Source organism: Oncorhynchus keta, chromosome 7, assembly GCF_023373465.1.
Source record: "Oncorhynchus keta strain PuntledgeMale-10-30-2019 chromosome 7, Oket_V2, whole genome shotgun sequence".
In the NCBI taxonomy this organism is placed as follows: Eukaryota; Metazoa; Chordata; class Actinopteri; order Salmoniformes; family Salmonidae; genus Oncorhynchus; species Oncorhynchus keta.
The window spans coordinates 6,953,915-7,055,427 of record NC_068427.1 but is presented as its reverse complement, the minus strand read 5'-3'; the positions used below and the strand labels follow the sequence as shown (position 1 = coordinate 7,055,427).

The following is a 101,513-nucleotide window of genomic DNA, read 5'->3' as shown; positions in this document are numbered from 1 at the left end:
TGTCCTGAAGACAGAGCAAACAAATGTCTATGCGTTTTGACACGTCCCGGCGAAAAACTCTACCATGCCAAACAGTGTGCACGTTTGTTTGTCTGAAGGTGGCCAGAACTTTCCTGGCTGATGCTAGACCACGTCTTACAACATGAGGTGTGTACACACTTTGGTCTGGATACACAGTTGCTTTATTTTACTCTCATTTGAGTCCAATCTTAAATGGAAGTTTTAGAGTTTTAACATGAGAATGTTACAGAACGCACTTTTAATATATTTCATGATAATATATATATTTTTGGTAGAATTATAAACAATAATATGAAAATAGTAAAGTTATAGTAAAGTCATGTTTATTCTTTAAAGTCAAATAAAGAAGGATTAACCTGTTAATAGAACAATAAATTGCAACATTTTGCAGCACTTTCAGTGTTACTCTGACTTGAGATTTGCACGCTTAACAAAATGAATTGTGTTAGTATCCCAATGACATTGTTAAATGATTTACAAAAAAGTATTACCTCAACTCTAAATTGGTAATTTGTCCCTTTGTGTCTTGATGAGTACTTATTTTAAGATGATCACAGTTAAGGTCTATGGCGTTGAAGTTTCCAACCATGATCACCACACTAAATGAGATTCTCTGTACAATATCCTTGTTCAAATGTGCTACATCAAATCCAGAGCCCACAGATTCAAAACTGTTGCGTAATAGTCGTGCATTTGTGCAATTCATATGCTTTAAACCTTGCCGATAACAGCTTGCATGTCCTTTTACATTATTCGTTCAATCAACCTGAATAATACAAAACGTTGAGGTTTTGTAGTAAAGTTTGGAAGGTTACATGTGTAACCTGCGCAGTTCTTTCCAGAACTCAGCGATGCCCAATGACAAAGCTTTCTCTGCCAGGCCTCTGCACTCATAGGGCGTGAACCCCACCAGCGCCGTGCCCTTAGTGGCCACCCCCTGCCGTCCTGCCGACTCTGCCACCCTGGCTGTGATAAGAGATGCTGGGGCGTGGCAGTATGGCTGCCCACCAATACTGAAGGTGGGCCACGGCTCACCACTCTCCCCAACCTGGCTAGGAGGGTTCCCCTTCATGCTCTCCACATTGCAGGCTATCTCCACGGCACCCTCGTGTGGCAGGGCCAGCACTTGCACCCCCGGTATTCCCCCAGGAGTAGACTCCCTAATCGACATGGCGATGCTGCGCCCCAGAGCCAGGTCCTGGGTATCGATGGTGACGTTGCAGTTCATGACGTAGGGACTAGCGCCGATGCCTGCATGGCAAAGGTGGGGTCAAAGGTCAGAAGATCAGACAAAAAGTCACAAGACGGTGCAAACAAAAAAGGTACAGATATACGGTTATTTTCAAATGTGGCCAATTAGTGGTTACTGGGTACACTCTCTCTGTGCTATACTTCATGAGAGTGTAATGTGGGGGCACTGAGGGCCTGTCCTCAGAATGAAACATGCAAATCTAGCCTAACCCTATGTTTTAAAAATCACCTCTCAGTATTTGCGTAAACAGGACATCCACCAACCGCCAAGCCCTAAGCGAGTGCTAACCTGTGAGGCCATATCGTTTCTGTGGCAGGGGCCCCACGTCTGGTCGGCTGGCTCCTGTGTTCGGATTCTTCCTGAACCAGCCCATCTCCTTGCGTCTCTGCGCCAGGCCTCGGTGCTGGGGTGAGTCTGCCCAACCAAAGAAGAAAGCACTGGTGCCACTGACCCGTTCAGTCAGCCCAGCAGCCACCGCTGGACAGGGTGAGAGGATGGGTTAACACATACAGTTGAAGTCGGAAGTTTACATACACTTAGGTTGGAGTCATTAAAACTCATTTTTCAACCACTTCACAAATTTCTTGTTAACAAACTATAGTTTTGGCAAGTCTGTTAGGACATCTACCTTGTGCATGACGACACAAGTCATTTTTCAAAAAAATTGTTTACAAACAGATTATTTTACTTATAATTCACTATATCACAATTTCAGTTGATCAGAAGTTGACTTTGCCTTTAAACAGCTTGGGAAATTCTATAAATGGTGTCATAGCCTGTCAGAAGCTTCTAAAGCTAATTGACAACATTTGACCCAATTGGAGGTGTACCTGTGGATGTATTTCAAGGCCTACCTACAAACTCAGGGCCTCTTTGCTTGACATCATGGCAAAATCAAAAGAAATCAGCCAATACCGCAGAAAAAAAATTGTGGACCTCCACAAGTCTAGTTCATCCTTGGGAGCAATTTCCAAATGCCTGAAGGTATCACGTTCATCTGTACAAACAATAGTACGCAAGTATAAACACCATGGAACCACGCAGCCACCATACCGCTAAGGGAGGAGACGTGTTCAGTCTCCTAGAGATTAACGTACTTTGGTGCAAAAAGTGCAAATCAATCCCACAACAACAGCAAAGGACCTTGTGAAAATGCTGGAGGAAACAGGTACAAAATTATCTATATCCACAGTGAAACGAGTCCTATATCGGTTTGCAACTGCATATGGGGACAAAGATTGTACTTTTTGGAGAAATGTCCTCTGGTCTGATGAAACAAAAATAGAACTGTATGGCCATAATGACCATCGTTATGTTCGGAGGAAAAAGGGGAGGCTTGCAAGCTGAAGAACACCATCTCAATCTTGAAGAACGGGGGTGGCAGCATCATGTTGTGAGGGTGCTTTGCTGCAGGAGGGACTGGGGCATTTCACAAAATAGATGGCATCATGAGGGAGGAAAATTATGTGTATATATTGAAGCAACATCTCAAGATATCAGTCAGGAAGTTAAAGCTTGGTCGCAAATGGGTCTTCCAAATGGACAATAACCCCAAGCATACTTCCAAAGTTGTGACAAAATGGCTTAAGGACAACAAAGTCAAGGTATTGGAGTGGGCATCACAAAGCCCTGACCTCAATCCTATAGAACATTTGACGGCAGAACTGAAAAAGCGTGAGCGAGCAAGGAGGCCTACAAACCTGACTCAGTTACACCAGCTCTGTGACAAGGAATGGGACAAAATTCACCCAACTTATTGTGGGAAGCTTGTGGAAGGCTACCCGAAACGTTTGACCCAAGTTAATGAATTGAAAGGCAATGGTACAAAATACTAATTGAGTTTACGTAAAACTTCTGACCCACTGGGAATGGGATGAAAGAAATAAAAGCTGAAAATAATAATTCTCTCTACTATTATTCTGACATTTCACATTCTTAAAATAAAGTGGTGATCCTAACTGACCTAAGACAGGGAATTTTTACTAGGATTAAATGTCAGGAATTGTGAACAACTGAGTTTAAATGTATTTGGCTAAGGTGTGTGTAAACTTCCGACTTATACTGTACCAATTGGATACCATGAAAGTGGGAGAAAAAAAAGTTTAAAAAACAAACAAAAAAATAAATAAAAAATAAATTAACTTGAAAATCTATGGCAAGACCTGAAAATGGTAGCAAGAATTTTGAAAAGAATAATGGGCAAATGTTGCACAATCCAGACTCATAAGCCTTGTTCACATTTGCAGTTTGAAGTGAAATGTGTGCATATCCGATTCGAATCGGTTCCTTTTCCTGAAAGCTGAACAGCCAAAAATGCAAATGAATCGGATATTTCGAGCCACATTTCAAACCACTGACGTAAGTGGTTTGAGGTCAGACACAAATCTGATTCCTGGCAATGTGATTTGTGTCTGAATGGACAAATCTGAGTTATTTGGCATATCTTGTTGCTTGCTAGCTACTCTGTTGAAAGTTTGACAAGAACATGTGGTAGCCAATTAGATTGTTAACTGTTTACAAACAAATTAGTGAATCGGGTATTGTGTGTAGGTGAGAGAAAAAAAGTAATTTTGAATTCAGGCTGTAACAACAAAATGTGGAATAGGTCAAGGGGTATGAATACTTTCTGAAGACACTGTACATACACCACTGCAGTAGTCGCCTCACAATTGACACGTATACAGCACAGCATACAACATGATGAACTGAGAAGAGAGAAAAAGGGGGTCAAAGCTTTAAAGTGTAGACACATACATGCAGGCACACCACACACACACACCTCTAGCTTCCTTGGCACAGTCCCCCAGTCCCACCTCCTCTCCCAGAGGGTAGAGGGGCACCAGGTCCACAGCGCCCATCGTTGGGTGGCCGCCTGCATAGGCACTCATGTCAATCAGTCGACAGGCCTGCTCACACGCAGACAGCACTGCCTCCTCTGCGACAGAAACACATTGACAACGCCTTCTATTATTGGAATGACACAAGTGAAATCACGGTTCAGTTATTGGTTAAATTAGGGTGCTTAATTCCTGGTCTGCTTGAAAAAATTTTAGGCAGCCGTGTTCAGGGGTTACTATACCACTGCCCCTCATAAGAGTAAAAGATTGTTGGAGGATAATGAAGACCTTTGCTAAGTACTTGCCATATTTATTGTAACATTGTGATCCTGAACAAAGCCTGTAGGAAATGTTCCTTAGTGCAGTTGTTGTTTTCCCCCAATAAAAGGACAGATACTCACTAATGCAGTCAATACTGGCCACGATGGTGATGACAGACCGGTTGTAGTCTTGATCATTAAAGATGTTGAGCACTGTTGTCCCTTCTCGCCGTCCGCCTGAAAAGATGCATACAATCGGAAAGATGCATAAATCCATGAGAAACCATCATATTCTGTTAAATCATAACTATTTTTCACTCCTATCACTATGTTACTACTGTTTATGCAGTGAACAATGAAACAGTTTTACAGGGGTAACTCACCATTACTGTCAAATACAGCTGCCCTGGCCACTGTTTCCACCAATTCCTTCCTGCGGGCTTCTGAGACATTGAGGAGGCAGGCGACCAGACGCTGGCCTATGGCACTATGAGCCATCCCCCTGAAGGAACCCATGTCACTGAACTTTAGGTAGGCTGATTTTGCAGTGGTCTATTTCACCAGATAAAAATTGTAGCTAAACACCAGTTATTTGACAACTGTACTGTATTTCCTTGGGTCTCTCTACTATATTCTGATACTTGAAAAGTTCTCATTTTGGGATTATCTGTTTTACTCCATTTAAATACAACTTCATGGAGAATGGTAACATTTTCATCGCAAAAATGTCAATATGTCTACAACATTATGTGGCAAACTGCAGCTTGGTTGATCGAAAAGTATGTCATATCTCGCCATCATAACATAAACAACATATCAAACATAAACATGGAGTACATTTTTTTTTATAGAAAAATTACAAATTCATCTGTGTCAAAGGAATATCCCACTTGTAATTTTGAATGTTGTCATCAACCAAAATGATAAAAATCCAAACATGGCCAATACAGTTACACAAGACGAGAAAGCAAGCGCAGTTCATAAATGCATTCATTAACATATAAAACATGACATGCTTAAACATCTCTCGTGCGGGCCTGATATGTAGCCATAATGTAATACTTACGTTCTAATAACCACGAAAAATGCCAACACACAGTCAATCAAGTGTCTACTGTAAGGCGAAAAATGTATACACGTTGCATAATCTGTGATTCAGAAACTGCCTCTCCAATAGAAATCGGTCGTCACGAGGTTATGAGAACGCAAGTATTACATTATGGCTATTTATCAGGCCCGCACGAGAGATGTGGAAACCATAGAAAAACCTGATCACACTTGTAAACGCTGTAATGGCAACGTCGGCTAAACTAAAAGCATACGCAGAAACACGTCATCTGGGCTAACTGTCGCGCTATATTCCGCTGGTGCAGGCTGTCAAATCAAAGGCACAACTTCGATACAAAATATATTTTTTATGTAAATGAAAACGTGGCAGTTTGTTACTTTCACGAGGTTAGCGTAATACGATGTTCAATTACTTAAAACATTGGCTAGAATCTAGTTTGTGCCTTTAGATTTTGTGAAAATTAACGACTAAGGGATAATTAGTCACTTCTGGAATTGACTTCTCAAACCCCGGCCTGGTCTGCTTCTCAAGCGTTCCTGGAAGCCTCTCGTGATGTTGCACCTCTGGGTTTAGTAACTCAGTGGTAAATTCAAACTTCGACCATTGGAGTTTATAAATCGAGAGACAACATCGCGAGACTTTCGGGAAGGCATGCAAAACAGGCCAGGGTAATTTAGAGAAGTGACAAATTCTTCCTTAGTTGTCAATTTTCTCAAAATCTAAAAGCACAACCTAGAGTCACAACCTAGAGCCAACCTCATAAAAGTGACCAACTGACACGTTTTCATCCAAAACAACTTTTTGAAGGTCTGCCTTTGATTTCACGGTCTGCACATGCGCAGTTTGGCGCGAGACGACAGTTAGAACCGATGACGTATTTCAGCGCATGAGTTTAGCAAGCAAAAGACATCATGACTTCGCCTACTACAAGCGTGATCGGGGTTTTCTATTGGAGAAGCAGTTTCTACCCATCTTTATATTGTACGGTCTTTGCTGTGATCATGCGCAATTCGTATTTTGCTTACAGGACCGGATGAGGGCTGGTTCCCGTGCTGACGTCCTTGGCAAACAGCGACACGTGGAGGACCAAAATGCAAAGACAACAACAGTACTCGCTTTAGCGTCACCCAGGTTGACAAAATTATCAACGTCCAGGATAAACAACGATGTTGAGGAGGAACTACAACGACATAAGGTAGAAAGTTGTTTATGACTATGTTGTCGATGTTGCATCGTTTTGCACGTTCATTGTCGTATGTCTGCCTCGGATGCTGTACATTAACTGGCCATGCATTTGCGTCTAAACTACATTAATCCGGTTTTAGCCCCCATGATAACCGCTCGTGGAGTTGCAACGGGCTTTCATTGTGCAGCCAAAGCAATGAGCGCTGCAGCAGGTTCATCGCCATTCGAGCCTCCAGAGCATTGTCTGCCTGGAGTCCAGGAAACACGCCCTGGGAGCCCGCCGCAACTGCGGAGACTGGTCGACATTCCGGGATGCCAACCCGACAGAGTCAACGACTTGCTTCTACTCAGTAACGTTACTTCGGATTCACAGGGACGGTGCGGTTCAGACACCGAAGATCGCAGTGCACATGTTGTGTTTTTCCCTGGAGACATACAGGTGAGAGGTGTGGGTTTTGTCAGGCAGGTACATTTTAATATCACTTATTTCGCCATCAAATGAACATCTCAGCCATTTGTCATGACATTATGCAGGTTGGTAACATTATACACGTATGCCGATTGATGTCAAGCATAAGGGTGAAAGGCCGTTGCATAGCCAGCCTATAATCCTGTTAGCTAAATTGGTTACAGCTGTGGTTGTTTACATTTCAAGTGGAGTGTCTAATTCATACTCCTGCCCACAAATAATAACATCCATTCCAAGAGTTCCAACAGGCTAGCCTACTAAAATGTTATGATTCCAAGGGTGTCTTAGTATTCCCGAGGGAATGTTAGTATTCCCGAGGGAATGTTAGTATTCCCGAGGGAATGTTAGTATTCCCGGGTTGTTGCGAGTGGGATGCTCAGCAATTGTTAATGAATGTGTTCATTGTATGCAACCCCACACCATGATCACATTAGGGACCACTCTTTCACCTGATGTGTTAAACTCCATTGGGAGGAGGATAGTTTAAAAACTAGTTTAGTAAGTTTGGTCTTTCACCCAAGGACCAAAGACATGAGGTTAGACTTGAGACTTGACGGAAGGGGTAGCCTTTTTTTTCTTCTCAGAATTAGTTCATGGTCATTGTTAGTCGAACTGCAGGACACTGCAGAACGGGTCTTATCTCCCAATTGATCCGGTTGTTATTTCGTTGCCATGATGCACAAAAACATGAACCCTTCTTAAGCTTCTTTAAGCCAGGTGACTCGCCCCATCTTTCTTTCTCCCTCTTCGACCCCTTCCCTTCTGTCCATCTCCCCCACCCTCACCCCCATCTGTCTATTTTCACTGACCCCCTCGCCTTTTCCCCACTTCTCTCCGCCTCCACCCAACTCACTCCTCCCCGTCTATCTTGTACAACACTGTTCCTCTGTCCATCTCTCATCCCTAGAATTTCCAGCAGGAGATGTCGCTCCAGCCAGAGGGAGGGCAGTGGCTATCCTGGAGCCTGGAGAACGTCGCCCTCACCCTGGGTCGCCGCTTCCCTGAACGCCACGTGTGGGTGATCCGAGCCTCCCGCATGTACCTGCACAAGTTCAGCTGCTATCACAACTTTGTGGAGAGCAACCTGTTTGGAGCGCCCGAGCACTCACCTGACTACGGAGCATTTCGCCACCTGAGGTATCCCATCTCATAATGTTTTATTCTAGCACTGTGTTTGTCACTAACACTCACTACCTAGAGTGCATTCGTTAAATGTTCAGACCCCTTGACTTTTTCCACATTTTGTTACATTACAGCCTTATTCTAATAATATATAATATATGCCAATATATGCCATTTAGCAGACGCTTTTATCCAAAGCGACTTACAGTCATGTGTGCATACATTCTACGTATGGGTGGTCCCGGGGATCGAACCCACTACCCTGGCGTTACAAGCGCCATGCTGTACCAACTGAGCTACAGAAGGACCAAAAATTGATTTATTTTTCCTCAATCTACACACTGTACCCCATAATGACAAAACGGAAACAGGTTTAGACATTTTTGCGAACTTGTATGATTTTTTAAATACCTTATTTACCTAAGTATTCAGACCCTTTACTATGAGACTCAAAATTGGCCTCAGGTGCATCCTGTTTCTATTGATCATCCTTGAGCTGTTTCATCAACTTGATTGGAGTCCACCTGTGCTAAATTCAATTGATTGGATATGATTTGGAGAGGCACACACCTGTCTATAAGGTCCCCAAGTTGACATCAAAGCAAAAACCAAGCCATTGACGTCAAAAGGAATTGTCCGTAGAGCTCCGAGACTGGATTGTGTCGAGGCACAGGTCTGGGGAAAGATAGCAAAAAATTGCTGCAGCATTGAAGGTCCCCAAGAACACAGTGGCCTCCATTCTTAAATGGAAGAAATGTTGAACCACCAAGACTCTTCCTAAAGCTGGCCACCCGACCAAACTGAGCAATCGGGGGAGAAGGGCCTTGATCAGGAAGGTGACCAAGAACCCGATGGTCATTCTGACAGAGATCCACTGTGAGGATGGGAGAACCTTCCAGAAGGACAACCATCTCTGCAGCACTCCACCAGACGGAAGCCACTCCTCAGTAAAAAGGCACTCCTCAGTGAAAAGGCACGTGACGGCCCGCTTGGAGTTTGCCAAAAGGCACATAAAGACTCTCAGACCATGAGAAACAAGATTCTCTGGTCTGATGAAACCTAGATTAAACTCTTTGGCCTGAATGCCAAGCGTCACATCTGTAGGAAACCTGGCACTATCCCTACGGTGAAGCATGGTGGCAGCAGCATACTGTGGGGATGTTTTTCAGCAGCAGGGACTGAGAGACTAGTCAGGATTGAGGGAAAGATGAATGGAATAAAGTTTTTACATAAATTAACAAACATTTCTAAACCTGTTTTTACTTTGTCATTATGGGGTATAGTGTGTAGATTGAGGATTGTTTAAAACAAATCTTAAATGGATTTTAAGTCTAACTTTTAAAAAAAATGTGGGAAAAGGTCAAGGGCTCTGAATGCACTTATTTTTGATGCAGTTGTCTTAACTTACTGTAAATTGCTTTAGATAATCTGCCAAATGACTCAATTATAACTGATTTGTAGGGCACTGCTGAGCAACGGCATGGAGCGCGCTGGCTTGCCCAACCCCCTCCCGCTTCAAAGGGGTGGCGACACAGTCGCCCCGGGTTTCTCCTTGGCCGTGGTGGGCTTCAGCAAAGGCTGCGTGGTGCTCAACCAGCTGGTGTACGAGCTGGCGAGGGCACGGGCTGACCCGGAGCTGGGGCCATTTGTGGAGTGCCTTTCAGACATGTACTGGCTGGATGGTGGCCACCCGGGAGGCAGCGAGACCTGGGTGACTGACAAGCGGGCGCTGAGGGAACTGGCGGCCAGCGGGGTTGCGGTACACGCCCACGTGACACCGTACGAGGTGCGTGACCCCATGCGAGCCTGGGTGGGCCGAGAGCATGGGCGCTTTGTCAAGAAACTTGAGGATCTAGGGGCCCGACTCAGCCAGAAGATGCACTTTGAGGATGAGCCCGCATCCATCGAGAACCACTTCCGGATCATCCAGGATTTCTGAGGCGTTTGTTCATTCCTGATTGTCTATTGGCATGCAAAGTTAAAAAAAAAAAAAAATACTGGCAAAGCTTGATTCGATTTGCAAATTTCTGGTTTAATGCAAGGGGCTAAAGCTAGTTGGGTCTCATTCATCCCTCTTGGTTCTTCCTTTCATGCAGAAGTCAATCTATCACTGTCCCTATCTTCCAAGCCTTCGTATTTCATGATCTTAGGGCTCAAATATAATTTACTTTAAAATCCAAGCATGCAGATTCCAATTGGAATGCATTGCCCTTATCTAGACACCCCTCAGTCATTTCTCCAAGGAATGTATTTCCTTACTTCTACTAGATTGGCCTTTACCATAGACAAAGTTTGCATATTGTACCGAATAAGGGCTATTTGCATGTGAACATTTGACAGAATGCACCTTTTAAAGAGTATGTAGCACAAAATCAAGCCTTTAATGAAACAAATTGGGTAAATGGCACCGCACAACCTCCAGTAAAGTCACTTTCTAACTAGGGATTTCATGTTTAATTTAGGTAGTACAGTAATTCTGCTCATAGATTATGCATGTATGAACTACACTTTAACATCCAGCCCATAGCGGAAGGTTTAAAAAATGCTGTACTTACTAGTCGCCAAAGTTCCCGGAGCATGTCTTAAGTCTTATCTAACCTTGATTGTAACCTTTGCCTTTTTGTGAAATACAACACATTGATTGTAATCTAAAAAGTAGCTTTGATCCAATGTCCAATGTGGTTGAGTAAAGTTTATTTTCTTGCAATATTTCGGGGGCAACAGTTGACTATTCCTCAAGTGCAGCAGCTCCTTCCATTGAACATTGTCTTGATGTCAAGTGACATACTGTGGTGACTTGGAGTGGGCCTCTGTTTCACCAAAGAACACTTGGTGGTGTTTGTGTGGAACAACTACATTTCCTGATGTTGCTTGGGTCCTGTCTTGTAAATTGATTTATGTTCAGTGATGGACTTTGAGTTGGAGGTTAGCTGAAATTAATCTTGCAGGCTGATGTTCAGCATTCATACTGTATTCTAATAGACTAGAGTGATATCTCTTGGTAAGCTTATAGAGCTGCTTTTGCATTACCTACCATGCTGGATTTCTGGTGATTGGTTCAATGGCTACTGAAATGCAATTAATGTACTTTTCTACTTCATAGCCATTCCATTTTGAAATGCTGTTTTTGTTTAAGACATGCTATTCCATAGCTGCTGTTGTATGATTTGCCCATTTAGAAATAAATGAACAACTCTTAAAAGATACAATGCTGTTGGAATGTGTGTGTGTATAGTGGTTATTTCAGTCAAACACTTTTTATATTTGTAAATGGTTGATTATACCTAGCTGCATGCATGTCTGGCACAGCAATCATGATGCAAAATGCATTTTAAGGTACACTACATGACCAAAAGTATGTTGACACCTGCTAGTCGAACCACTCATTCCAAAATCATGGGCATTAATATGGAGTTGGTCCCCCTTTGCTGCCATAGCAGCCTCCACTCTTCTGGGAAGGCTTTCCACTAGATGTTGGAACAGTGCTGCCGGGACTTGCTTCCATTCAGCCACAAGAGCATTAGTGAGGTCGGGCACTGATGTTGGGCTTGCAGTCTGCGTTCCAATTCAGGCCAGTCAAGTTCTTCCACACCGATCTCGACAAACCACTTCTGCATGGACATCTTTGTAGCATTAAGATTTCCCTTCACTGGAACTAAGGGGCCGAGCCTGAACCATGAAAAACAACCCCAGACCATTATTCCTCCTCCACCAAACATTACAGCTGCCTCTATGCATTGCGGCAGATAGCGTTCTCCTGGCATCCGCGAAACCCAGATTTGTCTGTTGTATTGCCAGATGGTTAAGCGTGATTCATCCTGCCAGAGAATGCGTTTCCACTGCTCCAGAGTCAAATCAAGAGCATTGAGCTTTACACCACTCCAGCCGAAGCTTTGCATTGCACATGGTGATTTTAGGCTTGTGTTCGGCTGCTCGGCCATGGAAACACATTTCAGGAAGCTCCCTACAAACAGTTATTGTGCTGACGTTGCTTCTAGTGGCAGTTGGATCTCAAGAGTGAGTGTTGCATACGAGGACATACTTTTTTTTTTTTACACACTTCAGCACTCGGCAGTCCCGTTCTGTGAGCATGTGTGGCCTACCACTTCGTGGCTGAGCCGCTGTTGCTTCTAGATGTTTCCACTTCACAATACCAGCACTTAGTTGACCGGGGCAGCTCGAGCAGGGCAGAAATTTGACAAACTAACTTGTTAAAAAGGTGGCATACTATGTCACGTTGAACGTCATTGAGCTCTTCAGTAAGGCCATTATACTGCCAATGTTTGTCGATGTTAGACACCTGTCAGCAACATGTGGCTGAAATAGCCAAATCCACTAATTTGAAGGTGTCCACATACTTTATAATTGATGTTGTAATTGATAAGTTAACATACGGTCATTAAACACCTGTACTAGCTAAGTCCTTACAACTTGTGCATCCACAATGGATACGTTTTAAGTGGAGCTTAGAGGGGAAGTTCAGGATTTTACAACTTGATGTTAGATGGTTCCTCATCCTGAAAGTCAATGGGAGTGATAGGGGCATGTGTGCCAATGTCATTGCCAAATCAACTGCAATCAACTCCTTATTTGTTTTGATATTACTTTAAGATGATTTATTATTATTATTATTATTATTTAGCTTTTTTTCTATATATATAAAAAAAATAAAAAACATGGGACACATGGCCATCAGCACTAGGAGGCAATGTTTCCTCATCAGTAGATGGCAGAACAATGGAGATAATTTCTTACTTGCTTTTGGAAGCACAATGCCCCAGATGATGGCATGCCTTAGTTCTGTTGTTCATGGCCGCTGGTAGTTTCTGTTTAAAGACCATTCTCTGCAGATGTTGTCCACAAATGTTTCTTGTGGTCTTCGCACCTGAGAGGGAACCCACTGAGATAAGACACAATGTAGAGAAAAAAGGTAGACAGACTCCATCCACCATGTAGGTTTTCTATCATCTTTAATGAGCATTCATGTTTGCTGATGACACCTAAATATTAGATTGATGTTGATCAGAAGATACAAATGGGGATTTGAAATGATCCATTCTAAAAACAAATGGAATATACCTACAAATCTATCAAATGTGAAATAAACATCGGTCGGAAGGTTATTGCTTGTGCTTCTAACTGGTATGAGTTTGACTCAGATGTTTCCTTCAGTATTACCCTGGTAAAGTGGGAGAAGATCTCACCACAGGAATGTGAAGAGTGCAAACTGGTCACCTTTGTCTCCAGAGAAGACACAGGTCACTTGACTAGTATATGTATGTAAAAGTAAATTCAGACAGCCATACAAAATGAAATCAGCAGTGGAGCTCTTACAAATATAATCAAGTTGTACAAGTACACTTTGTGCCGATTGGTGTCAGCAGTGCCTCAAACGTCTGGTTTTCATTTAAGTGTCTTGTCTTTGACCGGAGGACAGTACTGACTACTGAACCACTCACTAATGACGTATTGGTGTTCCAGTTCTCCTTTAGGATGACAGCATACAATGAGAGCATACAATGAGAGCATGGCCGTGACTGGAGACAGCCCTCTCGAAGACAAAGGCTATTGTGTGTGCCAGGGCAGTGACATCTCTGGGAAACCTTGAGGACCACAACAAACAAGGATATGTAGTCTTTGCACCTCCTTGAACAAAGTGACATGTTCAGCTGAGGTCTGCTGGCAGTTAGGGTTCACAAAAATTCTTCATAAATTCACAAATGGATGGGGAACACATGCTCAACAAAAGAGCACTTTCATTTTCTACATGGAAGTGCTCTGCTGGTAAAACTGTACAAATATCTCAGTCAAAACCTTTACATACATCACTTCCGTAATCAATGTTTTCTCATCCTCTGTAACCATCTCAATGTCATACCCTATCCTCATAACCATCTTTTCTCTTTTAAATCCATCTCTAATCACTTTTCCAAACCTTTCATGCAAATCCCACATTCACCACCAAAGCATATTTCAATTTCGTGTCACCTTACCAAAACAGCTTTTTGTTAAGCGGTGCCATCAATACTATTCCATACAACCCGTATCTTCTTAATAAACCCATCTGAATCCAGTTAAATAAAGCACACACATATGTACATCTAAATATAAACAAAACACCATCCCATTATATAAATATATTGAGAATCAGATTAGAATGTGAAACGTATTTAAAGAGCAAATATAAAGAGGCACACGGTAGTTACGACCAAAGTGAACGGTAATTTGCCCTGAGATGAGGAAATGGAAGGAACAGAGGAGTAAGACTGAATAAACTCACCTCCATACACAGATAATCTGTTATGATTCCCAAATCTACCCGACTCCCATTAAACTTAAGGCTTCCTAGCCATAAAAAAAACCACAGTAGCTTTTTAATACCAATTAAAGGAATGCAGATTAAATTACTTCAGTAAATATCAGGAAATACATTGTGTTCAAGTTACACAAAAATAACATGTAATGCAAAACAATTTTTTCCAGTTGAGTAAGCAAATTAAATACCCAGATGATAAATAGTTAAATGCTTCAGTCACAGTTCCCCTAAGCAAATGACTCAAGAGGAACTGAAAACATTTGAAGAAAGACATTTGAGTAAGCATGGGTGTGGTGTTTACTGTCCATGAGTCACCTTTTTACAGAACCCTCTTAAATCTCTATTACTGTGGAATTGTAAACCAGAGGAAGAGTTGGTTAACAGTAAATGTTATAGACAGACACCAGTGTGACTTGTTGGCTTACTAATTATGCAGGCCAGGGCTTGGTACTGTGCATAGACAACCTGTCTAAGATGACATCATACTGTGATTTGAGATGTGGCGTGCTGGAGAGCAAGATAAGTGAATGTCACAATGTCACAGAATATAATGTGTGCAAGCCATGGCCTGAAGCTTGTTGACAGTAGGGAGGTAATGTACAGCTTGGGTCAGGCAAACAAGGACATAGTGTGAGGACGTACTTTACTTTCACTTCCTCAAATAGTCTGATTTAGCCCATATCTGCACAGTTCAGTGTTCTGTCGAATGATTTTAGCACAAAATACTAAGAACACTGACGACCACTTACTGGCCTGGCAAAAATGGTCAAGTAATAATTTGTTGACTATTTAAATGTCTCCTTTAAAAGTTACTTGTGGCAAAACAGTATTGCATAGATTTCCCTTGAGCTATATCTGGCCTCATTCTTTAAATTCAGGGACAAAATATACCTGACAAAACAAAGACACTAGAAATGACCAAATCAGCTCACAATAAAATAGAATACTAATCTTAAATCAATGCATTATTTAGAAACACAAACTACACAGAAACAGTGACGAATTGACGTTAGATCACAAAGGAAGCTGGCTATCTTTGGTTTGGCTGGACGCTCTTGGATACTGGCGAGCAGTAGAACAGAACAGAAGCGCTCTTGGGTAGGTGACACATGCCGGCAGGTTCCTTGCTGCATAAAACCAATAAAAGCAAAATAGGAGCTTGTGGGAGGGGTGCGCTTGCGTCGCTCTTTCCACCTCAGAAGTCCCCATCTCCACCGTTGGTGGTGGCAGGTGTCTCCTCCTCAAAGCGAAACCTCTTGGCCTGGGTGTGGGGTGAGTCCAAGGTGAAGTTCTCCTTGTCCTCTGGGTCCTCGGCTGGGGCAGCCCACTTGGTACCGCTGCTCCTCTCACGGGGGGTTCGTGGCAGGACAGGCTCGATACTTGGGTATTGATGCTGCTGCCACAGCCAGGGGTGGGTCATGCAGTCGGCTGCACTGGGCCGGTCCCTGTGTGGAGAGGGTGAAGACGGACCAAGGTCAAAACCAATTATTATAAATGAAAAGCACAAAAGCATTTGCTCCAATGCTTCCTGTCAGTAGCAGTGATTTAACCATTAGAATTCCCTGAACGTTTACTGGCTGGTGATAGTCTCACTTACTCTGGAGTTTTGACCAGCAGCTTGCGGATGAAGTCGACAGCGAGCTCCGACACCCTGGAGAAGGCCTCTTGACTATAGTCCACGTTGACCTGGGACACGTTCAGGTACGTCTCCTGCTTGTCATCCCCTGCAAATGGAGACTCACCAGTCACCAGCATGTAGGCAATCACTCCCACACTCCTGAAGAACACATAACACACACCCAGAATACAGTTAGTACAAATGTGTCAGAGGGTGCACACGTGTTGACCTGCAAACATACATACTTCACACAAGTGCCTTAGGCAAGCACGGACATAAATCCACAGTCATTGTGTTAATATTGATGACTCACCACAAGTCAGTTGCCGTTGTAATAGGCTCATAGTTCAGGATCTCTGGAGCTAAGGTGAGAAAAGGGAGAACAAGAGAGGCCATATGATTACATCACAACATTGTTATTGTAGAATGTCAGACGTAATTGCAGCTGGTTGAAGGAACGTTGGAGGCATGTTACATGGACGTTGCCTTACCCACGTACTCGGGAGTGCCCAAGATCTCTCGGAGCTCTCCGACCATGCCCAGTTTGCGTGCCAGGCCAAAGTCCACAATCTTTATGTCCCCCAGCGGTGCCAGGCTGGTTAGAAGGATGTTCTGGGGCTGAAAGAAAGAGGGAGGGATTGGGTGAGTAGTCCAAAAGGGTAACAAAGTTGTGCAGAGTCATAATACAGCTGTCATAATACAGCTGTATACAGCAGGTCCAGTCATTCACAATGACTGCATGAGATTGTGTTTGCAGCAAAGATATGCAAGTGGTGATGAAAAGATGAATAAGAGAGCAAATAGGGTGGAGAGGTGTATTTTAGGTGTATGTACATATGTTTGTATGTGCGCAGTGCACTTCTGCTTATATATATATTAAGAGGTGTGGAGGGATAGACCTTGAGGTCCAGGTGCACCACGCTGGTCTGGTGGAGGAGGTGGACGCCCTCCAGCGTCTGTCTGATCAGCCGTGTGATTTGGCCCTCTGGGAGCAGCTCATCACAGTCACAGTGGTCAAAGATCTCACCCCCCGCCGCACTGTCACACAGAGAGAGAGAGAGAGAGAGAGAGTGTCACAGTGTCTAACACAAACTTTGTTGCATGATTGCATCTATAAAACCTAGGTGGTTGAGACTCAGCTGAGTGTATAAGCTTGTTTCATATAATTTCAGGTCAGGCAACAGATAATTGGGTATTTCCAATGGAATAGCCTTCCCCTTTCAGTTCTAAAGGCACTTTGCTTTCAGGGCAGGATTAGAAAGGCTTTTCTCAAAACTCAATGAAACAAACAGGGAGGGTGGAAACATGTCTATTGACTCTCAGAATACACAAGAGTGGTAAGGGTGGGGTTTCCCTTTATCTACTTCCCCAGTGTCAGATGAACTTGCAGATATCATTTTTATGTCTGTCTCCGGTATTAAGAAATGTAGATTTGCGAGCCAATGCTAACTGACGTCAGCGCATGACTGGAAGTCTATGGGTATCTGTTAGACTTCCAGTCCTTGCGCTATTGCGCTAATTAGCTACTTTCTTCAAACTGCACGCAGAGAAATAATAGTATCAACGAGTTCATCGGACTCTAGGGAAGTAGATAACGGGCCTCATTGGCAAAATCCATAAGTGTCCCTTTAAGCACAGAATGTGGATTGCAGCCCATCTGCATTCTTCATTCTACTTTCTGTTTTGTTGGATGCAGTGTAAAGGAGTACCGATTCCAATGAAGTTCAAGGCATAATCACACATACTGTCTCAGATATGAGAAACTTTCTTAAATAGCCTCTGTACAGTACAAAGATAGGTTTACATTGATTTTTTTTTTTTTACATACGTAAGTAGCAGATTTGAAAGATGGATTAAGGACTTGACAGATGTAATGGAGGAAGCTGATGGCAGTATGGGGTGGATGTGTGAACAACAAACCTTTAAAATTGCTACTGATTGAACTGACAGCATTGAGTGTAATCTAAAAGTTGGCCATAACTCACTATTCCAGCAGCAGGATGATGTCGTGGTCTGTCTCATAGGCAGCGTGCAGGTTAACCACGCGAGGGTTGTTGCGGGCCGCCTCCAGCACACCCATCTCGTGCACCACCTCGGCCCGGCAGTCTCGGCCTCGCCGCCGCTTACGAAGGAACTTGGCGGCAAACACCTTCCCTGTGGACCTCTCCACGCACCGCTTCACCACCGCAAATTTCCCCCTGGCACAGAGGACGAAGGGAGGGCAGAGTCATTCATCACACACTATCTGGGTCATTTTAGTCTACGCTGAAGGAGACAACTTTGTTACAATATGACATCAGTTAATATTTACATTTAGACAAACATTACATTTCGCTTTGGATAAATGTGTCTGCATATATTATTATTTATCCAGAGTGACTTATAGTCAGTGCATTCAACTACAGTAGGACAACCACGGTGCACTGCCAACCAAACCGTACTGTGCCGGCTTTGATATTTTTTTCTCACATTGTCTTGTCAAGCACCGTTACAGCAACTAGGTGGATGCATAACCCAGCCAGCTCAGCAAGCCTATAGCTTGGCTTAGTAGTGCAAAAAGGGTTCAAATGAGGCCACTCCATACCCACACCCTACTATAACAAGTAGTGGTAATCAGGGTCTAAAATGAACACCTGCCACATACAGATAGACATCTTACCCGCCAATGCCAAAATCAATTTCACCTGCCACCTTAGCATTTGCAGTGAAATAACTACTGCAATAGCTGTTTTCAAAGTATTTGTTTCATAGTTGTTAAATTAATTGCTCAAATAGTCAAATCCTATATAGACCAGTGTTGCAACACTGCCTGGCTGGGGGATGTACGCACATGAAGAGCTAAGTGAAAGATTCATTTTTAGAAGTGCTGAGCACAGGCATAAAAGTTACTCTAATTTACTTGAAACGAAAGTCTACTGAAGTGAGACATTGCCCTTGTGTTTCTTGGCTCTTTACATTGTTTTGTTCACAAGTTAGGTTGTTTTTCAATGTTTGCGTTTCAACTGCTAGGGAAAAGACAATGCTACAGTACTAGCCAGACTCAATCTCATAGGCACAAACATAACTCGAGTTGCATTACTACTTAATCTGGGCGACTTTAACCTCCCCACGTCTACCTTTGACTCATTCCTCTCTGCCTCCTTCTTTCCACTCCTCTCCTCTTTTGACCTCACCCTCTCACCCTCCCCCCCTACTCACAAGGCAGGCAATACGCTTGACCTCATCTTTACTAGATGCTGTTCTTCCACTAACCTCATTGCAACTCCCCTCCAAGTCTCCGACCACTACCTTGTATCCTTTTCCCTCTCGCTCTCATCCAACACTTCCCACACTGCCCCTACTCGGATGGTATCGCGCCGTCCCAATCTTCGCTCTCTCTCCCCCGCTACTCTCTCCTCTTCCATCCTATCTTCTCTTCCCTCTGCTCAAACTTTCTCCAACCTATCTCCTGATTCTGCCTCCTCAACCCTCCTCTCCTCCCTTACTGCATCCTTTGACTCCCTATGTCCCCTATCCTCCAGGCCGGCTCGGTCCTCCCCTCCCGCTCCGTGGCTCGACGACTCATTGCGAGCTCACAGAACAGGGCTCCGGGCAGCCGAGCGGAAATGGAGGAAAACTCGCCTCCCTGCGGACCTGGCATCCTTTCACTCCCTCCTCTCTACATTTTCCTCCTCTGTCTCTGCTGCTAAAGCCACTTTCTACCATTCTAAATTCCAAGCATCTGCCTCTAACCCTAGGAAGCTCTTTGCCACCTTCTCCTCCCTCCTGAATCCCCCCTCCCTCCTCCCTCTCTGCAGATGACTTCGTCAACCATTTTGAAAAGAAGGTCGATGACATCCGATCCTCGTTTGCTAAGTCAAACGACACCGCTGGTTCTGCTCACACTGCCCTACCCTATGCTCTGACCTCTTTCTCCCCTCTCTCTCCAGATGAAATCTCGCGTCTTGTGACGGCCGGCCGCCCAACAACCTGCCCGCTTGACCCTATCCCCTCCTCTCTTCTCCAGACCATTTCCGGAGACCTTCTCCCTTACCTCACCTCGCTCATCAACTCATCCCTGACCGCTGGCTACGTCCCTCCCGTCTTCAAGAGAGCGAGAGTTGCACCCCTTCTGAAAAAACCTACACTCGATCCCTCCGATGTCAACAACTACAGACCAGTATCCCTTCTCTCTTTTCTCTCCAAAACTCTTGAGCGTGCCGTCCTTGGCCAGCTCTACCGCTATCTCTCTCAGAATGACCTTCTTGATCCAAATCAGTCAGGTTTCAAGACTAGTCATTCAACTGAGACTGCTCTTCTCTGTATCACGGAGGCGCTCCGCACTGCTAAAGCTAACTCTCTCTCCTCTGCTCTCATCCTTCTAGACCTATCGGCTGCCTTCGATACTGTGAACCATCAGATCCTCCTCTCCACCCTCTCCGAGTTGGGCATCTCCGGCGCGGCCCACGCTTGGATTGCGTCCTACCTGACAGGTCGCTCCTACCAGGTGGCGTGGCGAGAATCTGTCTCCTCACCACGCGCTCTCACCACTGGTGTCCCCAGGGCTCTGTTCTAGGCCCTCTCTTATTCTCGCTATACACCAAGTCACTTGGCTCTGTCATAACCTCACATGGTCTCTCCTATCATTGCTATGCAGACGACACACAATTAATCTTCTCCTTTCCCCCTTCTGATGACCAGGTGGCGAATCGCATCTCTGCATGTCTGGCAGACATATCAGTGTGGATGACGGATCACCACCTCAAGCTGAACCTCAGCAAGACGGAGCTCCTCTTCCTCCCGGGGAAGGACTGCCCGTTCCATGATCTCGCCATCACGGTTGACAACTCCATTGTGTCCTCCTCCCAGAGCGCTAAGAACCTTGGCGTGATCCTGGACAACACCCTGACGTTCTCAACTAACATCAAGGCGGTGTCCCGTTCCTGTAGGTTCATGCTCTACAACATCCGCAGAGTACGACCCTGCCTCACACAGGAAGCGGCGCAGGTCCTAATCCAGGCACTTGTCATCTCCCGTCTTGATTACTGCAACTCGCTGTTGGCTGGGCTCCCTGCCTGTGCCATTAAACCCCTACAACTCATCCAGAACGCCGCAGCCCGTCTGGTGTTCAACCTTCCCAAGTTCTCTCACGTCACCCCGCTCCTCCGCTCTCTCCACTGGCTTCCAGTTGAAGCTCGCATCCGCTACAAGACCATGGTGCTCGCCACGGAGCTGTGAGGGGAACGGCACCTCAGTACCTCCAGGCTCTGATCAGGCCCTACACCCAAACAAGGGCACTGCGTTCATCCACCTCTGGCCTGCTCGCCTCCCTACCACTGAGGAAGTACAGTTCCCGCTCAGCCCAGTCAAAACTGTTCGCTGCTCTGGCCCCCAATGGTGGAACAAACTCCCTCACGACGCCAGGACAGCGGAGTCAATCACCACCTTCCGGAGACACCTGAAACCCCACCTCTTCAAGGAATACCTAGGATAGGGTAAGTAAGGGTAAGTAATCCTTCTCATCCCCCCCCAACAAGATTTAGATGCAAGTGGCTGTTCCACTGGTTGTCATAAGGTGTATGCACCAATTTGTAAGTCGCTCTGGATAAGAGCGTCTGCTAAATGACTTAAATGTAAATGTAAATGTAATCTCCTGTGCGTAAAGGGGCAGGTGAAAATGGTCTCATAGTTTGGTTAAAAGACTATGGTCATAAAAAATTAAATTAAACAATATACCACATTACTTATTACTAGTAATACATGTATCGTTTTAGAAACATTAACAAAGCATGCACATCTGCCTTTTTGGTGTTTTGCTGTAATTCCTGCAGAAAAAAAAAAATATTTGAGCTGGTAAGAGGAATCTGAGTGGCTGGTAGATTTTTCAGCTACTTTGTCTTGCTCACATTGATGTAGAGGTTGTTGTCGTCGCTGCTGACCTCCCAGTAGGCCAGGCCTGGGAAATTCCAGTCCTCGGGGCCTGATTGGCATCACACTTTTCCCCCATCCCTAGCAAACACACCTAATTTAAACTACCGTAATTGCTGGACTATTAAGCGCACCTGAATATAAACCGCACCCACTGAATTATTAAAAAATATGTATTTTGTACATAAATACGCCGCAGGTGCCTACCGGTACATTGAAACAAATGAACTTGGTCACTATCTTCCTCCTCCTGTGCACTGAAACCACTGAAGTCCTCTCCTTCGGTGTTGGAGATGAATAGCCTCAGAATTGCTTCATCCGATGTTGGATCGTTTTCATTGTCGCTCTCGTCACATTCATCCGGAGGCAAATACCCCGCTGAGCTCATGCTGCCCCTTCAACACGCAGCAGTCCAGCCTTTCGAAACCCGTTGATGATAGTGGATTTTTTGACAATGCTCCACGCTGTCAGGACTCACTGGCAGACTTGACCATAAGTTGCTCTTCGCATGCAGCCCATTTTAGTGAAGGATTTCTCCCCATTTGTCATCAGAGACTCCCACTGAACAAGGAGCGCCACCTTAAATGCACGATTTACACTGATGTCGAGTGGCTGCAAATACTTTGGCCCATCTGCTTTTCTTCCCTCTGAAAGCCTTTGTTGTCTTTTTCCACCGAGTCAGTTCCTCACGCTGCTGTTTCCAACGTCTCATCATCGACTCATTAAGGCCAAGCTCCAGATCGATCGCCTTCAACTTGAAAGCTGCATCATATGCATTTCTCCGTGTCTTTGCCATGATGAGGGTGACAAAATTACTACTGTAATCAGAATGATGGGAAGTTTGAGCGCGCTCGATTTTTATGTGACGGTGCTCAGTTTTTTGGCGGCATGAATCTTGTGAAAGCGGGAAAAATCCATAAATTAGCCGCATCATTGTATAAACCGCAAGGTTCAAAGCGTGGGAATAAAGTAGCGGCTTATAGTCCAGCAATTACGGTAAATGCATTGTTAACTGAAGATCATGATTAGGTGATTATTGGAGGCAGGTGTGTTAGCTGGGGCAAAAGAGTGACCCCAATCAGGCCCCCGAGGACTGGAGATGCCCAGGCCTGCTATAGGCTGTCTCATCGTTGTCGGTGATCAAGCCTACTACTGTTGTGTCACCAGCAAACGTCATGATGGTGCTGGAGTCGTGCCTGGCAATGCAGTTGTGGGTGAACAGGGAGTACAGGAGGGGACTAAGCACGCACCCGAGGGGCCCTCGTATTGAGAATCAGCACGGTAAATGTATTGTTGCTTACCCTTACCACCTGGGGGCGGCCCGTCATGAAGTCCAGGATCCAGTTGTGGAGGGAAGTGTTTAGTCCAAGGGTGCTTAGCTTAGGGTTGAGCTTTGTGGGCACTATGGTATTGAACGCTGAGCTGTAGTCAATGAATAGCATTCTCATATAGGTGTTCCTTTTGTCCAGGTGGGAAAGGGCAGTGTGGAGTGTAATAGAGATCGCATCATCTGTGGATCTGTTGGGGCAGTACGTGAATTGGAGTGGGCCTAGGGTTTCCGGGATGATGGTATTGGTGAGACATGACCAGCTTTTCAAAGCAAGTCATGGCTACCAACATGAGTGCTACGGGGCTGTAGTCATTTAGGCAGGTTACGTTCGCTTTCTTGGGCACAGGGACTAGCGAGGTCTCCTTGAAACATGTAGGTATTCCAGACTCGGTCAGGGAGAGGTTGAAAATGTCATTGAAGTCACTTGCCAAATGGTCCGCGCATGCTTTAAGTACACATCCTGGTAATCGGTCTGGCCCCGCAGCCTAGTGAATGTTGACCTGTTTGAAGATCTTACTCACATTGGCTATGGCGAGCGTGATCAGTCGTCTGGGACAACTGGTGCTCTCATATGCATGCTTCAGGGTTGCTTGCCTCGAATCCAGCATAAAAAAAACAATTTGGCCCATCTGGAATGCTCGTGTCACTGGGCAGCTAGTGGCTGGGTTTCCCTTTGTATTCCGTAATCGATTTTAAGCCCTTCAACATCCGACGAGCGTCAGAGCAGTTCTAGTAGGATTCAATCTTAGTTCTGTATTGATGCTTTGCCTGTTTGATGGTTCGTCTGAGGGCATAGCTCTAGCCTGTAGCTCGGGACGTGGTCATCAACACACTTATTGATGAAGCCAGTGACTGATGTGGTATACTCCGCAATGCCATCGGATGAATTCCAGAACATATTCCAGTCTGTGCTAGCAAAACAGACCTGTAGCATAGCATCCGCATCTGACATCTTCTGTATTGAGCGAGTCACTGGTACTTTCTGCTTCAGTTGTTGCTTGCAAGTAGGAATCAGGAGGATAGACTTATGGTCAGATTTGCCAAATGGAGGGCGAGGGAGAGATTGTATACGTCTCTGTGTGTGGAGTAAAGGTGGTCTAGAGTTTTTTTTCACTCTGGTTCCACATGTGACATTCTGGTCAAACAGATTTAAGTTTGACTGCATTAAAGTCCCCGACCACTAGGAGCGCCGCTTATGGATGAGCATTTTCTTGTTTGCTTATGGCATTAAACAGCTCATTGAGTGAGATCTTAGTACCAGCATCGGTATGTAGTGATAAATAGACAGCTACTAAAAATATAGATGAAAACTATCCTGGTAGACAGGGTGGTCTACAGCTTATCATGAGGTACTCTACTTCAGGTGAGCAATACCTAGAGACTTCCTTAATATTAAATATCGTGCAGCAGCTGTTATTGACAAATAGACACACATCCCATCACCCATCTTACCAGACGCAGAATTTCTGTCCCGCCGACTGTATATTATCCATGTCGTCATTCAGCCACGACTCGGTGAAACATAATATATTATTGGTAGGACAGTCTCGAACGGAGCTCATCCATTGGCACATTGGCCAATAGAACAAAATGGTTGAGGCGGGTTACCCACTTGCTGAAAAATTCTCACGGCACTCCGATCGCCTCCATGTGTACCTTTTCTTCAATCGAATGATAGGGATTTTGGCTTGGTCTTGGAGAAAGAGTATATCCTTCACGGCAGACTCATTATAGAAAAAAAAAATCTTCATCCAGTTCGAGGTGAGTAATAGCTGTTCTGATACCCAGAAGCTCTTTTTGGTCATTAGACTGTAGCAGCAACATTAGGTACAGTACCAGTCCAACGTTTGGACACACCTACTTATTCAAAGGTTTCTTTAAGTTAATCTTTCATTTTAAATGGAGAAAAGCACTGTCTACTGATAGAATGGCTGTTTGTGAATTCTCATCCACGTGAAGTGCAACTAAAGCACAAAATGAAGGTTGATACCGAGCAGAAATTACAAGAGGCATTTTAGATCTGTTTTCTCCTGTGTCAAAAACACAGAATTATGCATTAATTAGCAAGTAAAAATTACTGCTTGCGTTATCTAAGCAAGTGGCTGAATTAATAAGGTGACAGGGAATCATATAGTGTTCGCTTTCTGCAGTGTTTGAAAATGAGTTCTGTACAGCTGCCACTGCTTGATTTCCTTGCGTTTTTATCCTCTCTGTTCTCGGCCTGTCTGCTCCTCTCCACTCTTCTCTGAGCAAAACGGGTACACATGCTGCTCCAGAGCCAGTACTATTCTTCCTTCACACAAGCATGTTTCAAAATTTTGTTCATTCGCACAATGTCTCTCGTTCACATTTGCTTGTATATGTCCAAACTAACCAAAAAGTATATCCGGTAGCTAATACTGATATGTATAACTGCCTGTCATTGCAATTAGTTTATTTTGAGAGAAGGACGGTATAACGATATGAAAATCTGCATACTGCCCAAACCTAGTTTGTACTGTAAATTAACATTGAATTGACAATTTCGCAATCTAGGGAAAACTCAAATTGCCACCCTGTACACACACAAACAGGAAGAAGACCGTTTTAGTCTATTTCCTCTTTCTCTGTGGCTGAGCTCAAGTCTCGTTTCCAAACGTCCTTGCTTCCTTCGTCCTGCATTGCACTAGTAAGATGAGACACCAGGGATGGGATGTACCCTAGGCCATTCATTGACGCTCACGGTGGACTACAATACTTCTACTTACAGCTATTATGTCACTCACATCTAAGTTGCCTGTAATTAAATAATGATACATAAATTCCTCTTTCTCCAAATGCTGGATTTTAACCCACAGCAGCCAATCCACCAGTCATTCTGATCTTAACTCCAACACACCGATTTCCACAGATTAACCCATCTTTCCCAGTATAATGCAATTTTGCCATTTTCTTTTGCAATACATTCCTACATTTTACTATAGGACTCATAGAAGAGTCCTGAACCTACCTATTTGTACTATTTCTACAAATATACCCTAAAAATAAATACTTTACCCAAGAGTATAATGATACTTCCAATTGACCCATTGTGGTTTTTCAGAACCCCTAACAATACAGTTTGCAGGTCCATCTGAATCCTGATATAACAACCATTCCTAGACTTGACTTCAAAAGCGACTGTTCAATGTCCCATATACTCCTTTTGTATTAAGTATTTTATAAAATAGCTTAAATGGAAAAGAACAGATTGATTGTGTGAATTGTTTCATATGTCAGTTCAGACCCGATGCCAAGGTATTGGGACATCAAAAACCTTATACGGTATTGCTGTCAAATATTTTTACTGATTTATACTAATCATTGAGCCATTAGATTTTTCAATGGGTGGCAGATAAAATTGGAATAGGCATTTACTTAGACTAATTATTTAATTTATTTTGTGGCAAAACCGTGATGAGTTGACAGAGGTATGCAATTTTGTAACACAACACCACCAATGCCTCAAGTTGAGGGATCGTGCAATTGGCATGCTGACTGCAGGAATGTCCACCAGAGCTGTTCCCAGAGAATTGAATGTTAAATTATGTATCATAAGGCGCCTCCAATGTCGATTTAGAGAATTTGGCAGTACGTCTAACCGGCCTCACAACCGCAGACCACGTGTAACCACACCAGCCCAGGACCTCCACATCCAGCTTCTTCACCCGAGGGATCAACCCGAGACATGCCACCCAGACAGCTGATGAAACTGAGGGGTACTTGTCTCTGTAATAAAACCCTTTTGTGAGAAAAAATGTATTCTAATTGGCTGGGCCTGGCTGCTCCCCTGCCCAGTCATGTGAAATCCATAGATTAGGGCCTAATTTATTTAATTCAATTGACCGCTTTTCTTATAACCTCAGTAAAATTGTTGAAATTGTTTCATGTTGCATTTATATTTTTGTTCAGTATATTCAATCAAATTTGCAAGATCGATGAACTTTTCAAGGGATATGAACACCAAGCATATCGACTTCACCATCTGCCCATTTAAAATCGGGAGACCACATGACAATTTAAAGTTGATCTTTTAGAGGCCAATCTGTAATATACACTTAACATAGTCAGGTTTTAGTCCAGAGAAACTCGAGAAATTATCCAAGTCCTCAATGAGGCCCTTCAAGGTTTAACTCGAGAGAAAACTTTAAGCATCGGCGTATATTGATACTTGTCTCTAAACCCTTAAATTTTGTGCCCCTTGATGTTATCATTAGATCTGATTTTTAAAGCAAACAATTGAATGGCTATAATAGGTATGGTGACATAGGCAACCTTGTTTAAACCTCTTCAGTATGGGCCCTTCTACTACTTATGTTTGTCTATGGAGATTGCATGATTGTGTGCTCGATTTTATACACCTGTCAGCAACGGGTGTGGCCGCAATAGCCGAATCCACATAATTTTGGCCATGTAGCCTATAGGCTGGGGAGCATTTTTTTTTTGTCCAGATCATAGCAATCATGTCCTATTCCCTCGTCAGTTCATTACTTAAACAAATGGATTATGGCTATAGCCTACCAATTAATGGGTTGTCATTAAGCTGCATAGCAAATAGTCATTAAAGTGTTATTGTCTTTTCAATTAGGCCTGTAAGTGAAGGGATTTACAACACATACCCTTCTTCTGTATCTGATGTGGTGGGGTGTAAATGTCCATCTTCCACCTCATTTCAGTAGGCTTAGTCGAGTATCCCATCTGTCGTACATCATCTGTTAAAAAGCTGTCCTAATCTATACAGTTCATTCATTGCTATTTCTACCATTCTATATCCAGGAATCCGATTTATTTGGCTGATTTCAGTGTGATGTCTCTTCCCTGCCATTTGACCCATAGTTGTGTGGGGTACACCAGAGAAAACAGGACTCATTTTCCCCATAGCCTTTTCTTTATAGCTTTTTCATGTAGAGGGCTCTGCTCATGTCGGCGTTGATATAGATCCGATGGCCCCATACATCAAAAGGTCTGACTCCTGACTTTTTGGCTTTGATGGCCAGTCAGAACTTTATCTTTGTTCCTATAGTTAAGGAACTTGGCGATGATGCCCCTTGGTTTACTGATCGTGTCCCCTCTCGGGTCACCTGTTGGATGTGCTCGTTCGTTATGGGAGCCTGTGTAAAGTTCTCCTGGCCCAGTAGTTGTGGTATTACCTTTTCCAGGAATTCTTCCATTCCTGTTATTCCACAGCATTCAGGGAAACCTAACAAAATGAAGATTTGAACAGCGACTGAAGTCCTCCATCCCATTGAATCTTTCAGTAAGCCACATAACGTATTTTTGTTCAGTCACGATTTTCTGGAGATTCTCAAGGGCATTTGATATAATAGGTCTAAGCTAGAGTGTTGGACTAGTAACCGAAAGGTTGCAAGATCGAATCCCCGAGCTGACAAGGTAAAAATCTGTTGTTCTGACCCTGAACGAGGCAGTTAACCCACTGTTCCTAGGCAGTCATTGAAAATAACAATTTCTTAACCGACTTGCCTAGATAAATAAGGGTTAAAAAAAAAAAATTGGCCCAGTAACAAACAACCTGGTGACTTGACAGTAGGTCTAAGCTAATTTGATTGGCACAGGAAGAAAGGAAAAGGGTATGCTACTCATGAGATGTGCTTCAAATGTAGGATTCAAATATTCAACTGTATAAAAAAAAATATTTTGTGGCTCCTTACATGCATGTACAATGTATTCGAAAAGTATTCAAACCCCCTGACTTTTTCCACTTTGTTACGTTAGCCTAATTGATTAATTGACAATACCCCATAGTGACAAAGCATAAACAGTTATCATTTTAGCAAATGTATTAAAAATCAAAACTGAAATATCACATTTACATAAGCATTCAGACCCTTTACTCAATATCTTGTTGAAGCACCTTTGGCAGCAATTACAGCCAAGAGTCTTCTTGAGTATGACACTACAAGCTTGGCACGCCTGTATTTGGGGAGTATCTCCCATTCTACTCTGCAGATGCTCTCAAGCGCTGTCAGGTTGGATGTGGAGCGTCACAGCACAGCTATTTTCAGAGGTTTTCGATCAGGTTCAAGTCCGGGCTCTGGCTGGGCCACTCAAGGACATTCAGAGACTTGTCTTGAAGCCACTCATGTGTTGTCTTGGCTGTGTGCTTAGGGTCGTTGTCCTGTTGGAAGGTGAACCTTCACCCCAGTCTGAGGTCCTGAGCGCTCTGGAGAAGGTTTTCATCAAGGATCTCTGTACTTTGCCCCGTTCATCTTTCCGCTTGATCCGGACATGTCTCCCAGTCCCTGCTGCTGAAAAACATCCCCACAACATGATGCTGCAACCAACATGCTTCACCGTAGGGATGGTGCTAGGTTTCCTCCAGACGTGAAGCTTGGCATTCAGGCCAAAGAGTTCAATCTTGGTTTCATCAGACCAGAGAATATTGTTTCTCATGGTCAGAGAGTCCTTTTGGTGCCATTTGGCAAACTCCAAGAGGGCGGTCATGTGCCTTTTACTGAGGAGTGGCTTCAGTCTGGCCTCTCTACCTTAAAGGCCCGATTGGTGGAGTGCTAGTTGTCCTACTGGAAGGTTCTCCCATCCACATCGGAACTCTGGAGCTCTGTCAGAGTGACCATCGGGTTCTTGGTCACCTCCCTGACCAAGGCCCTTCTCCCCCAATTGCTCAGTTTGGCCAGGCGGCCAAGCTCTAGGAAGTATTAGTTGTTCCGACATTTCTTTCATTTAAGAATGGAGGCCATTCTGTTCTTGGGGACCTTCAATGCTGCAGACATTTTTTGGTAACCTTCCCCACATCTGTGCCGACACAATCCTGTCTTGGAGCTCTACGGTGAATTCCTTCGACCTCATGGCTTGGTTTTCACTCTGACATGCACGGCCAACTGTGGGACCTCATATGTGAACGACCGGCTTCAATTATTATAATAAAAAATTTAAAAAATGTAATCCGTCTTACATAGCAAACTTTGATATTGCGTTTTTTTACATGGAATAAAAGTAAAATTGTACATCATACACTACAGTTGAGGAACAAAGTGGAAAGTAATTATGCATTGATAGTGAAACTTGTAAACTCACATTTGAGAAATGGTCTTCGAATGTTTTGAATCTACTTTTGGAGAGCCCTTCTTTGTCTACACCCATTCAACATTGTTCACACCCTCTTAAGCTTTAGCCCCACCAATCTCTTTAAGGGTTCATCCCGAATGTACTAACAGCAGCAGTCAAGCACCCAAGCTAACTTGCTAGCTACTTCCAGACATCTAAGTGAGAGACAACAGCTCACTGAACATTACTCTCCCTAGCAGAGCTGGTTAGGCTATTATGTTATTCAGAGCGTTGGTGTCTGCAACTGTGCTGTCAGATTGTCCATTTGTAAATTCAGAATGTTTCGCATTCAGAGAGCACACTGGACGCTCTGGCCGATGAGTCGGGTTGATCTGAACGTTCTGACCTCAACTGCAGTCAAGCACCCAAGCTAACTGGCCCATATTGGCTAGCTACTTCCAGACACATAATGAGAGAACACCCCACTCACCCTATAGCAAAGCTGGTTATGGTGTGTTCATGTTTTCCAGGGGGTTGGTGACTAACTCTGCTGCTGGCAACAATTTAATTATGCTATTTTTCCTATGCAGCATTCTATTATACAGTGAACAGAGTGAGGTTCAATTAAATATTTGTTGTATTGAATAGAAGCGTGAATCAGTTTTTTGTGTAGCATAACGTTTAGAAAATGGGAACAAGCGGGTGGGCGAACAGGGCGCTAGGCTACTCAGTAAAGTGATACTTCGCCTGGTATCATATCATTATTAAATGTTGGTATCGTGACAACACTAATTTAGATAGAAAAAGAAAAGTAAAAACAAATAACCAGTTCTACAACTGTTCAACAAAGTGCCTGCACTGCCACAAAACCTTTTTATTATAATGCATTGACTATACCAAACATTAGGAACACCTTACTAATATAAAGTTGCAGCCCCCTCCCCCTTTTTCCCTAAGAACAGCCTCAATTGGTTGGGCATGGACTCTGCAAGTTCTCGTAAGCGTTCATCAAGGATGCTGGCCCATGTTGACTCCAATGCAGCCCACAGTTGTCATTTAGGTGGTGGACCATTCTTGATACACACAGGAAACTGTTGAGCATGAAAACCCAGCAGTGTTGCAGTTCTTGACACAGACCGGTGTGCCTGGCACCTACCATACCCCGTTTAAAGGCACTGAAACAGTTTGTCTTTCCCATTCACCCATTGAATGGCACATACACAATCCATGTTTTAATAGTCTCAAGGGTTGAAAATCCTTATTTTAACATGTCTCCTCCCCTTCATCTCTACACTGCTGGAAGTGGATTTAACAAGTGACATCAATAAGGGATCATAGCTTTTACCTGAATTCACCTGGTCAATCTGTCATGGAAGGAGTAGAGAAGTTCAGATCTCTATGCTGATATTTGTTTACAAGGAGTACATGATGTATTCCTAAATATAAATGTAGAAGCATACAAATAAATCAAAGAGAACAATTAAAGTATTTCAGTTTTACTGATAAGGAACGGCTCAAAGTTCATGAATAAAAATGTTTTTGGAGTGATCCATGGTCAATCAAGCAAAATGTACCCTTAAAAATGTCAGCTGCCTATTTAAGGGATGTCCGTTACCACGGTAACTGGGCACTGTCTTGTCTGTGAAGAAAAACATCTTTGATAGCATCTTAGCAGCAGACAGCTGCAGCAAACTCAAACTACCTAGCTTGTGAACAAAACGATATAACTGGCCAAGAAACACAACAGTAGTCATACTTTAGTAGCCTTTCTTGTCAATTCGACCATCTTCATGTGGGCTTTGGATTGAATGTTTTCATATCCAAATGTTCGGTGTGACCACCCGCCAACGTGGCTGGGTGAAATAGGCATTCTTACCCACCAATGACAAAATCTACCTGCATTTGGCGGGTGTTCACTGGAAGACAAAGGAGGCCACCTGTACAAATTACCTATCTAGCATGCTTCGAACACCCGTGTGTAACAGAAGAAAGCTGCCAGAAATGTCTCGTAACTGAAAAATACTGTTAGCTGCAACTGTGATGAAGCCGGCTAAAACAGTGTACAGTAAGTGTATATTTTGCATTTGTGAAATATTTTGATGTGATATGAATGTAAAGGGCTTTATGCGTCTAGAACTGTATCGCAACTAATAATAAATTCATGTTTTGATGAAGTATTTGGCTGTTTTGTCTTCCAGAGCCAGTCTACCTCTGAAAATAACATAAGGTCTTTGAAACATAAGGAGTAACGGTCGGACCACTTCACTCCTTAAGAGTAGATTCTTGGGCTAGGGTGTACCTAGTAATGGGTCCTATATGGTAGGCAACACATGTTAGGTTTGGGACAGGCACACATACAGCACTTATAGTCACATCTCTTTGTGAGGATAGCCTAATCTTTGCGACCTATCTACTTACAAAAGGACTGAGGTCATCCTGTTTGAATATGGAACATGTAAAGTTCGGATTTTCCTGAAATTTGACAACAGAAATTATATTGGGAGAAAATCCTTAACCCAAAAATCTGTTTGTAGATAGACCTACTACAATTGCATTTACAGTGTGATAAGCATCAAGGTTCCACATTTTAAAAAGTACACAGCTGCACCATTGAGAGCATCTTGACTGGCTGCATCACTGCTTGGTACATCAACTTCTTGGCATCACTGGGGCCTAGCTCCCTGCCATCCATGACCACTATACCAGGCGGTGTCAGAGGAAGGCCCAAAAAATTGTCAAAAGACTCCGGCCACCCAAGTCATAGACTGTTCTATCTGCTACCGCACGGCAAGCAGTAGCGATGCGCCAAGTCTGAAACCAACAGGACCCTGAACAGCTTCTACCCTCAAGCCATAAGACTGCTAAATAGCTAACCAATGGTTACCCAGACTATCTGCATTGCCCCTTTTTGCACTCAACTCTTGACTCATCACATATGTTGCTGTTACTGTTCATTATCTATCCTGTTGCCTAGTCACTTTATACCTACTTACAGTATATTTTTACATTTAACTAGGCACGTGAGTTAAGAACAAATTCTTATTTACAATGACGACCTACACCAGCCAAACCCGGATGACGCTGGGCCATTTTGCGCCGCCCTATGGGACTCCCAATCACGTCCGGTTGTGATAGAGCCTGAATTTGAACCAGGGTGTCTGTAGTCTCAAGCCTTAAGATGCAGTAAAATATACACACATGCATATATACATACACACACCTCAATTACCTCGTACCCCTGCACATGGACTTGGTACTGCTACCCCTTGTGCATTTATTCCTTCTTTTATTATTTTCATATAACACCCCCCCTCTCTCTATGCATTGTTGGGAAGGGCCCGGAAGTAAGCAGTTCACTGTTAGTATACTACACCTGTTGTTTACGAAGCATGTAACAAATACAGTTAGATTTATAGTTGTTATAGCTAAATATGGTATCCAGCCTTGATAGGATGTGAGTAAGTATTAGCTCACTGACGTTAGCTCTCTAGGATGCAAAAGGCCAATTGAATGCATTGGAGTCATAACAAGAACTGAGAGAATGGGTTGATGGAATGAGAAAGTTTGAAAATGGGACATTGTAATATTGGCTCACCTGCCCAACTCGCCAGTGATGTCATAAACACTGTCCATCGGTTCCGTATTGATATGGGTTTGAATTTCTCCAAATAGCCCAGTCGGTCCATTGCGGCCGTCCATCCGCCTGCGAGACATCGTTGTTGTTAGCCGGACTTCACTGTGGCAATAAATTAGCACCTGTCAAGCCGAATCAAGGCCGTAGACTATCTAGCCAGCTAGTAGCTAATGTGTTTAGCCAGTGCTAAACCAGGTATAGTAGTTAGCTGAAAGTTATTTAGTTAGCCAATGTTGTAACTATTAGCTGGATAGCTACATAGTAACGTTAACTAAGTTACTAGCTAATAGCTAGCTAGTTTGAGATGCTTTAGCTGTAGATAATAACTAGTTAGTAGTAGAACAGCTGGTTAGTTACTTGAAAGACGGGTCACGAAGAACAACGGCTACCGTTCGCTAGCTAGCTATCCATCTAAACAACCGTACTAGCTCCCTTTTACTTTTCTTTAATAGACAGCTAACTATACATCACGAATTGTCACTTATCGGGTTGATTGACAAACAACTTAAACTTTCCCTATTGACTGTGTTCATTAATAAGCGAGTTTAGTGCCTAGCGAGCATCTGGATAAAATCCTTCCTCCCGTTGATGTGAGCAACACGTCTTCAAATTTAGATTGCGACCAATCTCGTTCCGACGGTTTTGACATTTTGTCGCCTCGTTCTGCGCAGGCGCGACGTGTCTAAGTCTTTTCAACTTCATCTCAATTTTCATAATACAATACATATTTTAACCCATATGCATCAGTAGTAACTTAATTTATACTTCTAACTTGACTGGGTGTTCATTTAAATAATTTGTTAGGTATTAACACATTATTTTGGAAAGGTTGTCAAGGAGACGGCATCATCGACGTGAACCTGTGACCCCTGATGCCCTCTGGTGGTTATATTCAAAGTAAAAAACTTTAGGTTAAGACCGTAACCCCGGTTCTCTATAGTATGAGTGAGGTATTTTACTTGTGGGCTATGCCCCCAGCGTATTTGTCAGAATCCTTTATTACACTACACCAGCCATGATTGGCTGGACATCGGGATGTGTGCATTGGGGAAGGGTGTCCTTCCTACCCTATAAAAAGGTCCCACACAGTGTCTGAGTAATTCAAAATTAGCAACAGCTCTTCCTCACTCATGCAAGGAGGGTGGTCTGGTGAAATACCTCACTCATACTATCAGAGAACCGGGGTTAAAGTTAGCTTTTGAGTATTTGTTTCGGTATTTAACTTATGGGGAAATACTAACTCCCGTATTTCCAGCCAAGCTTATCCCGACGACGACTGCCATGTGCGATATAACACACAAATGGGCCTTGCACCTATGGTGTTGAACGCTGAGCTGTAGTCAATGAATGGCATTCTCACATAGGTGTTCCTTTTGTCTAGGTGGAAAAGGGCAGTGTGGAGTGCAATAAAGATTACATCATATGTGTATCTGTTGGGGTGGTATGTAAATTGGAGTGGGTCCAGGGTGTTGGTATTAGACTCCGTCAGGGAGAGGTTGAAAATGTCAGTGACGACACTTGCTAGTTGGTCTGTGCATACTCAGAGTACACGTTATGGTAATCCGTCTGGCCCTGCGGCCTTGTGAATGTTGACCTGTTTAAAAAGTCTTACATCGGCTACAGAGAGTGTGATCACACAGTCGTCCGGAACAGCTGATGCTCTCATGCATGTTTCAGTGTTACTTGCCTCAAAACGAGCACAAAGGTAATTTAGCTCATCTGGTAGGCTTGTGTCACTGGGCAGCTCACACCTGTGCTTCCCTTTGTAGTCTGTAATAGTTTGCAAGCCCTGCCACATCTGACGAGTGTCGAAGCCAGTATAGTACCATTCAATCTTAGTCCTGTATTGACGCTTTGGCTGTTTGATGGTTCGTCGGATTTCTTATAAGCTTACGGGTTAGAGTCCCGCTCCTTGAAAGCATCAGCTCTACCCTTTAGCTCAGTGCGGATGTTGCCTGTCACCCATGGCTTCTGGTTTGGGTATGTACTTACGGCCACTGTGGGGAAGATGTCATCAATGCACTTATTGATGAAGCCAGTGACAGATGTGGTGTACTCCTCGATGCCATCGGACAAATCCCGGGACGTTTTTGCATGTAAGAAGGAAACAGGAGGATATTGTCAGATTTTCCAAATTGAGTGCGAGCTTTGTACTCTGTGTGTGGAGTAAAGATGGTCTAGAGTTTTTTTTCCCCCTCTGGTCACACGTTTAATATGCTGGTAGAATTATGGTAAAACGGATTAAAGTTTCCCTGCATTAAAGTCCCCGGTCACTAGGAGCACCGCCGCGTTTTGCTGTTTGCTTACGGCCATATACAGCTCATTGAGTGTGGTCTTAGTGCCAGCATCGGTTTATGGCGGTAAATAGACAGTTACGAAGAATATAGATGAATACTGTCTTGGTAAATAGTGTGGTCTACAGCTTATCATGAGATCCTCGCCTAAGGTAGAGTAAAATCTTGAGACTTCCTTAGATTTCATGCACCAGCTGTTTACAAATATACATACACTACTGTTCAAAAGTTTGGGGTCACATAGAAATGTCCTGGTTTTCAATGAAAACATACATGAAATGAGTTGCAAAAGGAATAGAAAATATAGTCAAGATGTTGACAAGGTTATAAGTAATGATTTTTAATTGAAATAATTGTGTCCTTCAAACATTGCTTTCGTCAAAGAATCCTCCATATGTAGCAATTACAGCCTTACAGACTTTTGGCATTCTAGTTGTCAGTTTGTTGAGGTAATCTAGAGCGATTTCACCCCATGCTTCCTGAAGCACCTCCCACGTGTTGGATTGGCTTGATGGGCACTTCTTACGTACCATACTGTCAAGCTGCTCCCACAACAGATCAATAGGGTTGAGATCCGGTGACTGTGCTGGCCAGCTGACTGCTTCTTCCATAAATCGTTATTGCATTGTTTGGAGCGGTGCTTTGGGTCATTGTCCTGTTGTAGGAGGAAACTGGCTCCAATTAAGTGCCGTCCACAGTGTATGGCATGGCATTGCAAAATCCAGTGATAGCCTCCCTTCTTCAAAATCCCTTTTATCCTGTTCAAATCTCCCACTTTACCACCACCAAAACCCCTCCAGACCATCACATTGACTCCACCATGCTTGACAGATGGCGTCAAGCACTGCTCCAGCATCTTTTAATTTTTTCTGCGCCTCACGAATGTTCTTCTTTCGGATCCGAACACCTCAAACTTAGATTTGTCTGTCCGTAACACTTTTTACGATCTTCCTCTGTCCAGTGTCTGTGTTCTTCTGCCATTCTTAATATTTTATTTTTGTTGGCCAGCCTGAGATATGGCTTTTTCTTTGCAACTCTGCCTAGAAGGCCAGCATCCCGAGTCGCCTCTTCACTGTTGACGTTGAGACTGGTGTTTTGCGGGTACTATTTAATGAAGCTGCCAGTTGAGGACTTGTGATTCATCCGTTTCTCAAACTAGACACTAATGTACTTGTCCTCTTGCTCAGTTGTGCACCGGGGCATCCCATTCCTCTTTCTATTCTGGTTGGAGCCAGTTTGCGCTGTTCTGTGAAAGGAGTAGTAGACAGCGTTGTACGAGATCTTCAGTTTATTGGCAATTTCTTACATGGAATAGTCACAGTGAAGAGGGCACAGTGTGGACAGGAGCCAAGGGACGCTGACACTTCCTGGCCATGTTGCAACCCAAGGCAAGCGGAGCACACCAAGTGGGTGTCCTTGGCCGATATCTTGTTTCCACCGGTGCAGAGTCGTGCCAGGAGCTTCCCTTCGTTTGGAATGGGACATTATTTTGTAGCTGGGATGCTAAAATTCTAGCTTTCACTCTGTGGCACTCGAATGGCCGGATACTGTTTCCGAAATGACAGATTAGAAAAGATAGAAAAATGTACTAATAGCTAAGTAAAACCACAAAAGCTAGCTAGCGTGGTGGCTAGCTTGCTAACGACTAATCACTGTTGGGATTACAGCCAACTTTGTCGTGAACAAGGAAGCCATGTCACAGCTGTACCCGTTCCTCCCTCTAATAATTTCCCTCTAACTATGGTGAAGGAAAAGGAAAATTGCCACCACTGCACAGTCCAGAGAATCGGGCCTGGCGAGCGAGTTCTAAGCTCACGTCTGTGAACAGTTTAGCTAACTCTGGAAAATGCAGCCGTGTCGAGGTAAGCTTTCTGATGAGAAGAGGTGTTTCAATGACTCAGAGACGCTGCGTCTGACCTTTTTTTTTTAGGAGGGACACCCTTCCCCGACTCACACTTCTCGACGTCCAGCCAATCATGGTGTAGTTTAGCAAAGGATTCTGAAGAATACGCTTGGGGGCGTATCCCATAAGTGAAATACCAAAACGATTACTTGAAAGAGAATAACATTGTTTTATCTGATCACAGAACAATTGTCACCCTAGGACAGGGTCATTCTGACATGTATTGCACAAAAAGCTGAAACCATCAATACAATCATTCATCAGCAAAAATACATACTTTTGCCTTTGAATTTATTAGTTGGGCCTGGGTATTTAAATGTTTTCCTATAGATGTTGTTTGTGGAATGCACAGTTAAAATAAGATGTGTTTGTTTATTTCTGCAGAAAGAAATATATAGGATAGAAGAAGAGATATTCTCTATCTTATAGAACAGAAAACCATGTCCATTCTATGCTGTAGATCTTCATCTGCTGCTCTCTAAACGTTGGGCCCACTAGCTGAGCCCCTGGTTCATCTCTCAAAAGATACACAGAAAGAAAACACGCATTCATGTATCGCTAATTAAAACTTGACATTTGTCATTGTCTTTTAATACAATAATGGTGGTGAAATGGAGAGATACAGGAGCTTTTGCATAGAGTAGTTCTGACACAGATGTAATTGATCAGCCATGGGGAGTGGTGATGGCGGTGAGCTTGGTCCTCATTGGGTGAGGAGCAAACTGACTTTATTCTTATTTGGACATTTGCAGCAGAAGAAAAATCCTTAGCGTGGAAAATGTATTGATTGGCAGAAATGATTTAAAAACAGTTGTGAATGGTTACTGGGCATGCCATGAAGCTGCCCCTCTAAACTCAAGGGGATGTGTGGCCGAGGCTGGGGTCATTCCTAATTCTGTCAACCTGACAAAATTAGGGAGACATGGTTGACTATGCCATCCCCAAACCTTTGGTACATTCAGTGCAAAATATATAATTACACACACCCACAACAGGTGCAGACATACATGTACACAAGGATGAGACATAGAGGACCAGCACACACCGTGTAGTTCTCTGTGTAGCCATGAACCATGACCTCTAACCTCTGACCTATCATCAAGACAGGTGATCTCATGAATGTAACAAAAACAATTCCCTTAAAGTGTGTTGACATAGTACTTCGGTAATACTAGTCATAACCCTTCATATAAACAAAACATAAAGCTTATAACATTTCACAATTGTGAAGCCATAAACAATGTGGCACAAAACCTAAATATTTATTTGACCGCGTCCACCTCATCACGGACACATTTATAACGCATTATAGCAGCATACCCTACAGTTCTTATCTGGCTCCTCCCGCCCTTTTCTCAACATCGATAGCGATATCCTCATGCAAAAGTTATTAAGGACAGACTTGTGTTGCACTATTTCTGCATGCAAATATCGAGATATAACACAACACCATCTAGGGGTCCCGGGCTCAGTGCAGCTCACAGAGTTGCTGAGATGGACCTTGCATGCAGTTTCAAGCCAGGCTGAGATATGAAGGCTTCCTCCACAATGCATCACAGTGGGGCTTCGAGCCCGAGTGGTCTGTCGAGCTCGCACAGACCTCTGTACAGTAGTTGTAATCATGCGTACACACACAAAAAGGGTGTGTCTGTGAACACGTGTGCGCGTGTGTGTGTGTCTGAATGAGTCCATTGGGTAGGGGATATGCACTGAGAAGTCCAAAACCAGGATGAACACGTGCTTTCAAGAGATCATAAGCATCTGTGTAGGTGTGTAGTGTATGTCCCGAGCTTATAGATGCTTCCATAGCTGTGTGTACGGTACTGAAGTAAGTACCATATCATGTGCTGCCCTCGTGTTTGTATCCTGGAACTATTTTAGAATACAATTAAGAGTTGTAGCTCTGTTTTTGTTGTGTGTAACACACCATTTGAATGTTCTTTTGGCCGACCAAATAAACATTACAAAGTCTCTCATTACAACTTTTCGAGCTGTGACCCAAGAGGAAGAAATGGGTGCGCCCCACTATCGGGTCCCCAACCAACCCTCCTCAAAACACTGAGTGAAAGTGTCTGTCATAACAAGGCACGTGTCCGGTGCCACTTTCAGCCTTGGCTTCCATATTCAACCAATTTTAGGTGATCCACTTCCTGGTGTGGCTCCGGTGTTTGTCTTTGGCCGCAAAGGCTCCTCCTCCTACTACAGCAAGCCAGAGGTGCTGAAGTTTCATACATTCAGCCTTTTATGTGATACATTCATCAGTTCAGTGGATGGGAGGCAATATCATTAGTGAGAAATAGAGCCATGTTAGGCAATGTCTCAGTGTGTGTGTGTGTGTGTGTGTGTGTGTGTGTGTAGCTACATATGTGTATGAGAATGTGCATCTCATTTATTTTGAAAAAGAGTGACCCTACAATTGTATTTGTTATCGTGAGTTAGTGTGTGCCAGTTTTAGAGCCTTGCTCATGTAGTCTAGCATAAGAAGACAAGTACAATGTGTTTTGGAGTGAGTCAATGCCTTTGGTGCACCTTAGAAGCTGTGACATCCAATTTAATCCCCTCAGAAATTAATCATGAGAGTCATCTTGAAAGTGTGTGAGAGTGAATGAGTGTGTGTATGAAGACAAGGATTTAGTCAAATTATGTATTATAGTGTACGTAGTCTCCAGTCCCAGAGTAGAAAGACACAGTTCCGAGGTCCAGAACAGGGGGTCAATCCAGGAGGAAGCATAGGGTATTAGGAAGAGATGTCTCTGGACTTGAAGGGCAGGCTGAGCCCCTGTAGGAAAAAGGAGATACAGTAACCAAGGCCAATAAACAGATAAGAGATAAAGCACAAGTGTGGTTGTTGTACACAGGAATCAAATGGAGGGCATCAGTGCAGGTAATGGAACAGTAACATGATTCCAGGAAGTCTGGGATCATGGAGGCGGGAGGTATAGCCAAGGGGGGGGGGGCAAATTGGGATAGTCTTGGTGGTGAAATTGTCCCCAAAAGTTCTGTTGCTTCTCCAAAATGATAATTTCTGGTAGATGTCTATTCAGTTTCCATTGTGTACTGTGAGTACTGTCTCGCCTCAAGCTAAGGTGACAGGATTTCCTCTCCGCCATTGTTCTTTCCCAATTCGACCCCTGGCTGTGGCAGCCATTTTGGAGAGTTTACTCCAGGCCAAAGGTGCTGGTTTCCTCTACGGCTGTCAGCATCTTCTCATAGAGCATGGAGAACGAAGGGTACGGCGGGAGGTCCAGACGGTTAAAGCATGTGTGAGCCCTGTAAAGAGGCAGACTGATAGTGAGAGGAGCGCACTGACAGATGCACATAACATACAGTCGTGGCCAAAAGTTGAGAATGACACAAATATTAATTTTCACAAAGTTTGCTGCTTCAGTTTCTTTAGATATTTTTTTCAGATGTTACTATGGAATACTGAAGTATAATTGCAAGCATTTCACAAGTGTCAAAGGCTTTTATTGACAATTACATGAAGTTGATGCAAAGACCTCTGCAATCTGCCCTGGCATGCTTGCATAATCAATGCTTGGAGTTTGTCAGAATTTGTGGGTTTTTGTTTGTCCACTCGCTTCTTGAGGATTATCCACAAGTTCTCAATGGGATTAAGGTCTGGGGAGTTTCCTGGCCATGGACCCAAAATATCAATGTTTTGTTCCCCCGATCCCACAGCTGAATCAACTTTAGGAGACGGTCCTGGCGCTTGCTGGACTTTCTTGGGCGCACTGAAGCCTTCTTCACAACAATTGAACTGCTCTCCTTGAAGTTCATGAAGATCCAACAAATGGTTGATTTAGGTGCAATCTTACTGGCACCAATATCCTTGTCTGTGAAGCCCTTTTTGTGCAAAGCAATGATGACGGCACGTATTTCCTTGCAGGTAACCATGATTGACAGAGGAAGAACAATGATTCTAAGCACCACCCTCCTTTTGAAGCTTCCAGTCTGTTATTCGAACTCAATCAGCATGACAGAGTGATCTCCAGCCCTGTCCTTATCAACACTCACACCTGTGTTAATGAGAGAATCACTGACATGATTTCAGTTGGTCCTTTTGTGGCAGGGCTGAAATGCAGTGGAAATGTTTTTGGGGGATTCAGTTCATTTGCATAGAAAAAAGGGACTTCGCAATTAATTGCAATTCATCTGATCACTTTTCATAACATTCTGGAGTATATGCAAATTGCCATCATACAAACTGAGGCAGCAGACTTTGTGAAAATTAATATTTGTGTCATTCTCAACTTTTGGCCATGACTGTACACGCACTGCATACACACTAATTTATGTGCATACATCTCACACACACACATAAGAATAGCTCATATAAACAGGGTGGCAAACATGAACAGACAGAGGGGTGTACTATACCTGGGTAAGGAGGTTATTTTACCCCACTTCTCCACACAGAACCTTCGTGGTCCATTGCTACCTCTGAGGGAGGCAAAGCCCTCATAGGGAATACTGGAGGTGCCTGTCACAAACTAAGGAGACATATACAATCCCCATTTAGGTAACATTTTATTTTACAGTGCCTAATGACCAGGTTTTCGCTGAGAAACTACATGTTAACAGGGCAATTATGTCAATATTACCCGGAATGATTTATCAGTTACTAGGGGATTAATTATACCAGGAAGTTCCAAATGTTACCAAATAATATCACCTTCAATACCAGATAAATACCAGTGGAAACAGGGCTGAAAAATAAAGAGTTAGCAAAGTTAAGACTGGGGAGCTCAGCTTTTCGTCAGTATCAAACTATATTGGAGTGTTCCTTGAAAAGTAGTACCTGCAGCAGTCGGAGTCTCTGCTCATTGTTGAACCTCTCCACTGCTGCCCAGAACCAGCGAATGACTATGTGGTTGTCATGGTAACCTAGGGTAAAGGATGAAAGGTGTACCGATCAGCCATAGACCAAAATAAGCCTGATCTTCTTAGAAGCACAATCTGTAACAAAAGTGGTACCCATGAGTTGTGCCGAGCCAAGCAGTAACACCTGATTCCATCAAAGTCATGATCTAAATCTTTAAAGACTAGCATTAGATGATTAATATAATCAGGGGCGTTACTAGTTGGCTGGAAAAATATGCCCCCACACTGTCTGACTCTCCAAGGCTAAAACTGCCCCCCGCTGCTCCTCTGTCTCTACCTCCTCTGTACTCTGTGTTGTTCCTCCAGTCGGCCAGGTCGATCTCTGCAGTGCCAGCAATCACCAGCTCCAGCTCTCTGGCATCAAACACAGACACCAGCCTCACGTCCACCACCTGACCAACACATGTCACAATTCTGATACATTTTCTATTACAGAGACACTACCACCTGGCCAAGACATATCACAATACTAATATACTCCTAATACATTAGGAGTAACCACATTAATTGTTTTTGGCATGCATGATTATCTATTTCAGATAAATTACCACTTGCTGCATCATTATCTATTACACAATACCTGACGTAGCGCTGCGTCATTATGCAGATACAATGCCACTTGACCAATACATATGACAATGATGGACCATTATCAATGATGTGTGTGATGTCATAGTTTCACAAAACACAGGGCCCTATGTCACAACCTGGATTTTAACCTTTATTTAAAGCTTTTTCATCAAACTATCCCCTTTTCTTTTTATGTCAGATGTTCCAGCACTATCCTCAGACAATTGCTTAGATTTTGCTGTAATTCTAATTTCTGGCTAAGGCTTAAAATACAGGATAAAATCTTGCTATGTCACATGATTGCGCAAAACAGAGCCCTACCTCATAGAAGCCTCGCACCAGGCTCTCAGTCTGCTGAGCCACACCCCTTTCGATGCGCCACTTAACCATACGCTCGATGTACTCCTTCTTATTCTTCTCTGACACTGGAACACCTGCACCGCCTGGCTTCAGCTCTCGCTCTGTGATCTATAGGGCCGTAAAGATAGAAACACAATATAGGGTGAATCCTACCTTAACATTGACATCAATGAATGACTTAAGTAAAGTCAGGATTCACCCCCAAATACAACACATTGCAACAAGCAATTAAATATCAAATGCAGGGTAGTGTATGTAGTCTAAAATGATTGAAGATGCATACAATACATTCATTATTCAAAACACAAGCATACACACAGACCTGCCCGAAGACCTCCTCGTTGACGGTGAACGTGAGGTCCAGCATGTCCTCGATGTCATTGTCCTTCATCCACTGTAAACTCTGGTGGAACTCCTCATCCAGGAACTCCAGGTCACTCAGGTCACATGGGCTGTAGGGGTCAAAGGTCAACAGAGGTGAAAAATGTATCTCATAACTAAGTCTTATATGAACATTTTAGTAATTTAGCATGATGTTTTCCAGAGTGTATATCAACCACATAATGAATGTGGTTGATACAGCATGGTAACTGAATAACTAAAAAGTCAAATCAATCTAACCAAATCCTGTCTGTTCAGCTTCTTCCAGTTCAGTAGTTACTACCTAAAAAAATAGTGAGGTGTGTATTTGTCATATAATTTATTTTATGCTAAAGCATAACTGGCAATTTGCCAGGGTGGTTGCATTGTCAAACATATAAAAATGTGGTGTTCATCGTGATAGGATCCCTAGCCATTTGCTAGCTAAGCGAACCTGATTGAGAAACTTACATACGCAGCAGGCCCTTGTAGAACGGGCGGGTAAAGAAGGCATCCAACAGATACTGGTGGATCAGAGCCAGGCCCAGGATACGCCCACTGAAACGAAACCTGGAAGACAGCAACATTGCTAGGTACAGTATGTACAGTATACGATGACAAGTCAGATGTAGGTTCTATCTGCGTCTTTGTTCCTTATTTTATCTACAGCATGTCTGTCTTCCTAAATCCGACCACTCGCCTGTCCATCCATCCATCTGTCCATCCATCCATCCGTCCATCCATCCGTCTAACCATCATGGTAGTGTAAACTTGTCACTCACCACTCGTGATGGTTGTCCACGAAGGCAGACATGGGGCTGATCTGCACAGTGTAGGTGTCGTTGGCAGAGTACTCAAACAGACCGTAGTAAGGGTTAAACAACTCCCTTGACACCAAGAAGAAGAACTCCCTCGAAGGGCCGCTGTAGTCCAGCCTATAACACACACACACGCTTCATAAGTCATGTATTGAGATTATGGAAAATAAACAATGTACACAGAGACAACATAACAACCGATGCAAATGAGCAAACTTAAGGTAATGTGTAGAAAATATTAAAAGACCTAAACTACAAAGGCAACACTCACCCTTCCTCTCCCACAAAGCTGACATACAGCTTACTCCTCTGCAGGTCTTTGCGTGAGTAGCACATGATCTGATTGAAGGCATCCTCCAACAGGTGATCTCTACGAACGATCAATCTGGAAGAAGGAAAAACAGCCAGTCATCAACCCACTCAGGCACAGCACACACGCACACAGTTTAGGAATGAACAAATCTAATTTTATTGGTCACATAGACATATTTATCAGATGTCATTGCGGGTGTAGCGAAATGCTTGTGTTCCTAGCTCCAAACAATTCACAAAAATACACACAAATCTAAAAGTAAAATGGAATTAAGAAATAGATCAATATTAGGATGAGCAATGTCAGAGTGGCATTGTGTTCCATTACTAGTGTTCCATTATTAAAGTGACCATGTCAGAATTACTGCTGAAATGTAGCAGTTCTCTCAACCTGTTGAATGACGTCATCAAGTACTCACTTGACTTTCCCAGGTCCTTGGCCATAGCCCTTTGTCTCCAGCTTGCGATAGAAGTTTCTCAGTTTGGCCTCAAAGTCACGTTTGTACGGGGCAGGCGCACGTGCATTAGCTCTCTGAGTACCTGAGAATGGGGCGGGAGGAGGAGGAGGAAGAGGAGAATGAAAAATAGACCAAAAAAATACACAAGTTCCTCAGAATATCGTAATTGTATCTCATTATTACAACTTTTATTAGCATAGATTTGGTTCAGAAAAAAAACACGAAACTTCACTAATTGAGAGCGCTAAGCAACTTTTACGGCTCAAGGCTTTTTCTCATTATCTTGCCCTTTCTTGGATGGATAGTTTCGATTAGAAGCAAGACTAAGGGAAGAAGAAGGGCATGAGCAGAAAATATATGTGTGTGTGGTCTCACCAGGGGAGCTTTGAGGGGAGGAGCAGTAGCTAGGGTGCAGTAAGGCAGCAGGTGGCACATAGGACATGACCTCCTCGTCAAACAGGCTAAGGGAGAGAGGAGTACTTAAATTCTCTCTCACACAGACACGCAATACCTTCTCGTACGCACAAACATACACCAAGCATCAATCACAAACAGACATTAGCACATAAAGACACACACAAAGGTCCCACCTGAGCAAAATGACTAGATCAGCATCGCTAGAGAGACGAGCAAGCCCAGAAACACCCTCGCTGCGAATGAACTGTAACCTTTCCCTGCAGACAAACACGTTAACACTCGTGATACTGCTGTTTGGCATAATCATAATACATTTAGGAGGTTAAGATTAAGGGTTAAATATCTGACGAAAGGGTTCCCATGGTGATTGGGGTGACCTACTTGAGTGAGTGGTTCCTGACGAGTTCTGGTTGCCTCTCTTGCAGGATCTCAATGATGTTGGGTTGCCGTAGAAATGCCACGATCTTGTCATTGTAGGCTGGGGAGAGACCCGTGTAAATATCAACATTACTGTGTTTATTAGTGCATAAGTTAGCCCTGTATAGCAATAGCATCGAATAGTCCCCGTGATATGCAACTGTTCAGGGAAGTCAGGAACCGATACACGCAGTCAGTCAGGAAAGCGAAGGCCAGCTTCTTCAGGCAGAAGTTTGCATCCTGTAGCTCCAACTCCAAAAAGTTCTGGGACACTGTGAAGTCCATGGAACAAGAGCACCTCCTCCCAGCTGCCCACTGCACTGAGGCTAGGTAACACGGTCTCCACCCCATGATTATCGAAAACTTCAATAAGCATTTCTCAACGGCTGGCCATGCCTTCCGCCTGGCTACTCCAACCTCGGCCCCGCAGCTCCTCGCCCAAGCCTCTCCAGGTTCTCCTTTACCCAAATCCAGATAGCAAATATTATTTATATTATATTATTATTATTATTATTATTATTATTATTATTATATGTTCTGAAAGAGCTGCAAAACCTGGACCCGTACAAATCAGCTGGGCTTGACAATCTGGACCCTCTATTTCTGAAACTATCCGCCGCCATTGTCGCAACCCCTATTACCAGCCTGTTCAACCTCTCTTTCATATCGTCTGAGATCCCCAAGGATTGGAAAGCTGCCAGTCATCCCCTCTTCAAAGGGGAGACACCCTGGACCCAAACTGTTATAGACCTATATCCATCCTGCCCTGCCTATCTAAGGTCTTCGAAAGCCAAGTCAACAAACAGGTCACTGACCATCTCGAATCCCACCGTACCTTCTCCGCTGTGCAATCTGGTTTCCGTGCCGGTCACGGGTGCACCTCAGCCACACTCAAGGTACTAAACGATATCTTAACCGCCATCGATAAAAGACAGTACTGTGCAGCCGTCTTCATCGACCTTGCCAAGGCTTTCGACTCTGTCAATCAGCATATTCTTATCGGCAGACTCAGTAGCCTCGGTTTTTCGGATGACTGCCGTGCCTGGTTCACCAATTACTTTGCAGACAGAGTTCAGTGTGTCAAATCGGAGGGCATGCTGTCCGGTCCTCTGGCAGTCTCTATGGGGGTGCCACAGGGTTCAATTCTCGGGCCGACTCTTTTCTCTGTATATATCAATGATGTTGCTCTTGCTGCGGGCGATTCCCTGATCCACCTCTACGCAGACGACACCATTCTATATACTTTCGGCCGGTCATTGGACACTGTGCTATCTAACCTCCAAACGAGCTTCAATGCCATACAGCACTCCTTCCGTCCCTCCAACTGCTCTTAAACGCTAGTAAAACCAAATGCATGCTTTTCAACCGATCGCTGCCTGCACCCGCATGCCCGACTAGCATCACCACACTGGATGGTTCCGACCTTGAATATGTGGACATCTATAAGTACCTAGGTGTCTGGCTAGACTGCAAACTCTCCTTCCAGACCCATATCAAACATCTCCAATCGAAAATCAAATCAAGAGTCGGCTTTCTATTCCGCAACAAAGCCTCCTTCACTCACGCCGCCAAGCTTACCCTAGTAAAACTGACTATCCTACCGATCCTCGACTTCGGCGATGTCATCTACAAAATGGCTTCCAACACTCTACTCAGCAAACTGGATGCAGTCTATCACAGTGCCATCCGTTTTGTCACTAAAGCACCTTATACCACCCACCACTGCGACTTGTATGCTCTAGTCGGCTGGCCCTCGCTACATATTCGTCGCCAGACCCACTGGCTCCAGGTCATCTACAAGTCCATGCTAGGTAAAGCTCTGCCTTATCTCAGTTCACTGGTCACGATGGCAACACCCATCCGTAGCACGCGCTCCAGCAGGTGTCTCACTGATCATCCCTAAAGCCAACACCTCATTTGGCCGCCTTTCGTTCCAGTACTCTGCTGCCTGTGACTGGAACGAACTGCAAAAATCGCTGAAGTTGGAGACTTTTATCTCCCTCACCAACTTCAAAACATCAGCTATCTGAGCAGCTAACCGATCGCTGCAGCTGTACATAGTCTATTGGTAAATAGCCCACCCATTTTCACCTACCTCATTCCCATACCGTTTTTATACTGTTTTTATTTATTTACTTTTCTGCTCTTTTGCACACCAATATCTCTACCTGTATATGACCATCTGATCATTTATCACTCCAGTGTTAATCTGCAAAATTGTAATTATTCCCCTACCTCCTCATGCCTTTTGCACACATTGTATATAGACTGCCCCTTTTTTTCTACTGTGTTATGGACTTGTTAATTGTTTACTCCATGTGTAACTCTGTGTTGTCTGTTCACACTGCTATGCTTGATATTGGCCAGGTCGCAGTTGCAAATGAGAACCTGTTCTCAACTAACCTACCTGGTTAAATAAAGGTGAAATAAATCAAAATAAAATATAGCACGTGTGTGTAAAAAGTTTAAATAGAGGGTGCTTATATTCTTCCTGTTTCACTGCATGTACAAGTGGGTAGGTAACGTGTAGGAGTTTGAGGGGTGAAACAGACATGTTTTTTTGCATATCCCAACTCCCTTTGAGACACCCTCAGAGAGTGGGGTCGTGGCCAGGGACCCTTGGTGCAATTAGGGTTAAAGATGCACTATGCAGAAATCGCTCCGCAATTTCCGGGTTGCTAAAATTCTAATAAATTGCCTAATTTCAGTTTTGTGACAAAACAAGCAGTCATTGTGTGGTGAATCATTGTACCATCTAAACCGCTGTGAAATAGATTTTCCATAACTAAAATATTGTATATTCAGCTGTTTTGAAGCTGCTGTTACAAAACCGAAAGTACAGTAAAAGACAAAAAAAAACTTCAGAACGGGAAGCATTGAAATAGCACACATAGATCTACCTCTTCTTGACTTGCTTTCAATGGGAATGGAAGTCTATAACTCATGTTTCTATGTGTATTTGGTCATATACCAAATTGTAGCTTTAAGTGGAGAAATTGGGGTTAAGTGCCTTGCTCAAGGGGAGAATTTTCACCTTGTCCGCACAAGGATTTAAACTAGCAATATTCTGGTTACTGGCCCAACACTAACTGCTAGGCCACAGTGCATGCGTGTGTACTCACCTACAGGCACGAGGTCCTGGTATTGATTGCGAGTGGACCCACTGAAGGTGCTGGAGGGGCGGGGCATGACAGGTGGGTTGGAGTGTCGCGTGTCATCTACCACCTGCAAGGGGACACTCCGAGTCAGGACGGATCCCTCTGCTGCTACCAATTGACACAATCACTCCCAGCCATAAACCCAGCATTGTCATTGTTTCTATTGAAAACCATACTACTTACACCCATTTTAGAAGGTTAAGGAACCATTTCAATCTTTTTGATACATTATGAATTTTTGTACATTCTATTAACCTAGCTAACTTGCTAATTAGCATTATGATTGATATAAGTCTTCTTAAACCAGCTAGTCTTAGTGATGATCACAGGTCAGTAGTCCAGTGTGTCAGTGGTGTAGTGTAATAGACTAGATTTAGAGCTGATCTCAAGCCTGTATTAGTGGTGCAGTAGTACAGCAGTTTGCTGCGTTCACATAGTCGACTTATTACGGCAAGATGAAACCAGATGTAACATTTTTCAGCAAGACAATGGCAAATTCTGATGAGGCCGACGGACAATATCATCCACTGTAGCGGTATTTTCTTTTTTTGGATGTTAGTTGGCATGTTCTTCAAACCAGCTATATGAATTCAAACACGCCAGGGAAATTGCCGAGCCACATGTAGGTTAGTCCACTAGTTAGCATGCCGTCATGCAGTCCAGTCAGACTTTTTTTTAAAGTGGCCTGTGTGAATGCAGCAGTAGTCTCTTACCTCGCCTGCGCTGTGGCTGCGTTGGCGGCTGAGGTGCTGGCGGTGGGTCAACAGGCCAGTGGAGCGTGCACTCTGGAGGGGGAGCCGTGGGTCGATGAAGGTAGTGGAACGACGATTGTGATCCACAAAGAAGGGCTGTGAAGACACACAGCCAGCCACGTACAGTAAGATAGATAAAGAAACTACAGTATATGCATGCAGGTGTACATACAGTACCAGTCAAAAGTTTAGCCAAGCCGACACATTCAAGTGTTCTGTATTTTTACTATTTTCCACATTGTAGAATAATAGTGAAGACATCACAACTATGAAATAACATATGGAATCATGTAGCAACCAAAAACATGTGTTGATCAAAATATACTTTATATTAGAGATTCTTCAAAAGTAGCCACCCTTGATGACAGCTTTGCACACCCTTGGCATTCTCTCAACCAGCTTCACCTGGAATGCTTTTCAAACAGCATTTTCAACAGTCCCACATGCTGAGCACTTGTTCCTTCACTCCGCGGTCCAACTCATCCCAAACCATCTCAACTGAGTTGAGGTCAGGTGATTGGAGAGGCCAGGTGATCTGATGCAGCACTGCAACAATCTCCTTCTTGGTCAAATAGCCCTTACAGGGCCTGGAGATGTTGGGTCATTGTCCTGTTGAAAAGCAAATGATAGTCCCACTAAGCGCAACCAGATGGGATGGTGTATCGCAGCAAAATACTGTGGTTACCATGCTGGTTAAGTGTGCCTTGGATTCTAAATCAATCACAGACAGTGTCACCAGCAAAGCACCCCCACACCATCACACCTCCTCCTCCATGCTGCACGGTGGGAACCACACATGCAGAGATCATCCATTCACCTACCCTGCGTCTCAGAAAGACAAGGCAGTTGGAACCAAAAATGTCAACATTTGGAAACATCAGACCAAAAGGACAGATTTCCGGTCTAATGTCCATTGCTCATGTTTCTTGGCCCAAGCAAGTATCTTCTTATTATTGGGGTCCTGTAGTAGTGGTTTCTTTGCAGTAGTTCAACCATGGAGGCCTGATTCACAGTCTTCTCTGAACAGTTGATGTTGAGATGTGTCTGTTACTTGAACTCCGTGAAGCAATTATTTGGGCTGCAATTTCTGAGGCTGGTAACTCCAATTAACTTTTTCTCTGCAGCAGAGTTAACTCTGGGTCTTCCTTTCATGTGGCGGTCCTCGTGAGAGCCAGTCTCATCATAGCGCTTGATGGTTTTGCGACTGCACTTGAAGAAACTTTCAAAGTTTTTACATTTTCCAGATTGACTGACCTGTCTTAAAGTAATGATTGACTGTAATTTCTCTATGCTTATTTGAGCTTTTCTTGCCATAATATGAACTTGGACTTTTACCAAATAGAGCCATCTTCCGTATACCACCCATGCCTTGTCACAACACAACTGATCGGCTCAAAGGCACTGAGAAGGAAAGAAATTCCACAAATTAACTTTTAATGAAGCCTCATGATTCCAAGAGTGTGCAAAACTGTCATCAAGGCAAATTGTGACTACTTTGAAGAATCTCAAATATATTTAGATTTGTTAATCACTTTAATCATACACTCCATATGTGTTATTTCCTAGTTTTGACATCTTTACTATTATCCTACAATGTAAAACATAGTAAAAATAAAGAAAAACCCTGAAAATGAGTATACCCAAACTTTTGACTGGTACTGTATATATTATACAGTGCATTCATTAAGTATTCAGACATCTTGACTTTTTCCATATTTCGTTATGTTACAGCCATATTCTAAAATTGTATAAAAGCTACAAGCTTGGCAGACCTGTATTTGGGGAGTTTCTCCCATTCTTCTCTGCAGATCCTCAAGCTCTGTAAGGTTGGATGGGGAGTCGCTGAACAGGTATTTCCAGGTCTCTCCAGAGATGTTCGATCGGGTTCAAGTCCGGGCTCTGGCTGGGCCACTTAAGGACATTCAGAGATGACTGTAAGTCGCTTTGGATAAAAGCGTCAGCTAAATGGCATATATTATTATTATTATTATTACTTGTCTCGAAACCACTCCTGCGTTGTCTTGGCTGTGTGTTTAGGGTCGTTGTCCTGTTGAAGGTGAACCTTCGACCCAGTCTGAGGTCCTAAGCACTCTGGAGCCAGTTTTCATCTCTCTGCACTTTTCTCTGTTCATCTTTGCCTCAATCCTGATTAGTATTCCAGTCCCTGCTGCTGAAAAAACATCCCCCACAGATTGATGATGCCACCACAATTCTTCACCGTAGCAATGGTGCCAGGTTTCCTCCAGACGTGACACTTGGCATTCAGGCCAAAGAGTTCAATCTTGGTTTCATCAGATTCTTTAGGTGCCTTTTGGCAAACTCAAAGCAGGCTGACGTGCCTTTTACTGAAGAGTGGCTTCCATCTGGCCACTACCATAAAGGCTTGCTTGATTGAGTGCTGCAGAGATTGTTGTCCTTCTGGAAGGTTCTCCCATCTCCACAGAGGAACTCTGGAACTCTGTCAGAGTGACCATTGGGTTCTTGATCACCTCCCTGACCAAGGCCCTCCTCCCTCGAATGCTCGGTTTGGCCAGGCGGCCAGCATTAGGAAGAGTCTTGGTGGTTCCAAACTTCTTCCATTTACTATGGACAATTGCTTCGACCTGGCTTGGGTTTTGCTCTGACCTGCACTGTCAAATGTGGGACCAGGTGTGTGCCTTTCCAAACCATGTCCAATCAATTTAATTTTCCACAGGTTGACTCCAATCAAGTTGTAGAAACATCTCGAGGAGGATCAATGGAAACATAGCAATCTCAAAGCAAATGGTCTGAATACTTATTTAAATAAGGTATACGTTTTTTTTATACATTGGCAAAAAATTCTTAAAACCTGTTTTTGCTTTGTCATCATGTGTGTAAATCGATGAGGGGAAAAATGGTATGTAATCCTGTCACGCCTTGGTCATTGTATTTTGTGTTTTCGTTATATATTTGTTCAGGCCAGGGTGTGACATGGGTTTATTGTGTTGTCGTATTGGGGTTTTTGTAGGCATTAGGATTGTGGTTGATTAGGGGTGTGTCTAGTTTAGGCTTGGATGCCTGAGGCGGTTCTCAATCAGAGTCAGGTGATTCTTGTTGTCTCTGATGGGGAACCGTATTTAGGTAGCCGGGGTTTCACTGTGTATTTCGTGGGTGATTGTTCCTGTCTCTGTGTAGTGTTCACCAGATAGGTTTTCACGTTCCGTTTGTTGTTTTTGTATTTATTAAGTTATTTCATGTATCGCTATTCTTTCATTAAAGACATGAATAACCACCACGCTGCATTTCGGTCCGACTCTCTTTCTACAAACGAAGAACGCCGTTACAAATCCATTTTAGAATAAGGTTGTAACGTAACAAAATGTGGAAAAAGTCAAGGGGTCTGAATACTTTCCGAAGGCACTGTATATTCACGTCATTGCACAAACTAAAACATTTATACACACACCACCCCCACACACACAGTTTTTCAGACCTTGCCGGACTGGTCGTGCTTCATCTCCCAGCCCCTGGGTAGCTCCAGCTGTTTGTTGGTGAACATATTGAGAAAGGCCACCAGGTCCCTGTTGTGCTGGTAGCGCTCATAGTGGTGGGCGTCCCGACGCACCTTACTGATCATGTGCTTCAGGCAAGTGTTGCTCGTAAACATGCGGTAGGCACTCTGAGGAGGGAGGTAGGGAACAGATTGATGAGGTCATCAAAGAGGGACATGTGAAATTCCAGGCTCTTCTGTAAATAGGGTTGCGATTGCTTTGATAAAACACAGATTAAGGGAAGAATGATGACTCATAATGGGAAATTAAATCCCAGGTAGCATACCTCATTGTTCTACTTAAATTAACCTGATCAACGCAACATTTGACGTACATTTGAAAACAGCATTTCATTCCAAAAAGCTGTTCCCTTACCACACACTTTTGCAAATGGTTAACTACTGAGAGATATGACGTGATAAGTGAGAGCTGGGGGATCAAAGGTGATCCATAAGAATGTGGAAGGTGAGGGTTGAGGGCCTGTGCAGCCAGACTCACAGGGTTAGAATGCAGCATGGTGAAGAAGTCTGGGCTGCACAGGAACTTTGCGCTGGGGGACTGGAGCAGCAGAGAGAGACGCGACCGGGAGCTGGAGTGACCCACCGCACTCTCTCTCCTGTACTCTACAACAGACAAAACAAGAGTAAGAGTAGAATAAACTCAGCAAAAAATTAAATGTCCCTTTTTCAGGACTCTGTCTTTCAAAGATAATTAGTAAAAATCCAAATAACTTCACAGATCTTCATTGTAGAGTGTTGAAACACTGTTTCCCATGCCTTTTCGATGAACCATAGACAATTAATGAACATGCACCTGTGGAACGGCCGTTAAGACACTAACAGCTTACAGACGGTAGGCAATTAAAGACAGTTATGAAAACTTAGGACACTAAAGAGGCCTTCCTACTGACTCTGGAAAAATATCAGAAGAAATATGCCCAGGGTCCCTACTCATCTGCATGAACGTGCCTTAGGCAAGCTGTAAGGAGGCATGAGGACTGCAGATGTGGCCAGGGCAATACATTGCAATGTCCGTACTGTGAGACACCAAAGACAGCGCTATAGGGAGACAGGATGGACAGCTGATCATCCTCGCAGTGGCAGACCACGTGTAACAACACCTGCACAGGATCGGTACATCCGAACATCACACCTGTGGGACAGGTACAGGATGGCAACAACAACTGCCTGAGTTATACCAGAAACTCACAATCCCTCCATCAGTGCTCGGACTGTCCACAATAGGCTGAGAGAGGCTGAACTGAGGGCTTGTAGGCCTGTTGTAAGGCAGGTCCTCACCAGATATAACCCAGCAACAACGTCACCTATGGGTACAAACCCACCGTCACTGGACCAGACAGGACTGCCAAAATGTGCTCTTCACTGACGAGTAGCGGTTTTGTCTCACCAGGGGTGATAGTCGGATTCACGTTTATCGCCGAAGGAATGAGCATTACACAGAGGCCTGTAATCTGGAGCGGGATCAATTTGGAGGTGGAGGGTCCGTCATGGTTTGGGGCGGTGTGTCACAGCATCATCGGACTGAGCTTGCTGTCATTGCAGGCAATCTCAACACTGTGCGTTACAGGGAAGACATCCTCCTCCCTCATGTGGTACTCTTTCTGCAGGCTCATCCTGACATGACCCTCCAGCATGACAATTCCACCAGCCATACTGTTTGTTCTGTGCTTGATTTTCTGCAAAACAGGAATGTCAGTGTTCTGCCATGGCCAGCGTAGAGCCCGAATCTCAATCCCATTGAACACTTTGGGGACATATTTGATCGGAGGGTGAGGGCTAGGGCCATTCCCCCCAGAAAAGTCCGGGAACTTGCAGGTGACTTGGTGGAAGAGTGGGTTAACATCTCACAGCAAGAACTGGCAAATGTGGTGCAGTCCATGAGGAGGAGATGCACTGCAGTACTTAATGCAGCTGGTGGCCACACCAGATACTCACTGAAACATTATTCCATTTATGTTAGTCACATGTCTGTGGAACCTGTTCAGTTTATGTCTCAGGTGTTGAACCTTGTTATGTTCATACAAGTATTTATACGTTATGTTTGCTGAAAATAAACAGGGTTGACAATGAGAGGACATTTCTTTGAGATGTTGGGAATGGTGTGTGTGTAAAATAGTAGATTACATTTTTTTTTTACCAACTGGTGGCATTTTGTTAGTTCCCACAAGGTCTAAATGCTCCTTCTAGGGGGGTTAGGGTTAAGGAGAGAATGTGTTTTAGGGTTAGGCGCTAGGGTTTGTTTTAAGGTTAGGAACTAGGATTATGGGTTAAGGTTAGTGTTGGTGTTAGGGAAAATAGGATTTGGAATGGGACTGAAATGTGTCCCCACAAGGTTAGTTATACGAGACTGTGTGTGTGAGTGAGAGAGAGAGAGTGTGCGCATGCGCTAGGGCTATAAATAAAAAGAGATATAGCCTATATGAATTCTAGATACTCTGAAGCACATTGTGGCCTAAAAATGTACATGTAACCCTGTAAATACACATGTTTATTATAAAAAGCTAAAATGTTGATACAAATACCTGTCATTGAAATTAAGTCATTTGTAGAATATATGTTATTTTTACATTATGTAAATAAGCTGTTTTCCGATTGAAATGCATAACATTGGAAATTGTACACTGTCTTTTTAAAGGAATAGTTAACCCAAATTACAAAATGACACTGGTTTCCTTACCCTGATTGCAGTCAATAGACAAGGTATGACAGCATTTTACGCTTTGCTTTAGTTTCCCTGGCACCGTTTCCACAGGCAAACGTATGAGCATTTGTGGCACAAATCCCATTCAAGCCATTGGACCGATAAGCATTTTTAGCGCATCATGTCCAAATCATCCAAAAGTATCTCAAATTAACTGTGAAGCTCAACAGTCACTAATAGATGATTTGAACATGCGTGAAAAATGCTAATATTAATCCCATGACTTGAATGAGATTTGTGCCACAAATGCTAAAATCTTACCATGTAGAAATAGTGCCAGGTAAACTAAACCAACGCAGGGATTGCTGTCATACCTTATGCATAGACTGCTTACAGGGTAAGGAAACCAATATGTCATTTAGCTGAACTATCCATTTTACACTATAACTGCTGAAGCGTCTCCCAACAGTTGAAAGTGCATTACCCAGTTAATAATCACCCTGATAATTGTCTAGAAACTGAACCTAAACTATACCGAAACTAATTTCACACATATAACAACAGGTTAAATAAACGTGATCAAGCACAAATATCATTCCCCTCCGAGACATGATAACCTCTCACCGTTACTATAACAGTCAGTGAAGGTTAGCATCTTTTCGGGGGGTGATATTTGTATATGTCTAACTTTCTCAGTCATCATTATTGATGATTCATTCAGGACGTAATCATAGTCACGTCCACATGAATTCTTATTTACAATAAAAGTGACTCCAAAATGACAACACATTATTTACCATTAATTTCTATTGGACAAAAAAATTATCTGAATGAAACACATCCAAAACAAATAGCAAATGCAGCCAACAAGTTTATAGAGTCACAAGCTGGATGTAATCATAAATTTGATTGACTGAAGTGAATTTGTCCTAATACTTAGTCCCCTAAAATGTAGGGACTAAGTACAAACAGTGCTGTAATTTCTAAACAGTTCACCCGATATGGATGACAATACCCTCACATTAAAGCTGACAGTCTACACTACTTTAACCTCTTGGCTCTGTACTCCAGCACAGCACAAAGTAGAAAAAATGCTTCACTGTCCCAGTAATTACGTAGGCGACTATAATGGCATTAATTGTTTTTGTGCTGATTTTCACCCTGTATCAAGCACAGTTGGCACTTATAAATTATGTTTAGGCTACTGATGTTTTCATAATTTACCGCGCATCTTGCTGACCATGCATCTTGGTGGTTGGGGTAATTTATTGAAATAAGCTGTGTCATAGTTGTAACAAAGGCACTCCACAAAACACTTGATTTTTTGTTTTTACATATAGCCTACAGTATCAAACTAATGAAAATCCTAGTGTGTCATTTGTTTTTCTTCATATTCTTATGTTATATTAAAAAAATACAACCAAATTATAATTTTGCCATAGCATATATGAAATATATTAATTACGCTGTTAGAATGTTGCAATCAGAATGACGTCTCATTAGCCTAAGAGGTGGGTCCCTCGAGGCCCACCAGTTTTATTAAGAGTTCCATTTTTGATGTTTTAGATATGTTTTAGAACCACCCGCGACATGGTTTATGAATGTAAAATGCGCCCACCCAATCTATGACAGGAAGAAAAAAAGACGTTGCACAGGTAATATGGGTCAGACCTTTTGAACAGTTTCGAATAGAAACAAGCAGTGTTCGCTATAGTAATTTTGCAAGCATGACGCTCCCAAATTAAAATTTTGCACAGCAAAATTTGGGACGAAACTGGTAGTACTTTATAGCCCTGTGTTTGTGTTGTGTGTGTGTGTGTGTGTGTGTGTGTGTGTGTGTGTGTGTGTGTGTGTGTGTGTGTGTGTGTGTGTGTGTGTGTGTGTGTGTGTGTGTGAGAGACTATACTAGCGCACCAGGGATGGTCTGGGGTAGAAGGTCACTCTCTGTGAGCTCTGGCGGGAGGTCAACTGTGTTCTCCTCGGACCTCTCGCTGGTCATCGTCCTCCTTATGCTCTGATACCTGACGGAGAAAAATACAGAGACACAGAAATGGGTGTGAAGGGGAAATACAGAGGACTGAAGTTACAAAAGTATGTGTGCACGTGAGTGTGTGTGAGAGAGAGGGTGTGTGTGTGTGTATATATATACACACACACACACACACACACACACACACACACACATGACACAGACCTGCGGTTGAGCTGCTCCATCTGTTGGATGGAGTTGGAGCGGGTCAGGCCCTGGGGGGCAGGTGGTCCGGTGGGGCGCTGCCACGTGGTGGTCCGGTTCACATGATCCACAAAGAAAATACGACCGTGACTATCGATCCTCGCCTCCCAGTCTGTAAGGAGAACAAACACATTGCTTTACATTTAAGACACAGGTAACGTCCCAAATGGCACCCCATTTCCTTTCTACTGCATTACTTTTAACCAGGGCCCATAGGGAATAGAGTGCTACAAACAGTCGCAGTCAAACTGAATTCACACGTGGTTGACATGCACGGATGCATTCTAACATCCAACCATTGCACCTTGAAATAACAAACATACAGTAGACCATTGTGCACATAGGACTTAGTCTATGATTTGGCCCACTTTTCTAAGATAGACAGCTCTAGTGCCCCAAAGCGTGTTTTAACATGGGCAGCACCATTGAGGAATTCCACCAATTTGAAGTACAGTATGGGTTAAGGAAAGATCACATAATTCCATCCAGGTCATAAGGAGAGATCAGCCAATTAACTATATTCCTGAGCAAACATTTTATAACTGTAGGTGGCAGTAAATCACAAACCCTGGCTTTATACCAGTACACTTTAGGTGGAAGTATGCACCCTTTCAGTTTACCGATTCATAGAAGTAGTAGAAGAAAACAACATTTTAACTTTTAACAGTTATTGCACATGTTGTCACAGAAGCCAGTATGGCACAAGTACAAACAAATGCTCTCTATCGAGACAAATACACATACTATATCAAGCTTTCTTTCTTTCTTTTTTGTCATCTTCCTTCACCTCAAATACCTACAGAGGTAGTATGTACAGAGACACTTACTAGGAGGTAAGGGTTCGTCCACTCGTTGGTATCGGTGGATGTCATGGCGCACTGTGGGGAGCGAGTGAACGGGGTGACCGTTCACTTGAGCACCTGAGCATACGCAACATTCAGGAAAGGGAGAACACATAGCCTTTTACAGTTTTATTGTAATTCACTATTCGTTTCTACTGGATGAATGAGGGAATAATATTTAATGATTGTTCCAGGTTGGCGGAGTATGTAGATGTTTTAATGAATCCCAAGGACGCAAAATAGATTATCATTTCAGAATGCCATTTAAAAGTAAATATCAGGTAAACATCAGACTAAAATAATGAGTAACAAAAAAATATTTTTTTAAAGTTGGTAGTTACATACCGTCCTCTCCATCCGTCTCCGTGGCAACTGCATCTGAATCCACAGATCCTGCATCTCCCGCTGGCCTTGGCTCCTCCCCCACCTCATCCTGGGACACCCCCCCAGATGCCTGCAAGCTCCGCCTAAGCTCACTTATCTCCTCTCCTGGCTCGAGCTCATTGGCTGATGGAGCATCTCCTTCAACCTCATTGGCTGGCGTCTGCTCATCTCCCTCATCGTCTACATGCTGACTGGTGGGTGAGTTGTCGGTGATGGTATCTCCTCCTGGGTCAATGGCAGTTTCTGCCCCTGCATCCACCTCCTACAAAGCCCAAAGACATCCAACAGCATGAAGGCCGATGAGGTCAGAGTGTTCTTTCCCAAATGGTGGGTTAGGACCAGGGATGTAGTGGAGCGTTAATACATGCTGTTAATGCACCTTATTTGCTTTGGTGAATAATATTTGCACACCTACAACACTAAACTGACATTGTTAGCATTTGTGTTAACCCGCCAGCATTATCTCGAAAGGCATTCTGTGTTTACGCAACTTTTTTTTTTACCAATACCACAGTCCAAACCAGATGTACAGTACCTTCAGAAAGAATTCATATTTCTTGACTTATTCCACATTTTGTTGTGTTAAAGTCTGAATTCAAGATGGTTTACATTCTGTTTTTCTCACCCATTGTGTTTTTCTACACACAATATCCCATAATGACAAAGTGAAAACATGTTTTTAGAAATACAGAAATATCTCATTTGCATAAGTATTCGTGAGTCAATACCTGTTATAAACACCTTTGGCAGCGATCACAGCTGTGAGTCTTTCTGGGTAAATCTATAAGAGCTTTGCACAACTGGATTGTACAATATTTGCACATTATTCTATCTCTGTCAAGTTGGTTGTTGATCATTGCTAAACATCCATTTAAATCCTGCCATAGATTTTCCACCCGATTTAAGTCAAAACTGCAACTAGGACACTCAGGAACATTCAACGTCGTCTTGGTAAGCAACTACATTGTATATTTGGCTTTGCGTTTTAGGTTATTGTCCTGCTGAAAGGTGAATTTGTCTCTCGGTGTCTGTTGAAAAGCAGACTGAGCCAGGTTTCCCTCTAGGATTTTGCCTGTGCTTAGCTCTAAGCCGTTTCTTTTCCCCCCAAAAGTTTAGTATTTGGTCCCATATTCCATGCACACAATGACAACATCATGCTTGTGACTCTACAAACTTGTTGGATGCATTTGCAGTTTATTTTTGTTGTTTTCTTTGGATTATGTTGTACCCAATAAGAACTGAATGGTAAATAATGTTGTGTCATTTTGGAGTCACTTTTATTGTAAGTAAGAAAAGCATCCACATTCATGGACATTCCCATAGACTTTCCTGTAAAGAGAGGCGGTGGAGCTACCGCCCTGCTTTCATTCCTTGTTGTAGTATATTTTAACACATTTGTCCCCAGAATTTAATAGATAATCCGACGCAATTACGCAAGACTTTAGTTCAGGATTTCCAAGATTATTATTTTACTTACTACCAGAGATGTACTATAGGCTATTTAAGGTGGAATTATTGCATAGAGAACTTTTAACCACAGGTTAAAAGCTCAGTGTAGTCAACATTCGGTTTTTCCTGTGTTTTGTATCATATTGTCACACCTACTCCCACTCGACGTCGCAGGTCTACTAACCACCGGTCCTGGCAACCATCCTTACCCACACCTGCTTCCCCTTGTTACGCACACCTGGATCTCATCATCACCTTGATTAAGCTCCCTTTATTTTGCCCTCAGTAGCACGTTCCCTACGTTTCTGTTTTCTGCCTTATTCTTATCATTAAACTCACCTTCTGCACCTGCTTCCTGACTTCCCGTGTATATGTTACACATATTGTACAACAGCTGATGAAACTAACACTGTAAAAGTGTGAAAACATTGGATCAGTGTTATTTCCTCATAGTTGCTTCTTAAAAATACAATCTACACAGGACCTTCTAATCAGCAGGTTTGCATGAGCGGGAGTTCTGGCTTTCCATGGTGAGATCACGATATGGTCAATTGGTTAATAGACCAATAACAAAGAGAGCTCCAAACCTTTCTGCCAATAACAGCTAGTTTTCAGTTTTCCCCTCCCCATTCAGACCACTCCCAGACAGTCCGATCAAAAATTTAGCTTGAGAAATAGTTTTCTGCCACAATTTTTAGGGGGCCCATTTTAACAGAATACTATTACATTAAGGTATTTAATTATTATTCAGAATTTTTTTGAGATTTATAGAAAAATGACTGCATTGGGCCTTTAAGATCTACTTACTGCACCACCAGTCACACTCACCTGAGCTGTGGACATCGTGATTGGGCAACTCTCTGAGGAAGAGAAGACTGTCTGTGGGGCTGTTGCCATGGAGCATGAGTCAATCTCCGACGAGGGGTCGTCAGCAGGCCCCTGGCGCTCTTCTGGCCCCTCCAGGACCTCAGTCAAAAGACTCTGGGACAGCACCTCTGAGAAGAAAGGAACTTCCTCCACCTCTGAGAAAACATCAGGCTCAGAGGAGTCTTCCAAGTCGAGGGCCAGGTCTAACTCAGGGGCCACATAAGATTCACCACCAGTGGCACATTCTTCCCCCTTTACCCCCTCCTGTTCATCACCCTCCACCCTGGGCTGAGGCTGCTCAGTGTCAGAGTCCTGTTGTAGCTCTGGGAAGAGATCTTCGTCATGGCCGCCGTTGAGCAGCAGGGGGGACCCGGGCACCGGGTAGATGTCAGTGGACCCCGAGCGCTCCTCTTCTTCGTCCGAGTCAATGTGCAGCATGGCGCTGAGACGTGTGTGAGTGGGAAAGCTAGACCGCAGCTTCGGGGAGGCAGCGCCTAGGGGCCTCTCTCCGGGACCCTTGGGGGCCTCGATGGCATCCAGGCCTTCACTTAGGGACCTCTGCAGCCGTTGAGGGCCAGAGTAGGATTCACCCTCTGTGGTTCCGCCCTCTGTACCGATGAAGTCCCTGTAGTCTGGGACTGGATAAGCTGTGGCCCCGCCTTCCCAGGACCTCTGTGAGCCCAGAGAGCCAGTAGGGGAGGGGCCTCCAGTGACCACCCCTGGGAGTGGATGTGGCAGATCCTCGTCATCTGACGGAGTCCCCGGGGCCCCATTATTGGGCACACCGATGATAAAGTCTAGTGAGGCCCCTGAGCATGAAAGAGAAAAATGTATAATTTTGTAATACCTTGATTTTTATTACATTACAATTCATCAGTGTGTACAGTCGTTTGATTGAGTTCAAATAACAGACTGGAAGCTTCAAAAGCAGGGTGGTACTTGGAATCATTGTTCTTCCTCTGTCAATCATGGTTACCTGCAAGGAAACGCGTGCCGTCATCATTGCTTTGCACAAAAATGGCTTTACAGGCAAGGATATTTCTGCCAGTAAGATTGCACCTAAATCAACCATTTGTCGAATCATCAAGAACTTCAAGGAGAGCGGTTCAATTGATGTAAAGAAGGCTTCAGGGCGCCCAAGAAAGTCCAGCAAGCGCCAAGACCGTCTCCTAAAGTTGATTCAGCTGTGGGATCGGGGCACCACCAGTACAGAGCTTGCTCAGGAATGGCAGCAGGCAGGTGTGAGTGCATTTGCACACATAGTAAGGCAAAGACTTTTGGAGGATGGCCTGGTGTCAAGAAGGGCAGCAAAGAAGCCACTTCTCTCCAGGAAAAACATCAGGGACAGACTGATATTCTGCAAAAGGTACAGGGATTGGACTGCTGAGGACTGGGGTAAAGTCACTTTTTCTGAGGAATCCCCTTTCCGACTGTTTGGGGCATCCGGAAAAAAGCTTGTACGGAAAAGACAAGGTGAGCGCTACCATCAGTCCTGTGTCATGTCAACAGTAAAGCATCCTGAGACCATTCATGTGTGGGGTTGTTTCTCAGCCAAGGGAGTGGGCTCACTCACAATTTTGCCTAAGAACACAGCCATGAATAAAGAATGGTACCAGCACATCCTCCGAGAGCAATTTCTTCCAACCATCCAGGAACAGTTTGGTGACAAACAATGCCAGCATGATGATCCAGCATGGAGCACCTTGCCATAAGGCAAGTGGCTCTGAGAACAAAATATCAATATTTTGGGTCCATGGCCAGGAAACTCCCCAGACCTTAATCCCATTGAGAACTTGTGGTCAATCCTCAAGAGGCGGCTGGACAAACAAAAACCCACAAATTCTGACAAACTCCAAGCATTGATTATGCAAGAATAGGCTGCCATCAGTCAGGATGTGGCCCAGAAATTAATTGATAGCATTCCAGGGCGGATTGCAGAGGTCTTGAAAAGAAGGGTCAACACTGCAAATATTGACTCTTTGCATCAACTTCATGTAATTGTCAATAAAAGCCTTTGACACTTATGAAATTCTTGTAATTATATGTATGCACACATGACTGTAAGTCGCTTTGGATAAAAGCGTCTGCTAAATGGCATATATTATTATTATTATTATATATTATTATACTTCAGTATTCATAGTAACATCTGACAAAAATATCTAAAGACACTGAAGCAGCAAACTTTGTGGAAATTAATATTTGTGTCATTCTCAAAACTTTTGGCCACGACTGTACTTTAATATAGTTGTTAAACACAATAAATGAAAAGGTAAATGGTCCTCACCGTCAGGTCCAGTGGATGTAAGCTCCACTTTGAACTGCATCTGGCCACTCACATGCTCAGTGGGCAACCGTCGACACAGAGAGAAGCTCAGAGGCTGGACACTGAAAACAGACAGATGGACGGACATACAAAACAACCAAAGGCAATCACTCAACTGTAGTGAAGAGGCAATGATAAAGTACAGTGAACAATCAACAATTATGAGCACGGGTATACCTGAGTGTCAGTAAGAACACCTACACTACCAGTCAAATGTTTTAGAACACCTACTCATTCTTCATTTGATTTTTTACTATTTTCTACATTGTAGAATAATAGTGAAGACATCAAAACTATAATATAAGACATATGGAATCATGTTGTATCCAAAAAAAGTGTTAAAGAAATTCAAAATATATTTACATTTGAGATTCTTCAAATAGGGTGAAGGAAAAGCAGCAAACACGTGCTCAGCATATGTGTGAGCTCCTTCAAGACTGTTGGAAAAGCATTCCAGGTGAAGCTGGTTGAGAGAATGCCAAGAGTGTGCAAAGCTGTCATCAAGGCAAAGGACGGCTATTTGAAGAATCTCAAATATATTTAGATTGGTTAAACACTATTTTGGTTATTACATGATTCCATACAGTGGGGAGAACAAGTATTTGATACACTGCCGATTTTGCAGGTTTTCCTACTTACACAGCATGTAGAGGTCTGTAATTTTTATCATAGGTACACTTCAACTGTTAGAGACGGAATCTAAAACAAAAAATCACATTGTATGATTTTTAAGTAATTCATTTGCATTTTATTGCATGACATAAGTATTTGATCACCTACCAACCAGTAAGAATTCCGGCTCTCACAGACCTGTTAGTTTTTCTTTAAGAATCCCTCCTGTTCTCCACTCATTACCTGTATTAACTGCACCTGTTTGAACTCGTTACCTGTATAAAAGACACCTGTCTGTCACGCCTTGGTCATAGTGTTTTGTGTTTTCGTTATATATTTGGTCAGGCCAGGGTGTGACATGGGTTTATGTTGTGTTTCGTATTGGGGGTTTTGTAGGTATTGGTATTGCGGCTGAGTAGGGGTGTAGCATAGGTTGGCTGCCTGAGGCGGTTCTCAATCAGAGTCAGGTGATTCTCATTGTCTCTGATTGGGAACCGTATTTAGGTAGCCTGGGTTTCTCTTTGTATTTCGTGGGTGATTGTTCCTGTCTCTGTGTAGTGTTCACCAGATAGGCTGTAATAGAACACGTTCCGTTTGTTGTTTTCGTATCTTTCAGTTATTTTCATGTATCGCTATTCTTTCATTAAAGACATGAGTAACCACCATGCCGCATTTCGGTCCGACTCTCTTTCTACAAACGAAGAACGCCGATACACTGTCCACACACTCAATCAAACAGACTCCAACCACTCCACAATGGCCAAGACCAGAGAGCTGTGTAAGGACATCAGGGATAACATTTTAGACCTGCAGAAGCCTGGGATGGGCTACAGGACAAAAGGCAAGCAGCTTGGTGAGAAGGCAACAACTGTTGGCGCAATTATTAGAAAATGGAAGAAGTTCAAGATGACGGTCAATCACCCTTGGTCTGAGGCTCCATGCAAGATCTCACCTCGCATCAATGATCATGAGGAAGGTGAGGGATCAGCCCAGAACTACACGGCAGGACCTGGTCAATGGCCTGAAGAGAGCTGGGACCACAGTCTCAAAGAAAACCATTAGTAACACACACGCAGTCATGGATTAAAATCCTGCAGCGCAAGATCCCCCTGCTCAAGCCAGCGCATGTCCAGGCCCGTCTGAAGTTTTCCAATGACCATCTGAATGATCCTGAGGAGGAATGAGAGAAGGTCATGTGGTCTGATGAGACAAAAATAGAGCTTTTTGGTCTAAACTCCACTCGCCGTGTTTGGAGGAAGAAGGATGAGTACAACCCCAAGAACACCATCCTAACCGTGAAGCATGGAGGTGGACATCATTCTTTGGGGATGCTTTTCTGCAAAGGGGACAGGACGACTGCACCGTATTGAGGGGAGGATGGAAGGGCCCATGTATCGCAAGATCTTGGCCAACAACCTCCTTCCCTCAGTAAGAGCATTGAAGATGGGTCGTGGCTGGGTCTTCCAGCATGACAACGACCAGAAACACACAGCCAGGGCAACTAAGGAGTGGCTCCGTAAGAAGCATCTCAAGGCCTTGGAGTGGCCTAGCCAGTTTCCAGACCTGAACCCAATAGAAAATGTTTGGAGGGAGCTGAAAGTCCGCATTGCCCAGCGACAGCCCGAAACCTGAAGGATCTGGAGTAGGTCTGTATGGAGAAGTGGGCCAAAATCCCTGCTGCAGTATGTGAAAACCAGGTCAAGAACTACAGGACCAAATATTAAGTTCTGCTTTTCTGATGTATCAAATACTTATGTCATGCAATAAAATGCTACATGCTTTGTAAGTAGGAAAACCTGCAAAATCGGCAATGTATCAAATACTTGTTCTTCCCACTGTACGTGTTATTTCATAGTTTTGATGTCTTCACTATTATTCTACAATGTAGAAAATAGTACAAATAAAGAAAAACCTTTGAATGAGGTGGTGTTCTAAAACTTTGATCGGTAGTGTATGCATGGGTGCGTCCGTTTGCCATGTTACCTACCCAGGTATCTTCTCAATCAGCCTCTGGACAGGAATGGTCAGCTGACCAAGGAAGCGCTTGATGATTGGTCGACTTTTGGCAAACTTGTCCTTCACCTCGATGTTCAGAATATCTGTCATCAGTGCTACGAAAGTGTATTTCTACAGAGGGAGGGAGACACAGACTGTTAGAACATGTTTCTATGAGCTGGCTTTTTCCAAAAATAGATTTTTTTAATGGTAAACAAGAAGTGAATTGCGGCAATCAAAGGTTCAGATCCAATTTAAGTGGACAGCAACTTAATCAGAATTCTGAAGTTCAGCATGGACAGCGACCATCTGAGACGCCAAGCGAGACACAAAAAGGGAAAGCCTTGCTCGGCTCCCCATTAACTCTTTATTTGGAAGACCAGGGATGGGCAACCCCAAAAGGTTAGCGGATGCATGTGTGGGTATGGATGTGGATACGCAGACCCGCAAGCCACATCAGCCCCTCATGAGGAGTTCAGATTGTGTGCCCCCCACCCCTATCAAATGTACCAATCCCTGACCTAGTCTCTTCAGCCATATTGATTTCAAATGTCTAACCTTCACAATTTTGTAAATAATAGGGAATATAGATCACCTCTCCGTGCCACTTAGGGTTGGTGGTGTTGGCGATGATGGCGGAGCGTCTCTCCTGTCCATGGTGGCTGAAGGTGGGGAAGCCGCTCCTCTTCCCAGGGTGGATGGACATCTTCAGATAGGGATCCGGGTTGAAGAACATTCCCTTCTTCAGCCCCACCGCACGCATATCTACACAGAGGAAGATTATCATCACATCAGGGGATGTATGTATCAACAGGATCAGAGTAGGAGTGCTGAGTCAGGATTGGTTTAGCCTTTTAGAGCACAATAAATAAGACTACATGGACAGGGGGACCTGATCATAGATCCTAATTCCGACTCTGAGACTCTTATACATACAGTACGGCCCCAGGTCCTTCACTGAGCATTGTCTGAGGCTTTGACAAAACAAAATTGGAGGCTAAACTGCCAACCAGAGGGGGCCAGTGTGTGGAGATAGAAGAGGACGGGCTTTGATGCCATTCCATTTATTCCATTCCAGCCATTACAATGAGCCCATCTTCTAATATCTCCACCAAACATATCCTCTCTGCAAATGCATTGATGAAGGTTGTGAAACAGCAACACATTGGCAGTAGACATTATGTTTATCTTTTTTGGTTTTTTTTTACTTTCCAAAATGAAGATGCCAAGCCGTTTCAATAATGGCTTTTATCTGCAACTATATCATACACGTTTAACCAAGTCCAATTTCTTGTCAATGTCACAAGCCAGGGAAACCAAAGAGCACCTTACTATATGAACTAGTATTGCAATTGGAGCGTGAACAGAACAACCTACTGCGTTTTTACACATTTTCTGAGGTTTATTGCAAAGGAAGGATGATATACATATATGCAAAGTTAGAACCTCTTATTTTCAAGTGGGAATAACACACGAGGAGGAATAAAAGGTCAAATAAAGTGGTAGATTAATATGATGAGATTTATCAATAAATGACCAAAGCAATTTGCTGCCAAAACGTTGACAATCTTCTACTAAATCATTTGAAATGAAACTATAGTGTGTGCACCTTTTCTAAGACAGAGTCAATGAGGACATTTACTTGGTTTTAGCCAAACCACACCTCACCCGTTAAAGTAAAGCTGATTAGTTTGCGAGGATGATCTGTGGATGACTGCCCCTCACTTTGACCTTCTCCCTGAGAGACACCGAGAAGTTGTATAAACATGATAACAGTCGTAAAACACACACACACACACACACACACACACACACACACACACACACACCAGGACTCCAGGGTTTTTCACAGTGATGCAGGGGGTGGTTGCTCTCAGGGCTCCACTGACACCGTGGTAGTACTTGAAGCAGATCCTGGTCTCAGCTAGAGGGAAATAGAAAGATTCATGATATGAACACAACTTCTCTTTTCCTCTCCTCACCAACTCTTTTGCTGGCTGTATCTCAATTGTGAGACATGACTTCTAATCTTGCTTGTTAAGAGGGTAGTATGTACAGAGTAATGCAAACATCTTGCTCACAAATACTTGTATTCACATGTATTACAGAACTAACAATTCAATTAAAAGTAGTGTACTATGTAATTGCAGTGTAATTACCTTTCCAGTAGTTAACCATGAAATAATGGCCCTATGGGCCTTGCTCAAAAGTAGTGCACTACATAAGGAATAGGGTGCTATTTGGAACAAAAACCTGTTAATTAAGCGTTGCCTCTCCCCCTTTGTTAATCTCATCACATTGGACTGCACTTTTTGCTCAAAGACATTTTGAAGCTTCAATTCCACATCATACTTGATCATATTAAAGCTTTCTTTCCTTCACTCCCTCTCCTCTCGTTTTCTCTCCTCCCACTCACCGTCCATGAAGTAAGGACCAGGCTCCAGTCTCCAGACAATCTGACCCCTCTGTGTCCCATTCACCCCGCGATTCTTACAGTCCCACACATTAGACGGGCTGGTCTCATCTGAGCCGGCCAGGGAACAAAAAAGCTTTGTCAGACACTCAGTTTGTGTGTTTGGTTCTAAATGAGTAAAAACATGCATGTTTTGTGGTCTATAAAGACGTGAGAGTGACAGACAAAATGTTTAATTTTTGAAAAACTAGAAAATGGTGGACGCCAATGAACACTATAATGTTACGGTCAGATATTTATTGAACAGCACATATCTACACTCCACATTGCAGCCTTATCATAACCCCTGTTCCATGTAAACTCAGCAAAAAAAATAAGTGTCCTCTCACTGTCAACTGCGTTTATTTTCAGCAAACTTAACATGTGTAAATATATGTATGAACATAAGTTTCAACAACAGACAAACTGAACAAGTTGTGACTAACAGAAATTGAATAATGTGTCCCTGAACAAAGGGGGGTCAAAATCAAAAGTAACAGTCAATGCAGCTGGAGGCCACACCAGATACTAAGTACTGCAGTGCATCTCCTCCTCATGGACTGCACCAGATTTGCCAGTTCTTGCTGTGAGATGTTACCCCACTCTTCCACCAAGGCACCTGCAAGTTCCCGGACATTCCTGGGTGGTTGGCCCTAGCCCTCACCCTTCCGATCCAACAGGTCCCAGACGTGCCCAATGGGATTGAGATCCGGGCTCGACGCTGGCCATGGCAGACCACTGACATTCCTGTCTTGCAGGAAATCACGCACAGAACGAGCAGTATGGCTGGTGGAATTGTCATGCTGGAGGGTCATGTCAGGATGAGCCTGCAGGTAGGGTACCACATGAGGGAGGAGGATGTCTTCCCTGTAACGCACAGCATTGAAATTGCCTGCAATGACAACAAGCTCTGTCCAATGATGCTGTGACACACCACCCCAGACCATGACGGACCCTCCACCTCCAAATCGATCCCGCTCCAGAGTACAGGAGTAACGCTCATTCCTTCAACGATAAATGTGAATCAGACTATCACCCCTGATTCGTCAGAGAAGAGCACTTTTTGCCAGTCCTGTCTGGTCCAGCGACGGTGGGTTTGTGCACATAGGCGACGTGGTTGGACTACAAGCCCTCAGTCCAGCGTCTCTCAGTCTATTGTGGATAGTCTGAGCGCTGATGGAGGGATTGTGTTTTCCTGGTAGTTGCTGCCATACTGTGCCTGTCCCACAGGTGTGATGTTCGAATGTACCGATCCTGTGCAGGTGTTGTTATACGTGGTCTGCCACTGCGAGGACGATCAGCTGTCTCTCCTGTCTCCCTGTAGCGCTGTCTTAGATGTCTCACAGTACGGACATTGCAATGTATTGCCCTGGCCACATCTGCAGTCCTTTTGCAACATGCCTAAGGCATGGTCACGCAGATGAGCTGGGACCCTAGGCATCTTCTCTTTTGCCGTTTTTCAGAGTAGTAGAAAGGCCTCTTTCATGTCCTAAGGTTTCATAACTGACCTTAATTGCCTACCATCTGTCTTACCGACCGTTCCACAGGTGCATGTTCATTAATTGTTTATTGAACAAGTATGGGAATCAGTGTTAAACCCGTTACAATTAAGATATTTTGATTTTTACGATTGATCTTTGACAGGGTCCTGAAAAAGGGATGTTTCTTTTTCCCCCCCTGAGTTTATAATGTCTGTTTTGCCCTATACCATAACCTTAGATACGTCAAACTTCAGACAATTATCCTTTAATTCGTAAATGTAGTGCCTAAAATACTTTCTCTACAACCTCTAACACAAAGGACAAGAAATTGCAACCTCCCACAGTGTTAAAACCGAAGGAATTCCGCTGTACGTAGCACTTTCACGTCAGGCTGAACTGAACAAGCACGAAGCAGCATGATGTGGGGGAAAAGATGTGGAGGAGGAGGAGAGATATCATTGAATGTCTGCTTAGTTGTGGAAAGTGGGAAAGCACACAACACTCTGGGGGGATTAATACCCTGACGCTAGTAATGAAGTGCATGATAGCTTTGTGATCGATAGCTAGAGGGATCCCTGCATGGATTGCCTTCTCTGCTTACTCCCTCCCTCTCATATTTTCACCTGACAGGGATGATTGGGATCTCTCTTCCTTAAAGGAGGAAATCCAGACAGGTCAAGGGGCAGGTGGATAGAGGATTCAGAAGATTCTGGAGGTTGACTGACTCGTCCCACAGCCAATTATTATATTGGTAAACTGGTAAATTAGTATTAGAGAGGAGTCTTAGACAAGCCTAATGTGGTTGCTTATAGTTTGTGTTAGATAAATACTATTTAGTTTGTTGCCTGAAAGTATTTAGTGGACATGTATGCTCGCATGGAACCGAATTGGTTATACTGTAGGTTCAAAACAATGTGGTTCATTATATTAAAAAGTTGGAGAAGTTGTTTTTTCACTGCAATATTTAACAAGTAGCCTTATACAGTGTGCCGCTTAATGTATAATGAACAAAAATATTAACGCAACAAATTCAAAGATCTTACTGAGTTACAGTTCATTAGGACATCAGTCAATTTAAATTAATTCATTAGGCCCTAATCTATGGATTTCACATGACTGGGAATACAGATATGCATCCTCACAATGGGCCTCAGGATCTTTTCAAGATATTTCTGTGCATTCCAACTGCAACTGTGTTCATTGTCCGTAGCTTATGCCTGCCCATACCATAACCCCACCACCATCACGAGGCACTCATGTTCACAAACGTTGACATCAGCAAACCGCTTGCCCACACGATGCCATACAAGTGGTCTGCGGTTGTGAGGCCGGTTGGACGTACTGCCAAATTCTCTAATAAAACGGAGGCTTATTGTAGAAAAAGGCCCATGGAGTTGGTGGAATAATCCTTTAATTCATTGCCATTTACTCAGCTGGGCCAGGGGCGCTTTAATTAGGTCAGGTGGACATGTCCGACAGATCTCAACTCCATAAAAGGAGGAAAAGGCCATCGCCTGATCTCGCTGCTTTCTCTTCCTTAACTCCATCTCATCCAGAAGTTCTGTGCGTCCATGAATCCACGTAAGTCCACCGACTCTGTTACCTTTCTGAATTATCTGTGGCGATCGGGAGAGTGGGCCATCATATATTGTTAATAGTTATTACCGCAGAGCGCAGCTTGGAGCGCAGCTTCACATTACACAATATGTTTGAATTGTCAATGATCACGGCCCTACGGCTCCTCATAGGCCAGTCATGCAATCGATATGGTTCATGTGTATTGAAATTAATTATATGGACACATGAAGACAATTGAAAGAGTGAAATGAGAAACGTCATTGTTTGCTAACTGATTGACTTTTATCATGGGGATTATAGATTGTATTGTATTCACCGTTTGTATTCTTTCATGATTTATGATAAATAGTTACGAGCCTAAATGACTTGCGGATGATTACTATTGACTTGTTAATGAACTGGACTGTTGAATTCCCTAAATTATGTTAATAATGAATGATATGATTTGATCTTTGATTATGAATTTGATTGGATACATGTTATTTGTTTCCTTTGTGATGCAGCACAGACTACTCAGTAAATATACCACTTTAAGGTTAAAGGAATTCCTGCCTCAGTCTCATCCATTCCTCTGTCACCTGACACGTGACCACCTGTTCACCTTCACTGTCAGTCATCCTACCTGTCCAGCTACCCACACAGATTTCACTAATCTTTCACTTATGATAGAGAAATTAACATTCAATCCTCTGGCAATAGCTCTGGTGGACATTCCTGCAACCAGCATGCCAATTGCAAGCTCCTCAAAACTTGAGATATCTGTGGCATTGGGTTGTGATAAAACTGCACATTTTAGGATGGCCTTTTATTGTCCGCAGCATAAGGTGCACCTGTGTAATGATCATGCTGTTTAATCAGTTTATTGATATGCCACACCTGTCAGGTGGATGGTTTATATTTGCAATGGAGAAAGGCTCAGTAACAAGGATGTTAACTACATATGGAAACATTCTGGGATCTTTATTTTCAGCTCATGAAACATGGGACCAACAATGTACATGTTGCGTTCATATTTTTGTTGGGTGTAGTTTACAATCAAAATCCGGACTCTAAGCAGGGCTATTAAACAGTGCATTCGGAAAGTTTTTTAAACAACTAGACTTTTTCCACATTGTGTTAGGTTACAGCCTTATTCTAAAATAGATTAAATAGATTTTTTTCCACCTCAATCTACACGCAACACCCCATAATGACAAAGCAAAAACAGTTTTTGAAAATGTATAAACTTAAAAACAGAAATACCTTATTTACATAAATATTCAGACCCATTTCTATGACACTCGAAATTGAGCTCAGGTGCATCTTGTTTCCATTGATTATCCTTGAGATGTTTCTAAAACTTGATTGGAGTCCATCTGTGGTAAATGCAATTGATTGGACATGAATTGGAAAGAAACAAACCTGTCTATATAAGGTCCCACAGTTGACAGTGAATGTCAGAGCAAAAACCAAGCCAGGAGGTCGAAATAATTGTCCGTAGAGCACCGAGCCAAGGATTGTGTCGAGGCACAGATCTGGGGAAGGGTACCAAAAAAATGCCTGCAGCATTCAAGGTCCCGAAGAACACAGTGGCCTCATCATTATTAAACAAAAGAAGCCTGGAACCAGTGTAATGTACTTAAGTCGTTTTTTGGCGTATCTGTACTTTACATTTACATTTTGACAACTTTTACTTCACTACATTCCTAAAGAAATGATGTACTTTTTACTCTATACATCTTCCCTAACACCCAAAAGTTGTTTACATTTTGATTGCTTACCAGGACAGACAATTGTATAATTCACACACGTATGAAGAGAACATCCCTGGTCATCCCAACTGCATCTGATCTGGCAGACTCACTAAACACATGCTGCATTTGAAAATTGTCGAGTGGAGCGTGCCCCTGGCTATCCGTAATTTAAAAAATACAAGAAAATGGTCCTCTGGTTTGCTTAATATAAGGAATTTGAAGTGATTTATACTTCTGATATTTAAGTATATTTTAGCAATTACACTTACTTTTGAAAGGTAAGTATATTTAAAACCAAATACTTTGACTTGAACCAAATAATTCACTTGAGTCATTTTCTAATGATGCGGTATCTATACATTTACTCAAAACCTGCTCCAGAGTGCTGAGGACCTCAGACTGGGGTGAAGGGTCATCTTCCAACAGGACAACGGCCCTAAGCACACAGCCAAGACAACGCAGGAGTGGCTTCAGGACAAGTCTCTGAATGTCCTTGACTGGTCCAGCCAGAGCCCGGACTTGAACCCGATCAAACATCTCTGGAAATAGCTGTGCAGCAACACTCCCTATCCAACCTGACAGAGCTTGAGAGGATCTGCAGAGAAGAATGGGAGAAACTGCAAAATATAGGTGTACCAAGCTTGTAGCGTCATACCCAAGACGAGGAGACTGTAATCACTGCCAAAGGTGCTTGAACAAAGTATTGAGTTGGGTCTAAAATACTTATGTAAATGTTATATTTTATTTGATACATTAGAAAAAATAACTTTTGTGTGTGTAGATTGATGGGGGACGGGACAATTGAATAATTTTTTGACTAAGACTGTAACATAACAAAATGTGGAAAAAGTAAAGAGGTCTGAAAAATGTCCGAATGCACTGTATTGGAGACCACCCAGGATAGTCTAGGTGTATATGATATGTGGTGGTCCAAGTCAGATGTATGTGTTGACTCAGGCTTCCCTTCTGTGGAACTTCAACAGCTCCAATTTCATTATTTACTCTGTAGTCTCCTGCACCAGAGACATGCATTTCTCAACTCTACATAACTTGCTAGAATCAGCAAGTCCTACACAACAGCTTGGATCAGTTCAGTCAGATCAATAGTATTAGTTAAAACGTTTGCCTTGTCAGTCCAAATCAAATAAATAGTATTACAATAAAAAAGTGAGCATTTATTTAAACCTTTGATTCAATGCTCCACAAGTAGCTGGATAAGGTAAACTAGTGTTCTACCTTATTCTGGCGGTGTACCCCTGGGGTTGACCATTTTTGTTTACACCTGTACTAACACAACTGATTCATTTAATCAAGGGCTATATCATTAGTTGAATAAGATTATGTTGTACTGGACAACAACATTACTATGTATCCCTGGGGGCAACCAGTTCATGTGTTCTACTTTAAACGTTCCTAGTTACTAACTACCATTGTGAAATGAGCATGCTGAGTGTCTCACCGATGTGGTAGAGGCCAATCCAGTCGGTGGCATCCACCTCCTCCTTGATGTCCCAGGAGATGACCAGGTTCTCGCCCCTACCCAGCGTGAACTCCAGCGTGGACGCCGTCAGCGACGAACGGCTCTGCGACGTCACCAGGTCCGTGTCACTGTTGGCCCTCGGGAGGCCAATGGGGCTACTCACCACGGAAGCCATGTCCCCGGCGGCGCCACCGCGCTCTGCCAGGCACCGAAGGTTCTCCGGGCTGAGTGTGTGTCGCAGGTGCGGGCTGCGCCTCCGAGGCGCTGACAGGTGCTCCCGTCCCAAGTGTCCGGACAATCCGTGTGCATTGTGGGGGTGGGCCGCGTGGGGATGGTTACGGGTCCTTGGAAGGACCGCTGTGGCAAGTGAGGGACGCATGGTGGCTGCGGGGGAAAGGCCAAAGCAGGAAGTTTGGAGTTGTTGTTACAGGAGCTGGCAAAAGGTTGGTGGGGATTAGATAACCGGAGACCCTTGGTCTTGGTGGTTGGGTTACGCTTCAAAGATGCGGTCTACCTCACTTAACTATGGTAGATTGCTACAGCTTTAGCTTTCAGATGGTGGTGTTAATAATGTTTCATGTGGAGGCTGCAGAAGTTATCCTTCCATAAAAGCTCTGCACTGTGTTGTACCTAAAGTTCTGACCAAGCCCTCTCTGGCCAATGTAAAAAAAAATATTATTCCTGGAGTGCAGTGAACAATCCAGGAGCAAAGACAGGTGGAAGACAGCCAGCGTTGTCCACTCTGCTACCTTACGCTGTCCAACAAGCAACGGTTGAGACAGAGAGCCCAATACTAGGAAAGAGAAGACAAAATGGAGAGGAAAATGAGGGACGGGGGCAGACAGACGAAGTGAAACAAAGAACAAAACGTCAGTACTCTTAACCGATGCACTGCATGCACAGCAAAAACAATGAACACTGGACAACTCTCAGCGAAATGCAATCACGAGATCCCTGAACAAGCATTTGTCACCACCAGACTGCGATGTGGTGTCACAGAACCAGTCACCAATGCATTTATAGTACATTGCCGCCTAGGCCTAGCCATTCTAATTTACACACCGAGTGATTCTCTCTTTCCTAATCAACATTACAAATGAATGACGAAATTACATCAGGAAAGCTGGGTTAAGGCAAAACTGCTGATTGTTTCATCTCTCCTTCTAAATAAAATGCATGCAAATGACAAAATCTAAAACAGGATTTGTTGTATTAGAGACACGTTTCCATAACAATAACAACGTCCCAATGTACTGTTTTGAGAACTGATTGTCGTCCTCTCTCGCTTACTATGACTCTTCCCCTCTCTCCCTCCGTGCTTTGTGGAGTCTGTCAGATTGACTGCCCCAGAAAAAGGAAGTGGAGATCCAGCAGAGAAAGGGAGCTTTAACTGCCTCCCTGGAAGATCTTAAATCAGCAAAGGTGTCTAGGGGATATCAGGGGGACGACTGTCTGATTGGCTGTCCGATTCTGAACCACAACTGTTCAGTATGAAAAGGGAGACATTGAATCATAAAGTCACATAGGAGCTTATTTTAGATGTGCTGAGCAACAACCAAGGTATTTTGGAAGATTAGCTATAATTTGAGCTAATGCTAGCACCAGTAATTTCTGATTTGGGATGATCTATGCTGGGATCATCTCATCGTCTGTTCAGCACTATTATAACCAACTAAGCTGTTGTGGGTGCGGACCATTACACAGTACTGTAGCTCCTTGGTAAATTTAAATTATGATCTCTGTTGAACAAATTTACAGTACATTAGCAAAGGTATGTGGACACATGCTTGTCGAACATCTCATTCCAAAATCATGAGCATTGACATTGAGTTGGTCCCACCTATGCTGCTATAACAGCCTTCACTCTTCTAGGAAGGCTTTCCACTAGATGTTTTTCCAACTTAATTGAGGAAAATAAGAACAATACGAAATGTATTTTTGATACTGTCGCAAAGCCAACTAAAAAGCAGCATTCCCCAAGTGAGGATGGCTTTCACTTCAACAGTAATAAATTAATGAACTTCTTTGAGGAAAAGATCATGATTATTAGAAAGCAAATTCCTTCAAAGCTCAGTTGTCCTGAGTCTGCACAACTCTGCCAGGACCAAGGATCAAGAGAGACACGCAAGTGTTTTAGTACTATATCTCTTGACACAATGATTAAAATAATCATGGCCTCTAAACCTTCAAGCTGCATACTGGACCCTATTCCAACTAAACTACTGAAGGAGCTGCTTCCTGTGCTTGGCCCTCCTATGTTGAACCTAATAAACAGCTCTCTATCCACCGGATGTGTACCAAACTCACTAAAAGTGGCAGTAATAAAGCCTCTCTTGAAAAAGCCAAACCTTGACCCAGAAAATAATAAAAAACTGTCGGCCTATATTGAATCTTCCATTCCTCTCAAAATTTTTAGAAAAGGCTGTTGCGCAGCAACTCCCTGCCTTCCTGAAGACAAACAATGTATATGAAATGCTTCAGTCTGGTTTTAGACCCCATCATAGCACTGAGACTGCACTTGTGAAGGTGATAAATTACCTTTTAATGGCATCAGACCGAGGCTCTGCATCTGACCTCGTGCTCCTAGACCTCAGTGCTGCTTTTGATACCATCGATCACCACATTCTTTTGGAAAGATTGGAAACCCAAATTGGTCTACACGGACAAGTTCTGGCCTGGTTTAGATCTTATCTGTCGGAAAGATAGTTGGTCTCTGAATGGTTTGTCCCTGACAAATCAACTGTAAATGTCGGTGTTCCTCAAGGTTCCATTTTAGGACCACTATTGTTCTCACTATATATTTTATGTAATTCGAAAACATAATGTTAACTTTCACTGCTATGCGTATGACACACAGCTGTACATTTCAATGAAACATGGTGAAGCCCCAAAATTACCCTCACTTAGAAGCCTGTGTTTCAGACAAAATGAAGTGGATGGCTGCAAAATGTATACTTTTAAACTTGGACAAAACAGAGATGCTTGTTCTAGGTCCCAAGAAACAAAGAGATCTTCTGTTGAATCTGTCAATTACTCTTACATGGTTGTACAGTCGTCTCAAATAAAACTGTGAAGGACCTCTGCGTTACTCTGGACCCTGATCTCTCTTTTGACAAACATATCAAGACTGTTTGAAGGACAGCTTTTTTCCATCTACGTAACATTGCAAAAATCCAAAACTTTCTGTCCAAAAATGTAGAAAAATGTATCCATGCTTTTGTTAGTTCTAGGTTAGACTACTGCAATGCTCTACTTTCCTTCTACCCGGATAAAGCACTAAATAAACTTCAGTTAGTGCTAAATACGGCTGCTAGAATCCTGACGAGAATCAAAAAATGTGATAATATTACTCCAGTGCTAGCCTCCCTACACTGGCTTCCTGTCAAGGCAAGGGCTGATTTCAAGGTTTTACTGCTAACCTACAAAGCATTACATGGGCTTGCTCCTACTTATCTGTTTGATTTGGTCCTGCCGTACATACCTACACGTACGCTATGGTTACAAGACGCAGGCCTCCTAATAGTCCCTAGAATTTCTAAGCAAACAGCTGGAGGCAGGGCTTTCTCCTATAGAGCTCCATTTTTTATGGCAGGTTCTGCCTACCCATGAGAGAGACACAAATTCGGTCTCAACCTTTAAGTCTTTACTGAAGACTCATCTCTTCAGTGGGTCATATGATTGAGTGTAGTCTGGCCCAGGAGTGTGAAGGTGAACGGAAAGGCTCTGGAGCAACGAACCGTCCTTGCTGTCTCTGCCTGGCCGGTTCCCCTCTTTCCACTGGGATTATCTGCCCCTGTTACAGGGGCTGGTCTTTGGCAAAGTGGGTGGGGTTATATCCTTCCTTTTTGGCCCTGTCCGGGGGTATCATCGGATGGGGACACAGTGTCTCCTGACCCCTCCTGTCTCAGCCTCCAGTATTTATGCTGCAGTAGTTTGTGTCGGGGGGCTAGGGGCAGTTTGTTATATCTGGAGTATTTCTCCTGTCTTATCCGGTGTCCTGTGTGAATTGAAGTATGCCCTCTCTAATTCTCTCTTTCTTTCTTTCTCTCTCTCGGAGGACCTGGGCCGTAGGACCATGCCTCAGGACTACCTGGCATCCTTGCTGTCCCCAGTCCACTTGGCCGTGCTGCTGCTCCAGTTTCAACTGTTCTGCCTGCAGCTATGGAATCCTGACCTGTTCACCGGCTGTGCTACCTGTCCCAGACCTATTATTTGACCATGCTGGTCATTTATGAACATTTGAACATCTTGGCCATGTTCTGTTATAATCTCCACACGGCACAGCCAGAAAAGGACTGGCCACCCCTCATAGCCTGGTTCCTCTAGGTTTCTTCCTTGGTTTTGGCCTTTCTAGGGAGTTTTACCTAGCCAACGTGCTTCAACACCTGCATTGCTTGACGTTTTAGGCTGGGTTTCTGTTCTGACATCGGCTGATGTAAAAAGGGCTTTACAAATACATTTGATTGATTGATAACTCTGCAGCAGGAGACAAAGGTCACTGCCTTACTTGGGTTTCCTATAAGCCCCTAGTGCGAATGTTGACATATCTGAATCAGACAGGAAACGGTTCTAAGGGCCAGTTCAGAGAATGCCACCTAGACTTTTCCTCTGCTTCTGTGCTGGGTGGTGTCTCCCTGCTGAAACTTATTATATACCGGATAGGTTTTTGATTAACAAAAAGGAGAGCAGTGAAGTCAATCTGGAAACTCCTGTAACAGAAGTGTAATGTCTTACATTGTGCACATCTGCAATATCATCAGTTCATCCTGCTGCCCGAGGCAACATATCACGGAATCTCAGTCTCATAGTGATTTACAGTGAATGATCCATGTTGCTCAGTGCGACATTACATGAGAAGAGAGGTCATGCATGTGTGAGATGATTGCCTGTGTGTCCAGACTGATACTGGAGAAAGGAATGCTTGCATGGATGTCCCTGAGTCAACAAGACTATTCAACTGGGGAAGACGTGCATGCAGGCACAAATCGATACAGTGAGGCAAAAAAGTATTTAGTCAGCCACCAATTGTGCAAGTTCTCCCACTTAAAAAGATGAGAGGCCTGTAATTTTCATCATAGGTACACTTCAACTATGACAGACCTAGGCAGTCTCCAGATCTCAACCCCATAGAAAAGGGAGTTGTTGAAAATCCGTGTTGCCCAGCAACAGCCCCAAAACATCACTGCTCTAGAGGAGATCCGCATGGAGGAATGAGCCAAAATACCAGCAACAGTGTGTGAAAACCTTGTGAAGACTTACAGAAAACGTTTGACCTCTGTCATTGCCAACAAAGGGTATATAACAAAGTATTGAGATAAACTTTTGTTATTGACCAAATACTTATATTCCACCATAATTTGCAAATAAATTCATTAAAAATCCTACAATGTGATTTTCTGGATTTATTTTTTTTCTCATTTTGTCTGTCATAGTTGAAGTGTACCTATGATAAATTACAGGCCTCATCTTTTTAAGTGGGAGAACTTGCACAATTGGTGGCTGACTAAATACTTTTTTGCCCCACTGTATGTACACAGCTACATGTGCGCGCGCGTGCACACACACACTTGTGGGAGAAGGAGCATTTTGAGTAATTTTGAGTCGAGAGAGAGAAAAGTCTGTACACTTGAATGGTAGTTATGCAACTGTTCTTGAGGTCAGTCCTCAAATTCCTTCCATGTCTGTATGCTGTTGTTTTCTCTAATTTGAGTGGGAAAGGTCTGGGTTATGTCTGTCTCACTGAGCCAACGGGATAAGGAGCCTGTTCACTGCCTCTATACACAGTACAGGGGCCTTGACCAGCCTTCCTTTCCTTGAAATAAATAATGGCTCTTACATGACTGGATAGGTGAACGCTAGGCTTCTGCTACAACGCTTTAATCCATCATGTCATGTGAGATCTGTGATTGATTTGCATCTAGGATGTAAAGAAGGAAGCAAGTATTCATTTTAAAGATGCAAAACAAGGCCATGGTAACCATTTATGTTTAGGACAAAAAATAGCAGATTCCAAAGGTTGGTAAAGAAAATAATAATAATAATAATGCTCTTCTTTATTGGGACCCACAAAAACCCATCTGGTGCTTTGAGATTTTGGTTATAACTGTGTGAAAGAGTATTATTAGGCCTATAAATAAATAATCAGTTCCATTTTGAACTTGTTGGGCACCAGGTTTATGGTAAAGCCATAGATTCCTATTGTTGGGCAAGAATACCAGAGCCATTCTGTTGGGTACAAATACTGGTTGAATAAACATTGCTTCCACATCATTGAAATGAAAAAATGCAACAATTAACGATTTTACTTAGTTACAGTTCATATAAAGGAAACCGGTCAATTGAAAAAAATGAATTAGGCCCTAATCTATGGATTTCACATGACTGGGCAGGGGTGCCGCCACGGGTGGGACCCAGGCCCACCCACTGGGAAGCCAGGCACAGACAATCAGATTATGTTTCTCCCCAACAAAGGGCTTTATTACAGACAGAAATACTTCTTTGTTTCATCAGCTGTCTGTGTGGCCAGTCTCAGACGATCCCACAGGTGAAGAAGCTGGATGTGGAGGTCCTGGGTTTGCGTGGTTACACGTGGTCTGCGGTTGGGAGAACAGTTGGACGGACTGCCAAATTCTCTAAAACAAAGTTGGAGGTGGCTTATGGTAGTGAAATAAACATTACATTCTCTGGCAACAGCTCTGGTGGACATTCCTGCAGTCAGCATGCCAATTGCACGCTCCCTCAAAACATCTGAGGTATTGTGTTCTGTGACAAAACTGCAGGAGGATGCATCTTGGCAAATGACGAATTCTCACTAAACAGGAATGTAAAAACATTTTAGAGAAAAGCTTTTTCAGTTAATGAAACCAACACATTACATAGTGCGTGTTGTTTATATATATCAATGTAACTCCAAGTCAATCACATTTCTGTGAAATCAAACTGTCCACTTAGGACGCAACACCGATTGACAATACATTTCACATGCTGTTGTGCAAATGGAATAGACAACAGGTGGAAATTATAGGCAATTCGCACGACAATAAAGGAGTGGTTCTGTAGGTGGGGACCATAGACCACTTCTCAGTTTCTATGCTTCCTGGCTGATGTTTTGGTCACTTTTGAATGCTGGCGGTGCTTTCACTCTAGTGGTAGCATGAGACAGAGTCTACAACCCACACAAGTGGATGGCACATCAATGCGAGCTGTGGCAAGAAGGTTTGCTGTGTCTGTCAGCGTAGTGTCCAGAGCATGGAGGCGCTACCAGGAGACAGGCCAGTACATCAGGAGACATGGAGGAGGCCAACAACCCAGCAGCAGGACCGCTACCTCCGCCTTTGTGCAAGGAGGAGCAGGAGGAGCACTGCCAGAGCCCTGCAAAATGACCTCCAGCAGGCCAAAAATGTGCATGCGTCTGCTCAAACGGTCAGAAACTCCATGAGGGTGGTATGAGGGCCCGACGTCCACAGGTGGGGGTTGTGCTTAGAGCCCAACACCATGCAGGACGTTTGGCATTTGCCAGAGAACACCAAGATTGGCAAATTCGCCACTGGCGCCCTGTGCTCTTCACAGATGAAAGCAGGTTCACACTGAGCACATGTGACAGACGTGACAGTCTGGAGACGCCGTGGAGAACGTTCTGCTGCCTGCAACATCCTCCAGCATGACCGGTTTGGCGGTGGGTCAGTCATGGTGTGGGGTGGCATTTCTTTGGGGGGCCGCACAGCCCTCCATGTGCTCGCCAGAGGTAGCCTGACTGCCATTAGGTACCGAGATTAGATCCTCAGACCCCCCATATGTTGGTGAGGTTGGCCCTGGGTTCCTCCCAATGCAAGACAATGCTAGACCTCGTGTGGCTGGAGTGTGTCAGCAGTTCCTGCAAGAGGAAGGCATAGATGCTAGGGACTGGCCCGCCCGTTCCCCAGACCTGAGTCCAATTGAGCACATCTGGGACATCATGTCTCGCTCCATCCACCAACGCCACGTTGCACCAGACTGTCCAGGAGTTGGCGGATGCTTTAGTCCAGGTCTGGGAGGAGATCCCTCAGGAGACCATCCGCCACCTCATCAGGAGCATGCCCAGGCATTGTAGAGAGGTCATACAGGCATGTGGAGGCCACACACACTACTATATATATACATCACACTATTTATTTTTGTGTCTGATAAAAGGTGAATCAGTGTGGTAAAAGGAATTTGGGTATTTCTTTTTTTACTCAACATTTTACCTAAATCCAATGACATGGTAAAATGTTATGTTGAACTGATGTCTGTGCACGGTTGGATAAGCAAAAGGTTGAATTCTCTTCATTATTTTAGAAATGCTATCTTCCTACAGCCCTTCTTTGAAGGAAAGTCACTGATCTGATAAGACTAGATCGGTCAAAGATATGTTGTGGGGCCCTTGCTTTCTCCTGTCCAGTCATGTTAAATCAATAATTATTTAAAAGGAAATAAGGAAAGAAGACTGAAATTGTAAAGTATTATAGTGAATGGCAGGAGTGGGTAAAGTCATCTCCCTTAGGGAGTTTGTAACATCCCAGCACTTCACCATTAAAAGTGACTCACGCCTCAGATCTGGGACCCACTTCAATGGCCACACAGGGTGACATCTCATTTTGACACCAATGTAGCAAACGATGGGGGTGATTACCTCCCCGAATGGGAATGCTACCTGGTTTCCCTGATCGCAAAACAGCTAGCAATAAACCTTGTGGAAGTTCACAACTATCGTATTTATGTTGGAAGTTGGTGAGAATTTTTTTTTTTTTTAAATAGGATGGATGGAATAAGAATATTGTTGTTCTTGGCAATTGACCCACATTCTACCAACACCACTGCACACCTAGACAGTGGGAAAGGTGTCCCTTTCGCTCTCTTTACACCTCTGTGTCCCTGTTAGAGGGTGGGTGGCCATGTGAATATTGATTGACACATGTCCGTCTTCCAGGCTTCCTGTCGATATTCTGTCCAGAGGAGATTTGGGCCTTTCAAGGCCAAAAAAACTCAGGGAGGATAGTAAAGTGCACACACTTCCATGCCTAAAACACATCTTGCCAAGGAGAAGTGCTGAATCTTCACAATGCAAGGCACTGTTCAAAGCACACACACAAACATGGACTCCCCTTATATCAGGCGCAGGGGGGTGGGTGTGTGTACATGCTGACAGTAGCATGTTAGCAAGTGTGTGCTCAGTATTGTTTTGATATTTGAACTGATGGCACAGACTTGTATTGGTTATCAAATACTGTAATTTAAACAGCTAGCACACACTAACTATACTTCTACACAGTGTTTTTCAACATGGATACACCTTGCTCTGAGTGTATTCACCGAGGACGTTTTCTTGAGTGCGTTCTCGTGAGGATGAGTGTGGAGAACGCATAAAACATTACATTTGAGAAGCACTCGCACTCCCTCTACTGTATTGCCTCACACTGCATCTCCCCATTCACTGAACCTGCTTCCAGCCATGACAATGGCAACAATAGAGACGAAACAAGATACACATGAAGCAAACATTTTACTTCAGAATTATTAGCTAGATATGTGATAATGTAGCTAACCTGATAGTTTAATAGGCAAAAATGACCTAAAACTAATGTTACATAAGGTAGATGTCAATTCTTCATGGGTAGCTAGCTAACAATTCTTTGTGGCTATCTGGCTAGCTAACAGTAGTACCTAGCCAGTTATCCCTATTGACATATTATGGGCTTGCGATCTACGGTGTGTAGGCAGGTAAACATGCCCGAAACAGCATGTCATTATTAACGTATGAAGATTAAATATTGTAGTCAGAAAACATAAGAGATGTGGATAGGCAGCATTTAATTCTGAAGTTAGACTGTATTTTCTCTCACTTCAGCTCAAATAATGTGGTTGCGTCATATTTCTTTGCATATTTCCATTGAAGCTTGCATCGATGCATGCTTCAAAATATGTACTAATGGAATATGCATTTGAGAAGTGCCTTACGGGCTCCGTTTCGCACACTTTGATTTGGACTCATACTCCGACCCTCCCGTGTGGTAGTCCGCATTTTGAGAACACCCAGGCATTGTATCTATGACGCATACACGTACAGTACTCTCAGAGCCACAAATAAAAACACATGCAGAATGCACTCACAGTCCACACAGCTATAATATGATATGCTGTAAATTAAGCATGCTAATGTTACTGTGGATATAGGCTAATCATTGACCTGTTCACTATGGGTACTGCAGTTCATATGAACGTGTAAGCTTTAATGATGCACTGAAGCCTCATAATAATGAATGCAGTTCTGACTCGCTATGAGAGCAATAACTGTATACTGTGCCAGGGTTTGTCATGGCTACTTCATTGGCTGCTTCCCCATGGGAATACTTGCCTGGAATGAGTCACATGCTGAGAGGTATCCCACAATGACCTGCAATGCGAGTGAGCACCACGGAAGCTCACTTCCTGTTTTCATGCAGTACCCCTTTAGAACGCTGATATTTGTATAAACAATGGAAGAAGGCTACTAACATATGCACATTAATCTGCACCTTAATTTTACACTTATACACACAGACAGAAAGACACGCAGGGTCAAGAAAAAACATATGAAACAAGCATGTACAGCCAAACCAGACACATCCATTTAACCTGTTCTCACTCTCCCCTACTGTACATCACTTTGTCCAACTACACCTGCACTGCATGACCCCACAAAACAGATGGCGACAAAGACAGCCTGAGACAACCAGGGACAATACGATGGAAAATGTACCATTCTGGGTCAAAGTTGTCCATTCGAACAGACCTAGGATCAGCTCATCTTCTCTGAATCCTCACCTTAGCGCCACTTGTTTTAACCATGACATTTTGAGTTTGATTAATGTCATGATCTGAGTTCAAATGGAAATTATCTTAACCCTGTCTGTGACTACATCCATCCAAGTGAAGATTGGCAGGACTATTTGAAATTCAATATAAGATGCTACTGTTTGCTTTGATATAAACTAACGTAGCAGCCGTAAAAGAAAGAGTAGAGTGGAGTTCCCACATCTGCTTTTCTGCAAAAAAAGAAGCTAGGTTGAATTAGCTGCATCCCTGAAAACTGGATGCATCCGGTTGTTGGCAACTAAGCCTAGCTTTGACACATCCTGAGTGTATCACTGATCTGACCTGATTTGTATACTATACTGTACTATACTGGTGACTATACTGTATGTAAAGGCCAGGGGGGCACAGTTCTTGTCCTCAGTGGCTGCAGTCCGGCTTCTTTTCATCTCTCCCTGTACTGGCACTGAATTGATCAATTAAATGCACTGATTTCCCAACTAATGTACACACATGAAGGCTTTTGGTTTTGACATTGAGCCGATTCGAGACTAATTCATGTCGTATACACATCCACCATAGTTGCTGCAATGTTCTGAGCCAGCACAGTATGGTTTGAGTCTGCATGATATTGTGAAAGGGTAATAGTTTCCTCTTCCCAGGTCTTAAATCAGTGTCAGGTGAACAGGATAGAACGATAACGAGCAGACACGTCAGCCCTTGAAGACTGGAGCTGTGACACCCTGGTTGTAGGCATAACAAACTCCCTCATAACATCTGAAATAATGGCATGATGTCAATGCTCAGCTGCATAGCGCATGGAGTGAGCATTATGCTGTAATCCCCAGGGCATTACGCAGCCACAAAGTTATGTTACAATGGGTAGTCTATACCACCTACAGAGAAGTATCATGTTTTATAGCCTGCTCTCAATATTGACAGGTGAATTGAACACATCTTACTATATTACCTACAAGGCAAGTTCGCCTACATCAATTAATTAGCATGTCAACACGTTAGGCTTCTCTCGTGCTGTCGAGGCCACGGGCGCATTGCTTTGCACACATTACTGAATAGGGACCGCACTGAACAGTATGCGATCATTGCTCGCTATTGGTTTAGGCTACTCTGGGAATTCCCTACGTCAATTCTTAATGCAAATCTCCTTGACAAGACGCAGGTTATAAAATCAATCAATTTCACTTAATTGAAAGTGATAACATGCACAACATGACACTATTCACATGTAACGGTTTGGCTATACTAACAGATGTAAAGTCCTTCGGTCACCATCCTAAACGATAATAAAATGCCACATGAAATACTGACCACGGGTGTATCCATGGGTAGTATACCCATTGCTTACCTTTTGCGCAGAGGTGCGATAAAACAGACGTACACAAATTAAACGCGAGCATAGCCTTTATCCGCAGTTATGGTGTGGATATCACGATGGTTTTGTTACCTCTCTGTGCAGTCTCGGATTTATGGACAGGCGGGATACCGCTTTAGGAGACCCAAGTCCAGGCCAAATATGTAGAGGCAGCCTGGGTGTGAGTCATGTATAGCATCGGTATCTCTCCTCCGGTTGGCAGTAATGTTGGCGTGAAATTTTTAGGCTGCGGAGGCTGGACGGCCTTCTTGTAGGAGGCTGTCAGTGTCTAAAGGTGCGCGCTAGAAACACAATAGCCCCTTATTATTACGACCACAACGTTCGTTTTGTCGTCTTTTCAATGTATAGCTTTCTATGGTTTTGCATCGCAATGCGTATTCCACACACTCAGCCATACTATCCGAATCATCTTCCCTGCCAGCAGATGCTCAAATCCGAACGCCCTATCCCGCAAGCAACACAGATTTGAAGCCGAACCAACAGAGTAAGATGGCAAATGTAACCTACCTAATTATTGCAGTTTGTCTAACAGGGGTCATTATGGAATTATTCATAATATACCCGATGCGTAAGCCGTGCCTCCTCTGTTGAAATGGGCGGTGACTTAAAGGAGATAGACCCAGCCTGCAGAGCTGTGTATGGCGGCCTGGCTGTGCAACCTGGTCTCAGAGTATTTTGTAGTATTCTGTACGTAAATCAGACCCGCCTACTGTTTTTGTGGTGAAGGTTTTACGTTTAATATGTTACATCTAATATATGAGACCAGGTTGGTGTGTTGGAACGCGTGCATGCACGTCTCATATAGGCAGTGGCGATTTTTGCATATACATTTTGGTGGGGCAAACTAAAACATATATTTTAGATGCATGCCAGCAAACCCACTGCACAACACCAAACAATACATTAATTACACTCTAATGGTGACAAACGGTGCCCACACAGTCCCAACACCTTACCACATTTACATTACCACTGCTATACCGGTTAATTAATCAGCCTAATTTACTGCGTTTAAAAAAAAACATAGCTGATATGGCTGACTTGCTTAAACAAATTAGGTTCCTACTGATAATTGAGATGTACAAACTATGACATAAGGGGATGATGAGCAGATAATAGACTTGATACTACCCATCCCGCATGCGGGAGCGTAATCATAGCCTCAAAACTAATTAGCATAACGCAGCGGACATAAATCTTCCTAGAAAATGTTCCTATTCATGAAAATCACAAATGAAATATATTGAGACACAGCTTAGCCTTTTGTTAATCATACTGTCATCTCAGATTTTTAAAATATGCTTTTACAGTCAACGTTAGACAAGCATTTGTGTAAGTTTATCATGGCATAATGCTATGGCTAGGCTCTGCTAGCATCAGGCAACATTTTCACGAAAATAAGAAAAGCAATCAAATTAAATAATTTACCTTTAAAGAACTTCGGATGTTTTCCCTCAGGAGACTCCCAGTTAGATAGCAAATGTTCCTTTTTTCCAAAAATATTATTTTTGTAGGCGAAATAGCTCTGCGTTTGTTCTTTAGGTTTGGCTGAGAAATCGACCGGAAAATGCAGTCACTACAACGCCAAACTTTTTTCCAAATTAGCTCCATAATATCGACAGAAACATGGCAAACGTTGTTTAGAATCAATCCTCAAGGTGTTTTTCACATATATATATTCGATAATATATCCGTCGGGACAATTGGTTTCTCATAAGAAGCGATTGGAAAAATGGCTACTTGTGTACTTTATGCAAGATTTTCTGCGGGAGCCATCATGTGACCACTTGCTCAATGTGGTTCCTTACGGCTATTCTTCAACATAAATGCATAAAAAGACATCACAATGTTGTAGACACCTTGGGGAATACGTAGAAAACGTAAGCTCATTCGTAGCTCATTCACAGCCATATAAGGAGTCATTGGCATGAGGCGGTTTTAAAAAATGCGGCACTTCCTGATTGGATTTTTATCTGGGTTTCGCCTGTAACATCAGTTCTGTTGCACTCACAGACAATATCTTTGCAGTTTTGGAAACGTCAGAGTGTTTTCTATCCAAAGCTGTCAATTATATGCATAGTTGAGTATCTTGTCGTGACAAAATATCCCGTTTAAAACAGGAATGTTTTTTATCCAAAAATGAAAATACTGCCCCCTAGTTATAAACGGTTTTTAATGAACGAGCTAGGACTGGCGTAGTCAGTATAACTATTTGATCAGCTTTTTTGAAATGTACCAGCAACATAATTCAGAACATGGGCCGTTCTTACAGTATTCTACCTGTACACCAAGTCAGAACCACAGAATAAATCAAGGGGGCATATAAGCAGACAATTTATACAGCGGCATACATACATTTTTGGACTCACCTTGTTGTGCTGTGCTCACTTGAAGCTGGTGTGGCAGTCCTTCGTGTGCAATTTTTTCAGAAAACTTTGTCATCAAAGTCTGGCATTCTCTAGATTTATGGTGCTTTCAAAATAACTGAGAACACTGAGAAAAAAACAAGGTCATCAGTGATCTTCAGGTCAGAGCTCTAGAAAGAGGCCCGAGTTCCCGACTTGCAATTCCGAGTTGGATGACAGTTCAAAACGTATTTTCCTAGTCGGAACTTGTGAATTCAGTAAAATCAGATTTCCCAGTTCTGAGTTTCCAGTTGTTTTGAGCGCGGCAGAAGTCATGCTGAATTGACACCATGGCCAATGTTGAATGTTTATACATTTAAGCTTGGAAAAGAGACCCTTAACCTCATGAAACTCTGGGGGCAGTATTTCATTTTTGGATGAAAAACGTTCCCGTTTTAAACAAGATATTTTGTCATGAATAGATGCTTGACTATGCATATAATTGACAGCTTTGGAAAGAAAACACTCTGCCGTTTCCAAAACTGCAAATATATTGTCTGTGAGTGCCCCAGAACTAATGCTACAGGTGAAACCAAGATGAAATTTCACACAGAAGTGAGCCAAATTTTTGAGGCGCTGTGTACCAATGTCTCCTTATATGGCTGTGAATGCGCAAGGAGAGAGCCTATACTTTCTGTCGTTTCCCCAAGGTGTTTGCAGCTTTGTGACGGATTTGTAGGCATATCATTGAAAAATTGACCATAAGAGACTACATTGACCAGGTGTCCGCTGGGTGTCCCCCGTCGAAACTATTGCGCAATCTCCAGGTGCGCGCGTTTTTTCCATTTTGAACAGAGGAGAAACCAAACTGCCATGAATGACTTATCATCAAATAGATATGTGAAAAACACCTTGAGGATTGATTCTAAACAATGTTTGCCATGTTTCTGTCGATATTATGGAGTTAATTTGGAAAAAGGTTTGGCGTTGTAATGACTGAATTTTGGGGGTTTTTTCTTGGCCAAATGTGATGAACAAAATGGAGCGATTTCTCCTACACAAATAATATTTTTGGAAAAACTGAACATTTGCTATCTAACTGAGTCTCCTCATTGTAAACATCCGAAGTTCTTCAAAGGTAAATGATTTTATTTGAATGCTTTTCTTGTTCTTGTGAAAATGTTGCCTGCTGAATGCTAGGCTTAATGCTATGCTAGCTATCAATACTCTTACACAAATGCTTGTGTAGCTATGGTTGAAAAGCATATTTTGAAAATCTGAGATGACAGTGTTGTTAATAAGCTTGTGAGCCAATATATTTATTTAATTTCATTTGCGATTTTCATGAATAGTTAACTTTGCGTTATGCTAATGAGCTTGAGGCTATGATTACGCTCCCGGATACGGGATTGCTCGACCCAAGAAGTTAACCAGCATGGCTGCCACATCATTCTGCAGTGATACGCCATCCCATCTGGTTTGCGCTTAGTGGGACTATCATTTGTTTTTCAACAGGACAATGACCCAACACACCTCCAGGCTGTGTAAGGGCTATTTGACCAAGAAGGAGAGTGATGCATCAGATGACCTGGTCTCCACAATCACCCGACTTCAACCCAATTGAGATGGTTTGGGATGAGTTGGACCGCAGAGTGAAGGAAAAGCAGCCAACAAGTGTTCAGCATATGCGGGAACTCCTTCAGGACTGCTGGAAAAACATTCCAGGTAAAGCTACCAAGTCAGGAATTCGGGCAAAGCTGTCATCAAGGCAAAGTGTGGCTACTTTGAAGAATCTAAAATCTAAAATATATTTTGATTCCTTTAACACTTTTTTGGTTACTACATGATTCCATGTGTTATTTTGTTAATAGTTTTGATGTCTTTACTATTATTCTATAATATAGAAAACAGTAAAAATAAAGAAAACCCCTTGAATGAGTAGGTATGTCCTTTGACTGGTACTGCACAGTGGTGAATGCATCATACGTAGTGCATTAAAGGATATGCTTTTTGTGCTCCTCTGCTCTCCGCAGACTGTCATTACACTAATGTAACAATGTCCCGAATCGGTTTTGCACATACAATTTGTATATTTTCAGATCAGCACCATGGGCATTTCTGCAGGGAAAACGCTAGCCGACTCCATCCTTGGAAAAAGAGCATGCAGACAGCGTTCTCTCTTATCAGCAAACAGGGAAACGCTCATCCAGAGGTGGTGCTCCTAGTGGCCTTACTTTAACACAGGGAAACTTAAATCCGTTTTACCAAATTTCCACCAGCATCTTAAATGTGCAACCAGCGGGAAAAAAACTCTAGACCACCTTTACTCCACACACAGAGATGCGTACAAAAGTTTCCCTCGCCCTCCATTTTGCAAATCTGACCATAATTCTATCCTCCTGATTCCTGCATACAAGCAAAAATGATAGCAGGAAGCACCAGTGACTTGGTCAATAAAAAAGTGGTCAGGTGAAGCAGATGCTAAGCTACAGGACTGTTTTGCTACTGGAATATGTTCCGGGATTCTTCCGATGGCATTGAAAAGTACACGACTTCAGTCACTGGCTTCTTTAATAAGTGCATCGATGACGTCATCCCCACAGTGACTGTACGTACATACCCGAACCAGAGGCCAGGGATTACAGGCAACATCCGCACTGAGCTAATAGGTAGAGCTGCAGCTTTCAAAGAACCATCAAAAATGCAAAGCGTCTTTACAGGATTAAGATCGAATCGTACTAAACTGGTTCCGATGCTATTCGGATGTGGCAGGGCTTGCAAACTATTACAGACTACAAAAGGAAGCACGGCCAAGAGCTGCCCAGTGACACGGGCCTACCAGACGAGCAAAATTACTTCCATGCTCGCTTCAAGGCAAGTAACACTGAAACATGCATAAGAGCATCAGCTGTTCTGGATGACTGTGTAATCACACCCTCCGCAGCAGTTTTGAGTAAGACCATTAAACAGTTCAACATTCACAAGGCCCGAATGGCCAGACGGATTACCATGACGTGTACTCCGAGCATGCGCTGACCAACTGGCAAGTATTTTCAATGACATTTTCAACCTCTTCCTGTCTGAGTCTATAATACCAATGTGTTTCAAGCAGACCACCATAGTCCCTGTGCCCAAGACCACTAAGGTAACCTGCCTAATTGACCCGTAGCACTCACATCTTTGAAAGGCTGGTCATGGCTCATATCAACATCATTATCCCAGAAACCCTAAACCTACTCCAATATGCATTGGAGTGGGTCCCCAAGAGATCCACAGATGATGCCATCTCTATTGCACTCCACACTGCCCTTTCACACCTGGACAAAAGGAACACCTATGTGAGAATGCTATTCATTGACTACAGCTCAGAGTTCCACACCATAGTGCACTCAAAACTCATCACTAAGCTAAGGAGCCTGGGCCTAAACACCTCCCTCTGCAACTGGATCCTGGACATCCTGATGGGTTGCCCCTAGGTGGTAAGGGTAGATAACAACACATTCTCCACGCTGATCCTCAACATCACCAGCAAACTGACATGGTCCAAGCACACCAAGACAGTCGTCAAGAGGGCACGACAAAACCTATTCCCCCTCAGGAGACTGGAAAGATTTGGCATGGGTACTCAGATCCTCAAAAGGTTCTACAGCTGGTAATGCGTACGGCCCAGTACATCACTGGGGCCAGGCTTCCTGCCATCCAGGACCTCTATACCAGGCGGTGTCAGAGGAAGGCCCTAAAAATTGTCGACTCCAGCCACCCTGGTCTTAGACTGTTCTCTCTGCTACCACATGGCAAGCGGTAACGGAGCCCCAAGTCTGGGTCCAAGAGGCTTATAAAATAGCTTCTACCCCCAAGCCATAAGACTCCTGAACATCTAATCAAATGGCTACCCAGACTATTTGCATTGCCTCCCCCCTCTTTTACACTGCTGCTCCTCTCTGTTATTATCTATACATAGTAACTTTAATAACTCTACCTTCATGTACATATTACCTCAATGACCTCGACTAACCGCTGCCCCAGCACATTGACTCTGTACCGGTACTGCTGTAGTCCTGCTGTAGCTCAGTTGGTAGAGCATGGCGCTTGTAACGCCAGGGTAGTGGGTTCATTTCCCAGGACCACCCATACGTAGAATGTATGCACACATGACTGTAAGTCGCTTTGGATAAAAGCGTCTGCTAAATGGCATATATTATTATTATTTATTATTATTACCCCCTATAGCCTCATTATTGTTTTTATTATATTATATTTTCTATTTTTTTTTTATTGTGAAGCCCGCTCAACAACTACATCATACCAGTCATCCATCAGATTCCCATTCAGAGCGACACACAGAGCATCCAAGGTCAATGCCCTGCTCAAGGGCATGTTGACTGATCTAACACCAGGCCAAAAAACTTAAACCCGAACCCTCCAAGATCCCCCCACAGTTCCCCAATTGCTGTCCCTCAACCATTCAAGACCCCACAGTCCCCCCAGGAAGAAAAATACAAAATAAAAAATACAATTAATTCCATTCCCCACCCCCAAGAACCTTCCAATACACCAACAACCAAGAGTAAATAATGGCTACTTCTAACAATGGAGCTTTTAGTATATCAAAAAATACTTGAAATACCTCTACCGGCATGTCATCATGCCCTGTGGTTTTTCCAGACTGAAAGGATTTAATAGCCTCAAAAAGTTATTCGAATTTGATCTTCACACTGATCTTTCTGTACATTTGTTAATTTTCAATTTGTTATATTATTTGGAAAGAATTCTTTACCATAATCTTCATTCTGTGAGAAATGATGTGACGGAAAAGAGAACATCTGCCTAAAATAATTAGCTCTTTTAAAATATAATTCAGAGAATCATAGATGACTCCACCTTCAGTAACGAGTTTCTGCAAATTCTTTTTGTTAGCGTTCCTGTATTGGAGATTCGGGAAGAATTTTCTGTATTTTCTCCATATTCCATCCAGTTTGCTTTATTTGTAACGACGTTCTTCGTTTGTAGAAAGAGAGTCGGACCGAAATGCAGCGTGGTGGTTACTCGTGACTTTAATGGAAAAAGTGGCACATGAAAATAACTATACAAAATACAAAAACAACAAACGGAACGTGAAACCTAATTACAGCCTATCTGGTGAAACTACACAGAGACAGGAACAATCACCCACGAAATACACAGCGAAACCCAGGCTACCTAAATACGGTTCCCAATCAGAGACAACGAGAATCACCTGACTCTGATTGAGAACCGCCTCAGGCAGCCAAGCCTATGCAACACCCCTACTCAGCCGTAATCCCAATAATTACAAAAACCCCAATACGAACCACAACATATAAACCCATGTCACACCCTGGTCTGACCAAACATATAACGAAAACACAAAATACAATGACCAAGGCGTGACATTATTTTTGTAATAGATTACATTAGATCATTCTTCAATAAGTTCCTCAAGTTCTTTTTGTTTTTCCTCTAATTTATTTTGTATCTCTGTAGTATCATTTTTTTTTATTGCTATCTACCTGTACTATTAGTTCATGGATTTTGTTTGTTAGTCTTATATCTTTAGCCAGAAACGGCTTTTTTATTATTGATGAATATTGAATTGAATGGTATCCCTAACAATAAGGGGATTTTCTGAACCTTTATTATACTGGAAAAATTCAGTTATAAATAATTTTGTCTTAGTTAAAAATAAGTTGTCCTCCAGTAAACTTTGATTAAATTTCCAATATCCCCGTCCAAGTGGAAAATCTCTAAGAGTTATGTGAATGCCAATTAGATGATGATCCGATCGCATTCTGTCTCCTATTAAAAGTTTAACCTTTGATGCAAGAGAGAAAGAGACAAGAAAATAGTCAGGACGACTAGCTTTTGAAGTCTCCATGTATATCTCACTAGGTCGGGTTTTTTTAGTCTCCAAATATCCACTATTTCTAATGTGTCCATAATATTTGTGATTTTCTTAAGGGCACGGTGATGATCGTTTGTAGTGATTACCTTTACGGTCCATTGAGGTCCTTAACACTGTGTTAGTCTCCTACCATAATGATTAGATCATTTGTTGCCTGTAAGTTCAATAAATTAGTTTAAATGTTTTCGAATAAGTGTGGATCATCCTGATTTGGACCATATAGATTAATGATCCAAATCTTTATTGTCCAGGTGTATATTCAAAAGGATCCACATTCCTTGCGAATCATTCCTGACTATTTGCACATTCAGATTGACATTTTTGTTAATTAATATCATCACACCTTCTGAGTTCCTTTGTCCACGACAGAAAAGTATTTCACCACCCCATTCCTTTCACCACGCAACTTCATCTAAGGATGTAGAGTGAGTTTCCTGTAAACAATGTGTTATATTCCTTTTCTTTTAGCCATGTAAAGACTGATCTTTTTTATAATCTGCTAAACCATTACAATTATAACTGGCTATACTTATTTCACCCCTTACCAAAACTAGATATCATTCTCAGTCTAAATTGACCATAATTAGTGCTTGTAAAGTTACTGCCTTCAGAGGTATTATGAAGGTCAAAACTAGAGTTTTCAAATGCCTGATATTTAGAATTCAAGAAATAGGTTATAGCAATATTTTATTCCCTTGCCTGTTTGCATGTGAGCCAATGCCACAGATGTTAGAAAATTGACACAAGATATTATGTGTGTAGCAAATCTGAGTAGGTTGATGTGTATGATATTGGATGTGATGTAGTGAGAGTGTGTACGATGTCTGTATAAAAGTAAGATGATGTTCAAATAAATAATAACTCTGCCAATTTGCATGGTTGAGTGTCTATGTGTGTAACATGTAGTGATATTGTAGCCTTAATATTCATTATGATAATTGTAATCCATATCGTATCACCATCAGAGTGGCATCCTAATTACCTTTAACATAATTGAAAAACACATCCCAGCATTTCCATAGCAATTGACATTTCACATGATCATGAGAGACCTTGCATTACTCTTGAGACTGCTTCACTACAATACAAATGTATTCCGTACAATATGTTACTATTCCCCAATACCCCTATTCTGATCTTCCCCTTGCTTGTTGTAAAAATATATAAACTTGCAGACAAATACATAAAAAAAGATAGACAAACAATAAACACATTAAATTAGAACAGTTCTCGACAATAGAGTGTCACAGGCCAGCTCATAGCCTGTGGCAAAAATGAGGGGACGCGAACAACAGGTATAGGCCAATTAAAAAATGTTCTTTATTGTAAACAAAACTATTAACTTTAAACTAAGAAAAATGAATGAGGTGTGGAAGTATCATAATGTAAGATGTATGTAAAGTGCATGGATGCGTGAATCTGTGTGTGTGAATGACTGAGTGAAAACTATGCAAAACTACAAAAGAACAAACAAAACAGGATCCTGGAGGAGCGGAGAGAGAAGTGATTAGTGACACAGTTTAAATACTGAGAGCCCAGGTGACTCCAATCACTAACGACCCTCCTCTGCCTGCAGGAGGAACCGCCCCTGCACTGCAGAGGAGGAGCCGTGACAAGAGAGAGGGAGAGAAGAGAAAATAGAGAAAGAGCGAGTGAGAGAAGAGAGCAAGATCAGATGTGTGTGTATGTACGTATAAGTCCGTATGTGTAAGCAAGCATGTAATTGAGGATGTGTGTGTTCATATCCACTTCATAATGTTCAGATATTTTTACAGTTCCCATACCTTCTTTATTTTCATAACCTAAAGACCCTGTAGAATTTACTACAGCCACAGTGTTATGGAGATGTCTGGGAATAGCTGTCCATCTATAAAGAGGTTGTCCATAAGGATAAAGGCATGCTTACCATTCTCCCTTTGTTGTCTTTGTACCGGATACAGTCTCTTACTACGTTCATTTATCTCCCTTGGAAATTGGTCATTGAGACCGAATTTGGTCCCTTTAAGCTCCCTTCCCCTGCTTTTGATCAGCTCCTTTTGTAGGTAGTGTTCAAATTTTGCAATGATCGGTCGGGGCCCCTTGGTCTTGTCGCTCCGAGCTCCAAGTCTGTGTATTCGGTAGAAAGCCACCTTGTTTACAGTCTCTATATGAAGTTTCAAGGCATGAATCCTCTGGTTTATTGGATGCGTCCTCAGCAATCCCAGTAATCAAAGATTTTCAAACATGCTACGGCTTTGTATGTCTAGTAGAAACTCCTTCATCACCCTGTTTTCCCTGAGTAGACAATCCATGTTGGAATCGTGGATTTTTACCTTGGCTGTGAGTGTCTTGTTTTCTCTTTGGAGTATGATCATTTAATTCTGGCTGAACTCCAAACTCCCCCCTCAGCCCTGCTACCTCCTCACATAACTTTTCCAGTGTTGCATGGATTCCAGCCAGAGCCCTAGCATCTACCTCAATGGTAAGTAAATTGTCTGTGTCTGTAGATTCATCTGTTTTTCTTTTTTTTGTCGGGTTAAAGTTATTTTGTGAGGTGGTCGGATCTTTCCATGATGGAGTATGTTGTTCCTCCATAGCGTAAAGCTGTTGGTACTCACCGATTTCCCTCAGGATCTCCTTAGCTCTTTACTGCAACCAGTTGTCTCACGAAAAGATAACAATGAGTCTTTCCCACGACGATGACAGGTGTCTGTAGTACAGCCAGCTAGCACTTGAGGAATCCACGCAAAAAAAGGAACACAAACTTGCAGTCCCAGCCGTAAAGGCTAACCGCGTTGTGAAATCCTTAGCAACAAAACTTTAGTTCAGATTAAAATTTATTTAATGAAAAGGTTTTAATATAAACAACAAACCGTGTGTAGACAGTACAATGTTCTGTTGCGCGCTCTGATGACATATCTGATGACTATTGTTATTTTACAGCTGCTCTTTAAATATTTCTTACTTTTATTTCTTATTCTTATTTTTGGGGGGTATTTTTTTTTTTTTAACTGCATTTTTGGTTAGGGCTTGTAAAGTAAGCATTTCACTGTAAGGTATTTGGTGCTTGTGACAAATAACATTTGATTTTTGATTCGAAATGCCACTACAGGGCTACCAGTTATGGGCAACAGGCCATGCATACTGTATGCGTTAACCAATCAAGAGCAGTTACACCTGAAATATATGTCTGTGTCTATGTCACAGTCACATGCGATTGAAGGAGCCACAAGAAGTCCAAGTGAAATGCCTGAGTGGCACTCCTTGAGGAGTGACTGCTTCTACTTTTAGGGAAGTCAGCCATGTGAGAGTGCAAAGCACAGCTGAAAACATAGCTGAGAGGAACTAGTCAAATGGCACAGATAAAGAGAATACTGTAAATGGAGACAGAGGTGTTGAGGGACTATTCAACTATGAACAACCTGAACTACAGGAAGTGTGGACTGGTTATCCACCCAAATGCACCATGGCTAGGTGCATCTGTTATATTACCCACTTGAGAGACCTTCATTCGGGCTTATAGAAGAAAAAGGCCCAAATGCAACAAGCTACATTGACTGTAGATACCTCAAAGTTGAGCATGGCACACACAAGTTGAAGGAGCGCCATTAATATTATTGAGTTCAGGAGCAGTTGATTGTCACAGGTAATTGAATGGTTGGATTGTGTTGTCCTGTGCCCATGATGACATGTTTGTGGAGCGCATTTACAAAGATACAACTCTCTTCAATAAACTAAAGCAAAAATGTGATACCTTCTTTTACACATATTAAATCTGATTAACATATTAAATGTGATTAAATAGCAGTGCACTCTTTCACTACACAGCATGTAGGATTATTTTGAAATAAGAATACAAACGATTAGAAGGCTGGCTAGAGTGACATTAAAATGGCAGAAGCATGTTGTACACTCAATGGCGCTGCCCATGCTAAAATTGCCTTTTGTTCACTAGAGAACTCTATCATTCTCTATGGCTAGTACACACGAGCTATCTAGCTTGTAAACACCTACCTAGCTACTACACCCTATCTATCTAGTACAACTCTGGCTAACTAGCTAGTACACACCAACAAGGGGTTACGCCTAGATCACACCAACAGCTTGATTGCGCAAAATTGAACACAGCATTGTCTGATATATGTGCAACAAAGGTTCAACATTCCCCTTCTGCTGCCATTTCTGTCAAGCCATCTACACATACAGTTTGATGCATACTATCGATAAATCCAATATATGTGAAACCGATGTGAAATGGCTGGCTAGTTAAGCTAATAGCTTTTCAATTGGTGACCACTTGCTCGGAGACCTTGAAGTAGTTGTTTCCCTTGCTCTACAAGGGCAGTGGCTTCTGTGGAGTGATGGGTAATGATGCCACGAGGGGGGCTGTTGTTGATGTGTGCAGAGGGTCCCTGGTACAAGCCCAGGTAGGGTAGAGGGATGGAAGCTAAACTGTCACATTGATGCACACAACCTGGGAAGCTAAACTGTTACATATAGAACGCACTGCAACTGCCTCTGCAACGCTGCAAGGCGAACACAGTGTTGCATTGAAATGAATGTACTTCTGGTATACCAAAATGGAATAAGTCTGTTGGTGTGATCGAGGCATTAGGCTGTAATGACAGACTACATTTGTGTAGAAATTGCAGGTATTGCAAGTGTGTGCCTGCACGCTTGTAGCAGGTTTTGTACCAC

The 101,513-nt window shown here is 43.1% G+C and overlaps 4 protein-coding genes across 14 annotated transcripts; 1 reads left to right on the top strand and 3 right to left on the bottom strand.

Moving 5' to 3' along the window:
* Positions 1 to 327: 327 nt before the first annotated feature.
* Positions 328 to 6,097, bottom strand: ftcdnl1 (formiminotransferase cyclodeaminase N-terminal like 1). Of its 3 annotated transcripts, none has more exons than XM_035773135.2 (6): positions 5,926 to 6,097; positions 4,754 to 4,872; positions 4,512 to 4,607; positions 4,053 to 4,208; positions 1,562 to 1,750; positions 328 to 1,272 (listed from the first exon to the last, which is right to left on the bottom strand). In XM_035773135.2, exons 2-6 carry the CDS (start codon positions 4,866 to 4,868, stop codon positions 833 to 835), a joined length of 996 nt encoding a protein of 331 aa, XP_035629028.1. In that variant the 5' UTR covers positions 4,869 to 4,872; positions 5,926 to 6,097; the 3' UTR covers positions 328 to 832. The 3 variants fall into 3 exon arrangements, with proteins under 3 accessions (XP_035629028.1, XP_035629030.1, XP_035629029.1); XM_035773137.2 differs by lacking the exon at positions 5,926 to 6,097 and adding an exon at positions 5,649 to 5,909; XM_035773136.2 differs by lacking the exon at positions 5,926 to 6,097 and adding an exon at positions 5,437 to 5,642.
* Positions 6,098 to 6,269: 172 nt separating this feature from the next.
* c7h2orf69 (chromosome 7 C2orf69 homolog) lies at positions 6,270 to 11,428 on the top strand. Of its 3 annotated transcripts, XM_035773134.2 has the most exons (4): positions 6,330 to 6,634; positions 6,765 to 7,063; positions 8,001 to 8,230; positions 9,677 to 11,428. In XM_035773134.2, exons 2-4 carry the CDS (start codon positions 6,770 to 6,772, stop codon positions 10,152 to 10,154), a joined length of 1,002 nt encoding a protein of 333 aa, XP_035629027.1. In that variant the 5' UTR covers positions 6,330 to 6,634; positions 6,765 to 6,769; the 3' UTR covers positions 10,155 to 11,428. The 3 variants fall into 3 exon arrangements, with proteins under 3 accessions (XP_052377879.1, XP_035629027.1, XP_035629026.1); XM_052521919.1 differs by having other exon boundaries at positions 6,270 to 7,063; positions 8,010 to 8,230; XM_035773133.2 differs by having other exon boundaries at positions 6,331 to 7,063.
* A 1,740-nt stretch (positions 11,429 to 13,168) lies between these two features.
* On the bottom strand, positions 13,169 to 36,091 carry stk17b (serine/threonine kinase 17b (apoptosis-inducing)). 3 transcript variants are annotated; one of them, XM_052521918.1, is made up of 8 exons: positions 36,054 to 36,091; positions 34,023 to 34,163; positions 18,135 to 18,347; positions 17,049 to 17,187; positions 16,641 to 16,767; positions 16,463 to 16,511; positions 16,129 to 16,308; positions 13,169 to 15,976 (listed from the first exon to the last, which is right to left on the bottom strand). In XM_052521918.1, exons 1-8 carry the CDS (start codon positions 36,074 to 36,076, stop codon positions 15,727 to 15,729), a joined length of 1,122 nt encoding a protein of 373 aa, XP_052377878.1. In that variant the 5' UTR covers positions 36,077 to 36,091; the 3' UTR covers positions 13,169 to 15,726. The 3 variants fall into 3 exon arrangements, with proteins under 3 accessions (XP_052377878.1, XP_035629024.1, XP_035629025.1); XM_035773131.2 differs by lacking the exon at positions 36,054 to 36,091 and adding an exon at positions 34,419 to 34,700; XM_035773132.2 differs by lacking the exon at positions 36,054 to 36,091 and adding an exon at positions 34,419 to 34,699 and having other exon boundaries at positions 34,023 to 34,130.
* A 2,722-nt stretch (positions 36,092 to 38,813) lies between these two features.
* hecw2a (HECT, C2 and WW domain containing E3 ubiquitin protein ligase 2a) lies at positions 38,814 to 89,214 on the bottom strand. Of its 5 annotated transcripts, XR_004826121.2 has the most exons (31): positions 88,545 to 89,068; positions 76,349 to 77,162; positions 70,062 to 70,169; positions 69,475 to 69,569; positions 69,314 to 69,383; positions 68,241 to 68,410; positions 67,638 to 67,777; positions 65,000 to 65,100; positions 62,674 to 63,521; positions 60,358 to 60,658; positions 59,998 to 60,090; positions 59,132 to 59,282; positions 58,852 to 58,958; positions 54,775 to 54,899; positions 54,219 to 54,404; positions 50,726 to 50,860; positions 49,977 to 50,079; positions 46,819 to 46,915; positions 46,611 to 46,694; positions 46,396 to 46,481; positions 45,982 to 46,102; positions 45,522 to 45,635; positions 45,215 to 45,367; positions 44,904 to 45,002; positions 44,395 to 44,524; positions 44,034 to 44,180; positions 43,420 to 43,534; positions 43,060 to 43,145; positions 42,934 to 42,967; positions 42,639 to 42,751; positions 38,814 to 41,528 (listed from the first exon to the last, which is right to left on the bottom strand). XR_004826121.2 is itself a non-coding variant. In XM_035773127.2 (30 exons), exons 2-30 carry the CDS (start codon positions 76,746 to 76,748, stop codon positions 41,417 to 41,419), a joined length of 4,590 nt encoding a protein of 1,529 aa, XP_035629020.1. In that variant the 5' UTR covers positions 76,749 to 77,162; positions 89,079 to 89,214; the 3' UTR covers positions 38,814 to 41,416. The 5 variants fall into 5 exon arrangements, 4 of the variants coding, with proteins under 4 accessions (XP_035629020.1, XP_035629018.1, XP_035629021.1 ...); XM_035773127.2 differs by lacking the exons at positions 42,934 to 42,967; positions 88,545 to 89,068 and adding an exon at positions 89,079 to 89,214; XM_035773125.2 differs by lacking the exon at positions 42,934 to 42,967.
* Positions 89,215 to 101,513: the final 12,299 nt, after the last annotated feature.

Coding starts and splice junctions, on each gene's coding strand:
- ftcdnl1 (XM_035773135.2), bottom strand. CDS start 4,868: ATGGCTCATAGTGCCATAGGCCAGCGTCTGGTCGCCTGCCTCCTCAAT. Junction 4,209..4,511: donor GGCCAGTATTGACTGCATTA/GTGAGTATCTGT, acceptor TTTCTGTCGCAG/AGGAGGCAGTGCTGTCTGCG. Junction 1,751..4,052: donor CTGTGCCAAGGAAGCTAGAG/GTGTGTGTGTGT, acceptor CACCCTGTCCAG/CGGTGGCTGCTGGGCTGACT.
- c7h2orf69 (XM_035773133.2), top strand. CDS start 6,728: ATGCATTTGCGTCTAAACTACATTAATCCGGTTTTAGCCCCCATGATA. Junction 7,064..8,000: donor TTTTCCCTGGAGACATACAG/GTGAGAGGTGTG, acceptor TCTCATCCCTAG/AATTTCCAGCAGGAGATGTC. Junction 8,231..9,676: donor GGAGCATTTCGCCACCTGAG/GTATCCCATCTC, acceptor ACTGATTTGTAG/GGCACTGCTGAGCAACGGCA.
- stk17b (XM_052521918.1), bottom strand. CDS start 36,076: ATGACATCTTCCCCACAGTGGCC. Junction 17,188..18,134: donor ATCATCCTGCTGCTGGAATA/GTGAGTTATGGC, acceptor TCTGTGTGACAG/TGCGGCGGGGGGTGAGATCT. Junction 15,977..16,128: donor CTGCTGGTCAAAACTCCAGA/GTAAGTGAGACT, acceptor CTCTCCACACAG/GGACCGGCCCAGTGCAGCCG.
- hecw2a (XM_035773127.2), bottom strand. CDS start 76,748: ATGCGTCCCTCACTTGCCACAGCGGTCCTTCCAAGGACCCGTAACCAT. Junction 67,778..68,240: donor ACCCTAAGTGGCACGGAGAG/GTGATCTATATT, acceptor CTCCCTCTGTAG/AAATACACTTTCGTAGCACT. Junction 43,146..43,419: donor CAACACAGAGTACAGAGGAG/GTAGAGACAGAG, acceptor CCTTTACCCTAG/GTTACCATGACAACCACATA.